At 47.1% G+C, this 144,179-nt stretch overlaps 2 protein-coding genes, 1 long non-coding RNA gene and 1 pseudogene across 5 annotated transcripts; 2 read left to right on the plus strand and 2 right to left on the minus strand.

Moving 5' to 3' along the window:
- Positions 1-255: 255 nt before the first annotated feature.
- On the minus strand, positions 256-52,326 carry LOC144329449 (SH3 domain and tetratricopeptide repeat-containing protein 1-like). 3 transcript variants are annotated; one of them, XM_078005062.1, is made up of 10 exons: positions 52,104-52,326; positions 48,920-49,036; positions 26,100-26,149; positions 25,849-25,966; positions 10,865-11,045; positions 9,539-9,689; positions 5,503-5,625; positions 4,641-4,797; positions 3,484-3,680; positions 256-656 (listed from the first exon to the last, which is right to left on the minus strand). In XM_078005062.1, exons 3-6 carry the CDS (start codon positions 26,124-26,126, stop codon positions 9,656-9,658), a joined length of 360 nt encoding a protein of 119 aa, XP_077861188.1. In that variant the 5' UTR covers positions 26,127-26,149; positions 48,920-49,036; positions 52,104-52,326; the 3' UTR covers positions 256-656; positions 3,484-3,680; positions 4,641-4,797; positions 5,503-5,625; positions 9,539-9,655. The 3 variants fall into 3 exon arrangements, with proteins under 3 accessions (XP_077861188.1, XP_077861190.1, XP_077861187.1); XM_078005064.1 differs by having other exon boundaries at positions 48,920-49,054; XM_078005061.1 differs by lacking the exons at positions 25,849-25,966; positions 26,100-26,149; positions 48,920-49,036; positions 52,104-52,326 and adding an exon at positions 11,568-11,885.
- LOC144341501 (uncharacterized) lies at positions 51,593-52,662 on the plus strand (annotated as a pseudogene).
- Positions 52,663-79,018: 26,356 nt separating this feature from the next.
- Positions 79,019-91,620, minus strand: LOC144341503 (uncharacterized). Its single transcript, XR_013418465.1, has 3 exons — positions 91,383-91,620; positions 82,483-82,609; positions 79,019-81,807 (listed from the first exon to the last, which is right to left on the minus strand). It is a non-coding gene; the product is annotated as an uncharacterized LOC144341503 (long non-coding RNA).
- Positions 91,621-131,110: 39,490 nt separating this feature from the next.
- LOC144341502 (SH3 domain and tetratricopeptide repeat-containing protein 1-like) lies at positions 131,111-142,755 on the plus strand. Its single transcript, XM_078005065.1, has 7 exons — positions 131,111-131,443; positions 131,966-132,146; positions 133,322-133,472; positions 137,386-137,508; positions 138,214-138,370; positions 139,331-139,527; positions 142,355-142,755. Exons 1-3 carry the CDS (start codon positions 131,260-131,262, stop codon positions 133,353-133,355), a joined length of 399 nt encoding a protein of 132 aa, XP_077861191.1. The 5' UTR covers positions 131,111-131,259; the 3' UTR covers positions 133,356-133,472; positions 137,386-137,508; positions 138,214-138,370; positions 139,331-139,527; positions 142,355-142,755.
- Positions 142,756-144,179: the final 1,424 nt, after the last annotated feature.

Here is a 144,179-nt window from a genome sequence, read left to right on the forward strand (position 1 = left end):
GAAGGTTAAAGGCAAGGGCGGCACGAGACCTACAGCAAGAGCTCTGAGCAGGGAGAGCAAGGAGCTGCCCAGAGTTCCACCACCATCTCCCCTCTGGCCGCCGAGGAAACCGAGGCTCATGATGACCTGGCCCAGGTCTGTTGGACTCACAGTTGTTCTCATCCCCAAGATCAGCGGGCTGCCACCAGGGAAGGAGATGGCCCCCAGACACAGCCCAGGAAGCACACAGGGAAGGATGCCCTGGGGACTTCGGTATGTTATTGCAAAAAAAAAACCATTTATTGCTATTTGAACCCTGCTTTCATGCCTCCATTTCCCAGAAAATGAGCCACGGGAGACACCAGGAGAGGGAGGAGACCATCCTCCTTGCACAAAACCCACTCCCTCGGATGCTGTCCTCAGCGAGGGTGGCTGGGGGCCAACCAGGGGGCCCACCCGCAGAGTGGCAGAGGAGGCAGGTTGACCCTGCGGATGTTGAGCTCTGTGGCGAAGGTCCTGGCCTTCTGGTAGAAGAGGAGCGACTTCTCACGGTCCAGGAGGAAGTTGTGGGAGATGGTGGCCGGCCGCGTGTAGATCTTCAGCTGTGCCTTCTTGTTGCCCAGGTCCACGGCGGCTGCCAGTGCCAGCTGGTAGTACCCGGCTGCATCAAACGGGTCCTGAAGGGGACAGGTCATGCTCAGCAAAAGGGGGACTCGGAGCCCGTCTTCCCAGAGGCCGTTCCTGTCTCCAGGTCATTCCACATGTCCAGCCAATGCTGGCTCACCCCATGATCCCTGAAGCCTGTGACACTGCTGTGGTCTCAGCTGCAGGAGGTGGGGATGACCCTGACACCCCTGGAAGCCTTCCTGACTGCCCCTACGCCCCACTCACCCCAAGTCTCCTGCCCCAGTGCCACCCTCTCTGCAGGCAGTGGCTGCTTTCCCCATGGGCTGAGGTCAGGGCAGATCCTGCCTGCTCTGAGAGTTCCATGCAGGGCCCGTGGCTCCAAGCCACAGCAGGGGCACAGCGTTGAGTGACCCAGGCTCCCCTCTGGCCCCTGTCCATGCTGACCATTTCCAGGCCCTCCACGGGACAGGCCAGGTACAAAACCATCTCACAGGTGTTCTCTCTGGCAATGTTCCCTGAAATATTGACGGAGTGTGACTCCCCAGACATCCACTCCCATTTTCAATGCATCTTTGGCTCAAACTCACCATCCCTGGGTTGGGATGCCGTCTCCCAGACCTCCTCCTTGACCCTCCCATCCCCCACCCGGCTTCTCCCCAGGCGCCTCCTCCACATGGGGTCACCCAAGGGACCTCTCTAAGACCCATGCCTAGCCTGTCCCTCTTTACCATCTCAAGATGACTCCCAGGGCCAAGGACAAAGTCCAAGATGCAGCAGTCCATTCCCCCACTGCCCCGCCCCACACACGGCGCAGGGGCGTGAGAAGGCCCCGAGTCACCGCCACTGCTCATCCAATGCCCCCCGGCCCAGCCGAACACTGGACTCTGTGCTGGGTACGTGGCTGAGCCTAATGTCCTTGCTCCCAGTCTGAGGGACCTGGGAGTGAACACTGACCACACAGGGTGGCCCGGGCTGTGGCAGAGGGAAGCCCAGGAGCCTGTGGGGGGCCCAGGAGGCCCCAGACTCAGCCAGGGGTGGAAGGCAAAGGCTTCCTGAAGGGGTGGGGGCATCCCAACTAAACAGGAAGGAGCCAGCCAATGCATATGTCTCTGCGTGTGCCTGTGCATGTGTCTGTGCATATTTGGGTGCCTGTGTGTCTGTGCGTGTTTGTGTGCCTGTGTGCATGCCTGTGTGTGTGTGCGTGTCTGTGTGTGCGCGCCTGTGTGTGCGTGTGCCTGTGCCCGTGTGCATTTGCGTGTGCATTTCCATGTGCCTGTAGTGTGTGCAGCAGCTAGTGAGTGGCAGGCTGAGCCAGGACACACCTAATCCTACCTATTCCAGGGCTCGCTCTCACGTGTAGACTAAAGGGGACCCCTTTTTAGAGGCAATCGGCAAAGATGCCCATTTACCCCTGCCTCTCTGCCAGCCTTCCAGGCCCCATGCAGCCCGGCTTTTTCTCCTACTCCTCTGGGCCCTGGGTCCAGAGCCTACTACACAAGGAGGAGGGTGTAGCCTTGGAAAGACAGCCGCCCTTGGGGAATTCCAAGGGGGCCTCCCTGTGGGAAGCTGGCCTGCGCTGACAGCATAGTCACGATGAGGCCCAGAGGGCTGTGCATGGGAAGGAAGACTGTGCATGGGAAGGAGGGCTGTGCATGGGAAGGAGGTGAAGGAGGCCTCTGCCCCTCAACCCCAACCGTGGACTTTGGCCTCTCAGGTACTACTTGGCCCTTTCCTTCCTCCTGGGCAGGCGGAGTGGGCGGCAGGCTTGACCAAAACAGAGAAAGGCCTCTTCTGGGAGGCCCGTCCACCTGGGTCCCAGGCGAGCCCCTGAGCGGTGAGCAGCGTCCCTCTAGGTCTGACACTTGGCACCTCCCTGTCTGGCTGGGACTTGGGAGGCCACAGGGACCACTTCTGACCACCAGGTGTCGTCAGCACTGGGCGGGGGCCTTCTGGGCAGCCCCAGGCCTGCGGTGGGGGATATGCGGCGGGGTCTTAGGGCTGCCCCAGCTCCTCATGTTGTTCTAAGGCCCCCAAGATCTCGGCCGCAGGACTGGAGTGCCCTGGCCCCTCAGCCCATAAGGAGCACTGACGCGGTGCCGGTGCGATGCTGAGGAGGGACGGTGCCTGCTGGGCAGAGGGGTGGAGACACCCCAGGTCTGAGTCTGACAGTCCCAGCTCTCCACCCCTGCAGGGCTGGGGGCAGAGGGAGCACAGCACCTCCCCTCGAGACAGACCCGACCCAGCAAGGCCTCAGCCTGGCTGGCTGGGGCCCCGCCCCACCGCACCTGCCCTGAGCTGGGGTTTCCCTGTCTGTGAACCCAATGGTAAGACACTGGTCCCACCCCACCCTTCCTGGGTGATGTGAAAATTCAAGGTGTCTTGGAACTCCAGGAAGGAGTTGCCCAGTGCAGGCTGGCACCCTGGGCAGGCTTCCTAGACGAGGCGCCAGGATTTGGGTTGGATCTTGCAACGTTGATTCAATGTGAGGATGATGCCGTCCTCCGAAATGTCCTTCTCCCGACCCTGTTTTCTTTGTTAAATGCAACTTGACACTTGACTGTCAAGAATCAGCTTTGGTGTCATCTCCTCCAGGAGGGCCCCCCGACTGCAATCCTCCTTCTTTATCCAGAGGACACCATTGCCTACTCATGTGTCAGCCTCCCTGGCTGAGACTGAGTTCTTGAGGGTGGGGCCTGGCCAGCTTGGGAGCTAGGTTGTATCTGCTGACCTTGCCGGCTCCTCCAGCCACTTGCAGAGCTCCATGGAGGCCACTGGGCCATTCCTAAGGAAGGCTGGAACCCAGGCCTCTGGGGTCTGGGTGGAGATCCCACTCCAAGGGGGCCGGGAACACCCCAAGCCCTGCCCCTCCCCACCCACCTTCAGGTCGTAGAAGATGATGTCACCGAGCACCTGGTACACATTCACGTAGTGGAGGGTCTCCTCGTCGAACTCCAGCGGCGAGTTGCAGAGCTATAGGGCCTTGAGGTAGAAGTGCTCTGCCAGCTTGCCATGACCCAGCTGATGGTGCAGGGCGGCCAGCCGGTGGTAGGCCATGCGCTCATTCAGCTGGTCCCCTGGGGTGGAGGCCAAAGGGGCAGGTGTGAGGATGTGGCTCCCTGGGGCAGGGAGGGCACAGGCCCCTCTGGAGCAGGTATGCAGACCCCAGGCAGTACACCTGGCTTGCCTGCAGGCACCTGCGGTCACCTGGGCAGCTCTGGCCGGTCCCTTCTGGGTTCCCAGACTCACTTTCCCATCTGCAAAGCAGAATTAATAAGGCCTGCCCCTGTCTACTGTGAGGCTTTGGCAAAGTCGGACTTGGATGGCCCAGCTCTGTGCCTACACATAGCCACCTGCCTATGCTCACTGGTTTTAACCAGGGGAGCCCAAAAGCCATGCAGTCCAGGTGCTCCCAGGCACCCCGGCTCCAGGCAACCCACAGACATAACATCCGACTCCTCCTGGGTGTGTCACAATCGGAGCCCCCTACTTTGGGGAGTCAGCTGCACACCTACTGTGTACTGGGCCACAGGGCACAAGGCGCTGGGGCATGCGGCCTGCCTAGGGTTCCCTGTCTCTGGAGGGGGACAGACGACCCTGGCACAGCACCAGGGGATGCCCGGCCTTAAGGGGCAGACTGTTGGAAGGGGAATTGGGATTTTATCAGCCAGAGAGCTGGGTGGTTGATGAGGGTGGGAAGGGTACAAGAGAAAGGGAATATGCCACTCAGCCTGGCACATACAGGGACCAACGAGATGCCTGGCATGTCTGGAAGGCAGAGGGCACACTGGGCGGCCCTTGTGGTCAGCAGCGGGAACAGGCAGAGGAAACAGAGCTCAGTCAGGCAGGGAGCTCTGCACTGCGTGAGACCTCGGGCTGTGCCGCACAGCTGGACGGGGAAGCCAGTTGGGCAGATCTGCCTGCCTGGACAGGAGACCAGGAAAATCCAGCAGCTGTTTCAGCTCCTGCCCTGCAGTCCTGGAGGCTGGGCTCTGGCAAAGTGTGGGTCCTGGCAGGGTAGGGCTCAGGGGACTTACCCAGAGTGATGCTGAGTGCTAGGGCCACGTAGGCAAACTCCAAGCACTCCTGGGGATTTTCCAGTGTGGCCAGCAGTGCCACCAGCTTGTTGCACAGCTGTAGCTGCAGCTCCGCCTTGCGGTTGCCTGTAGTCATTGCCAGGGCCAGGACCCGGTCCTACCACACAGGCAGGTGGGGTCAGGTTTCCCGTAGCACCCACCTTGCCCAGCGCCCTCCTCAGAGCTCAAACATGTGCTTGGAGCTTCCCACACCCCAGCTACACCTGCACCTCCACACAGCTCTGTGCTCTGGGATAACACACAGTTCAGACACCCAAGTTGGGGGCTGAAGAGTCACCTGAGGCCCATCCAGCTACACCCGGCAGCCTCAGACCCGTATTTCCCACCTGGCCACCGGGGGTCTGACTCGGGGGAGCCAGCACTCCTCTCTGCTCTAAAAACACCACATTTATCTGTGCCCAGGGCTGAGCCACACCGTGAGCTCAGAGGAAGGGAGAAGCCGTCCCACTTCGGGGTGCATGCAGACCCGGGCCTCCCACTGACATGCTGTGTGTCCTCTGACATGTCCCTGTGCCTCTCTGAGCCTCAGTTTCCTCATCTGAAAGATGGGGACAGAACTTCCCGCTCATGGTTGCTTGAGATCATCAGGTACAAGGGTAGAGCCATTGTCACATCCAGGCCCCGAGCGTTTGTCCCGGGCAGGGGCACGGTCAATATCATGCCCGGTGAGACCACTTGGAAACTAGCATGTGCATGGGTGGCCCTGCCTCCAGGTGGGAGGCCTCTGCCCTGCCACACCTGTGCCTCAGCCCTCCAGGTGCCCCCCTGAGGCCCACCCACATCAGCCCACAGGCCAGCTCACCCAGTAGAAGGACACAGCTTTCTCCTGCTCCCAGGCCCCACTGAAGAAGATGTCTCCAGCTGCCTCAAACAGCTCCGGCCCCAGGTTGGGGTCACCTGTGTACAGGACCACATTCTGTGCCACCTGAAAGGAGACAGAAGTTCCCTCAAGACCCACACCTGGTGAGGTGGCCATGCCCACCTTTTCCAGCCTCCTTCCTCTCACACACTACAGGTACACCTGAGCATTTTTCAGACCCTGTGCATTAGGGCTGCCCCCACCACTGGCATGAGGACAATGAACTGATGCACCTGAGTGCCAGGAGATGACTGAGCAGCTGCAGCCCAGGAGCCCGACACCTGTGAATCCTACCACCAGGGCTAGCCCTAGCCCACTCCCCCTGCACTCAAACCAGTCTCCGTGGCCCCCAGATTGCTGGGAGCCCATCCCCTGGCTCCTTTCTGCGTTGCCACATCCCTGCCACATCAACAGTGTTTGTGGGTGGGCCTGGTCCCCTCTTGGCCATGAGCTCTTGATCCCTCTCCTCAGCTCAAGGAGGTATACAGCAGGTGCTCAGTAATGAAAGCTTCACCAGGCTCGTGGGCTTCACAATTTGTTCCGGATCACACTGTGTTTGGGAAAGCCTCTGAAAACAGCCACTATGATAGATTCATTTTGTAAGGAGATGTGCCACGTGTTGCTTGGAGCAAGTTCTTCTGTGTGTTAACTGAGTGGTCACATTATTTGAGCATGTGCTGTATTTGAGCAGGTGCTGGGCACTGTGAGGGGCTGCGCCTCTGCCCTCAGGGAGAAGATGCTGGCCACTGGGGGAGGATATGAGGGAACCAGTTGGAGGGAGGAAAAAGGCACACAACAGGTGCTCAGCAGTGGCTTAGGAATGAGTGGATGGATGGATGAATGGATGAGGAGATGTAGACACATGGATGGATGGATGAGTGTGTGGATAGATTAATGCTGGGATGGATGGATGGACGGATGGATGGATGGATGGATGAATGGATGGATGGATGGATGGATGGATGGATGGATGGATGGATGGATGGACGGACGGATGGACGGACGGGTGGGTGGATGGATGGGTGGATGGATGGATGGATGGATGGATGGCTGGCTGGCTGGCTGGCTGGGTGGAATGATGTGTGTATGTCTGTATGTATGTATGGGTGGGTAGATAATGTATGGATGGGTGGAGGGTAGATGATGTATGTGCATATGGATGGATAGATGGTAGATGAATGTATGGATAAACAAATTGACAGATAGATGAATGGAGGGATGGATTAATAGGTAGATTGGTGGGTGGATGGATGAATGATGGATGGATGGTCGAACAGTGAATGGATGGATGGGAGAAAGGATGGATGGAAGGATGGATGGATGGATGAATGGATGGGTGAATGGATGATGGATGGATGGAAGGATGAACAGGAGGATGGATGGATGATGGAAGCATGGATGGATGATGGAAGCATGGATGGATGATGGATGGATGGATGAATGGATAAAAGGATATGTGGATGGATGATGGATGGATGGAAGGATAAACTGGTGATTGGATGGATGATGGAAGGATGAACGGACAGATGGATGGAACAACAGGTGAATGGATGGATAGACGGGTGAATGGATGGATAAAAGGATGGGTGAATGATGGATGGGTGAATGATGGATGGATGAATGGACAGATGGATGAATGGACAGATGGATGGATGAATGGACAGATGGATGGATGATGGATGGATGGATGGATGGATGGATGGATGGATGATGGATGGATGGATGAACAAATGAATGGATGGATGATGGAAGGATGGATGGATGAATGGATAAATGGATAGATGGATGAATGATGGATGGATGGATGAACAGGAGGTGAGTGGATGGTCGATGGAAGGATGGATGGATGACAGATGGATATATGGATGAATGGATAAATGGATGAATGGATGAATGATGGATGGATGAATGGTGGATGGATGAATGATAGATGGATGGAAGGATGAACAGGTGGATGGATGGAAGGATGGAAGGATGAACAGGTGAATGGATGGTTGATGGAAGGATGAATGGACGGATGGATGGATGAACAGGTGAATGGATGGATAGACGGGTAAATGGATGTATGATAAAAGGATGGATGATAAAAGGATGGATGGATGAATGGACAGATGGATGGATGAATGGACAGATGGATGGATGATGGATGGATGGATGGATGGATGGATGATGGATGGATGGATGAACAGATGAATGGATGGATGATGGAAGGATGGATGGATGAATGGATAAATGGATAGATGGATGAATGATGGATGGATGGATGAACAGGAGGTGAGTGGATGGTTGATGGAAGGATGAATGGATGACAGATGGATATATGGATGAATGGATAAATGGATGAATGGATAAATGGATGAATGGATGAATGATGGATGGATGAATGGTAGATGGATGGAAGGATGAACAGGTGGGTGGATGGAAGGATGAACAGGTGAATGGATGGTTGATGGAAGGATGAATGGACGGATGGATGGATGAACAGGTGAATGGATGGATAGACGGGTGAATGGATGGATGATAAATGGATGTATGATAAAAGGATGGATGATAAAAGGATGGATAGATGAATGGACAGATGGATGGATGATGGCTGGATGGATGATGGATGGATGGATAAATGGATGGATGGATGGATGATGGATAGATGGAAGGATGAACAGATGAATGGATGGATGATGGAAGGATAGATGATGGAAAGATGGGTGGATGATGGAAGGATGGATGGATGGATGAATGGATAAATGGATGGATGGAAGGATGAACAGGAGGTGAGTGGATGGATGATGGAAGGATAGATGGATGATAGATGGATGGATGAATAAATGGATGAATGGATAAAATGGATGGATGGATGGATGAATGATGGATGGATGGAAGGACGAACAGGTGAATGGATGGATGATGGAAGGATGGATGGATGAATGGACGAACAGGTGGATGGATGGTGGCTGAATGAATGGATGATAAAAGAATGGATGAATGATGGATGGATGAATGGATGGATGGATGGACGATACATGGATGAATGGAAGGATGAACAGGTGAATGGAAGGATGAACAGGTGAATGGATGTATGATAGAAGGATGGATGGATGGATGGATGGAAGGATGAGCAGGCGAGTGGATGAATGATGGAAGGATGGATGGATGATGGATGGATGGAAGAATGAACAGGTGAATGGATGATGGAAGGATGGAAGAATGGACAGAGAGATGGATGAACAGCTCAATGGATGGATGGATGATAAAAGGATGGATGATGAATGAATGGATGGATGGATGGACAGCTGAATGAAAGCATCATGGATGGATGGAAGATGGTTGGATGGATAATGGAAAGATGGATGGAAGGATGGATGGAAGGATGGACGAACAGGTGAATGGATGGACGAAGAGGTGAACAGAAGCATGATGGATGGACGGATGGATAGAAGGATGAACAGTTGGATGGATGATGGAAAGATAGATGGAAGGATGGATGGATGGACGAACAGGTGAATGGATGGATGGACAGGTGAATGGATGGATGATAAAAGGATGGATGGATGATAGATGGATGGATGGACGGAGGGATGGATGGATGGACGGAGGGATGGATGATGGATGGATGGATGGATGCGTGGAAAGACAAACAGGTGAATGGATGGATGATGGAAGGATGGAAGGATGGATGGATGGATGATAGATGGATAGATGGAAGGACCCACAGGTATATGGGAAGATGATGGAAGAATGGATGGATGATGGATGGATGGATGGAAGGATGAGCAGGTAAACAGATAGATGATGGAAGGATGAATGGATGGGTGGATGGACAGGTGAATGGATGGATAGATGGGTGAATAGATGGATGAGAAAAGGATGGATGAATGATGGATGGATGGATGGACAGATGGATGGATGGACAGATGAATGGATGGGTGGATGGACAGAGAGTGAACAGCACAGGGGTCCTCCTGCATCCCTTGCCACTCACCTGGATGTACAGGTCCACCAGCTCGCTCTGCTGCAGGCTGTAGTAGATCTTCCCTGCTTGCAGGCAGGCACGCGCCTCCTTCTCTTTCTTCTGAAGATCAATGAAAATCCCCAGACTTCATTTAGTGTAGTCCAGAGTGGATTTGTAGGCCCTGGAATCAGACACAGGTGTCAGAACAAGGGCTTTCATCCTCCTGGAACCAGTCTGCCTCCTCCTGTGGGTCTGGTGACAGATGAATCTGGAATGTGCGGACTGGGAACGGCCCTCTTGTGTGTGCAGTGTTCTGCCCTTCCCAGGCTACTGGGAGGGCCAGGGTGAACACACACAGCATGGAAAAGATGAAGGATATCCTTCTGAGGGAATTGAGCATCATGCTGCCCTGTGGCAGGAGGAGTGTGCTAGTCCATCTCCCCTGCCTTCCAGACATGGCCTGTGTCTTCTCCAGACGCACCAGGAGCCGTTAGTGTTCAGAGGCTATCTGGGCCGATGGTTCTCAAGGTGTGCAGGTATCACAGTCACCCGGAGGCCTGTCCCTATAGCTTGCTGGCCCTGCCCACAGAGCTTCCGGCTCCACAGGCCTGGGGCAGGCCCTAGAACTCCCACTTGCCACAGGCTCCTAGGTGACATGGATCCTGCTCTGCTGGTCCAGGGACTACACTTTGAGAAGCATGGCTCTAGCACACTGGCCCATTTTCCTTCTGTGAACCTGAGGCCAAGACTGGAGCCAGTCTCCCAGGTCCCCATGGAATCTGGCTCCTTCCCTGCTCTCTCAGTAAGTCTGACACTCGACGGGGTGTGACTGCAGCAATGTCACTGGGCCCTGTGGGTGGAGTGGCCAGGGCCATGGTTACCCCACCAGGTCAGGATGCTTGGGGGAAGCCGAGTAGGCCACATATGGGATGTGAGACCTTGAAACCCTGCCCCAGGGAAGCAGGTGACACAACTGGCTCTGTCTTCTGTGGGAGAGAAGCCACAGGTGGCTGCTGTGGTCACATTTAAGGGGACAGATGAAGGCCAGGAGTAAAGATTCGGGGCAGTCAGAGGTCAGATGACAAAAGCCACCATAGTAGGAAGAACAGCCCGAGTGCACGTACTGCCTCTGCTGGGGTGGAGATGACCTTTGACCCAACAAGGGAGGCTCAAGCTGGGACTCACGGGCCAGCAGCAGCCCTGGAACGACCCCAGGCCCACCAGCTCAAAGCATCTGATGCCAAGGAACCAAATGATCAAAAGGAGAGGGGCTGCTGGGGTCCTGGGCCAGATTTCTTGTGCCCCCCTCCCTGCCCTGCCCGTCCCCACCTCCACCACTGCAAAGCCAGCCCTTACCGCTCGGTACCCAGGGACAGGTAGAGCTGACTGATGGTCTCCAGGAGCTGCCCCTCCAGCACCTTGTCGGCCACCTTGCGGGCCAGGGAGAGCTGGAGCTCATGGTAGATGACACACTGGGCCTCACTGGGCATGACAGTGCCGTAGAAGTAGCACAGCCGCTGGAAGGACCGCAGCTGGCCTGGGCAGAAGACAAAATGGAAGACGTTAGTCTCCCAGCATTGAAGCGAGGCTGGCTGGGCTCGGAGGACCCTGCGCCATGCTTGCCTCTTTCACACCTCTGTGAGCCTGGGCCCCATAGGTGGGGAGACTGAGCACAGACAGGCCATGCACCCATTTCAGGACAGATTCCGAACACACAGTTACATGGGCACACCTTGGTGCAGATGCTCATGGTAGAGGCCGGCCTTCTTTACAACTCCCAGGGCTGAGGTCCTGGCCAGGCTCGGCCCCTGCACCAGGCCATCTATTTCTGCTTCACAAAGCCTCTCTGGCCAGGACCAGGGCCGCCTTCAGCCTGAGCTGATGAGGCCAGGGGCACAAGTAGCCCCTGTCGCAGATGGAACCCTGAGAGAGCAAAGCCAAGCATCATGTCTGCCACATACGGCATCATGTTGGGGGAACGGGGTTCAAAGCTGGGCCCTGGCGTTCCCACACATGCTTCTCTCATGCAACCAGGCTCCCAAGCCACAGGCTCACTGACCTCTCCCAAAGCCAGGGCGCTGGGAACAGTGGAAAGCTTCTGATTTTCTAGTGCCAGAAACATTCCGGAGATTAACACAGGAAACCAGGTACGCCAAATGGACAGCTGTTACACACACCACCCAACAACAGCTGAATACACAGTCCTCTCGAGCACCCATGGGACATTCCCCATGACAGACCATGTGCCAGGCCACAAAATGAGCCTCAGTGAATGGAGAAGGTCTGAGACCAAAGCAGAGGTGTTCTTCAGCTGTACTGGCATGAAACTGGAAATCAACAGTGAAGGAAATGTGAGAAATTCAAAAATATGTGGAAATTACACACTCCTAAACAACCAGTGAGTCAAAGAGACCATCAGGGAAACTGAAAACTAATTTGAGAAGAATGCAAACAAATGCACAGCCCGGGCCAGCGCGGTGGCTCACGCCTGTCATCCCAGCACTGTGGGAGGCCGAGGCGGGAGGATCGCTTGAGTCCAGGAGTTTGAGAACAGCCTGGGAAACATGGTGAAATCCCGTCTCTATAAAAAAATAAAATATAAAAATTAGCCGGGTAGGGTGGTGCATGTCTGTAATCCCAGCTACTCGGGAGGCTGAGGCATGAGAATGGCTTGAACCTGGGTAGAAGCTGCAGTGAGCCAAGATTACACCACTGCACCCCACCCTGGGCAATAGAGCAAAACTCTGTCTTTAAAAAAAAAAAAAAAAAAAAAAGCACAGTGTATCAAAAATTCCAACATGCAGCTAAGGCAGTGCTGAAAGGGAAATTTATAACTGTAAATGTCTACATTCAAAGACGAAGAAAAATCTCAAATCAAAAACCTAACCTTCCACCTTGAGAAACTAGAAAAAGAATGAACTAAACCCAAAGCAAATAAAAGGAAGAAAATAATAAATATGAGAGTGGAAATGGGAAGTAAAAATACAGAGAATGGAAAAACAAAAGAGATAATCAACAGAACCAAAAGTGGGTTTTTTGAAAATAATAACAAAATTGACAAATCTTTCACCAGACTGACCAAGAAAAGAAATAGGGACACAAATGACCGAAATCAGAGACTGAGCACCATGGCTCACGCCTGTCATCCCAGCGCTTTGTGAGGCCGAGGTGGAAGGATCGCTGAGGCCAGCATTCAAGACTAGCCTGGGGGAACATGATGAGACCCCATCTCTAATAAAAAGAAATAAATAAAAAATTAAAAACCCAAGTTTCTAAAATGAGAAATGAAAGAGGAAACATTATTGCCAACCTGACAGAAATAAAAGGATTCCATGAAAACACTACGAACAACTCTACACCAACAAATCAGACCATCTAGACACAACAGCCAAACTCCTAAAATGACACAAACTACCAAAAGTGACTCAAAAATGACCCCAAGTAAGCATGTGGGGTATCAGCGCCGCCCTCGGTCTCCTTGACCATTCAGGGCAGGGTAGGGAGATAGGGAGGCATGATCCCCGTTCCCTGGCCTGCATTTCCAAGTCTGAATCCCCCAGCACCCTGGGGAGGGCCTCGTAGGAGGAGGTGCCACAGGCTATTGTGCCAGGAGCCACGGGAGGCTGCAGTGGGGGTTGGGGCGCTGGATTCCTGGAGGGTCTCCTTCCAGTCAGAGAATGCCCCTGGGGAAGAAGCCTGGGTCTGAACCCCCCACCCCTCCTTGGGCAGATATGTGGGACCGGGGCCCCTTCACATGGTCCTTCCCAAAATCTCATCCCTCCTAGGGCCAGGAGTGGGTGCCAGGCCTGTGCTGGGAAATGGGCAGATTTGGCCACAGCCCCTGGGGCTCTGGTCCAGGCCACAGGAGGCAGCTCTGAGTGCTCTCACTATGCCATGACAAAGCACTGCAAGGCAGAGGGGACCCACAACAGTATCCCTTGTCTCGGCCATTTCCCTGGACTCAACTTCCTCATCTATCCTCTGCGGCCTAGATTTCGGACAGCCCTGCCCACCTACTGTCCATTCACTGCTCAGTCTGCAGTGACTGTTGGATAGCACTCCATGGCTCCCCAGTGCTCTTGGGGAAAAGGCCAAGCCACAGCCTGAGGCCCCAGGCCCTGCTTAGCTCTCCAGAAGAGCTTCTCACCATCCAGCACCCAACCCACGCACTCCTAACTCTGCACCTCCCTGCATAAGCCCTGCTCACTCACCCCCGCTCACACCCCACTTATCCCCGCTCACACTTCCGCTCACTCACCCCAATCACACCTCCGCTCACTCACCCCCACTCAGTCATCCCCGCTCACACTCCCACTCACTCACCCCATCACACCTCCGCTCACTCACCCCCACTCACTCATCTCCACTCACACTCCCGCTCACTCATCCCCACTCACTCACCACCGCACCCCACTCATCCCGGCTCACACTCCTGATCACTCACTCCCATCACACCTCTGCTCACTCACCCCCACTCATCCCCGCTCACTGACCATCACACCTCCGCTCACTCACCACCACTCACTCATCCCCGCTCACTCACCCCCACTCAATCACCCCCACTCACTCACCGCCCCTCACACCCCCTTTGTCCCCGCTCACTCACCCCCACTCGCTCACCCCTGCTCACACCCCACTCATCCCCGCTCACACTCCCACTCACCCCCATCACACCTCCACTCACTCACCCCCACTCACTCATCCCCGCTCACTCACCCCCACTCACTCACCACCACTCACCCCCACTAGCTTATCCCTGGTCCTTCACACAGGCTACACCACCAGCCCCTCCACCACCACCTATTACTTGACTAAATCCTCTCAACCCTCTGGTCCCAGACTAAGAGGCTTCCCTAACCCGGGGCCAAGTGCTGCCCCGCCATCACGCCACTCACCCTTTTGTGGCTTCTCTGGCCTAAAACTCACATTCCCACGCTCAGTCCCTGCCACCCGAGGACCCCACAAGCCCCATTTATGGGTGGGGCCTGGCACACACTGCACAACGAGCTGCTTTTGCATGAACTGCTCTGCGGCTTCGGGCAATCACCCGCCCCGTGTCCTTTGTGAAGTGGGATGACAGGTGCGCAGCCTGCCAACACACCAAGCAGATAAGACGGGCACAAGAACCGGCGTTCAGGGCCTGGCTCATGGAGGGGCCCCAAGTCCCAGCTCAGCAGAGCCTGTCTTGATCCCAGGGTTATGGCTAGGGATTCCCAGCACGCAGGACTTTCCGTGCTCAAGGCAGCATGGTCCCTGGGCAAACTGGGAAGAGCTGGCTGCCCCAGTAGGGCAGAGGGCCTGGCCTTGCATGGGAACCGCCTGTCTCCAGGGCGCTTGCCAACATCTGCTGCTGGCCATGACTCAGCACTTTCGATGGTGGAAAAACCACCACTTGTTTCTGAATCACAAACCCCAGGTGTGCCCTGATGCGAGTGGCCCCGGAAGGTGAACAGGAGGAACCGGGGCACTCACTCTCCACATGGCCCATCTCCACAGCGACTGGAAGGGCCCACTCATAGTAGCCCTTGCCCTGCTGGGCCGGACCCTGGTGGGTGCAGAGGTGGCCCAGCTGCAGGAGCACGTGGGTGAAGTCCCGGCCACACTCCCTGCAGGGCAGCCTTGAGAACAGCCGCACGGCCTCCAGGAGGTGGTGCTGGGCCAGCCTGCTGGCACCCGCGTGCAGGCACAGGGTCCCGAAGTTGGCCAGCACCACTGCCTGGTTCCTCCGCTGGCCCAGGTCCTGAGCCGCCCGCAGGGTGCGGTAGTAGCCCTAGGCTGCCTGTCTCATCCGGCCCAGCAGGGCAAGGGCTACTATGCCTTCAGAGCCACGTCTCTCTCTTGTCATCTAACCCATTTAAACTCTCCTTTCAAACTATATGCCAGACCTAACCACTTCTCACCTTTCTCATCATTTCCAACCAGGTCCAGCCCTCATCACAGCGCTCTGGGTTACTGCAAAAGCCTCCCAATCGCCAGGCACAGTGGCTCATGCTTGTAATCCCAGTACTTTGGTAGGCCAAGGCAGGTGGATCATCAGAGGTCAGGAGTTCAAGACCAGCCTGGCCAACATGGTGAAACCCCTCTACTAAAAATACAAAAAATTAGCCAAGCATGGTGGTGGGTGCCTGTAATCCCAGCTATTCGGGAGGCTGAAGCAGGAGAATCACTTGAACACAGAAGGCAGAGGTTACAGTGAGCCGAGATCGTGCCATTGCACTCCAGCCTGGGTGACAAGAGCGAAACTCCATCTCAGAAGGTTTAAAAAAAAAAAAAAAAGCCTCCCAACCTACCTCTCTCCTTCCACCTTTCACCCTACCCTGCATTCTACCTTCCACTCTCAAACATTTCAGAAAAAAAAAAAAAAAATTATATCCACAGAGAGAGAAAGAGAAAGTACAAATGGGGTGAAATGTTTGGGGAATCTGAGGGAAGAGTATATGGGAATTCTCTGTACTATTTTTGCAACTTTTCCATAAGTCTGGATTATTTTGAATTCAAGAGTTAAACAAAGAAAAAACAAAAACCAAAACAAAAACAAAACACTATCTCCATTTGTGAATCCATCCTGTCTTTCCCCTGGCAACTGAAGGATGCTCTCAACTAAGCACATCTATTTTTTCATGAACACTAAAAGAATCCTTGCCTAGTTTTGACTTTCTGTGCTTGGCAGTAGAATTTCATATATGTGTGTGTGTACATATATGTGTGTGGTGTGTGTGTATATACAGAAAGGGAGAAATATATATGTGTGTATATATATAAATATATTGTAAATTTATAATGGTAATGTGTATATATATAAATATATGTGTGTGTTTAGATATATATAATACATACCCCATAGGCTGTCCTTAACCAGTTCTAAACTTAGTCAGAAAAACACATACCTAAGCAGAGAATTTCAAAATAATAAGATGAATATTTTGATAGAGGGATGTGTTGCTATGGAACATGCTGCTAAGACACAAAACCTCCTAGATGGGGCAAAGAATGAACGAAGTTTTGCACCTATAGGCACCCCCTCTGATATCCCCTCAAACGTTTATATTTATATGCATTTGCTTCCCCCAGGACCCCCGTTTCATAAGGGTTAGTCCTAGAGCCTAGCAAGTTCCTACTACAGCTGGCACACATATGCCATTCAAGAAACAGTGGCTGAGTGAATGACGAGTTAAGAACCATTTGTCAGCCAGTGCTCAGTAATACAAAATGCACTGGTATGCAAACTATATTTTTGTTGAAAGCAAGGGCAGGATCACAAATTATCTTTCCAGAGAAACCAAACCTCAAAAGCTTCTTTACCCTACTAAAGCACGTTATAAGAAGCTCCCCTTACATAAAAGAAAACCTCCTCATTCGTTATCAATGGCATGGAAACCTAATAAGCCTTCACCTCTGATGACATCTCTTCCATCCCCAGGGCTAGAAGAAGGAGGTTCTGGAAACCCTGGTAGTTGTGAAGGTGGCTCCCAGCTCTGACAGTCTTGAACCCTGCGGGTGCGGAGGTCACACAGCAGAAGAACAACAGAGGGAAGCATCATCAGGCTTTGAATATGTTTGAACCAGAGATGGCAAATAGGCTGCAGCCAACTGAAAACACCAGAGATTCATGGTGGCCACCTGAGGGGTTGTGCTCTTAAAAAACAAAAATAAAAATTAAAAATTAAAAAATTAAAAAAGGAAGGGGTCAAGAATCCATCAGGTCTGACTGAGATGTGTATCAGTGACTAACACCTCATATGGCAAAAGTACTCCGGTGCGCTTTGGGTACTCACAGCTTCAGCAGTATTCAAAGGCGTGTGCTTCCCTAAGACTAAGCCACGGGAATACCCCCAGCAACAATGCCAGGAGAAACGTCTAACATGGATTTGGCTAGAAATACAGTTGTCTTTAACAAATTAACACTGAATAAATCCTGACTTATTAGAGCCTGCGAGAATGACATTCTCAATAACAGTTATCACTACAATCTCCAAACATCTGCAATCCTGCAAGGAGGAACTGTGACAGCGCAGGCCACGTGTCCAGACGGCTTCCCAGACTGCCTGTCACAGAATAAAAGAAATGAAACCCCCCCTAAGAATGTCTTCACTCACATTTAGCCAGTTGTTCCTTTGTGTGCATCTCTTTGCTAAAATGGCCATTCTTCCCCACAGCCTGAAGTCATACACTAAAATAAATGAGACTCACATGAAGCCAGAAACGTGCAGATGCCAAGGAAACCAACACAAACGAAATGGGCTGGAGAGTGTGGCCAGGAGGATGGTACTTCCCAGGAAGCAATTACTTCATCTCTGCCCATGAAGCAGGCAGCTGTCACTGTCCCCCAGGCCCACGCCAGCCACTCGAAGTAGGTTCTAACCAAACTACCTCCAACAATCAACATAAATACACCACACAATTGGCTTCTGAAAGGACACCTTGCAACCAACAAGAAACTGCTAGCACAGCTTTGAAAAACTGTGCAACTAAAATCCTTGGAAAGGGATCAACACTGCCACATTTTGACTCAAATACTGTTTCGTGGTAGCACTGCAATAATTCACTGAAACAAAAGAATGAATGAGGAACATTATATAAATGAATATAAAAGAATGAATGAAGAATGAACATTATATAAATGAATGTTTATATAGGAATCAGAGGAAGCATGACTAATCATTTAAAGAAATAGGTCAAGAAACTGCTAGGTTCAGATGCTACCGTGAGACACTGTCAGGGCCTTAGGCAAATTCACTTCTCTTGGTCCTGTTTCTAGGTTCATCAAAAATCAGCTTCGGATTAGGGAATCTGTTGCTTTCCAATGCCTTCCTTCTGCGATTCCAGCCCAGATTTTAGGACTGCTCTCCCACTTGGTATATGAAAGCACTTTCTATGTACAATAGCAAGAGTACATTTCTGTGTTGAATGCGGTTTGGGACCTACTCTATGAGGCAGAATATCATCATGTAATTTTAAGCATGACAACAAGGCACACTCTAGATAAGGATAACACATAAGGCATGGCCATACACCTGTGTGTGCCTGGCAGGGAGATGGGGAAGTCTCATTTAATGAAGCCGGGGTGCCTGTTGCACCTTAACATCCTCAGTCCACATCAAGTTCACAACGTCCTTCTGACATCAAACCACAGGTATCACATACTTTTCCATACTTTCCACCCAAGATTAAAATATGCAGAGCACACCGTGATAAAGACGCCTCCATCCCCAGCATGTGGGCTCACATTCTGTAGAATTACATACTTTCAGGGCAAAATGGTGACCAGGTTGTAGTGGCAAGCAAGACTGGGCTCCGTGGGGACAGCAGGCCCTGCAGCAGCCACCACTCCAGTTGCCACAGTCTGATGCAGCTGCAGAGAAGCTGTGGCTGAGGCCATTCACTTTGTGAGAGAACCGCACAGGAGGGAAAAGGTAGGGAAGGTAGGGAAGAGGGCAATGTCAGGCTTCTGAGCCCAAGCCAAGCCATCGCATCCCCTGTGACTTGCACATATATGCCCAGATGGCCTGAAGTAACTGAAGAATCACAAAAGAAGTGCAAATGCCCTGTCCGGCCTTAACTGATGACATTCCACCACAAAAGAAGTGAAAATGGCCGGTTCTTGCCTTAAGTGATGATATTATCTTGTGAAATTCCTTTTCCTGGCTCATCCTGGCTCAAAAAGCTCCCACACTGAGCACCTTGTGACCCCCACTCCTGCCCACCAGAGAACAACCCCCCTTTGACTGTAATTTTCCTTTACCTACCCAAATCCTATAAAATGGCCCCACCCTTATCTCCCTCCACTGACTCTCTTTTAGGACTCAGCCCGCCTGCACCCAGGTGATTAAAAAGCTTTATTGCTCACACAAAGCCTGTTTGGTGGTCTCTTCACACGGACGTACATGACAGGCAGGTGCAGAGCCAGGGAAGGATCTGTGATGAGACCAGAAAGGAATGCGCCTCCCTGTACACACACTCGGAGTTTATGACAATGTGGGTAGGGGGCTGAACTGGATGCCTGAGAACATTCCTCCAAGTTCCTTTGCTGATTTTCTAAATATTGGTGTAAACTCTGAACTCAGAAAATTTTTTTAAATCACTTCAATCAACATCTTTGTCTGGTGCTCAGCATCATCATGTCTACATGATTATCTAGAAAACCAACTTCAGTTCTAAGGCTCACGTCCTCCTACAGTGTCCCAGGGATTTTACAAGGGAATGCACCTCTCATTCGCATCAAGAACACACACAACTACCATTAAATAAATGCTTAATTTGCTTACACAATTTTTTAAACACCCAGATTTGAAATACAATAGAGAAGACAACTTTTTGATAGCTCTGCTTGCCAACTGGAGAAAATAACCTGCCATGATTTCTAACCAGTCAACCACCTGTCTTCCCTGGCTGCAGTAGGAGCAATCTTTCTGAGCTCAGGATTAAAAAGAACCTAGCTGGTTAAGGGACAGATAATCATCAGTTCTCAGCAGGCCTCCTGGGTCCCAAATCCCCATGTGATACGTGGAAGTAAAAAGCTATCAATGACCAAGCATCTGGACGCTTATCCCACCTTGCCATCTGCTTCTCCTGCCATGCAAATATAAAATTAATAAGCCTGCTATTAGAGAACAGAGTTGGTGCTGCATCTGTCTTCCTAAAATTACGGATAATTACCAGCCCACAATGGCTTCTAATCAGATTTGAGTGGTCCCTTAGACAGGAAGCTAAAGTGCCTCAGCCCTAAACTGAGAAGAAAACAGAAACTGGAATGTTCTAGGTTTGATTTTTTTCGCCCTTGTTCTAAAGTTGCTGTCCCCAAATCTCCTTCTACTGTCTTGTTTATAAAATGTATGAGAAACAGGGAAATTTAAAGACACTATAGAAATGGCCACTTTTTCTAGGTACAAACTTCGTCAACATGATTTTCAGCTGCTGGGCTTTTTCTCCACAAACTGTGAGCCTGGAGTACATTTTTCTCCCTCGTGGTTACACATTCAGAGTCAGGGAAAGTGGCTTTAGCAGTAAAGAGGGGAGTGCAGTGAGAAGTGACCGGGCACTGAGAAGGGCAGACAGGGACTCTACCTCGGTGGCCTGCAGCATTCCTGGGCCTCGGCCTTTACTTTTCTATCTGTACAAGGGATCTAAAGGCCCGTGATTCTAGGCCACGACAGCTCTTCATACACACATACGCAAATATCACACGCCTATGTGAAAAGCTGTGACACTTGGCTGATTTCCTGAAGAAGTTATCTTGTATCATTTCTACTCAAGTACTCCACCTCCTTCCAGACAAGTATCTGAGGATGATGGGCGATCCCACAGCAATGTGTGTAACCTCTCCTGCTTATGATCCCTGTTCACATAGCATTTTCCAAAAGCATTTGGTGTGAAGTGCCAGAAGAAAGAAGAAGAAGGTTCTTTTAGCCCATTCATTCATTCAACAAATATTGACTGACTAACTACGTGCCAGGCACTGGTGATATAACAAGGAACATACATATTTTTGTAGGTAGAGACAGACAACCAAAAAGTATGTTAAAGAGTGATCAATGCTGTAGAGGAAAATACACCAGGAAACAGGAAAGAAGAATACCCCTAGCCACCCTACACTGGGGTGATGCTAGCGTTACAAAATGGAAACAGCGGCCGGGCACGGTGGCTCACACCTGTAATCTCAGCTCTTTGGGAGACTGAGGCAGGCAGATCATCTGAGTTCAGGAGTTCAAGATCAGCCTGACCAATACGGCGAAACTCTGTCTCTACTAAAAACATAAAAATTAGCTGGACGTGGTGGCACACACCTGTAATCCCAGTTACTCAGGAAGATGAGGCACAAGAATCACTTGAACCTGGGAGGCAGAGGTTGGAGTGAGCCGAGGTCGTGCCACTGCACTCCAGCCTGGGTGACAGAGCAAGACTCTGTCTCAAAAAAAGTAAAAATAAAAATAAAATGTAAACAGAGAATAAGATACCAAAAGAAAGAACGTGAACGATTAATTGTAACAAAAGCCTTTGTAAGCTGATACTTTCCTTCCTGGATCCTTTTACCTTACAAATGGAAAAAAACGGTGGGTAGGGGTAGCATCAAAATTATGGTGATGTTTTAAGATGGCTTTGGGTTTCAGATATCTGACAGCCATACTCATGTACTTCAAGGAGAAAGCTCTAGCTCTGTAAGCCATCTGGGCAATGGTTTAATGTCTTTTTTTTTTTTTTTTTTTTTTTTCCCAGAGGATTTTTAAAGTACAGGAAAACGTGTGTGTTTATTTGGCTGCTCTGTGCCCGCACACGTGCAAACTGTGCTAACAGGTTTTTCCATGTTTTGCTGAATTTGCCAGCTTGCCATAAACAGGCTTCCATGTCTTAATTGTCTATAAATAGCACGAACACACAAAAATGCAAATCAAGACAAGCTGTCCCTTCAACTGCTGCTGCCATGATGACAGCGAGCGACAATTGGCCAAATCAATACATGGAGACTGAAGCTGTCCGGCAGAGAGCACAGGGCCGACTGCTTTTCCCATAGCATTTAAAGAAACAAGCGGAAACAGCTCTCCACACAGGACAGACACGTCCTTTGTTCTTTGAATAAATGCTGCCAATGCCCAAAATACTTTCTCCATCACACTATCTATATGGAATTCAAGTTCCTTCCAATACCATGAGTAACACCAGTGATAGACTATGTTTAGCCATAATGACCCATTAGCATTCTTTTTCCTCTAAAATGTTGAAATAATAACATTGAGTGTGCACTCACGAGGTGCCAGGCTCTGAGTTTGATCTCGTTTAGTTCTCATTGAAATCCGGTAAGATCAGTACCATATTCTCTCATTTTTCATAGATGAGGAAACTGAGTCATAGAAAGGCTAAGTAAGTTGTCCATGGTCACAGGTTATTTAGGAACTTTTCTCCAAACTTTCAAAAGTTAACTACTGCCACTATTACTAATGGGTTTCTGTTTGTTTGTTTTTCTTTTTTTTTTTTTTTGAGACAGGGTCTTGCTCTGACCAGACTGGAGTGCAGTGGCGTAATGATGTTTCACTGCAGCCTCGACTTCCCGGGCTCAAGTGATTCTCGCACCTCAGCCTCTCCAGTAGCTGGGATTACAGGCATGAGCCACCACACCTGGCTAATTTTTTAATTTTTATTTTTTGTAGGGATGGGGTTTCACCATGTTGCCCAGACTGGTTCCGAACTCTGGGCTCAAGAGATCCTCCCAGGTCGGCCTCCCAAAGTGCTGGGATTACAGGTGTAAACCACTGTGCACAGCCCTACAAATGCGACTTGTACAAAGTCAGAGCAGTGAGCAGGAAGAGAACAGAGACTTCAGTGAGTCTCCTGGCTGTTGCAACACCATATCCCTCCTCCATACCGTAATGTGTCTACACCCACCAAGCTCCTAGATGTTGAAGGCAGGCCAGCTCAGAGCCGAAACAGCAGTAAAGAAAGAGAAGATGCAGACATGCGTCTTGATTTCAGTTCCAGCGTGCGTCTCTCCCCTGCAGCTGCACAGGCAGAAACCAGGGGCCTGAGTCTGAGGCAGTGTGTTTGGTTCCTGGCAGGTAATCTTTTGGGAGACCATCCCATACAATTAGTGTTACACTTCTCAAAAAGGAAGTGAGACTTTTATAGAAAAATCGATTCCATTTGGGAGAAAGGTCTAATAAAACCACAAAAGGATAATACAACAACAAATTAAATTCATCTGTCCAAACTGAAATCCCAAAGCCCTCTGGGCACACAGCTGCTTTTCTGAGCTGAAATTCAGCTCCAGCTAAGAAACAGGTCAACTTTTCTAAAAAGATTCTTTTTCACAAGCCTTCAATAAAAATTCCTTTCCCTCACTTGTCATTTTCCAGATTTAATGGCTCCGTTGGCCTTCCTCTTATTTAGGCCATGAGCACTGACTGCATGTCTGCTATGGCTGGGACTCCAAGGGAGGCACCCTAGGGAACACAGATGACGGCAGCACAGCGACACCCTCAAGGAGCACACACGGGGAAGGCAAGATGATACCATGGCAGCCTTCAAACAGAAAAGAACTTGGCCTCCATACCCCGTCTCATTTCTAGAAAACAACGATGCTGAGTCAGTAACATTTACCGAACAGCCTGCAGTGTGAAGGCAGGCACGAGGGGGCTCCATGCGGGGAAGAGCACCTTCAGAAGGGGGCATGCAAGCAACGTGCAGGCAGGAGACACTCCCACTCACAAGGGCCAGCCTGGGGGCCTGCAGAAATGCCCATGCATCTGGGAGGAGGGAGAGAGGACAAGATACTTAAATGCTCCAAAATGAATAGAAGCATCCCAAGAACCTCCCCCAAAATGGGGCAGGGATTTACGAAAGACCAAACCGAGCATGCGCAGTTACCTGAGCATAGCGCCACCAGAGCGAGCTATCAAGGAAGAAACAGGGTCACTAGAAGCCTGAGCCTCTACTCCCAGCTCTGCAACTCATTCACCCTATGACCTTGGTGAAGGCTCTTAGCTTCTGTGAGCCACAAGAGAATCACGGGAAAACAGAAGATATGAAAACTGCTCTGCCTTTTTCACAGAACTGCTGAGGGAATAAAATCAGATAATGGATTTTTAAATTCTCTGTGAATTACGAAGCAAAATACAAACGTATGAAATCATTCTTACCATTAATAACAGCACTGTAAAATTAAGAGCAGAGTTAAGACAACAGCATTTTCCACCCCCCGACTCCCGAGAGAAATAGTGAGTCCAGCTGATGTATTTGGGCAACCCCAGTATCTAGGCTTTGAGAGCCTCAAACAGCTCAGGAACTCTGACAGTATCACTCCAGCCCAGTGCTCATTAAGTTCTCCAAGACAGCCACTGACATAAAATACTACAGCTTTTTCAGCTGGGCTTGAAGCCCTCCTCCAAGCTCACAGCACAGCTAAACAATGAAGAAGAGGTTTTCTGCTACTAGGCTCAAAAGCTGGCTTTTGTAGATTCCCATAGAAAGAACATTCAAGGCCAGGCGTGGTGGCTCATGCCTGTAATCCCAGCAATTTGGGAAGCCGAGGCAGGAGGATCACCTGAGGTCAGAAGATCAAGAACAGCCTGGCCAATATGGCGAAGCCCCGTCTGTACTAAAAATACAAAAATTAGCCGGGCATGCTGGCGGGCACCTGTAATCCCAGCTACTCGGGAGGCTGAGGCAGGAAAATCGCTTGAACTCAGGAGGCCGAGGTTGCAGTGAGCTGAGATCACGCCACTGCACTCCAGCCTGAGGGACAAGAGCGAAACTCCATCTCTAAGAAAAAAAAAAAATAAAGAAAGAGCATTCTTTTTTGCTGATGTTTAATTTCCTGTGCTTAATACAGAGAAATCATACAACACTGAAATCCTGAAAAACATATCATAAAAAGCATTTAGTGACTGAAAAGACATTCAATATAACCTGTAACAGTGAGTTCCCCTCCTCTTTCCAGCGAGCTCCACTAATGCTGTGACCCTTAACAATGCTTTCACTAACACAGAGAAAATTTAATAGGACCGCTTACCCCTCTCAGCTGACAGCTAAACCAGTGCTTCTCCCTGGGCTCACTAAAGATTGCCTTTACCTAAAACCAGGCTGCAATGACCCTGTAGATGTTGACTAACAATTTCAAAATTCCCATATTCTTTGTCCACTCCTAAGGAAGGTGAACTGAAGCCAGGTGTCTCCAAGTCAGAACTAACAGAGGCCTTAAACATCAATGGCCCATCCCCTTCTTTGACAACCAGGCGATCTAAAGCTGAGATTATGGAAGAAAACAGCCTGCTTAGGAACAAAGCGGAAACCAAAGCCTAGTCACTTAACCTCTGGTCCAGAAATCCTGTGACAATCCAGCACCCATATAGGATGAGTCTCCCTAACCAGAAACTCCGAAATCCACAACTTTTTGAGTGCCGACGTGACGCTCAAAGAAATGTTCATTGGAGCAGCTCAGATTCTGGATTTTTGAATTCAGGATGCTCAACCAGCAAGTGCAATACAAATATTCAAAAATCCAAAAATGCAAAAAAATCTGAGACACTTCTGATTCCAAGCAGTTTGGATGAGGGATATTCAACCTGCATTTTTTTTTTTCCTCTAATGAAGGAAATTAAAAATGAGGACCGAGCAAAGTCATTCAACCCATACTAAAGTCATTCAATAGTTTAATTAGTACCCATTTAAAGTTAAGTGCTACCCGCAGATATTTAAAAGGATGAACACATACATGCCTATAATCCCAGAACTTTGGAAGGCCGAGATGGGAGGATCACCTGATGTCAGGAGTTCAAGACCAGCACGGCTAGCATGGTGAAACTCCATCTCTACTAAAAATGCAAAAATTAACCAGGCATGGTGGTGCACACCTGTTATCCCAGCTACTCGGGGGGCTGAAGCACGAGAATCGCTTGAACCTGGGGGGAGCACGTTGCAGTGAGCCAAGATCACACCACTGTACTCCAGCCTGGATGACAAAGCAAGACTCTGTCCAAAAAAAAAAAAAGAAAAAAGAAAATTAATTTAAATTGTGTTTTCACATGCAGCCCATGTTCCCATAACACAAGCCCTGCTCTGTGCTCCAAGGGCACACAGGGTGCCCCTTTATCTTAATACTCACCATATTCCATGGCAGCCATTGGCACATGTCTGTCCATCACACTAGACTTCCTGTGCATGAGGCAGGGATCATATATTATTACCTTTCTGTCCCCAATGTCTGGCCTAGAAGACACTCAGTAAATGATTACTGAACTAAGTCAGTTACTAAGACATGTTAAACTTGTATTAACAAAAATGTCTGGCCTAGAAGACACTCAGTAAATGATTACTGAACTGAGTCAGTTACTGAGACATGTTAAACTTGTATTAACAAAAATGTCTGGCCTAGAAGACACTCAGTAAATGATTACTGAACTAAGTCAGTTACTAAGACATGTTAAACTTGTATTAACAAAATTAATTCAATAAGTTTGCCAATGCAGCGTTCATACCACACAGCTTAAATCTCAACCTGCGGATTTATCTTGTGTTCTGCTAGATTATCACCTATTAACATTCAGGAGGCACCTAGTATGTGCTAGGCATTACTAATTGCTGGGGACCTAGCAGTGACAAAACAACATTCCTTGTTCGAAGAGGAGTTCTAATAGAAAGAGGAATAGAAGGAACAGGCTAGATTGATGAGAGAGCTAAGAAAAGGACAGGCTGCCATGGGAAGCACCTGGTCTTGTCTGGATGGTACATAGTTAACGAAGTCTGAGTGCTTCATATGGCATAAGATCATCTCCTCCAAAGAAGCGAATGAAGCTTTGATTCCCCAGTACCGGAAGTCACCATAAAGATGCACACAGCCACATGCTTAGTGTAGGAAGTGAAACCAACCAACCAAACAAAGCTCCAACTTCCAGAGGCAACAGTCCAATTATGAAATCCTCTGGCTACGTTCAATTGAAATTCAAGGTATTCAAGAGGCTAATATTTAAGTGATAAATTAACCCAACCACTTAAAACTAAACTAGTCTTTGGTTCAAGGCGTAAGGGTATATACTACCTTTACAAATTTATTAGCTCTTAATATTTACATTTAAATATGATGATGATGGTGTAATAATAACTTTACTGAGTAGTTACTATGTGTTAGGCACCAAACTAAGCACTTTACACACACATTTGCACAATCCTGTGAGATGATAATGACTCCTTGTCATCCCATTTCATAGCTGAAAGTCAGGTTTATATAAGCTTAAAAACTTGCCCCAGATGACACAGCTAGTTAGCAAGACGCAGGCAGCCTGACTCCATAGGCCTTGTTTAAAGAAGGAATATTTATAAACTGTCCAGCACAGCAGTGGTACAAACAAGAGTTCAATAAATGCCTAAAGAGTACTTCATACCCAAAATTGTTTCCCGCCAATCAAACTACACTTACTCTGGTTCTGCATAACCAACTGTCAAATCATTGTTCCATGAAGAAAAGGTGGAACGGGTAGAGATCAGAATAGAGTGAATAACTGGTAAATATACTTCATGGCAGGTAGTAACAGGAGGTGGCATTTAGGCTATTTCCACATTTGTTTGCATAACACTTTTTTTCACAGTTCTAAAGCACAAGAACCATTCTAAGCTGGTGAAAGCATAAGGCATGTCTATGATCCAGGACTCCAATTCACTGTGGATCAGTGGATCTCAACCTTTATGGTATATCAGTTTTTAACAGCACTATAGCTGTCCAGGCTCCATTCCTGCAGATTCTATTTCAACTGGTCTGGAGTAAGCACGCATGCTTTTTTCACAGCCCCCCAGATGCAGCTAGGTTTGCAAACCACTATCCAAGATGTTCTCACACTTCCGCTCAGTTCAACACACACTCACTGAGATTCTAAGCACTACGAATCGGGCTAAGTTAACAAGTCAGGCTCGACTCCCTAATAATATTGGCAAAGAAACCAATATCAGAGATTTATTCCAGTCCAAACCAAATAAATTGCCGGGTGAAAAAAATGCCCAGGCAAAGTTTGCCACACAAAACAACTTCCTGTATCTTCCCGGTCCGTAGCCTAGAGACTGACTCTGAGCCATGAGAATTCAGAATCAGGGGAAAATGCCAGTCTGAGGCATCTGCCACACTCCTAACACACCCCCAAAAGTGCCCAGCTACATTTCACATCCACTGTCCTAACAGGGGTCGAAATAGGGAAGAGCAGTGCAATACAGAAAACAGAGCCTGCTGGGTGCCAAAAGGCTGAGGAATTCCAGTCCTAGCCCTGCTACCAATCGGTCTGGTCACTTCTCTCTGGTCCTGGTGTGGCCAACAGTTACGCGAGAGGGTGAGGCATAAAACCACAGATGTCAGGCAAGCTCCAGCATCCAAAATACATAGAAATTAAAAAGCATTAAGGTGATATCAAGGAATATATGCCATCAACCAGAAAAGTAACTGAAGTATTCCTTTTCCCATTCATAAGAAATCAAATGTGGAAGCAGAAAACTGAGCAATCAGCCTACCAAGTTGACTGGGGCAACAGAATACACTCACGGATTCTGTTCAAAACAGCGGGGGTGACAGGCCAAAAGGAGAATGGCAGAGCGTCCCTCTCTCCTCTGTCCACCCATGCCACCAGCACGTGAGTGCGTCCACACGCAGCGCCCAGTCTCCTGTTGCACTGACGCCAGCGTCCACTCATCGCAAGCCTACTAAGTGCCACATCTGCTATGATGCTCCCTCATCTCATCACCATAGACATCCCTGCTGGAGGTGAGTATGTGACAGACGAAAATCACGGAGGCCTAGGGAGGTTGAGACCTGCATTCCCACTGCGGTGAGGGCGTGCTTGAGAGGGACCCCACGGCTGGGCTCTCCATGCTGCTCTCCTCAGTAACCACTCCCAGAGCAGAGCAGCGAGGGGGAATTTTCTTCCTCTCACTATTTTCAGCCCCTTGGCTGACCCAGCATTCCCCAGAAAGCTATCGAGTCCTGACAGCTCTGAGGCCACAAAGCCATAAACGCAGGGGACACACAGCCCATCTGTCTCTAACGGGTCTTTTACTTGTCATGCTGGTCATTTCTAAGAGCAGATGGGTTAAGAAAGACGTGGCAGGTTACCACGAAATGACCCCTCCACTCCTCCCTGGGGGAAGGCTGACTAGCGAGCAGTCAGGCCGGCTTTCTCCCCCCCACTCCCTGCATTCCTGTCCCTAAGGAACCACAGACAATTCCACCAAATATAGGCAGGAGACAGCCACCTCCTTCCTACAGCTGGAGGGGGGAAGGGTCCTCTCGGGCCTTTCTAACTGCATGAAAACCAAACTGTGAGCCGTACTGACCCGGGCCTCACTCATGTTGCAGGCATGTACAACACAGGTGCCCAGTGGTATCATCAGGCAGAAATATGAATGTGCTTTCCATCGTTTTCATACAGTGATTCCAGAACCGCTATTCACACAGCTCCACTTCTCACACATATAACGGGCTTCATGGATTACACAGCATTTTCACCAAGCCCCTCATCCGCTCCTCCCAGCAGCCTTGTGTGATCCCTTCAGTAAGCTTCCTCATCTCCATTTCTTAAGAAATGGAGTTTCTGAGGTTATGAAACCAAAACTTTCCCAAGAACATCCAGCTGGTGTTAGAACCAGGATATGAGGGCTTCTGATTCTACAACCAGTATTTGTGCCAATATTCCACATGGGCCCCTCCAGGGATTTCTGCCTGATCTTAAAATGCAGACAGCAAATCCGTCTCTCTAGAGTTCTGGGGTTCCCTATAGACAAGAAGTAAAACTTCTAACAGAAAGCTTATACTTATTTGGAAGGCTACGTGGGATATTCCTTTAAGTTAGTTTGTTCATGTTTTGGAAAGATTGTTCCAATGACAATGCGGGGCATCAAGTGTAGAAAGGATTCCATGATGAGGCAGAGAAACAATTCAGTGGCTCTTACAATAGTTCAAATGAGGCATGAGGCGCAACCAGAAAGGACAGAGGGAAAATGCATTGGAAAGAAATGCAAAATGAAGTCCACTCAGACCCAGGATGGAAAAAAGGGGATTAAGCATGATAGTGGTTTCTAGTTTGAAAGACTGATGAACAACGATGTCATTAACTACTGCAGAGTGGTATCTGGGGCCTGGGTGCACCAGTTTGTTTAACCATTCACCTGCTGAGCAGTTTCCAGGCTGTTTCCAGTTTCTAGCCTTTATAAATAATGCTGCTATGAACAGACACATAAAGGCTTTTGTGTGAACATAAGTCTTCATTTCTCTGGGATAACTGCCCATGAATGTGACTGCTGCATCCTATGGCAATTGCACATTTAGTTTTTTCAGAAACTGTCAGCTGTTTTCCAGAATGGCTGTACCATCTTCCATTCCCACCAGCCAAGTGTGAGTGATCCCATTTCCTTGCATCCTCACCAGCATTGGTCTTGTTACTACCTTTTATTTTAGGCATTCTGATAGGTGTATAGTGATGTGGCTTTAGTGTGCATTTTTCTGATGGCTCATGATGTTGAACATCTTTTCCTGTGCTTATATGTTATCTGAAATGCCTCTTCAGGTCTTTTATTCATTTTCAAAGTAGATGATTTGGTTTCACTGCTGAATTTTGATAGTTCTTTATATATTATAGATATGAGTCCTTTATCAGACATCTGGTTTGCAAATAGTTTCTCCCAGTCTCTAGCTCCTCTTTTCATCTTTATTTTGCACTGTACATTTTAGTCCATGATCCATTTTGAGTTAATTTTTGTACGAGGTATAAGGTTTAGATCACAGTTCAGGTTTTTTTCCTATGAATAATCAGGTAGCCATTAACATTTTTTAAGAGACAAGGTCTCACTCTGTCACCCAGGCTGGAATGCAATGACAAGAACAGAGCTCACTGCAGCTTTGACTCCTGGGCTCAAGTTATCCTCCTGCCTCAGCCTCCTGGAGTAGCTGGGACCACAGGCAGGTACCACCACGACCAGTTAATTTTTTTAGTTCTTGTAGAGACAGGGTCTTGAGCCATGTTCCCAGGGTGGTGTGGAACTCCTAGGCTAAAGTCATCATCCCACTTATATGCGGCCAGGCAGTGGCACATGACTGTAATCACAACACTTTGGGAGAATGAAGCAGGAGAATCACTTGAACCCAGGAATTCCAGACCAGCCTGAGCAACAGAGGGAGGCCCTGTCTCTGCAAAAAATTTTAAACATTAGCTGGGCATGGTGTTGTACACCTGTGGTCCCAGCTACTTGAGAGGCTGAGGTGGGAGGATCTCTCGAGCCTATGAGGCTGAGGCTGTAGTGAGCCATGATTGCACCACTACATTCCAGCCTGGGAGAAAGTGGAACACAAAAAAAAAAAAAAAAAAAAAAAGAAAAGAAAGAAACAAACAAACAAAACATGCTAGAGCATCACCCATATGAGACAGGTATTGTCTTTTTGAAAATTTAATTACAGTTATATAATAGACATGTAAAATGTCCACTTTGAAAGCTTGAAAAATATATAACTCTAAGTATTCTTACCTTAAAATTCTGATTCCTACCTAAGATATCACATACTGTTTACATAAGTATCACAATGCCTGGACAACAACTAAAAATGTGTACGAGGGAGAAAAATGAGCATGTATGCCTATTAATTAAGGTATATTTCCCCCTCATTACACAAAAAGTCATCACGGCAAACCCCTGTGACTGTATCTAAAGCAAGCCTACAGTTTTACTTCTCTGTATAATAAAATGCAAGGCTAAAATTCAAATACTAAACATTTCCTGAAGCCAAGGGTAGTTTACTTAAAATAAATGCCCCGGGTCTATATCAAAAATATGAAAAAGCTAGCTACTTAGCCATTGCAATCTAAGTTCAGCTTTTTCTTTTTAAATTGACACATAATTGTGCACTCTACATATGTATGGAGTACACATAGTGATGTTATATTACATGTAATTTATGTGATCAGCGTAATTAGCATATCCACCATCTCAAACATTTATCATTTCTTTGTGTTGGTAACGTTCAATACCCTTCCTCCAATTATCTGGAACTATATATTCTTTTTTTTTGTGTGTGAGACAAAGTCTTGCTCTGTTGCCCAGGCTGGAGTGCAGTGGTGTGATCTCAGCTTACTGCAACATCTGCTTCCCAGGTTCAAGCTATTCTCCTGCCTCGGCCTCCCTGGTAGCTGGGGTTACAGGAACCCACCACTATGCCCGGCTAATTTTTGTATTTTTAGTAGAGATGGGGTTTCACCACATTGGCCAGGCTGCTCTCAAACTCCTGACTTCAGGTGATCCACCCACCTCAGCCTCCCAAAGTGCTAGGATTACATACATGAGCCATGGTGCCCAGCCTGAAACTATATATTCTTGTTAACTATAGTCGTCCTATGTTATAAAACACTAGAACTTACTCCTATCCAGCTATAATTTTGCATCCTTTAACAAATTTCTCCCTATCTCCCTCTTCCCCCACCCTTCCAACGCTCTAGGATCCTCTGTCTACTTTCAACTTCCATGAGATCCACTCCTTTTGCCTTCCACATAAGAGAATATATGCTGTGTAACTTTCTGTCCCTGGCTTATTTCACATAATATCTTCCAGTTCCATCCACATTGTTGAGAATAACAGGACTTCATCCTGTGTTATGGCTGACTAGTACTCCACTGTGTATAAAGACCACATTTTCTCTATCCATCATCTGCTGTTGGACACCGAGGCTGATTCCATACCTTGGCTATGGTGAACAGTGCTGCAGGAAACACAGAGGTGTGGATGCCCCTCCAACACTGATTTCCTTTTCTTTGGGTATCTACACTGTAGTGGGACTGCTGGATCACACTGTAATTTCATTTGCAGTTTTCTGAGGGACTTCCATACTGTTTGCCATAGTGGGTGCCCTAGCTTACTCTTACTCTTTTTCATTTTTCTCTTTGAGACAGAGTCTCACTGTTGCCCAAGCTGGAGTATAGTGGTGCAATCTCGGCTCGCTCACTGTAGCATCCGCTTCCCGGGTTCCAGTGGTTCTCATGCCTCGGCCTCCTGAGTAGCGGGCATTACAGGCGCCTGCCACTGCACCTGGCAAATTTTTGTATTTTTTAGTAGAGATGCGGTTTCACCACGTTGGCCAGGCTGGTCTTGAACTCCTGGCCTCAAGTGATCCGCCCACCTCAGTCGCCCAACAGTGCTGGGATTACAGGTGTGATCCACCATGCCCAGATAATTTTTGTGTTTTTAGTAGAGACGGGGTTTCACCATGTTGGCCAAGCTGGTTTCAAACTCCTGACATCAGGTGATCTGCCCATCTCGGCCTCCCAAAGTGCTGGGATGTCCGCGTGCACCCCGCGCCCAGCCAGCTGCTCTAGTTTACACCCCCCTACACCCTGTAAGAGCTCCCTTGTCTCCATATCCTTGCCAGCACTTGTTATTTTTTGTCTTTTTGATAATACCCATCCTAATCGGTGAGATGATACCTCACTGCGGTTTTGATTTGCATTTCTCTGATTGTAAGTGATACTGAACATTTTTTTCACATATTTTTTGGCCATTTGTATGTCTTCTTTCAAGAAATGTCTGTTCGGTTGGGTGTGGTGACACAAACCTGTAAGCCCAGCACTCAGAACGCTAAGGCAGGAGGACAGCTTGAGCCTAGACCAGCCTAGGCAGCAGAGCAAAACCCTAGCTCAAAAAGAAAAAAAAAAAAAAAAAAAAAAGAAATATCTGTGTCTGTTCAGCTTTTTGACCTCCAAAAATTAAGAGCCCATTTTGGAATCGGACGACCTGCCTGATTCAGAGACAATCTGTGTTTGGTTCTACTCTGCTACTTCCTATGTGACTTTGGGAAGTTCCCTTAGCCACTTTGAGCTCAACTTCCTCAACATTAACCAGGAATAAGTACCACCTGCCTCTGCTGGTTAACGCTGAGGACTGAAAGGAGAACCTCAACGCCACTTGACGATGCTGCCTGGCGGAAGCCCCTCAATGCGGGACTGGTAGGATCATCTGAAGCTAAGTACAACTTTCCTTTCCACTGTCCTAGGCTCACTCTGCATGCGATTAGAAAGGAATAGCGAATAAAGGAAACCAAAATAATTGCTTAATTTTTAATAAGAAATTTTTAAAAAGTGGGGGTGGTGGCAAAATAGGAGGGAGAGGAGGGGAAGGAAAAAGCAGCCAGTCCCAAATTCTAGTCCAGGGCTCATCCCCGGCCTCCTCACTCAGGCAATCACCAGTCCCCACCTCCTGGGGAGGGGTACTTTCTCCGCTGGATTCACCTACAGGGAAGGCACTGCCACAGGTGTTCAGAAACCAGGAGCACCTTGAAATGGGCAATGTGCTTTGGGTAGGAGACCTACAATTTACCCAAAGAAACCACGGCACAAAAGTGACCCACATAGGAGGGACCAATGGCTGTAAATACTTGGTGGCAAAAACTGATGTCATACCGTCTGTAAAGGAGACACACACCCAAATAAAATTTGCCAAAATAGCATGAAAAAAATTCAGCAGACATCCAGTGCCATTCTGTTACTGAAATATGTATATCCCAAAGCCAGGGACCTCTCTGGAACACTGTCTTTATTTCCACGTTTCATGGAAGATGTTTGAGTGCACTCACGTGTGTCTCAACAAACCTCCAGTCCCTGCTCTAAACCCTGTGACTCCTCAGCAAAACCCAAAAACAAGTATCAGTTTTCCTTCCAAATGGGAAATTTCCTGACCTAGCGAAACCAGCATCAAATCCACTTATTATGAGATAGCTGATTACAGGCAAAGCCCTCTAGTCCAGGATGACTCCCCTCCTGCAGGAGCGGGAAGGATGGGCATAGCACTGGCCTTCCAGACCACATCTCCAGGCAGTTTGAAACCATGGCTGCTCAGGTGAGCCATGATAAAAATCAAAACCAAGTATCTCTGAAAAGTGTACATGTCAAGACCCAGACCTCGGACCAGACTCAGCAGAAATGGATGTTGCAAGGTTTGTTCAGAGACCTCCTCTCCATACCCCCTCTCCCCGGGACCTCCCTCCTTGCACTAGCGGTCCAGGGCCAATGGACCGCTCCCTTACCTCTAGCCCAGTGCATTTTCAGGACCAGCTCCCAGACTGTACCAGACCCTGAAATGTATTCGCTGAATGCACTATTTCTTGAAATGATCATAAATCACCTGATTATAGCAACAATTGTTTTAAAAGTGTTCTCTCTCTCTCAGGAATCATGCCATGAGTTTGAGCAAGCAGCTTTGCTTCTCTCTACTGCAATTCTATCATTTGCAAAATGTTAACAATTACTGTGTTCACCCATAGCATTGTTGTAAAAAGCCTTAAGACCCACTTCATGTAGCCTGCCCGGAGCACAGACCCTGTCACATGGTAAATGCCCACTGAAGGTGAGTTATCTGTAGCTATTATTACCTGCCCCTCCAGCGAACAAAAGGAGTCGATCAGGTCTCATCGTATCACCATGAAAGGATGTCCATGTAGACTGTGCAGTGGGAGTAGGGGAACTCAATGTTTATCAGGTACTATTTTGTTTTTTACAAAGTGTACATATATATTTGTAGGTACACTGGAAAAGATCTGGAAGGAAATACACCCAGTGTTAATAGTGACTACCCCAAAGACACATTCATCCAAACACACAACAGAAAAACACTCACTATCTTTCTGTCTTCCATATCATTTGAACTATTTTCAATAAGCATCTATGGCTTTTGTAAAGTTTTTGAAAGCAATTTATTGCATTTTTTTCTGGAGAAACAAGCAGGAGCACGAAAAAGGTGGAAACAGAAGGTAAAATGGAATGGGACTCAATGGAATTGAGTCCCAGCCAGGCTCAGCAGGCACACGAACCACACACCTCTCACTACAACTCAACACCAGCTCTCTCTTCTCTTGGTCCAATGGCCCAAGACTTAGAGATAAAATGTTTATTGTGATCACATCAATCACACCAAGGAACTTGGAACCACCCTTTCAAACTCCTCTCGTTGTGTGTACCTGCCCAGGGCTGTTAGCTTTCCTCCTGTGTCTTTGGCTGGCCTGTAATCCCCTAGCAGTGGAAATGCATCCTGACACTTAGCCATCATCCCCACAACACTCAGCACCGCATAGAGACCAGGGCAGTGATGCCCACTCGGACTGCGATTCACTTATAAAGCAAAGGACCAGGGGCCAGATGCGACTTGTCTTTGGTAACTCACCAGCTGTTGCTTGAACCAGAACAAAGCCAGGTCTCCTGATGCCCAGAAAAGAGCTAGTGCCTGTACCGCTAGAAAAGTGGTGAAAATGTTTTGCTTGCTGTGAAAAGACGCACTACTGGAGAAGATGGGTGCAACTTCTCATGGAGCCACTCAGCCCAGATCACCAGGAAACAGGGCTGCCGGATGACACACTAAGCCCAGATCACCAGGAAACAGGACTGCCATATGAGACACTAAGCCCATCCACTGGAAAGGAAATCTGGCTGGGCAGTAGAAGGAAATTCACACAGGTTACCCCAGCCCAACGGCAGGAACAACATGAAGAAAGCAAAAAATAACTGACTGGAAAGCCATAGCCTGGCTAGCAAATTCAAAACAGAGCCACAATCCTAGCAGCACATATCACTGCAACACAGAGCTTCAGTCAGTGTGCTCACACTTTAAGTAGAAAGGTAAAAATGTCCATGTTTTTGGAACAAAGGGCTATTTTTATGTGTGTGTGTGATGTCAGAACAAACTGTTGGCAAGGAAATAGAAATAGGCGCCCTTACACATTGACAGTGAGATAACAGTATGGCCCTAACAGAAGGGAATCGAGCAACACCCATCAACATTTAAAATGTGCAGAACCCTGAATCCCACAATTCCATTTCTAGCAATGCATCCTATGAACATATTGATGCAAATATGGAAGAATTACGTACAACTCAGCATTGATTAATCCAAACGGTTGGGAATAACCTAAATATTTACCAGTGGGGAACTGATGGAGAACACTGTTTATCTTATGCCAACATCTGTGTTTTAAAAAGAAGATACATAGGCTGGGTGCAGTCGCTCACACATGTAATCCCAGCACCTTGAGAGGCTGAGGCAGGTGGATCAAGAAGCCAAGATATCCAGACCATCCTGGCCAACACGGTGAAACCCCGTCTCTACTAAAAATACAAAAATAATCTGGGCATAGTGGCGCGCGCCTGTAGTCCCAGCCACTCAGGAGGTTGAGGCAGGAGAATCGCTTGAACCCAGGAGGTGGAGGTTGCAGTGAGCTGAGATCACGCCAGCCTGGTGACAGAGCAAGACTCCATCTTGGAAAAACAAACAAGCAAACAAACAAACAAAACTGGCAACAGTGGTCACAGAGCAGTGATGGGAGTAGGACTGCCTTTCACTCTCCAGGACCTTTTGAATGTCGCTCATATTACATACTCAAAATATATGACTACAGTAAATATTTTCAGAGTAACTATGAAAAACTGGGGAAATAATAATATCTAACACACAGGACTGCTGCATAATTAAAGGATGAAAAACATTAATCACTATCAGAGTTCAAAGGAAGAAAGATTAATTCTAGCTTGGATGTCAGAGCGGGGATCATGTAAAGGAAGTGAGTATTTCAAGTCTTGAAGGATGGAGAAGATTTAAAGAGGCAGAAGTGTGGAGATGATGTCCCAGATGGAGATAAGAACATAGGCGAAGACGATGTCCCAGACGGAAATAAGAACACAGGTGAAGACGATGTCCCAGATGGAGATAAGTACATAGGCAAAGACGATGTCCCAGACGGAAATAAGAACACAGGTGAAGACGATGTCCCAGATGGAGATAAGAACATAGGCAAAGAAGATGAAGAGATGAGAAGGTATAAATTCTAAATGCAGCTCTCAGGCTGGGCTTCAGAACAGCGCTTAGGCAACAAGTTGGAATGCAAGGCTGATGGCGGGAATGGAAACACTGAAACCCAACTTGCATATCACGCCCAGATCATGAGCCTTGAATGCCAAGCCAGGGAACCCGTCCTTGATCTTAACAACAAAAAATCACTGGGCTGGGCGTGTGGCTCACGCCTGTAATCCAGTGCTTTGAGAGGCTGAGGTGAGAGGACTGCTTGAGGCCAGGAGTTTGAAACCACTCTGGACAACACAGCAAGACTCTGACCTTACAAAAAATTTAAAAATTAGCTAGGCAGTGCTGGGATTACAGGTGTGAGCCACCACACCCGGCCTGGTTTCTCTACTTCTAAGGGCACTAATCCTGTCAGACCAGGGCCCACGCTCATGACCTCATCTAACCCTAATCACCTCTCAAAGGTCCTATCCCCTAATACCATCACACTGGCAGTTAGGGTTCCAGTACAAGAATCTGGAGGGGACATTAACATTCAGTTTATAACAATGTCTTTTCAATCCTGTTGAAAAAAACAACCAAATGAGTAGGCAAAGAAGTACCTTATATGTAAACAAGTCAGAACTTTTCATATTTCTGCGAACACATTAAGGTCAATTTAAAATGTCTGATAACAAGAGTCAGAAGCAGAGATAAATGAAAGTTAGTTACTCTGCATTTTAGGCCCACCTTGAGTTGTCTTCCAATGACATTGTGGCACAAAGAACACTGCTTTCTATTCCTGGTTTTGCCACCAAAGAAGCTGGAACATTTCCCTGTATTTCTGTTTATCTTGAAAATCACTGGGCTGACCTAGCAGACCTCCAAGGTCCCTTCCATTCACAAATTCCACAAATAACTTCCTACCAACAGAGGCTACACAAATAAACTACACTGACGAAGGGGAAAGCTAACACTAGCAAACAATGAGATGCACACAAGACAAGACGTATAGAGAAGTGGATCAACCACAAACTGGTGGACGATGAGCCGGCGGGGGATAAAAACACATTCCCTAACGATGGACAGACAGGAAATGGCGCTGAGGTAGTATTGTTGAAGATTTCCTATTTTACAACTTCAAGATAAATGGCCCAATTGTTTATATTCATTCTGATTAAATGTGAACGTGAAAACTTCCTCCAGGGGACACAGACATCTAAAAAGTTCCCAATGTATCCAATTTGTCATTTGATATTTTTACTGACAAGAAAAATGAGGGACTGAATATACAAACAGAACATGCCTGATCATATGTATAAAGACAGAACTCAGACCACAACCTGTAGCTGCCCACCCAGGAAACCAATCCCCTATCTACAGTAAACAGCTAGGAGGCCAGCCAGGCTAGCACATGAGACAGGAAGCCAGACTGCTCTCTCTCCACAACCCAGAAACTAAACCACGATTCTGTCCGTGGCCAGGACTTGACTCAAAACTGACAGCCACCCTAATTTTGGCCCCTATTTCCATTTAGGATAATTCAAAGAAAGCCAAATACACCCCTAACGAATCACATAGGACACCCCACTTCTGCACAGCCGCCTCCAGCCCCCACAACAGCCTCCACTGAGAGCCATTCTTTTCCATCCTGAAGCTTCCCCACTCCTCATCTGCCACTCACTTGCATGTCAGTCTCTGCCACACGCAAGTGATGGTGCCGACTCCCTTGCCACAGCAGCTCTGAGAAAGTCATCTCTGCCTGTCTCATGTGGGCGGCCTTCCTTTATTTCCCCCAAAGAATAAGTCTTAAATGAGGGGCTTCTCTCTATATGGCCCAGCTACACAATTCAGAAGCCCAGCATGGCAATTCCAAGCCTGGAAAGACCATACACCCCTCAGGTCTTCTTTCCACAAAACACAACTTCCTTGAGTTCTTCAGTCACTCCCCACTAACCGGGGAAGGAACCATGTGTTATGGAAAGATCAAGGGCTTTGAAGTCAAACTTCTGAGTTCATCAAGTACTTCATCTTTCCACTTAAATTACATGGCCCTGCCCAGGCGTGGTGGCTCACACCTGTAATCCCAGCACTTTGGGAGGCCGAGTTGGGCGGATCACCCAAGGTTGGGAGTTCAAGACCAGCCTAACCAACATGGAAAAACCCCGTCCCTACTAAAAATATGAAATCAGCCTGGTGTGGTGGCTCATGCCTGTCATCCCAGCTACTCGGGAGGCTGAGGCAGGAGAATCACTTGAACTTGGGAAGCAGAGGTTGTGGTGAGCCAAGATCACGCCATTGCACTCCAGCCTAGACAAGAAGAGCAAAACTCTGTCTCAAAAAAAAAAAAAAAAAAAAAAAAAAAAAACAAATGACGTGACCTTGAACAATTTTCTTAACTTCTCTAAGCTTCTATCTTCATCTTCAATAAAATAATTTTACCTCTAAGATTGCATTAAATGGAATCCCACATGTAAAACAGCTGACAAATATTAGGGGCCCAACAGCTGTGTGCTCCTACTGCCGCCCCACTTTACCCCAAGGGAGAAGTGCAAGATGTCCAGAAAAAGCCTGTTGATCCCTACACCTCAGCATCCTGTGTTCACACAAGGCGCAGTGGCATCCAGACTTACCTGGGTCACCCAAAGACAAGCCATGTTTTGATTTGTCAACTTAGGTACACATGGCTTCTAACGTTCACCATATATGATCCATAATTTAGAAGAGATTTTCCTACACTACCCCGCGGTTCTATTTTAGCAGACTTAGATGTGCCATAATAGCTCACTCTCTTAAGCCCTCTTCAGTATCAAAAACAAAACTTTAATCTGTAACACAGTTATCAGCCGTGAAAGTGGAAAAGGTACCTATGAGTCAAAATGACCCTCTGCCCCGCTCCACCCCACCCTACAAAAAGCTGTTCAGGAGTATTTGGGCTGCTTATGAGAATGCTGTCTGTATTCCCAGGAACAGACAAACGCCTACCCTGGTTAGAAGCTGCACTGCTCAGCCTCCAGGGTAGAAAGCTCCCCACACCCTCTACCCAAGGAGAAGAGAAGCAAATGGGGTGGCCAGGCTCCAGGACGTGGACTGTTTAGTGTGGTTTCTGCAGTCCAGGTCACCGCCATGGGTGAAGCTTTTCCTTCCTTCTTTTCCAACCAAGTGGCCAAGGTCCTACGGCTGCTGTAGGGCCTCTTCCCCAGGATGAGACAGCCCAGCCATTCCCCTTCCCTCTTTTTTTTTTTTTTTTTTTTTTTTTTTGAGATGGAGTCTCACTCTGTCACCCAATCTGCACTGCAGTGGTGCAATCTTAGCTCACTGCCACCTCTGCCTCCCGGGTTCAAACAATTCTGCCTCAGCCTCCCTGGTAGCTGGAGTTACAGGCGCCCAGCACCACGCCCAGTTAATTTTTATATTTTTAGTACAGATGGAGTTTCAACTTGTTGGCCAGGCTGCTCTCGAACTCCCGACCTCAGGTGATCCACCTGCCTCGGCCTCCCAAAGTGCTGGGATTACAGGCATGAGCCACCGCATCTGGCCGAGTCAGCCCAGCCATCTTGACTTTTTGTTCTGGCAAAATTACTCTCTTCCACGTCTGCCTTCCAAGTAGCTAAATCAGAGATCTGGCCTTGGGGCAGGCTTGAAGAACCCCTGTTTTTTGGTCCTCAAGAGCTCCTACCAGGGTCTGGGACAATTCCAAGACTTGTGTTCTTAAAGAGGAAAGAAACCTCACATACACGGCTCTCGCAGAGCTCAGGCAGAGCTCAGGCAAGGCTTGGGAGGTGGCCCTAAGGTTTGGGTGTGCCATCTATGATCACAGCTAAGAGATCTGAAGGCAGCTGTCTGGGTTCCAACCTCAATTCCAACAGCACTGGCTGTGTGATGTTAGACAACGTCCCCAGCCTCTCTGTGGTTCAGTTTCCTCACTGTAAAAGGGACACAACAATAGAGCTTCTCTAAAAATTAAGTGAATTGGTGCATATAAGGTATTCAGAACAATGCTTGGCACATGGGGGAGTTCAATAGACACGTAATGAACAGAGTAACTTAGCAATTAGTAAATATACTCATCCAGGACAGGCGCGGTGGCTCACGCCTGTAATTCCAAAACTTTGGGAGGCTGAGGCGAGAGGATCACTTGAGCCCAGGAGTTTGAGACTAGCATGGGCAACACAGCAATATTCCATCTCTAAAAATGTGTTTCTGTAACATATATGTATATATAGACTCATATATTCACAGTGTATTTATAATACACAAAATAGCGGAATACAGACTTAACTATTCACAATGGTTACTTCTAGAGAAGGGGAAATGCAAATTTCAGCTTTTTATGCTACACATATATTCTTGTATCATCTGAAATATTTAAGCAAATTGTATGTATAAATTTGCCCCAAAACACATAGCAGAACAATGTAGTTTTGACTCAAAAATCTTCAAATCATGATGGAATTGTCCTGTGAAAGTAAAGTTATAGAGATGAAAAGTCTCCCTCCAGCCTAAATGCTCTTTCATATGACCTATATTACACACACCAATGCAGACGCCCCAATCCTTTCCCCACGGTCATAAGAATTTTTCAGTGAACTGTATTCCCCTTTACAAACTAGATGATAGTTAGAGTTACCAGGCAAGAACGTGGATCCAGTTCTGCTTTTTCAAAGCCCAATGTTCCTCACATAATAGCAATGCATTCTTCAACCGGTCAACTGCCCCCAACACCTGAGCTCTCTGTTGTACACAACTCAGCGAGGCCTGGGAGAAAGCAGGTGCAAATTTCACTTACTCAGTAACAACACATCCCACCTGATTCCTCTGCTGGGCTAGTTCTCAAGTCATCTTTTTCTAAGCTTTCATTCGGCTCTACCACATGTACCTAGGCTGGGTAAAATACTTTACCAGGTTTTTTTTTTTTTTGAGATGGAGTTTCACTCTCTAGCCCAGGCTGGAGTGCAGTGACACCATCTCGGCTCACTGTAACCTCCACCTCCCGGGTTCAAACGATTCTCCTGCTTCAGCCTCTCAAGTAGCTGGGACTACAGGCACACCCAGGACTACCACCACACCCAGCTAATTTTTGTATTTTTAGCAAAGATGGGGTTTCACCATATTGGCCAGGCTGGTCTCAAACTCCTGACCTCATGATCCGTCCGCCTTGGCCTCCCAAAGTGCTGGGAATACAGGCGTAAGTCACCGCACCTGGCCTACTTTACCAGTTTTATTCCTGAATTAAACCTGTTATTACTATCAATAACGTCAATCAGTGCCATTTCATTCACCGTATGACACACACACACAAAGCACTCCATACTCGCTCCACCTATCTGCTTTTCTGCAATGGCCACAGTGTTCCCCATCTTACATGAGAGGCACACACAAAGACAATGACTTCTCCAAGGTTTTGTAATTCACAATCAGTGGCAGAACCAACATGACCAACCACGTCTGGCCGAGGCCTGTGTTTCAGCCACACCATCTGGTTGCTGCCCCAAGGCTCAATGGGCAAGTAACAGATCACTCCGATTGCAGAGGCTTCAGAAATGCCTTCCACCATGGTACAATGGACGGTTCGCTCTCAGAAGGGGAGGCAGGGGTGGAATCAGCACACAGTTCTGCTAGGTTTCTCATGCAGGGCACAGACTATGTGTATTTTGTGCCTTGCTTTGCAGTTGAAATGTCTCCTGCCCCCTGTACAACAGCTTTCTTTGTCCTCTCCACATAAAAGTACAACTGAGGTCCTCAGGGGAAGGCAGTGATCACTGCCCTGTGCCACACCTGACTGATGTCCAAACAAGTGGACACACAGGCTCTTCTCTTATGGCCCAGGCTGCCCCCATCTGCTAAGCATCAACAACTACACATAGGATTTGCAGAACATGAATGACATGGAGGTGACTGCTTTATCTCTGTTGAAAACTTACTGCACTCTCTTAAAAAAGGGAATTCAGGAAAAACTGAACATTTGAGGCTGGCTGGCTGTAATCTTCAGCTGCTGAGAAAGCCTCAGCTGCTCGGTTCCACTGTGGAAATCCAACTCCTCCCTCAAAGTCCAACTCAAGTACACCTCCTCTGCGGTGACTGCCCCTTCCTCCCTTTCACAAGCATGTGTTCTCTCTGCAGTCCCAGAGCATTCTATCCCCACCTCTGGAGCCACACTGTCCCAGCCTACAGCCAGCTCAGCGCACAGCTGCCTCTCCCTTTGTGTACCTGCAGGCCCCACCTGGGCTGGAAGGCTGCCTCCTTCTCCTCCGCACAGAGGCGGCACTCAGGAACTACTGAATGAGGGAGGGAGTGGATGAGCAAGATCAGCCAAGGGCTACAGGGAGTGACCTGCAGCTCCCAGCAGGAACAGCCCCTGCCCTGCCAATCCGGAGGTGCTGGCTCTGTTCTCAGCAGGGCCGCTAAAAGCTCCCTTATAACAGCTCTAGGCCACAACGGTCAACTTGGTGTCAGGCCCTAGAGACACCGAAACTCCTAACAAATAAAGAGGCCGCGTATGCAGCATGCTCGTTAAAAGCACAGGCTTCGGAGTCAGAGCTTGAATTCCGCTTATTATGTGACCTTGAGCAAGTTACTCAATGCATCAGTCTCATTTTGTCACCGGCAAAATGAGGACATTATCTGCCACACAGTGTTGCTGAAAAAGTAAGAGAGGTGACAGACGCAAAGTGCTTGGCACTTACTTACTCTTATTGGTTTATTACAAAGAAGAGAACACGGGAACGGCCAAATGCAAGAGAGGCACAGGGCACACCACGGGGCAGAGAGGTCGAGGCTCCCATGCCTGGAAGTGCCACCTCCCCAGCACCAAATGAGTTCACCAAACCAGAAGCTCCCCAAACCCAGTATTTAGAGGGTTTTATGGAGTTTTAATAACATCAACATGATTAAGTCACTGGCTACCCGTGACTAGCTCAATCTCCAGCCTGTCTCATCTCCCCTCCCAGAGGTAGGTGTGGGGCTGACATGTCCAACTCTATAATCATGACTCATCTTTCTGGCAACCAGCCCTGATCCTGAACCTGTCTAGGGGCCGAAGCCCCCTGTCATCTCATTATCATACAAAAGACACTCCTATCGCCCCAGAGATTCCCAAAGTCTTAGAAGCTCTTGTGTCAGGTATTGAAACCTAAGACCAAATATTATAACCAATGATGTTCCTATCACTCAGGAAATTACAAGGGTTTTAGAAGCTGTGGGCCAAAAACCAGGAAGAATACTAAATATATACACTATTATACTATGTATCCCACTATCACAATAATTTTTTTTGAGACAGAGTCTACCTCTGTTGCCCAGGTTGGAGTGCAGTGGTGCAATCTCAGCTTATGGTGCGATCTCAGCTCACTGCAACCTCCACCTCTCAGGTTCAAGCAATTCTTGTGCCTTATCCTCCTGAGTAGCTGGAACTACAGGTGTGCAACACTACAACTGACTAATTTTTGTATTTTTTAGTAGAGACGGGGTTTCACTGTGTTGGCCAGGCTGGCCTTCAACTCCTGGCCTCAAGTGATCTGCCCACCTCGGCCTCCCAAAAATCTGGGATAAGTCACGAGCCACCGTGCCTGGCCTCACTAGCACAATAATTATACTGAGAGGATGGGGGAGAAAAACGTGGGCAACAGGAGGAGCGGGGAAGGTAAGCAGCCTGAATCCTTGTCTTCCATAGTAGGACACCTCCCTGTCTTTCACACAATCTAGAAGAACGAGCTAAAACATAAACACAGTAACCTCCAAGGAGCAGGGATCAGAGTGGAGAAGGGTAAGGTGGGGGATTGCTGGGTTTTGTCCTAAGCCTTGTTAATTTCTGACTCTTAGAACTGTAGGCCTGTACAACTTTGCTAAAAATGAGTATTTACCTGTAATCCCAGCACTTTGGGAAGCCAACGTGGGCGGATCACGAGGTCAGGAGATCGAGACCATCCTGGCTAACACGGTGAAACCCCGTCTCTACTAAAAATACAAAATACTAGCCAGGCGTGCTGGCAGGCGCCTGTAGTCCCAGCTACTCAGGAGGTTGAGGCAGGAGAATGGTGTGAACCCAGGAGGCGGAGCTTGCAGTGAGCTGAGACTATGCCACTGCACTCCAGCCTGGGCGACAGAGCGAGACTCCATCTCAAAAAAAAAAAAAAAGAGTATTTAGTTTTTAAACAAAATCTGATATTTGACCAACAACAATAGTATATTAAGTGATATGGTTTTTTGTTTTTGTTTGAGAGAGGGTCTTGCTCTGTTGCCTGGGCTGGAGTGCGGTGGTATAATTCTAACTTACTACAGCCTCAAATTATTGGGATCAGGTGATCAACCTCTCGAGCAGCTAGAACCACAGGTGTGCACCACCATGCCCAGCATTCTTTCTCTCTTTTTTTTTTTTTTTGGTAGAGGTGGAGGTCTTGCTATGTTGCTGGTCTTAAATTGCTGACCTCAGTGGATCCTACTGCCTCAGCCTCCCTAAGTTCTGGGATTACAGGTGTGAGCCACCACACCAGGCCAAAGTGGTGTATTCTAAAATTTTTTGGAATCCAACCACTTTGAAAAAGTATGGAGAGCTATAAATCATCTCCCCATAAACACACATGGATGCAGATACACAAAATTGTTGCACAGGATTTTGGGGACTTCATAAAGTCCTGAAAGCCAGGTTAAAAACCTTAGGACTATACATTCTGGTTTCTTTTTTTTTCTTTTTTTTTTTTTTTGAGACAGTCTTGCTTTGTCATTCAGGCTGGAGTGCAGTGGCGTGATCTCCGCTCACTGCAAGGTCTGCCTCCCAGGTTCACGCCATTCTCCTGCCTCAGCCTCCCGAGGACCTGGGACTACAGGCGCCCGCCACCATGCCCGGCTAATTTTTTGTATTTTTAGTAGAGGCAGGGTTTCACCATAGCCAGGATGGTCTCAATCTCCTGACCTCGTGATCCACCCTCCTCGGTCTCCCAAAGTCTGGGATTACAGGCGTGAACCACCGCGCCCGGCCCTAGATTCTGGTTTATTAAAGGAAATGCATTTCAAGTCAGAGTTTGTCATTTATTGCACAGGAAAATAAAAACTTAGTTAAGAAAATCAAAAACACCCACATGATAAAATGAGGTCCTACTTGGTTTTAAACTACTTGGTGACCACCATCAGTTGTTTGCTTGACCACAGGATGCACCTAATTCCTAACTATGAATAAAGGTACAAACATTGTTTATTGGGCTTTTGGCTTCAGCCTTGAAACAATCAGATTCTCTCAAACTCAGGAATGTGAATCGCTGTTGGGTTGATGCAGCTGTTTCCATTCTAGAAATGGACCTGGAATCATGTACTTTTCGCCCATGAAGAGTCCTTTGTGCAAAACTTGAAAAGGGAAGGTCCCAAATTCCCCATATGGTATTTCTTCCAGTAGAGGAATTACTCTAATGACTTCTTAGCAAAACTTACATGATCAGGGCAGGCCATCAAAATACTCCAGAAAACAAAGTTTAGCTCCATTTCTGATGGACCTGTCTCCACTGCTATCAGTCTCACCAACAGCCTCACATCAAGTCAGAGGAACGGTTTTTTCATTTAAGAAGGATCTTCATGGCTGGGTGTGGTCGCTCACGCCTGTAATCCCAGCACTTTGGGAGGCCAAGTTGGGTGGATCACGAGGTCAGGATTTTGTGACCAGCCTGGCCAACATACTGAAACCCCGTCTGTACTAAAAATACAAAAATTAGCCAGGCTTGGTGGCACGTGCCTGTGGTCCCAGCTACTTAGGAGGCTGAGGCAGGAGAACTGCTTGAACCTGGGAGGTGGAAGTTGTGGTGAGCCAAGACTGCACCACTGCACTTCAGCCCGGGCAAGAGAATGAGACTCCGTCTCAAAAGAAAAAAAAAAAAAAAAAGGACCTTCATGTTCCTGCCAATTTGCAAAAAAATTAAATAAATAAATAAATAAATAATTGATATCTGTTAACCAGAGGTGACAAAAAGCACCTCCCAGGCTGCTGTAGTAAGTGGATCCGTAACTGTGGTGGGAGATTCCAACCCCCGAGACCTGTGACTATGTCGTGCAGCAAAAGGGCTTGGCCACAGGCCTTAGGAAGAGTATCCTGGGCTATCCAGGGAGGTCCAATCTAATCCCATGAGCCTCTAAGAGCATAGAACTGGCCAGGCGCGGTGGCTCACACCCGTAATCTCCACACTTTGGAAGGCTAAGGCAGGCAGATCACGAGATCAAGAGATGGAGACCATCCTGGCTAAAATGGTGAAACCCATCTCTACTAAAAATACAAAAATTAGTTGGGTGTCATCGCGGGCAACTGTAGTCCCAGCTACTCAGGAGGCTGAAGCAGGGGAATCACTTGAACCCAGGAGGTAGAGGTTGCAGTGAGCTGAGTTCATGCTACTGCACTCCAGCCTGGGCAACAGTGCGAGATTCCATCTCAAAAAAATATTTTAAAATAGGGAATAGAACTTTCTCCGAGTGCAAGAAGAGAAATGCACAAAGGGGAACGGGAGAGCCTGACCAGGTCCCTGGCCTACCTAGTCCTGAGCTGATGGGACCACGTACAAAGACCAGATAGAGGCCTCAGGAGCTGAGGGCAGCTCCCAACAGATGGAGAGCAAGGGAACAGACACCTCAGTCCTGCAACCACAAGGAACTATATTTGGCCAAAAGCACTTGGAAACAATTCTCCAGTGAGGAATGCAGCCCAGCCCACATGGTGATTTTTGCCCAGTCACATCCACGTCAGTCTTCTGCCCCATAGAACTGTGAGATGATACAATTTCAATTGTTTTAAGCCACTAAATTTGTGGAAATGTGGTAAAGCAGCAACAGAAATGAATACAGTGATTCACGTGGAAACCCCTAGAAGAGTTCCTGGCACAGTGTTGACACCTGACAAGCGTTTCCTGATTTCCTTACATCGCAAGGCAGGGCTGGCCACACTCCATCCAAAACAATAAATGATAGACTTGTTCTGACAAACCAGATTCAGTGAATTATAAATGGCCCAGAACACCTACAAATTTTAGGTTTCAGGTAAGTGATTGCCTTTCTTTTCACTTAGAAGCCTCCCAATGCTCATCTTACTGATAAACTCTAAGTACCAGGCAGGAGACTAAACACCAGACAAACCCAGCCCCAGATGCCCCAAGGGAGCCCATCCCAGCACTCACTCTCCGCTGCACTGAAATGATGTCCAGGTCAGTTTATCCCACTAGACCAAGAACTCCAGCTCTCCACGTGTGAGTCACCAGTGCTGCCTCTGCATCTCTGCTTCTAGGATGGTGCTTCTGCACTTCACAGGAAATCTGTATCAATGTTTGTCAACACTATATATGACAGTGTCACTTAATATCTGCACAGAAAACATAAATTCTTTGAGGACCAGGGCTGGGTTTATTAGCCTTTGTAATCCCACTGCCACTGTCTGAGACATCAGAGGCACTCGGTAGAAGTTGGTGAAGAGAAAGAAAAGGCAGAGGAGAGACAGGAAAGCAGGACCAACACCGCAGACACAGATTCTGAGGTGGCCGGAGGAGAGGCAGGGCAGAGAAACTTCCTGGATGCTGGAATGGGGTTCACTGTGATATCTGCTGCTGGATTTCAAATGTCAAAGGTGACGCTTTGCTGACCTGGACCTCTGACTGCCCTTTAGCTTTCCCAACCTCAACACAGGGCACTTAGAAACTGCAATGTCAAGAAATTATGCTTCATTAAAGCATGGGAATGTTATTTACATGGACGTTCATTACTGAATTTTTTACATGGGAATGTAAATAATTGAAGAGATTGTTAAAGATTAAATCATGCACATTCAATAACTTTGTAAAATATTAATGATAACTGAAACACAAATTTTGATGTTCCCCAAAAATGCTAAAATATAAAAAAATACTGGCCAATTAAAGATAGAAAACAATCCTAATGCAGCTCCCCAACAGACACATTAAAACTTCTCTATACATTAAATATTTCGGATTTCAAAGGAAAACCCAGATTCATTCCATTCTTAATATGGCGTTAAAAAAAAAAAAAAAAATCTTAGGTAATACAATATTTCATTTAAAATTTACAAAATTCCATTACATTCATTATTTCATTTGATCCTCAAAACAATCTCCTGAGTTAGGCAGAACAGGTATTATTAACAACTAACTCCATTTTACAGGTAAGGGAACTGAAGTTCAGCAAGTACTTGGGCTTAACAAAAGCTTTAATAGGGCCACATATCAAAACCAAATCCTCTGCTCAAAAGAACTAGAATAAGTTATCTTTTACATATTATTCATACTTATATCCTGTCAATATCCAAAAATGTTTTCAGGTAGCCTGCAATAATAGACACCTATCCAATAAAAACATTAAAACGAAAAACAGGGGGAAAAAAAACAGCAGGTGACATGGGAGACAGACGAAGGTAGATAGCAAAGACTGAGACTTATAATCTAAGAAAACTTCATCTCTGACCTTCCAGTTCCAGGGAGATAACGCTAAAGGAAACAAGATGGTTTATAGACTCATAAACTGACAAAAGAGAGGTTGCATCAGTTCTTAACTCTGAAACACTCCTAGCAGCCACAGCAAATCTCTAGGACAACATACCAATGGCATCAAAGCAAGAGTATACTTCGGGATAGAGTGAATTAAGTTCCCTGTTTGGGACCCAGGCCAGGGCTAGAGAAAAGAACTCTGAAATGTAGAGCTCAAAAATACATCCTCTGTCGGCCAGGCGCAGTGGCTCACACCTGTAATCCCCAGCACTCTGGAAGGCCGAGGCGGGCAGATCACGAAGTCAGGAGATGGAGACCATCCTGCCTAGCACAGTGAAATCCTGTTTCTACTAAAAATACAAAAAATTAGCCGGGCATGGTGGCAGGCGCCTATAGTCCCAGCTGCTTGGGAGGCTGAGGTAGGAGAATGGAGTGAAGCCAGGAGGCGGAGCTTGCAGTGGGCCAAGATCCTGCCACTGCACTCCAGCATGGGCAACAGAGCAAAACTCCGTCACCAAAAAAAAAAAAAAAAAAAAAAAAAAAAAAAAAAAAAAAAAAAAAAACAAAAAAACAAAAAACCAAAAAAACATATATATATATATATATATATACCCTCTGTCTTCTCCATACCCATGTGTCCCCTTCTGTGAGAGACTTCCTTACACCATTGCGGGGAAGAGAATTTTTCTCTGCTATATTTGCTTGAAAGAATTAAAGGTGTAGGGCAAAAATTCTTGGAAATTATGTAGTTTACGATCCTCAAAAGTGAGAAAAATGAAGCCCAGAAGAGAAGGCCTTCCAGGAAAATTCCAGAGCCAGAGGTAGACCCAGTACATTGTTTTTGTTTTTGTTTTGAGAGGAAGTCTCACTCTATGGCCCAGGCTGGAGTGCAGTGCAGCCATTTCACTCACTGCCACCTCCGCCTCCTGGGTTCAAGCTATTCTCCTGCCTCAGCCTCCTGAGGAGCTGCGATTACAGGCGCCCACCACCACACCCAACTAATTTTTGTATTTTTAGTAGAGACAGGGTTTCACCATGTTGGCCAGGTTGGTCTCCAACTCCTGACCTCAAGTGATCCGCCTGCCTAGACCTCCCAAAGTCCTCGGATTACAGGCGTGAGCCACCGTACCAGGCAGACCTGTTAAGTTTTAATCAAGTACTCTGAACTATGCAACAAACGCTAGGAAGTAATAGAAAAAAAATTAATCTAAAAACCCTCTGGAGAGTCAAAGAATTGCAGATTTAAAATAGCACGAATACTTGGATTCACGGTATTGAAAAAGGACCTCGCATTTACCCACGCGCGCGGGTCCACGCAGCCACCTATATAGGTGACAAAACACTCAGGAAGCCCTCATGCGGGGCCGGGAAAGAGCCCCCACGCAGAGTCACGGACTCCCTCGTCCGAAGGTCCGCGCAGTCCCCTCGGTGAGTCTAGGGAAGCAGTCTCGCTGCGAGGGAGGGCGAGGAGGGCGGCGGAGTCTCCCTCTCGCGGTGGCCCGGACCCCGCCCCACGAGTGGGCCCTCGCAGGGCCCCCTCTGCTGCACGCGGGGACCAGCCACGCTGCGGGGAACCGGGCAGAAGCCAGCGCCTGGGTCCATGCAGTCCCCTCCGCGGCAGACGCGGGGAGCCGGGGAGCAGTAGGGACCGGCCCTCACCCGCAGGGCGACCAGGACACCCCGCGGGCCCACGAGGTACCGCAGCAGGCGCTAAGCCCCCGGTGCCGCCCAAGGCCGAGACAAAGCCCTGGAGCAAGGACCCCGGATCCCAACCTCAGACCCTGCGGAGCCCAGCTCGGAGCCGCCAGGCGCGGGGCAGAGACCCACGCCCGGTCCGGAGACCCCGTCGCCCGTCGCGCCCTCTCACCTCAGGCTGCCGCCTCGCAGCGCTCGCTCCTCGCCGCGGCGCCTGGGCCGACTGGAGCGCAGCTGAGCAGCCGACAGAGCCGCGGCAGCCTCAACAATGGAGCCCCGGGGCGGGGCCGCCGCCGCCGCTTCAGCCCGTGTTCCCCGCTCAGGATCCGGCTCGGATCAAGGAGCTGCAGCTGGCGCGGGGTTGCGGCCGGGAAACACACCGCGCAGGTGCACACGGCCCAGCCCGCCGCCCGCAGCCCCGCCCCCAGCGGAGCCGGGCGCCCAGGGCCCGCCCGCCGGGCAATGGGGAGCGAGCTGCGCGGAGAGGGCGGGGCCTGGGGGAACAAAGGCAGGTTGGGCGGGGCGGCGCTGGGACTGGGCGTGCGGTGTCCCGCGGGAGGACCGGACCCAAGAGCTGGCCGGATCCTGGCCTCCTAGAAGACCCAGCTCAACGTCCACCTGCAGTCTGCCCTACAGGACGCGCTCATCTCAAGCCCAGAACTCAGGCTTTTAGGGCAGAGAGCGAGAGACAGGCTTGCTTTACAAAAAAGGAAACTGAGGTTCAAGGAATAGGATTGCCTGCTGCCCGAAGTCACGTAGTCCCATTCACTCGTTCACCTTGTCATTCAGCAAACATTTGGAAGCACGTATGGTGGGCGTTAGGAGTGAAGTAGGGCCAGGCGCGGTGGCTCGCTCCTGTAATCCCAGCAGTTTGTGGGACGGAGGCAGGTGGATCACTTGAGGCCAGGAGTTCGAAACCAGCCTGGCCAACAAGATGAAACCCCATCTCTGCTAAAAATAAAAAAACTTAGCCGATCGTGGTGACGCGTCCCTATGGTCCCAGTTACTGGGAAGACTGAGGCAGGAGAATCGTTTGAGCCCGGGAGGAGGAGGTTGCAGTGAGCTGAGATGGTGCCACTGCATGCGCTCCAGCCTGGGCGACAGAATGAGACTCTGTCTCCAAAAAAAAAAAAAAAAAAAAAAAAAAAAATTAATAGAGGGGAAGTAAAAACGAACTTAGGCCTTCCCTGAAGGAGCTCGGCCAAGGAGTACCTGAAATGTCTCTGCATCTCTTTAAGGTCTGATAAAGGAACCAGGAGCAAGCGCTAATCACTTCCCTTTCCTACCTCAGAACTTTCATGTGTTTGCTGTTCCCCGCCTGAAATGCCAAGTACCAATGGTATTTATTTATTTATTTATTTATAGAAATGAGGTCTCCCTATGTTGCCCAGGCTGGTCTCAAACTCCTGGCCTCAAGCTATCCTCTCGTCTCAGCCTCCCAAAGTATTGGGATTGCAGGCATGAACCACTGTCCCAGCCCTGATCGTCTTTAAAACGTCTTTCCTCATCTTATTTGAGTTTCCTGCTCCATGTGACCCCACACCCTTGGTTTCCCTGTACTTCCATAGCTGCTCCTCGGTGGGTCCTGGGGACCCACCCCCTTCTCTGCCCAACTTGTATATGTCTGGACTCAGGCCAAATGCCCTTCCATTTGCAGTGGGCACTGCCACAAGAAATCTCATGCCTTTCCAGGCTTCACAAACCATCCACATGCTCTGCTGCCTGCCAGAGACATCCATCCCAGTCAGATGCCCAGCCCTGACCTTTCCCAAAGGCCCAGCTGGACACAGGGAAACATCTCAAATTTTCCGCGGGCCAAACAGAGTGCTTTATTAGTGCCCTAACCTGCTCATCCACATTCTTGTGATTCTCAGTGAACAGCCCCTCCATCCACCCAGCTGCTCAGGTGAAAATCTCAAATCCTCCTCCAGTCCTTCCTCCTGGAACCTCTCATGCAGCCCTCTGCCTTCCTAGGACACTGAGCACGCCTCACTCCCAGTGCCAGCTGGGGTGCTGTCTGAGTGGCTGCCACCCACTTGGCATGAAGTGTGACCTCTCGCCCGGTGTGGTGGCTTATGCCTGTAGTCACAGCACTTTGGGAGGCTGATGTGGGCAGATCGCTTGAGGCCAGGAGACTGGGACCAGCCGGGCCAATATGGTGAAACTAAAATACAACAATTAGCCAGGCATGGTAATGTATGCCTATCATCCCAGCTACCCTACCCAGGAGGCTGAGGCAGGAAAATTGCTTGAACCTGGGAGGCAGAGGTTGCAGTGAGCCAAGGTCACACCACAGCACTCCAGCCTGGGCAACAGAGCGGGACTCTGTCACAAATTTTAAAAAAGAAGAAGGAGGAGAAGAAGAAGAAGGAGAAGAAGTGTGACCTCTCTAAGGCAAGGCAGTGTCCCACTCTGATTCACTTCCATGTGTAAAACAGGACCTGCGCCCTGAAGGCACTCACTCAGGAAGGCTGCTGGGATGGGTGGATGCACAGTTAAGGTCTTCATGGTGGCTGGGGCTGACCCCATCCCCATCGCTCTTCGCACACACACCTGCACACTCATCACTCCCACGCTCACACCCACCACTGAAAGCCTGGCCCCTAATCTGATTTGCCTAACAAGGTCCCTGGATGAACAACACATGCTTCCCTACCTCTCCCCTGCTAGGGCCCCACCGTGTTCTGGGATGTACTCAGGGATCAGGAGAACAAAACCTCAGGGAGTGAAAGGACATTCCAGGGTGCAGGCCTCTGCATCCCCCTCCATGCCCTCACCCCTGCCTGACACACCCTCACCCCTGTACCTGGCCAGCTCCTACCAACCCTTAAAGTCTCACCAAGTTCAGTGGTGGCAGCCACACCCTAAAGTGACTGACCCCCCCAATGACCTATGCCGTTGCATAGTCTTCCTGACCTTGGGTACGAGCAAAACCGGTGACTGGCTTCTAACCCATAGAGCCTGGCAAAAGCAATGGGATGTCATTGTCACAGTGCATCACCTTCGCACACTAGAGAGAAAGGTTCCGCCTGCAGGCGCTACAGGAGGGAGATGCTGTGCTGAGAAAGGACCTTCGGAGGGGCCCTGTAGGCAAGGAAGCAAAAAACTGGGTCCTTGCCAAGCGGGTCCGAGGAAATGAATTATGCCAGTAACCTCGGCGGACCTGGAAATGGATTCTGCCCTGGTGGAGCCTCAGATGAGGATGCAGCCCAGCTGCTTAGCGTGAGATCCCAAGCACAGGACCCGCTAAAATGAGCTCAACTCCTAGCTTGCCAAAATTGGCTTAAAGGTGTGTGTTGTTTTAAGCTTCTAAGTGTTTAGTTATTGCCTATGAAAGTGGTAAAATATGAGACAATAACTTAGGTCCCCTCCCCATCACACACATTCTTCTTTCTGGCATTCATCACAATTATACTTATTGATTTAAAATCTCCCTTTTGACTGGGTGCAGTGGCTCAGGATTTCCAGACCAGCCTGGCCAACATGGTGAATCCCCATCTCTACTAAAAATACAAAAATTAGCTAGATGTGGTGGTGCAATCCTGTAATCCCAGCTACTCAGAAGGCTGAGGCAGGAGAATTGCTTGAATCCAGGAGGCAGAGGTTGCAGTGAGCCGAGATTACACCATTGCACTACAGCCTGAGTGACAAGAACAAAACTGTCTCAAAAAAAAAAAAGAATTGTCTCTTGCCACTAGCATGAAGGTCCCATGAGAAGAAAAATGGAAACTCTTGCTGATAACAGTGCCCCAAATGCCCAGCACGGTGTAGCTCTAGGGCAGTTAGTCGATGGTGGACGCTGCTGGTTGGAGGGCCCTGCTGGCCCTCCCAACTGCCTTCTCTCTGGTCACATTCCATTAGAGAGAACAGAATAGTTTCTTGCCTTTCCAGAGTCCCTCTTAGTGGGGATTGGCCAAGTGACATTGTCCTGCCCCGGGAGACATAAGTGGAAGTTGGCCGAAAGGTTTCTAGCCTTGGTGTGCTGGGACAATTTGAACCAGGACATGACAGCTGACCGTCCATTGTTCGGGAATTCTGCAAGTTGGTTGTTCAACACATTCGGTACTTCAAAATATTAAATAATATAAACTTGCAAATTAAAAAATGCATTAGACCAGATGCAGTGGCCCACGTCTAACACATGGGAAGCCTGAAGCAGGGAGATCACTTGAGCCCAGGAGTTCAAGACCAGCTTAGGCAAAAAAGGAAGACCCTGTCTCTACAAAAAATTTTAAAATTAGCTAGGCATGGTGGTGTGTGCATGCAATCCTAGCCACTCAGGAGGCTGAGGTGGGAGGATCGCTTGAGCCATCTGTTCAAGGCTCCAATGAGCTATGATAGTGTCACTGCACTCCAGCCTGGGTGACAGAGCCAGACCCTGTCTCAGAAATAAATATATTTCATATATTAATAAATTTATAATAAATGTATATATATACACATTTATGTATTATAATTATATATTTTGACATAAATATCTATTTCTTGTTTTATTTATTTATTTATTTTGAGATGGAGTTTAACCCTTGTCACCCAGGCTGGAGTGCAATGACACAATCTGGGCTCACCGCAACCTCCACCTCTTGGGTTCAAGTGATTTTCCTGCTTCAATCTCCTGAGTAGCTGGGATTACAGGCACGCACCACCACGCCTGGCTAATTTTTGTATCTATAGTAGAGATGGGATTTCTCCAAGTTGGTCAGTCTAGTCTCGAACTCCTGACCTCAGGTGATCTGCCACCTCAGCCTCCCAAATTGCTGGGATTACAGGTGTAAGCCACTGTGCACAGCCTATATGATATATTTATATATTATAATTATGTATATTAATTTTATATAATATATACAAATATAAATATGAAAACTTTCCTTGCCTTCTCTTGTTTCTATCTACAGTCAGTCCCATGACTTCAAATACTATCTACATGTAATAATTTTAAATGTATATTTTATATATATTTATAATTTTGTTGTTGTTGTTGTTGTTGTTGAGACGGAGTCTCGCCCTGTCGCCAGGCTGGAGTGCAATGGCACAGTCTCAGTTCACTACAACCTCTGACTCCCAAGTTCAAGCGATTCTCCTGCTTCAGCCTCCCAAGTAGCTGGGCTTATAAGCGCCCACCACCACGTCCAGCTAATTTTTGTATTTTTAGTAGAGACACGGTTTTGCCATGTTGGTTAGGTTGGTTTCGAACTCCTGATCTTAACTGATCGCCCACCTCAGCCACCTAAAGCTCTGGGAATACAGGCGTGAGCCACCGTGGCCAAACTATTTTTCTGTTTCCAAACATTTTACATGAGAGGAAAGCAGAGAATAAATCATCTAACACTCTACTGTAAAAAAAATCTTTGTGCCTCTCTTCTTTTCATCTTTCCTAAGTGTACATATTACCAAAATGTCTTTAGGTTGAGGTCCCCCCGTGAAAACTCTACAGGGTGTTGTGTCCTCAGCCACCCTCCTGTCTTTTCCTAGTCCTGGCATTTTAGAACTGTCTGGGGATGACCCAGGATACGCATTGTGGCCATGTCTATTGGAGGGTCTAGTGAGTATCAGCCCCGGGATCATCTCATCCCCAAGGACAGCCTGAGGTAGGGGGTAGTGTCTCTCAGGAGAGCAGCTGGATGCTCTTGGCCTTAGAGGAATCTCCTGGTATAGTTTCATCTAAAATGGTGACCCCTTAGGGTTATTAAAATTTTAGGACATTAAAATGAATGGACAATACAACGTAATGTCATTAAAGCTAGGTCATTAAAGCTGTTCCTCCAGCCGGAGCTTTTATTCCTCGGAGACACATTGACGGTCTGCCAATGGAATACTGATATTGAGAGGAAAAGGCAGAAATGATTTCAGCTCTCTAGATTGTCTCAGACTTGTGAAGAGAGAAAAACTGTCCCAAAGAACAAGGAAAACCCACCCCAGAGAGGATGTGCAAGAACCTGAATATGAAGATGCTTTTAAGGCACACAGGAGGACAAAGAGCAGTGCCAGTGCCTCCTAGGTGGTGACTGAGTGCTTTACTGAACAGGATGGGTGTCCCGAGGGATAGAATGGAATGCCGTGACACTTAGAAAGGTCTGTGTTGGGGTCAGCACTGCCTCTCCCTGAGTTTGTTATCTTGAAAAGGCTTGTCCGCTTATTTGAGTTTCAGTTTTTCATTGACTGTAAGATACATTTTGTCAGTACAGCTTGAAAGATAAAAATACTATTTCCAAAGAGGCAAGCTAAAATGATGCATTTTATTTGCTAAAAATTCATATTTATTTCTTCCTCAGAGTGAGTGTAGTAGGTTTTAAAGGTCTGTTCTTTTTAAGGGTAATTTCAAACGGAATTGTAGGACTTAGCTTTGTCAATGCTACTGGTGAAATAAAAGTGTGATAGATAAATTGATGATTTACAAAGATTCACCAAAATGTCAGTTCCCCTCTTGTAGCATGGTGAAGAATTTATGAAAGTGGACACATCTGCATCCTTTATCTGGATATCTGGGGTTTTCGTTTGTTTGTTTGTTTTTTCGGAGACACTGTCTTGCTCTGTAGCCCGGCTGGAGTGCAGTGGCGCCATCTCTGCTTACTGCAACCTCTGCCTCCCGGGTTCAAGTGATTCTCCTGTGTCAGCCTCAGAGTTACTGGGATTATAGGCCCACCACCACACCCAGCTAATTTTTGTATTTTTAGTAAACACGGGGTTTTAGGCCTGGCACGGTGGCTCATTCCTGTAATCCCAGCACTTTGGGAGGCCAAGGTGGGTGGATCACAAGGTCAGGAGTTCCAGAGCTGCCTGGCCAACACGGTGAAAAACTGTCTCTACCACAAATACAAAAAAATTAGCTGAGCCTGGTGGCAGGCACCTGTAATCCCAGCTACTCGGGAGGCTGAGGCAAGAGAATTGCTTGAACCAGGGAGGTGAAGTTTGCAGTGAGCCAAGATCTTGCCACTGCACCCCAGCCCAAACGACAATGGAAGACTTCATCTCAAAAAACAAACACCAGCAAAAAGGCGGGGTTTTGCCATGTTGGCCAGGCTGGTCTCAACCTCCGGACCTCAGGTGATCACCCGTCTCAGCCTCCCAAGGTGCTGGGATTACAGGCGTGAGCCACCACGCCTGGCCCACTCTATTTTCTTTTTAGTCCCTAAATTTTAACATGTTTGAGTTTGTCTGTTCCTTTATCACTGTTTTCTTACACAAAAGAAATTCTGCCTAATCCTTCGTAAAAAAAAAAATCTTCCTGTGACTTCTGAAAGTGTTCTGGTTTTGTCTTTCATATTTGAATATATAATAAGTTGATTATGGTTCATGGAATAGAGAAGAATGCAATGCATTTTCCCAAGTAGATGCCAGCCTGGTTTGCCTCATATTTTAAAGTGCATGTGATTTCTTTTTCTATTCTACAGTGCCTAGTCTATCATTCATCAACTTTCCATATTAATGCTGGGTCATTAAGACTTTTCTTCCCCTTGGTCTGCTTGCTCATCTCTCTGCTAATACTGTGCTGTCCTGAGTATTTTCATTTGAAAATCTTAGAAGTATGTCAGACAAGCTATCACTCTTTTTTTAAGTGACAAAAAAGCATTAGATATTTGTCATTTTTACTACGTATGAAAAAGTAGTTTTTCTTGCCTAAAACAACCTGATTTGGGAATTTATGTGATTTCATAGGAATAGCATCTGGAAGTGGTGACATTAATGTCATTTTAAAAACCATGTGTCATATTTCCTCTTATTCCTTTCTGCCTTGACATTGTGCAATAGAAATTTTAAAAATTGTTGTATTAATGTTGTTAAATACCAATTATTGGTTTTATTTATTACTCAATTAAATTTAATAAGCATACTCTGTCTTGGTGTAATCACATGGAATGGGCTCAACTCCCCAGTTAACAAGTGACAGCACATGTAAAATATTGTCTACCAGGGAAACTCATTGAACACTTAGTGTTCAGACTGTGTTTTGGTGTCTGGTTCCCTAAGCACCACTGCAGTGACACAAAATAATAGACCTTCAGCAGAAAAAGTTTTGGCAAATATATTGCATAAGCCATTTAGATGCAGTGGGTCATTCTTATTACTTGGGTTGGTGGAATCCCTTTCAAAATGTAAGTTACTAATACAAAGATGGAACTTTGCCAGCAGGTGTTTTTAAGAATCAGTAGTCTCAGGACTGATAATATTAACTCCCTTATGCACATCAGGTAGGACTTTATTATGACAGATACTAGAAATGTACAAAGTGAAGTTAAAAGGTAACTCCTAGCAGCACATCTTACTCCCTGGATTCTCTAATGAGATGGGTGTTTCTACTTTGCTGTTACCTTTTTGAATAGTTCAATTCCAGCATTAATACTGCTGTGTGGGAGGGAGTATGTGTGAACAGAGTAAGAGTTGTGACAATCACGTCATAGAAGAAATGCTTGAAAATTTTAGAATCATGTAAAGAGCTTATGGATTGAGTATAAATTCCCAGTGCTGTCAGTCTCACCCGTCCTTCTATCCACATGTGTGGAATGTTCTAGGACTCCATGGCTTTTGAGGATGTGGCTGTAAACTTTACCCAGGAGGAATGGGCTTTCTTAAATTCTTCTCAGAAGAATCTCTAGAGAGAAGTGATGCAGGAAACCTGCAGGAACCTGGCTTCTGTAGGTAAGAATGACAACACATTTCACTTAATTACAGAAGTATTTCCCTATCATCAGTGCTATTTGTGATTTGGAATGTGGCAAGGGAATGATTTGGTGAAGAAATCAGGCATGGGCACTGTGTACAATGAACATAAATCTAGTAACGTTTCTATAGTTTTTAATAATTCGTGATAATTTTGTGGGTCTGCATTTTAGGAAACTAATGGAAAGACCAGAATATTGAAGATCACTTTGAAAAACCTGGGAAAGATATAAGATAACTTGCACTGAGAAGAGGAAATAAAGTCCTTTGAAGGAATCTTAGCAAGTCATATGAACTTAAAAACAAGTAATCAAAACAAATAAGAGTCACTTGAAATTTATTTTGTTTTAGAAAAATTTCACCCAAATGTAACGTACTTCAGTGTAGCAGTCAGTGTTTGGAAAACAGTTTACTTGAAAATAGCACTACAAAATTGTGTATATGAATGTTACTAATTTCGTCATAGTCACGTAGGTGGTAGCTGTGTTTTCAGTGGTAACCCATTTACTTTCAAATAATTCAATCATGGCCAAAAAAAATAATAATAATGCATTTTCCTTGGTATTGGTAGCAGTGTAAGTCCAAGACCTATTAATAAGTAGAAAGTTATTAAACCAACCAATAATAATGTGCTTGTCATTTTTTTTTTTACAGAAATCATGTGTTACAGAGACTGTGTGAAAGCAAAAAAGGTAGACAGTATGGACAAGTTGTCAGCCAAATTCCAAATCTTGATCTGAATGAGAACGTTTCTACTGGATTAAAACAACGTGAATGCAGTGTTTGTGGAAAAGTCTTTATATATCATTCCCTCCTTAATAGGCACATCCTAGCTCACTCAGGATACAAACCATATGGAGAGAAGCAATATAAATGTGAACAATGTGGGAAATTCTTCGTTTCTGTTCCAGGTGTTAGAAGACACATGATAATGCACAGTGGAAATCCAGTTATAAATGTACGATATGTGAGAAAGCGTTTTATTTTCTCAATTCATTTGAAAGACATCAGAGAACTCACACAGGAGACAAACCCTGTAAATGTAAAGAATGTGGTGAAGCGTTCACTGTTTCCAGTTGTTGTGTAATACATGAACGAACTCACACTGGAGAGAAATCCTAGGAATGTAAGGAATGTGGGAAAACATTCAGATTTTCTTGTTATTTTAAGACGCGTGAAAGGACTCACACTGGAGAAAGACCCTATAAAGGTACCAAATGTGATAAAGCCTTTGGCTGTTCCACTTCCCTTCGTTGTCATGGAAGCATTCATACTGGAGAGAAACCCTATGAATGTAAACATTGTGGCAAAGTCTTTAGTCCTTTGAGTTCCCTTTGTAACCATACTGGAGAGAAACCCTATGAATGTAAACAATGTGACCAAGCCTTCAGTCGTCTCAGTTCCCTTCACCTCCACGAAAGAATTCATACTGGAGAAAAACCCTATGAATGTAAGAGATGCGGTAAAGGCTACACTCGTTCCAGTCACCTTACTCACCATGAAAGAAGTCATGATATAGAGGCTGGGTGTAGTGACTCAGCCTATAATCCCAGCACTTTGGGAGGCAAAAGTGTGTGTATTGCTTGAGCCCAGGAGTTCATAACTAGCCCGGATTAAAACAATGTGAAACAACCTGGGCAACATGGTGAAACCCTGTCTCTAGAAAAATAAAATAATGCCGGGCACGTTGGCTTACGCCAGCTACTCGGGAGGCTGAGGCAGGAGAAGGGTGTGAACCTGGGAGGCGGAGCTTGCAGTGAGCTGAGATAGCCCCACTGCATGCCAGCCTGGGCGACAGAGCGAGACTCCATCTCAAAAAAAAAAAAAAAAAAGAAAGAAAATAATTAACTGGGCATGGTGGCACATTTCAGTTGTCTTAGTTCTTTTTCAAGGACATAAAAAGCCACGGGGGATTGGGGGAAAGCCCTGTGCATGCGGATCACAAAGTCAGGAGATCGAGACCATCCTGGCCAACATGGTGAAACTTCGTCTCTACTAAAAATACAAAAATTAGCTGGGTGTGGTAGCATATGGTTGTAATCCTAGCTACTCAGGAGACTGAGGCAGGAGAATCGCTTGAACCCAGGACGTGGAAGTTGCAGTGAGCCGAGATTGTGCCACTACACTCCAGCCTGGTGACAGAGTGAGACTCCCTCTCAAAATTAAAGAAAATAAACAAACAAATAAATAAAGCCCCTTGAATGTAAGAAATGTGGTAAAACATTTACTCTTTCCCATTCCCTCATAAACATGAAAAGGCTCACACTGCATAGAAACCATAAGAATGTTAGGAAATGTGGTCAAGCCTTCAGATTTTCCTGTTTTTGAAGATTTGGGAGGACTCAGAGTGGAGAAAAGCCTTTTGAATCTAAATTTGTAGTAAGGCCTTCAGTTGTGTTAGTTCCATTTGAAGACATCAGCTCATTCCTGAGAAAAACCCTATGAATGTCCAGAATGTGGGAATGTTTCATTGCTCTCATACCCACTCAAGGACATATGAAAATGCACACTGTAGCTCCCTGGACCTTGTAAATACAAGAACGTACACAGGATTAAAACTCTAATAGTTTAGAAACTGCAAAAATATTTTCAGTTTTAACATTTATTTGAAAAGTCATGTTAAAATTCCCACAGGAAAGAAGTTCTGTAAGTGAAGCTTTTCTAATTTGAAAAGCCTGATGCCAATTAATTATGGTGCAGTGCTTGAAAAAAATGTATGAAATGTTACACAAGTTACAAGTATATTGTTTTTATCAGTGGCTCATTCTTAAAGAGTCTTGAGTATGCATTTCACCTTGTTTTGCAGGGAAACCTTGAGGTGAGAGTTCTGTAAATGCTCTTTAAGCAGTAGTACTTGAGTTTCATAGATAATGATACTAAGTTTGTTGGTAGAATTTTTGTCTATTCATTTGATAATGTGCTGGATTCATGGTTGAATTTTAATGTTTTTCTAAAATGTAGGTAAGTTTAATTTTTTTTATTTCATTATTATTATTTTTTTTTTTGAGATGGAATCTCACTCTGTTGCCCAGGCTGGAGTGCAGTGGTGCAATCTCGGCTCACTGCAACCTCCGCCTCCTGGGTTTAAGTGATTCTCCTGCCTGAGCCTCCCGTGTAGCTGGGACTACAGGTGCCCACCACTACGTCCAGCTAATTCTTTGTATTTTTAGTAGAGACAGGTTTCGCCATGTTGGCTAGGCTGGTCTTGAACTCCTGGCCTCATGATTTGCCCACCTCAGCCTCCCAACGTGCTGGGATTACAGACATGAGCCACTGCACGCGGTCAGTAAGTTTCATTTGTATGTATTGTCCTGTGATTAACTGACCAGTGAATAATGATTGTGAATTGTTGGGATTGTCTTACCAGCCTCATTTGGCAAATTTTGATTATCCCTTGTTCATTATACACATTCCACCTTTCTTTATTAAAGGAAAAACTACTCTTGATATAAAGATGTTTATTTTTTGCTAATAATGAGTTGGTATTAATTCCTAAGTACATAAATTTTACCATAGAGTATCATCTCGTGAGTTCTTTGCATTTGTTGCCTTTATTCTTTATTATTTCTGTCTATTATTTGGATCATTCACTTTGAATGAAAGAGAGAGGACTGTGATAGGACAATATGTTGTAACTAATCTGAGGGAGGAAGCATTCAATCTCTCAGTCACGTATGATAGCGTTGGGCTTTTCATCGATGCCTTTCTTATTGTAGTAGATAGTATTGCACCATTATGATATGACAGCTTATATATTGTATTTTAGAGTATTACAGTCTTACCACTCAGTGTCACATGATTCAGTTCCCTACCAGCCAATAGACAAACCAATCACATACTCCTGTAGGAAGAAAGGAACATCCTGGGCCGGGTGCAGTGGATCACGCCTGTAATCCCAGCACTTAGGGTGGCCGAGGCCGGTGAATCATGAGGTCGGGAGATCGAGACCATCCTGGCTAACACCGTGAAACCCCATCTCTACTAAAAATACAAAAAATTAGCCACGCGTGGTGGTGGGTGCCAGTAGTCCCAGCTTCTAGAGAGGCTGAGGCAGGAGAATGGTGTGAACCCGGGAGATGGAGCCTGCAGTGAGCCAAAATCACACCACTGCACTCCAGGAAGGGTGACAGAGCGAGATTCTGTCTCAAAAAAAAAAAAAAAAAAAAAAAAAAAAGGAACATCCTCACCTTTTTAATGCTATACCACTCTCTGCTCCTAAATTAATCCCTGTTTGGGCCTGTGGGAGCTTACACCATCCTCCTATATGTAATTAATAACTGATGTCTGGCTTATCTGTTTAGTAATAGATGTTATGTGTTTCACGGTGCCAGTAAACGTAGGGTGCTCATTCCTTCCTTACCAGTGGGCTGCATGAGACGCTATTGAAACAATTGGCAACACAAGTGGAATGGACCAACCCTCATGAAGGACACCTGCTCAACTTGACCTACCTGCTGTCGGCTGACGGTTCCGTAACACATTAGCAGCCGCCTGAGTCAGAACCGTGAGCTGACGATGGGCCTTCCCTTTGGTCTACACAACGTTTTGTGGTCTTCAGGTGTTGTCATCTTCTCCCACACTAAACTGCTCTCATCTCCTACACATGAATATTTACTTGCACCCCCGCATGACATTTGGCCTGTGCTTAGCAGGCAGTTTTGAGGCCCTGGCTTATTAATGCACAAAAGGGCAGCACATAAGCCGACACTTAAGTCCTAATTAGCAAGGATCAGGCTGTATCTCTGTAGTCCCTGCATCTACTCTGGTCACCATCTCTGTATGCTCAGGGCAGCCATGTGAACATTATTAATTATTGTACACTCCAAGACAATAGTTATTATGTAGGCAGAAGTAGTGGCCTTGTCTGTTTCTTGTGCTGCTGCTCCCCTTGCCACTGTCCCCTACACCCTCCTGATGAGGTGTACATCTATGGTGCCTCATGGTTCAGTCACGGATGAGTAAAGAAAATGGGAAGAAAGAGTTGTTCTAATAATCACCATTCTGACGGATGTGAGAAGTATCTCATTGTAGTTTTTATTTGCATTTCTCTAGTGGTTAGACTCAGATAAATCCAAGATTCCATGGATTCTTTTCGATTTGACAACGGCTTCTCCGAAAAATAAGTATGTTCAAGACATTAGGAGTTATGTGTGAAGTCACAGCACAGTAGTTGTCACTGTTATCTCCGGAGGTTTATCTGTTATCTCTCTAAAACTCCATTTTTTTTCTGAGGTTTCCCAGAAAAGGCCTGGAAGAGAGCCTTCCTCTGCGGGTCTTGTTGCCTACAGAAGAGAAAAAGTTCAGGCCATGCACCCAGTTTTCCCCAGGAGACAGGAAGAATCCAGTCTCTGGCCCAGTCCTGTTCTCTGTTTTGTGGTAAATAAACGGAACTCTTGTGCCCTTTCCACCTCTGCACCTTCCCTCATGTGCCAATCTTCCCATCCTCCCAGTGGCCTTCTAGGCTTCCCAAGTAAGGACCAGCATTTGGATTCCGTCGCTATTCCCCCTGTCATGGGGAACCTGCACGAAGCTTCACCACCTGACATCGTCCTCCCCCAGCTTAATATCAGGAACAAGTCTGTTGTTTATTATTATTATTAAATATAATATAAATTAATAGTAATCATCGATAATAATAGTCACAATAAAGATAATAAAAATTAATACTGGTTAAAAATGTTAACGATTAGTATTAATAATAGCAATATCACTATTAGTAATTAAATAATCATATCAGCAATTAATGTTACTTAAGTCAATACTAAGTGATGTTGGTAATAAAATAATGATTAATATTATGACTAGCATTGCTAAATGACATGAATATTAATAATTAATTTTAAGCATGCATAAAAATATATTTAAAATAATTATCCATAATTAATAATGGTATCCTATTAAATATTAGTGTCATCGATAATTGTTAAAATCAGTCATTGATGTGTAATAATTAATCATATTATTATTCCTAATTCTGCAGTGTGTGTACAGCTACCTGTGATGTCGTTCCTAATATCCAGGGAGGGAGAGGATGGTTTTAGTTTTCATATCACAAAAAGTGTACACTCATCCTGTGACACAGATCCTAATATCCAGTGTAGTAGAGTATGACATGTCTCCCAATATAGCAATTAATAGGTAGCTACCCAGTGATATAGTTTCTAAAATTCACGGAAGGTGCATATGATATTAATCCCAATATCACAGGGAGGGTAGAGCTCTTCTGTGTTATGATTCCTAATATCCAGAGGGGGAGAGGATGATAATAATTCCAGTGTCACAGGCTGTGTTCACCGGCCCTGTGACATTGTTATTAATGTCTTGGAAGGGAGAGGATATTACTCCCAACATGGCAGGGGGTGTACATCCACCCTGGGATATTCTTCTTTATATTCCAAGGCCGAGAGGTTGATATTACTCCTAGTATCACAGACACTGTACACCCCCATGTTTTTAATCCCTGTGATATTGGGAGTAGTATCATCTTCTCCCGGGTGGAAATTAGGAACAGTATCTCCGGGGGCGTGTACACCCCCTGTGATATTGAATGTAATATCATCCTCTTCCCTCCTGGATCATGGGAACAACATCACTGGGGGGTGTACACTTTCTGTGATATTGGAAGTAACATCATCTTCTGTGCCTTGGATTATTAAGGACAATATCATGGAGGGACATGTGTACATCTTCTACAATATTGGGAATAATATTATCCTCTCTCCCCCTGCATATTAGGAAAGATATCACAGAGTGGGTGTTCACCTCCTGCGATATGGTGATGAATGCCATCTTCTCCCCTTCCAGATATCAGGAAGAGTATCACATGGGGGTGTACAGTGTCTGCGATACTGGGAGTAATATCAATCTCTCGGCCTTGGAATATTAAGAAGAATATCACAGGGTGGATGTACACCCCCTGCCATATTGGAAGTAATATCAGCCTCTCCTCTCCATGGATATTAGAAACAATATCCCAGGCTGTGTGTACGCCTCCTGCCCTATGGGGAGTCATATCATCCTCTCCCTTCCAGGATATTAATAACAATATCACAGGGCGGGTGAACACAGCCTGTGATACTGGAATTATTATCATCCTCTCCCCCTCTGGATACTAGGAAACATATCACAGAAGAGCTGTACCCTCCCTGCGATATTGGGAGTAATATCATATGCTTCTTCTGTGAATATTAAGAGCAATATCACCGGGTGGCTTTCCATTCATTGCTATGTTGTGAGTCATGTCATACTCTACCACCTAGATATTAGCATCAGTGGCACAGGGTGAGTGCACACCTACTGCGATATTAAAACTAAAATCATGCTCTCCGTCCCTGGATATTAGGAACAACATCCCAGGTAGGTGTACAGCCCCTGCGGTATTAGGAGTAATAATATGATTAATTACTAAACATCTATGTCGATTTCAATAATTATCAATGGTACTATTAATTAATAGGATACCATTATTAATTATGGATACTCATTTTAAATATATGATTATGCACACTTGAAAATAATTAGTAATATTAATGTCATTTAACAATATTATTAGTTCTTAATATTAATTATTTTATTACCAACATTGCTTAGTATTGATTTAAGTAACATTAATTGCTAATATCATTATTTTATTGTTAATAATGATATTATGATTAATTGTTATACTAATCGTTAACATTTTTTACCAGTATTAATTTATACTATCTTTATTGAATTTATACTACCTTTAACAATGGTGATGCTGATTTGAAGAACTCTGAAGGAAGAAATTTACACAAATGGGTTGGGTACACAGGAGTCCCTCCTAACTTAAAGCAACCCTTACTCCCCTCTGCCTAAAAAGAGTGGAGAGGTCAGGCACGGTGGCTCAGGCCTATAATCCGAGCACTCTGGGAGGCTGAGGTGGCCAGATCACAATGTCAGGGGTTCAAGACCAGCCTGACCAACATGGGGAAGCCACATCTCTACTAAAACTACAAAAATTAGCCGGGCATGGTAGTGGGCACCTGTAATCCCAGCCACTTGGGAGGCTGATGCAGGAGAATTGCTTGAACCTGGGAGGCAAAGGTTGAAGTGAGTCAAGACCATGCCACTGCACTCCAGCCTGGGTGACAGGGCAAGACTCCGTCTCAGGGGGAAAAAAAAAAAAGTGGATAAGAACTGAAACAGGTTTAAAATTTCACCTAATTGGAAATGCAAAGTTTACAAAAATAATATTTAAAATAAAATGCTAAATGAGGGCTCATTGAATTTTATGCCTTCACAAAGTAGGTTGTGAATTACCTTCCACATCTGTTGAAAGCCACCAAAGTTCGGCAGCCTCCGTGTCTGAAATTCACATGTGGCTCAAATAAGAATTGTATCTAGGGATACCCCAAAGTTTAAATATGGTATCCCCTGTGATATTATGAGGAATTACTGTACATAAAACAAGTTGTCTTCCTTTAAATCTGAAAATAATATTATCTTGCCTACATTCTCCAAAACGCATCGCTCTGCAGTATCCTATAGTGGACATAGGTTTCCAGACCAATGAGCACTAAAAGTAAGTGTGTGCGACTCACCTATGTTCTTATCAAAATGGAAATCCCTGAATCCCACCAGTTAGAACAACATGACAGAATGTCAGATTTTTGGAATATACAGGTTTTCTCTAAGGTTATTAGGTATTGATTTCATTTTTAAAATAGATATCATTGTATTTAGATTACCTATTTCTCCTCTGTTTTAGTATTAATAGATTGTGTCTTTTAATTCATCCAGTTGGTCTAAGTTACCAAGTTTATGGGTTATGGAGATTGTAATATTCTTTATTATTTTATCATCCATGGGCTCTCTAACATAAAGGCCTCTTTTAATTCTTCTATTATTAGGTTGGTGCCAAAGTAATTGTGGTTTTGGACTGTGAATTTTAATTTTTTATAATTAGACTGCAACACATCTTTATTAATCAAAATAGAACCCATTACAATGGACTGGGCACAGTGGCTCACACTTGTAATCTCAGCACTTTGGAAGGCTGAGGTGGGTGAATCAGGAGGTCGGGAGTTTGAGACCAGCCTGACCAACATGGTGAGATCCCATCTCTACTAAAAATACAAAAAGTAGCCGCGTGTGGTATCATGTGCCAGTAATCCCAGCTACTCAAGAGGCTGAGGCAGGAGAATCTCTTGAACCCAGGAGGCAGAGGTTGCAGTGAGTCGAGATTGTACCTTTGCACTCTGGCCTGGGCGACAGAGTGAGACTCAGTCTTAAAAAACAAAAGGAAACCATTACATTGAACACATTTTTGCCAATGAGAAATAAACCTGTTTATTCCATGCTTTCAGGGTTCGATGAATTCTTGGAAAGCATTTTCTGCATTCTGCTGGTTGTGTAAGTGTTTTCTCTGCAAAAAGTTGTGAAGATGCTTAAGTGGTAGTTGGTTGGTGAGAGGTCAGATGAATATGGCAGATGAGACAAAACTTCATAGCCCAGTTTATTCAACTTTTAAAGCCCTGGTTGTAGGACATGTAGTCATGCACTGTGGAGAACTGGGCCCTTCATGATGACCAGTGCCGGTTCCCAGTGCTGCAGTTTTCCATGCGTCTCATCGATTAACTTGGCATACTTCTCAGATGTAATGATTTCACCAGGATTCAAAAACTGTAGTGGATCAGAAGACCGGCAGCTGAGCACCAAACAGTGATCGTGACCTTTTTTGGTACAAGTTTGACTTTGGGAAGTGGTTTGGAGCTTCTTCTCTGTCCAACCAGTGAGCTGGCTATAGTATGAAATCCACTTTTCGTGGCATGTCACAATCTGATCAAGAAATGGTTCAATGTTGTTTCATAGAATAAGAGAAGATGACACTTCAAAAGGATGCTTTTTAAAATATTTGGTCAGCTCATGAGGCACCCACTTATCAAGATTTTTCAGCTTTCCAATTGGCTTCAAATGCTGGTTGACCATAGAATGGTCGACATTCAGTTCTTCACCAACTTCTCGTGTATCTGTAAGAGGATCGAATTCAGTGGTTGCTCTCAATTGGTCGTTATCAACTTCTGGCCCAGAGCCTGGGGCTGAGGCTGCCATGACCACCCTGTTCTCTACCTTCTGTTGCACTTGGGCCCAGAGCCTGGGGCTGAGGCTACCATGACCACCCTGTTCTCTTCCTTCTGGGGTCCCCAGGAAGCTCCCAGGACTGAACGGTCACCACAAAATACAGTGGCCAGGATGGGAGGGCTGGAGCTCAACTACCCCCCACAACTGCCACCACGACCAAGACCCCATGGAGGTTGGCCCTGAGCTGTGGGTCCCTGTGGGATGCAGGCTCCCACGGAAACTTCAGGGGATGAGCATGGGTCCTCCTGGCTGACAGAGCCTAGTGGGCACTGGGTATGTGGGGCCTGTGTAGGTAGGTTGGACAGCACTGGGCCTAGCCAGGGAGCTGGGGACTGGTGTGGCCAAAGTGGGCAAAAATATGTTGCCAGAACCAAAACTACAGTGCAACCAGCCCAGCTGGTAGGGAGAAGGAGGTCTGCCTAGCAGGACCATCCACCCCTGTCCTGGCCCCAAGTCCAGACTGCCTGCCTGTACTGGACATTGCCTGGTCCAGGAGGCCTGGGCATGATGGTCAGGTCGTACGTCCCTGGGTTCCAGGCCTTGGTGGTCCCTTGGGAGCTAAGCATCCTCTAGGCAGAAGGAGGGCCCGCGGTCCACTGTTTGCATTGGCCGCTGGGGGTATGACCCCACCCCAGCTTCTCAGTGCACACGGGGACGTGGCCAGGGCTCCTCACCTGCTCTGTGGCTCCAGCTCTGAACAGCTCACTGGGTGACTCTGACAGCTTCCTTCCCAAAGCTTGGGTCCTCATCTGTGGGAATGGGGTGTCCAAGGCCCCCTGCAGGCAGGAACCCACCCCCAGCTCCTCTGGTGGGCCCTCCTGGGCTTTCTTACCTACTGGCTTGTGAGACCCGGTTGGCCAAACTTTGTGTCCTATTTTTATTTTGGCATTTTTCTTAGTGTGTGTTTTCTGTAACTACTGCTGTGTAGATCTTCTATTTGAGTTTTTGGTAGAGAATCTTGCCCACCGAGAGGCCCCCCACCCCAGAGAGCCTCCACTTCGTGCCCCCACCCCCCGGGCTGGTCCTGCCTGTGCTCCGCTTGGTGTGAATGTTAAGTGTGATGGATCCACACGGCTGCTTGACCCTGCATCTCCTTCCTTCTTGTTGCTGAGGCCGGTTCTGCTCTCTCTTTCTCCACCTGAACTGCGCTTGAAGCCAAGATGAAGAATGAGAAGTGGTTGCTACGAAGGACCCTCCTGCAGCGAATCTGCTGTGAGGAGGCTGCGCTGGCCCAGCCTGTCATTTCCTTCTCTAAGCTCATTCCAGAGGTTTTCAAGGGGCGGCCTGTCCCCGCCTACTCTTGTGGCTCATGAATCAAGAATGGATTTTACATTTCCAAATGGTTGAACAAATAAAAAAATAACACTTCATGACACTGAGAAGTTTCCATCCATAAGTAGAGTTTTATGGGGGTGCAGTCATGCCCATCTCTTCACAGGCCACCTGCAGAAGGTTGCGCTGGGGTAGCCATTGGCAGAGTTGCATCTTGAGACAAAGATCAGTTGGCAAAGCTGAAAATACTGACTCCTGGCTCTTTAGGGAAACGGTTTCCAGTCCCTGGTTTAAGGGCTGCATGGCAGAACCCCAGGATCTTGGTCAGCTTGTTCCTCACTCAGGGCCTGCTGTGGCCTTCGCTAGTATGTCTGCAAAGTCTGCGTGCTATGGTGTCTCTCATGGGGACGTTGAGCTCTGTCGTGCTAGATTTCAGGGTATCTGCCTCATGGTCATCTGTCTCACCAACAGAGACCCTGTGGCCAGATTCAATCTAGCAGGAACAGTTGGTCTTTGGCAGCAGGGACATCTTCAAGCTGAGCTGCCACCCACCCTGAGGTGGTCCCAGGACACCCACTGTCTCGGTCAAGGTTGGGGCAGGGCTGGTGTCCTGAACCGCCCTGCGATGTGGATCGTAATAGCCAGGGGGGAGAGGGGGTTGCTATTACTCCCCATATCATGGGGAGTGCCTCACCCCCTGCGATGTGGATCGTAATAGCCAATTACTCCCCCCTGCAATATGTGTCCATTATTAGCAGTCTCTTTTGTTCAGGATATTAGGAACAATTTCACAGGTTGTGTGTAAACAGCCTGCGACAGGAGAACGAATACCATCCTCTGCACCTCCGGATATTAGCAACCATATCACACAATGGGTGTACACTTTCTGGGAGATTTGGGATAATGTCATCCTGTGTTTCCCTGAATATTCGAAGGAATATCACAGGGTGGCTGTACACCCACTACTCTCTTGGCAGGAACATCATACTTTACCTACTGGAAATTAGGAGCAATATCACAGACTGGGTGTCAAGCCACTGTCATACTGGAAGTAATATCATGCTCTCCCCCACAAGTTATGAGGAACAATATCACAGGGGTGTGTGTACCTTCTCCGGTACTGGGAGTAGTATCATCATCTCTTCCTTTAGATGACAGGAACAATATCACAGGGTGGGTGTACAACCCGTGTGTTTTTGGAAGCAATTTCATTCTCTTCTTCTAGGTTTTATGATTCATATCACAGGTGGGGTGTACATCCCTTGTTATATTGGATGGAATCTCATCCTCTTTCAACCTGTATCTTTAGAACAATATCACATGGGGGCTGTCCATCCCTTCAATATTGGTACTAATACCATCTTCTCCTTTCATGGATATGAGAAACCATATCACAGGAGGATGTACGCTCCTTGCAATATTGGTAGTAATATCACCTCTCCCCTGTGGTTATTAAGGACAAAATCCCAGGGTGGCTGTACGGTTCCTACTTTATTGGGAGTAATATCATCCACTCACCCTCTGGATATCAGGAACCATATCAGAGAAGAGGTGTCCACCACCTTCGAAATTGTCAGCCATATCATCTTCTTCCCGCCTGGGTATTAGGAATGATACCCCGGGGTTGCGGGCGGTGTACACCCACTGCGATATCGAAAGTAAAATCAGCCTCTTTCCCGCTAGATATTAGGAACTATATCACAGGTGTGTGTGCACCTTCTGGGATATTGGTAGTACTCTCAGCCTCCACCTCGCTGCATATTAGGAACAATATACGGGAGGCAGGGTGGTTACACCCCCTGCAATATTGAGAGCAATATTCTTCTCTTTCCCCTGTACATTAGGAACCACATCACAGGTCTGTATGCCTTGTGCAATATTGGGATTAATGTTATCCTGTCCCTCACTGAATGTCAAAAACAATATCACAAAAGGGTGTACACCCCCTGCGATATGGCCAGTAACATCATCGTATCTACCTTTGGATACTAGGAACAACATCACAGAGGGTGTGTACACTCCCCTGCGATATTGGGCATAATGTTATCGTCTCTTCCCCTGGATATTAGGAACGATATCCCTGGTGGTGGGAGGTGGAGCATATTAAGAACAACATCACTGGGTGGGTGTACACCCCCTGCGATATTGGGTGTAGCATCATCCTCTCTTCCCTAGGATATTAAGAACAATAACACAGGAGGGGTGTACAGCCCCAGCGCCTGCATTATTGGGAGTAATAGCATCTTCTCCCCCTCTCGATATAAGGAACAAAATCCCAAGGTGGGTGTACATCCCCTGGGATATTGGGCATAATGTCATTGTCTCCCAACTTGGATATTGGGCATAGTGTCACAGGGGGGTGTACGCATTCTTCGATATTGGGAGTAATATCATCCTCTCCCCTCAGGATCATAGGCAAAATATTGAAGGGGTTTTACAACTCGTGCGATATGGGCAGCAATATCATCCTCTCCCCACCTAGATGTTAGGAACTATATTACAGGCGGTTGTACACTTCTTGCGATATTGGGAGTCATATCATCCTCTCCCACTCAGGATATAAGGAACAAGATGACCGAAGGGATGGACACCCACTGTGATAGTTTCAATAATGTCATCCTCTACCCCTTGGCTATTAGGAATAACATCATAGAGGGGTGTTCACTTTCTTCGATATTGGGAGTAATATCATTCTCTCTCAGCTGGATATCAGGAATAAGTCTATTAATTATTAATATTAATACATATAGTAAAAATTAATAGCAATCATTGATATTAATAATCACAATAAAGATAGTATAAATTAATACTGGTAAAAAATGTTAACGATTAGTATAACAATTAATCATAATATCATTATTAACAATAAAATAATGATATTAGCAATTAATGTTACTTAAATCAATACTAAGCAATGTTGGTAATAAAATAATTAATATTAAGAACTAATAATATTGTTAAATGACATTAATATTACTAATTATTTTCAAGTGTGCATAATCATATATTTAAAATGAGTATCCATAATTAATAATGGTATCCTATTAATTAATAGTACCATTGATAATTATTGAAATCGACATAGATGTTTAGTAATTAATCATATTATTACTCCTAATACCGCAGGGGCTGTACACCTACCTGGGATGTTGTTCCTAATATCCAGGGACGGAGAGCATGATTTTAGTTTTAATATCGCAGTAGGTGTGCACTCACCCTGTGCCACTGATGCTAATATCTAGGTGGTAGAGTATGACATGACTCACAACATAGCAATGAATGGAAAGCCACCCGGTGATATTGCTCTTAATATTCACAGAAGAAGCATATGATATTACTCCCAATATCGCAGGGAGGGTACAGCTCTTCTGTGATATGTTTCCTAGTATCCAGAGGGGGAGAGGATGATAATAATTCCAGTATCACAGGCTGTGTTCACCCGCCCTGTGATATTGTTATTAATATCCTGGAAGGGAGAGGATGATATGACTCCCCATAGGGCAGGAGGCGTACACACAGCCTGGGATATTGTTTCTAATATCCATGGAGAGGAGAGGCTGATATTACTTCCAATATGGCAGGGGGTGTACATCCACCCTGTGATATTCTTCTTAATATTCCAAGGCCGAGAGATTGATATTACTCCCAGTATCGCAGACACTGTACACCCCCATGTGATACTCTTCCTGATATCTGGAAGGGGAGAAGATGGCATTCATCACCATATCGCAGGAGGTGAACACCCACTCTGTGATATCTTTCCTAATATGCAGGGGGAGAGAGGATAATATTATTCCCAATATTGTAGAAGATGTACACATGTCCCTCCATGATATTGTCCTTAATAATCCAAGGCACAGAAGATGATGTTACTTCCAATATCACAGAAAGTGTACACCCCCCAGTGATGTTGTTCCCATGATCCAGGAGGGAAGAGGATGATATTACATTCAATATCACAGGGGGTGTACACGCCCCCGGAGATACTGTTCCTAATTTCCACCCGGGAGAAGATGATACTACTCCCAATATCACAGGGATTAAAAACATGGGGGTGTACAGTGTCTGTGATACTAGGAGTAATATCAACCTCTCGGCCTTGGAATATAAAGAAGAATATCCCAGGGTGGATGTACACCCCCTGCCATGTTGGGAGTAATATCCTCTCCCTTCCAAGACATTAATAACAATGTCACAGGGCCGGTGAACACAGCCTGTGACACTGGAATTATTATCATCCTCTCCCCCTCTGGATATTAGGAATCATAACACAGAAGAGCTCTACCCTCCCTGTGATATTGGGATTAATATCATATGCACCTTCCGTGAATTTTAGAAACTATATCACTGGGTAGCTACCTATTAATTGCTATATTGGGAGACATGTCATACTCTACTACACTGGATATTAGGATCTGTGTCACAGGATGAGTGTACACTTTTTGTGATATGAAAACTAAAACCATCCTCTCCCTCCCTGGATATTAGGAACGACATCACAGGTAGCTGTACACACACTGCAGAATTAGGAATAATAATATGATTAATTATTACACATCAATGACTGATTTTAACAATTATCGATGACACTAATATTTAATAGGATACCATTATTAATTATGGATAATTATTTTAAATATATTTTTATGCATGCTTAAAATTAATTATTAATATTCATGTCATTTAGCAATGCTAGTCATAATATTAATCATTATTTTATTACCAACATCACTTAGTATTGACTTAAGTAACATTAATTGCTGATATGATTATTTAATTACTAATAGTGATATTGCTATTATTAATACTAATCGTTAACATTTTTAACCAGTATTAATTTTTATTATCTTTATTGTGACTATTATTATCGATGATTACTATTAATTTATATTATATTTAATAATAATAATAAACAACAGACTTGTTCCTGATATTAAGCTGGGGGAGGACGATGTCAGGTGGTGAAGCTTCGTGCAGGTTCCCCATGACAGGGGGAATAGCGACGGAATCCAAATGCTGGTCCTTACTTGGGAAGCCTAGAAGGCCACTGGGAGGATGGGAAGATTGGCACATGAGGGAAGGTGCAGAGGTGGAAAGGGCACAAGAGTTCCGTTTATTTACCACAAAACAGAGAACAGGACTGGGCCAGAGACTGGATTCTTCCTGTCTCCTGGGGAAAACTGGGTGCATGGCCTGAACTTTTTCTCTTCTGTAGGCAACAAGACCCGCAGAGGAAGGCTCTCTTCCAGGCCTTTTCTGGGAAACCTCAGAAAAAAAATGGAGTTTTAGAGAGATAACAGATAAACCTCCGGAGATAACAGTGACAACTACTGTGCTGTGACTTCACACATAACTCCTAATGTCTTGAACATACTTATTTTTCGGAGAAGCCGTTGTCAAATCGAAAAGAATCCATGGAATCTTGGATTTATCTGAGTCTAACCACTAGAGAAATGCAAATAAAAACTACAATGAGATACTTCTCACATCCGTCAGAATGGTGATTATTAGAACAACTCTTTCTTCCCATTTTCTTTACTCATCCGTGACTGAACCATGAGGCACCATAGATGTACACCTCATCAGGAGGGTGTAGGGGACAGTGGCAAGGGGAGCAGCAGCACAAGAAACAGACAAGGCCACTACTTCTGCCTACATAATAACTATTGTCTTGGAGTGTACAATAATTAATAATGTTCACATGGCTGCCCTGAGCATACAGAGATGGTGACCAGAGTAGATGCAGGGACTACAGAGATACAGCCTGATCCTTGCTAATTAGGACTTAAGTGTCGGCTTATGTGCTGCCCTTTTGTGCATTAATAAGCCAGGGCCTCAAAACTGCCTGCTAAGCACAGGCCAAATGTCATGCGGGGGTGCAAGTAAATATTCATGTGTAGGAGATGAGAGCAGTTTAGTGTGGGAGAAGATGACAACACCTGAAGACCACAAAACGTTGTGTAGACCAAAGGGAAGGCCCATCGTCAGCTCACGGTTCTGACTCAGGCGGCTGCTAATGTGTTACGGAACCGTCAGCCGACAGCAGGTAGGTCAAGTTGAGCAGGTGTCCTTCATGAGGGTTGGTCCATTCCACTTGTGTTGCCAATTGTTTCAATAGCGTCTCATGCAGCCCACTGGTAAGGAAGGAATGAGCACCCTACGTTTACTGGCACCGTGAAACACATAACATCTATTACTAAACAGATAAGCCAGACATCAGTTATTAATTACATATAGGAGGATGGTGTAAGCTCCCACAGGCCCAAACAGGGATTAATTTAGGAGCAGAGAGTGGTATAGCATTAAAAAGGTGAGGATGTTCCTTTTTTTTTTTTTTTTTTTTTTTTTTTTGAGACAGAATCTCGCTCTGTCACCCTTCCTGGAGTGCAGTGGTGTGATTTTGGCTCACTGCAGGCTCCATCTCCCGGGTTCACACCATTCTCCTGCCTCAGCCTCTCTAGAAGCTGGGACTACTGGCACCCACCACCACGCGTGGCTAATTTTTTGTATTTTTAGTAGAGATGGGGTTTCACGGTGTTAGCCAGGATGGTCTCGATCTCCCGACCTCATGATTCACCGGCCTCGGCCACCCTAAGTGCTGGGATTACAGGCGTGATCCACTGCACCCGGCCCAGGATGTTCCTTTCTTCCTACAGGAGTATGTGATTGGTTTGTCTATTGGCTGGTAGGGAACTGAATCATGTGACACTGAGTGGTAAGACTGTAATACTCTAAAATACAATATATAAGCTGTCATATCATAATGGTGCAATACTATCTACTACAATAAGAAAGGCATCGATGAAAAGCCCAACGCTATCATACGTGACTGAGAGATTGAATGCTTCCTCCCTCAGATTAGTTACAACATATTGTCCTATCACAGTCCTCTCTCTTTCATTCAAAGTGAATGATCCAAATAATAGACAGAAATAATAAAGAATAAAGGCAACAAATGCAAAGAACTCACGAGATGATACTCTATGGTAAAATTTATGTACTTAGGAATTAATACCAACTCATTATTAGCAAAAAATAAACATCTTTATATCAAGAGTAGTTTTTCCTTTAATAAAGAAAGGTGGAATGTGTATAATGAACAAGGGATAATCAAAATTTGCCAAATGAGGCTGGTAAGACAATCCCAACAATTCACAATCATTATTCACTGGTCAGTTAATCACAGGACAATACATACAAATGAAACTTACTGACCGCGTGCAGTGGCTCATGTCTGTAATCCCAGCACGTTGGGAGGCTGAGGTGGGCAAATCATGAGGCCAGGAGTTCAAGACCAGCCTAGCCAACATGGCGAAACCTGTCTCTACTAAAAATACAAAGAATTAGCTGGACGTAGTGGTGGGCACCTGTAGTCCCAGCTACACGGGAGGCTCAGGCAGGAGAATCACTTAAACCCAGGAGGCGGAGGTTGCAGTGAGCCGAGATTGCACCACTGCACTCCAGCCTGGGCAACAGAGTGAGATTCCATCTCAAAAAAAAAATAATAATAATGAAATAAAAAAAATTAAACTTACCTACATTTTAGAAAAACATTAAAATTCAACCATGAATCCAGCACATTATCAAATGAATAGACAAAAATTCTACCAACAAACTTAGTATCATTATCTATGAAACTCAAGTACTACTGCTTAAAGAGCATTTACAGAACTCTCACCTCAAGGTTTCCCTGCAAAACAAGGTGAAATGCATACTCAAGACTCTTTAAGAATGAGCCACTGATAAAAACAATATACTTGTAACTTGTGTAACATTTCATACATTTTTTTCAAGCACTGCACCATAATTAATTGGCATCAGGCTTTTCAAATTAGAAAAGCTTCACTTACAGAACTTCTTTCCTGTGGGAATTTTAACATGACTTTTCAAATAAATGTTAAAACTGAAAATATTTTTGCAGTTTCTAAACTATTAGAGTTTTAATCCTGTGTACGTTCTTGTATTTACAAGGTCCAGGGAGCTACAGTGTGCATTTTCATATGTCCTTGAGTGGGTATGAGAGCAATGAAACATTCCCACATTCTGGACATTCATAGGGTTTTTCTCAGGAATGAGCTGATGTCTTCAAATGGAACTAACACAACTGAAGGCCTTACTACAAATTTAGATTCAAAAGGCTTTTCTCCACTCTGAGTCCTCCCAAATCTTCAAAAACAGGAAAATCTGAAGGCTTGACCACATTTCCTAACATTCTTATGGTTTCTATGCAGTGTGAGCCTTTTCATGTTTATGAGGGAATGGGAAAGAGTAAATGTTTTACCACATTTCTTACATTCAAGGGGCTTTATTTATTTGTTTGTTTATTTTCTTTAATTTTGAGAGGGAGTCTCACTCTGTCACCAGGCTGGAGTGTAGTGGCACAATCTCGGCTCACTGCAACTTCCACGTCCTGGGTTCAAGCGATTCTCCTGCCTCAGTCTCCTGAGTAGCTAGGATTACAACCATATGCTACCACACCCAGCTAATTTTTGTATTTTTAGTAGAGACGAAGTTTCACCATGTTGGCCAGGATGGTCTCGATCTCCTGACTTTGTGATCCGCATGCACAGGGCTTTCCCCCAATCCCCCGTGGCTTTTTATGTCCTTGAAAAAGAACTAAGACAACTGAAATGTGCCACCATGCCCAGTTAATTATTTTCTTTCTTTTTTTTTTTTTTTTTTGAGATGGAGTCTCGCTCTGTCGCCCAGGCTGGCATGCAGTGGGGCTATCTCAGCTCACTGCAAGCTCCGCCTCCCAGGTTCACACCCTTCTCCTGCCTCAGCCTCCCGAGTAGCTGGCGTAAGCCAACGTGCCCGGCATTATTTTATTTTTCTAGAGACAGGGTTTCACCATGTTGCCCAGGTTGTTTCACATTGTTTTAATCCGGGCTAGTTATGAACTCCTGGGCTCAAGCAATACACACACTTTTGCCTCCCAAAGTGCTGGGATTATAGGCTGAGTCACTACACCCAGCCTCTATATCATGACTTCTTTCATGGTGAGTAAGGTGACTGGAACGAGTGTAGCCTTTACCGCATCTCTTACATTCATAGGGTTTTTCTCCAGTATGAATTCTTTCGTGGAGGTGAAGGGAACTGAGACGACTGAAGGCTTGGTCACATTGTTTACATTCATAGGGTTTCTCTCCAGTATGGTTACAAAGGGAACTCAAAGGACTAAAGACTTTGCCACAATGTTTACATTCATAGGGTTTCTCTCCAGTATGAATGCTTCCATGACAACGAAGGGAAGTGGAACAGCCAAAGGCTTTATCACATTTGGTACCTTTATAGGGTCTTTCTCCAGTGTGAGTCCTTTCACGCGTCTTAAAATAACAAGAAAATCTGAATGTTTTCCCACATTCCTTACATTCCTAGGATTTCTCTCCAGTGTGAGTTCGTTCATGTATTACACAACAACTGGAAACAGTGAACGCTTCACCACATTCTTTACATTTACAGGGTTTGTCTCCTGTGTGAGTTCTCTGATGTCTTTCAAATGAATTGAGAAAATAAAACGCTTTCTCACATATCGTACATTTATAACTGGATTTCCACTGTGCATTATCATGTGTCTTCTAACACCTGGAACAGAAACGAAGAATTTCCCACATTGTTCACATTTATATTGCTTCTCTCCATATGGTTTGTATCCTGAGTGAGCTAGGATGTGCCTATTAAGGAGGGAATGATATATAAAGACTTTTCCACAAACACTGCATTCACGTTGTTTTAATCCAGTAGAAACGTTCTCATTCAGATCAAGATTTGGAATTTGGCTGACAACTTGTCCATACTGTCTACCTTTTTTGCTTTCACACAGTCTCTGTAACACATGATTTCTGTAAAAAAAAAAATGACAAGCACATTATTATTGGTTGGTTTAATAACTTTCTACTTATTAATAGGTCTTGGACTTACACTGCTACCAATACCAAGGAAAATGCATTATTATTATTTTTTTTGGCCATGATTGAATTATTTGAAAGTAAATGGGTTACCACTGAAAACACAGCTACCACCTACGTGACTATGACGAAATTAGTAACATTCATATACACAATTTTGTAGTGCTATTTTCAAGTAAACTGTTTTCCAAACACTGACTGCTACACTGAAGTACGTTACATTTGGGTGAAATTTTTCTAAAACAAAATAAATTTCAAGTGACTCTTATTTGTTTTGATTACTTGTTTTTAAGTTCATATGACTTGCTAAGATTCCTTCAAAGGACTTTATTTCCTCTTCTCAGTGCAAGTTATCTTATATCTTTCCCAGGTTTTTCAAAGTGATCTTCAATATTCTGGTCTTTCCATTAGTTTCCTAAAATGCAGACCCACAAAATTATCACGAATTATTAAAAACTATAGAAACGTTACTAGATTTATGTTCATTGTACACAGTGCCCATGCCTGATTTCTTCACCAAATCATTCCCTTGCCACATTCCAAATCACAAATAGCACTGATGATAGGGAAATACTTCTGTAATTAAGTGAAATGTGTTGTCATTCTTACCTACAGAAGCCAGGTTCCTGCAGGTTTCCTGCATCACTTCTCTCTAGAGATTCTTCTGAGAAGAATTTAAGAAAGCCCATTCCTCCTGGGTAAAGTTTACAGCCACATCCTCAAAAGCCATGGAGTCCTAGAACATTCCACACATGTGGATAGAAGGACGGGTGAGACTGACAGCACTGGGAATTTATACTCAATCCATAAGCTCTTTACATGATTCTAAAATTTTCAAGCATTTCTTCTATGACGTGATTGTCACAACTCTTACTCTGTTCACACATACTCCCTCCCACACAGCAGTATTAATGCTGGAATTGAACTATTCAAAAAGGTAACAGCAAAGTAGAAACACCCATCTCATTAGAGAATCCAGGGAGTAAGATGTGCTGCTAGGAGTTACCTTTTAACTTCACTTTGTACATTTCTAGTATCTGTCATAATAAAGTCCTACCTGATGTGCATAAGGGAGTTAATATTATCAGTCCTGAGACTACTGATTCTTAAAAACACCTGCTGGCAAAGTTCCATCTTTGTATTAGTAACTTACATTTTGAAAGGGATTCCACCAACCCAAGTAATAAGAATGACCCACTGCATCTAAATGGCTTATGCAATATATTTGCCAAAACTTTTTCTGCTGAAGGTCTATTATTTTGTGTCACTGCAGTGGTGCTTAGGGAACCAGACACCAAAACACAGTCTGAACACTAAGTGTTCAATGAGTTTCCCTGGTAGACAATATTTTACATGTGCTGTCACTTGTTAACTGGGGAGTTGAGCCCATTCCATGTGATTACACCAAGACAGAGTATGCTTATTAAATTTAATTGAGTAATAAATAAAACCAATAATTGGTATTTAACAACATTAATACAACAATTTTTAAAATTTCTATTGCACAATGTCAAGGCAGAAAGGAATAAGAGGAAATATGACACATGGTTTTTAAAATGACATTAATGTCACCACTTCCAGATGCTATTCCTATGAAATCACATAAATTCCCAAATCAGGTTGTTTTAGGCAAGAAAAACTACTTTTTCATACGTAGTAAAAATGACAAATATCTAATGCTTTTTTGTCACTTAAAAAAAGAGTGATAGCTTGTCTGACATACTTCTAAGATTTTCAAATGAAAATACTCAGGACAGCACAGTATTAGCAGAGAGATGAGCAAGCAGACCAAGGGGAAGAAAAGTCTTAATGACCCAGCATTAATATGGAAAGTTGATGAATGATAGACTAGGCACTGTAGAATAGAAAAAGAAATCACATGCACTTTAAAATATGAGGCAAACCAGGCTGGCATCTACTTGGGAAAATGCATTGCATTCTTCTCTATTCCATGAACCATAATCAACTTATTATATATTCAAATATGAAAGACAAAACCAGAACACTTTCAGAAGTCACAGGAAGATTTTTTTTTTTTACGAAGGATTAGGCAGAATTTCTTTTGTGTAAGAAAACAGTGATAAAGGAACAGACAAACTCAAACATGTTAAAATTTAGGGACTAAAAAGAAAATAGAGTGGGCCAGGCGTGGTGGCTCAGGCCTGTAATCCCAGCACCTTGGGAGGCTGAGACGGGTGATCACCTGAGGTCCGGAGGTTGAGACCAGCCTGGCCAACATGGCAAAACCCCGCCTTTTTGCTGGTGTTTGTTTTTTGAGATGAAGTCTTCCATTGTCGTTTGGGCTGGGGTGCAGTGGCAAGATCTTGGCTCACTGCAAACTTCACCTCCCTGGTTCAAGCAATTCTCTTGCCTCAGCCTCCCGAGTAGCTGGGATTACAGGTGCCTGCCACCAGGCTCAGCTAATTTTTTTGTATTTGTGGTAGAGACAGTTTTTCACCGTGTTGGCCAGGCAGCTCTGGAACTCCTGACCTTGTGATCCACCCACCTTGGCCTCCCAAAGTGCTGGGATTACAGGAATGAGCCACCGTGCCAGGCCTAAAACCCCGTGTTTACTAAAAATACAAAAATTAGCTGGGTGTGGTGGTGGGCCTATAATCCCAGTAACTCTGAGGCTGACACAGGAGAATCACTTGAACCCGGGAGGCAGAGGTTGCAGTAAGCAGAGATGGCGCCACTGCACTCCAGCCGGGCTACAGAGCAAGACAGTGTCTCCGAAAAAACAAACAAACAAACGAAAACCCCAGATATCCAGATAAAGGATGCAGATGTGTCCACTTTCATAAATTCTTCACCATGCTACAAGAGGGGAACTGACATTTTGGTGAATCTTTGTAAATCATCAATTTATCTATCACACTTTTATTTCACCAGTAGCATTGACAAAGCTAAGTCCTACAATTCCGTTTGAAATTACCCTTAAAAAGAACAGACCTTTAAAACCTACTACACTCACTCTGAGGAAGAAATAAATATGAATTTTTAGCAAATAAAATGCATCATTTTAGCTTGCCTCTTTGGAAATAGTATTTTTATCTTTCAAGCTGTACTGACAAAATGTATCTTACAGTCAATGAAAAACTGAAACTCAAATAAGCGGACAAGCCTTTTCAAGATAACAAACTCAGGGAGAGGCAGTGCTGACCCCAACACAGACCTTTCTAAGTGTCACGGCATTCCATTCTATCCCTCGGGACACCCATCCTGTTCAGTAAAGCACTCAGTCACCACCTAGGAGGCACTGGCACTGCTCTTTGTCCTCCTGTGTGCCTTAAAAGCATCTTCATATTCAGGTTCTTGCACATCCTCTCTGGGGTGGGTTTTCCTTGTTCTTTGGGACAGTTTTTCTCTCTTCACAAGTCTGAGACAATCTAGAGAGCTGAAATCATTTCTGCCTTTTCCTCTCAATATCAGTATTCCATTGGCAGACCGTCAATGTGTCTCCGAGGAATAAAAGCTCCGGCTGGAGGAACAGCTTTAATGACCTAGCTTTAATGACATTACGTTGTATTGTCCATTCATTTTAATGTCCTAAAATTTTAATAACCCTAAGGGGTCACCATTTTAGATGAAACTATACCAGGAGATTCCTCTAAGGCCAAGAGCATCCAGCTGCTCTCCTGAGAGACACTACCCCCTACCTCAGGCTGTCCTTGGGGATGAGATGATCCCGGGGCTGATACTCACTAGACCCTCCAATAGACATGGCCACAATGCGTATCCTGGGTCATCCCCAGACAGTTCTAAAATGCCAGGACTAGGAAAAGACAGGAGGGTGGCTGAGGACACAACACCCTGTAGAGTTTTCACGGGGGGACCTCAACCTAAAGACATTTTGGTAATATGTACACTTAGGAAAGATGAAAAGAAGAGAGGCACAAAGATTTTTTTTACAGTAGAGTGTTAGATGATTTATTCTCTGCTTTCCTCTCATGTAAAATGTTTGGAAACAGAAAAATAGTTTGGCCACGGTGGCTCACGCCTGTATTCCCAGAGCTTTAGGTGGCTGAGGTGGGCGATCAGTTAAGATCAGGAGTTCGAAACCAACCTAACCAACATGGCAAAACCGTGTCTCTACTAAAAATACAAAAATTAGCTGGACGTGGTGGTGGGCGCTTATAAGCCCAGCTACTTGGGAGGCTGAAGCAGGAGAATCGCTTGAACTTGGGAGTCAGAGGTTGTAGTGAACTGAGACTGTGCCATTGCACTCCAGCCTGGCGACAGGGCGAGACTCCGTCTCAACAACAACAACAACAACAACAAAATTATAAATATATATAAAATATACATTTAAAATTATTACATGTAGATAGTATTTGAAGTCATGGGACTGACTGTAGATAGAAACAAGAGAAGGCAAGGAAAGTTTTCATATTTATATTTGTATATATTATATAAAATTAATATACATAATTATAATATATAAATATATCATATAGGCTGTGCACAGTGGCTTACACCTGTAATCCCAGCAATTTGGGAGGCTGAGGTGGCAGATCACCTGAGGTCAGGAGTTCGAGACTAGACTGACCAACTTGGAGAAATCCCATCTCTACTATAGATACAAAAATTAGCCAGGCGTGGTGGTGCGTGCCTGTAATCCCAGCTACTCAGGAGATTGAAGCAGGAAAATCACTTGAACCCAAGAGGTGGAGGTTGCGGTGAGCCCAGATTGTGTCATTGCACTCCAGCCTGGGTGACAAGGGTTAAACTCCATCTCAAAATAAATAAATAAATAAAACAAGAAATAGATATTTATGTCAAAATATATAATTATAATACATAAATGTGTATATATATACATTTATTATAAATTTATTAATATATGAAATATATTTATTTCTGAGACAGGGTCTGGCTCTGTCACCCAGGCTGGAGTGCAGTGACACTATCATAGCTCATTGGAGCCTTGAACAGATGGCTCAAGCGATCCTCCCACCTCAGCCTCCTGAGTGGCTAGGATTGCATGCACACACCACCATGCCTAGCTAATTTTAAAATTTTTTGTAGAGACAGGGTCTTCCTTTTTTGCCTAAGCTGGTCTTGAACTCCTGGGCTCAAGTGATCTCCCTGCTTCAGGCTTCCCATGTGTTAGACGTGGGCCACTGCATCTGGTCTAATGCATTTTTTAATTTGCAAGTTTATATTATTTAATATTTTGAAGTACCGAATGTGTTGAACAACCAACTTGCAGAATTCCCGAACAATGGACGGTCAGCTGTCATGTCCTGGTTCAAATTGTCCCAGCACACCAAGGCTAGAAACCTTTCGGCCAACTTCCACTTATGTCTCCCGGGGCAGGACAATGTCACTTGGCCAATCCCCACTAAGAGGGACTCTGGAAAGGCAAGAAACTATTCTGTTCTCTCTAATGGAATGTGACCAGAGAGAAGGCAGTTGGGAGGGCCAGCAGGGCCCTCCAACCAGCAGCGTCCACCATCGACTAACTGCCCTAGAGCTACACCGTGCTGGGCATTTGGGGCACTGTTATCAGCAAGAGTTTCCATTTTTCTTCTCATGGGACCTTCATGCTAGTGGCAAGAGACAATTCTTTTTTTTTTTTGAGACAGTTTTGTTCTTGTCACTCAGGCTGTAGTGCAATGGTGTAATCTCGGCTCACTGCAACCTCTGCCTCCTGGATTCAAGCAATTCTCCTGCCTCAGCCTTCTGAGTAGCTGGGATTACAGGATTGCACCACCACATCTAGCTAATTTTTGTATTTTTAGTAGAGATGGGGATTCACCATGTTGGCCAGGCTGGTCTGGAAATCCTGAGCCACTGCACCCAGTCAAAAGGGAGATTTTAAATCAATAAGTATAATTGTGATGAATGCCAGAAAGAAGAATGTGTGTGATGGGGAGGGGACCTAAGTTATTGTCTCATATTTTACCACTTTCATAGGCAATAACTAAACACTTAGAAGCTTAAAACAACACACACCTTTAAGCCAATTTTGGCAAGCTAGGAGTTGAGCTCATTTTAGCGGGTCCTGTGCTTGGGATCTCACGCTAAGCAGCTGGGCTGCATCCTCATCTGAGGCTCCACCAGGGCAGAATCCATTTCCAGGTCCGCCGAGGTTACTGGCATAATTCATTTCCTCGGACCCGCTTGGCAAGGACCCAGTTTTTTGCTTCCTTGCCTACAGGGCCCCTCCGAAGGTCCTTTCTCAGCACAGCATCTCCCTCCTGTAGCGCCTGCAGGCGGAACCTTTCTCTCTAGTGTGCGAAGGTGATGCACTGTGACAATGACATCCCATTGCTTTTGCCAGGCTCTATGGGTTAGAAGCCAGTCACCGGTTTTGCTCGTACCCAAGGTCAGGAAGACTATGCAACGGCATAGGTCATTGGGGGGGTCAGTCACTTTAGGGTGTGGCTGCCACCACTGAACTTGGTGAGACTTTAAGGGTTGGTAGGAGCTGGCCAGGTACAGGGGTGAGGGTGTGTCAGGCAGGGGTGAGGGCATGGAGGGGGATGCAGAGGCCTGCACCCTGGAATGTCCTTTCACTCCCTGAGGTTTTGTTCTCCTGATCCCTGAGTACATCCCAGAACACGGTGGGGCCCTAGCAGGGGAGAGGTAGGGAAGCATGTGTTGTTCATCCAGGGACCTTGTTAGGCAAATCAGATTAGGGGCCAGGCTTTCAGTGGTGGGTGTGAGCGTGGGAGTGATGAGTGTGCAGGTGTGTGTGCGAAGAGCGATGGGGATGGGGTCAGCCCCAGCCACCATGAAGACCTTAACTGTGCATCCACCCATCCCAGCAGCCTTCCTGAGTGAGTGCCTTCAGGGCGCAGGTCCTGTTTTACACATGGAAGTGAATCAGAGTGGGACACTGCCTTGCCTTAGAGAGGTCACACTTCTTCTCCTTCTTCTTCTTCTCCTCCTTCTTCTTTTTTAAAATTTGTGACAGAGTCCCGCTCTGTTGCCCAGGCTGGAGTGCTGTGGTGTGACCTTGGCTCACTGCAACCTCTGCCTCCCAGGTTCAAGCAATTTTCCTGCCTCAGCCTCCTGGGTAGGGTAGCTGGGATGATAGGCATACATTACCATGCCTGGCTAATTGTTGTATTTTAGTTTCACCATATTGGCCCGGCTGGTCCCAGTCTCCTGGCCTCAAGCGATCTGCCCACATCAGCCTCCCAAAGTGCTGTGACTACAGGCATAAGCCACCACACCGGGCGAGAGGTCACACTTCATGCCAAGTGGGTGGCAGCCACTCAGACAGCACCCCAGCTGGCACTGGGAGTGAGGCGTGCTCAGTGTCCTAGGAAGGCAGAGGGCTGCATGAGAGGTTCCAGGAGGAAGGACTGGAGGAGGATTTGAGATTTTCACCTGAGCAGCTGGGTGGATGGAGGGGCTGTTCACTGAGAATCACAAGAATGTGGATGAGCAGGTTAGGGCACTAATAAAGCACTCTGTTTGGCCCGCGGAAAATTTGAGATGTTTCCCTGTGTCCAGCTGGGCCTTTGGGAAAGGTCAGGGCTGGGCATCTGACTGGGATGGATGTCTCTGGCAGGCAGCAGAGCATGTGGATGGTTTGTGAAGCCTGGAAAGGCATGAGATTTCTTGTGGCAGTGCCCACTGCAAATGGAAGGGCATTTGGCCTGAGTCCAGACATATACAAGTTGGGCAGAGAAGGGGGTGGGTCCCCAGGACCCACCGAGGAGCAGCTATGGAAGTACAGGGAAACCAAGGGTGTGGGGTCACATGGAGCAGGAAACTCAAATAAGATGAGGAAAGACGTTTTAAAGACGATCAGGGCTGGGACAGTGGTTCATGCCTGCAATCCCAATACTTTGGGAGGCTGAGACGAGAGGATAGCTTGAGGCCAGGAGTTTGAGACCAGCCTGGGCAACATAGGGAGACCTCATTTCTATAAATAAATAAATAAATACCATTGGTACTTGGCATTTCAGGCGGGGAACAGCAAACACATGAAAGTTCTGAGGTAGGAAAGGGAAGTGATTAGCGCTTGCTCCTGGTTCCTTTATCAGACCTTAAAGAGATGCAGAGACATTTCAGGTACTCCTTGGCCGAGCTCCTTCAGGGAAGGCCTAAGTTCGTTTTTACTTCCCCTCTATTAATTTTTTTTTTTTTTTTTTTTTTTTTTTTGGAGACAGAGTCTCATTCTGTCGCCCAGGCTGGAGCGCATGCAGTGGCACCATCTCAGCTCACTGCAACCTCCACCTCCCGGGCTCAAACGATTCTCCTGCCTCAGTCTTCCCAGTAACTGGGACCATAGGGACGCGTCACCACGATCGGCTAAGTTTTTTTATTTTTAGCAGAGATGGGGTTTCATCTTGTTGGCCAGGCTGGTTTCGAACTCCTGGCCTCAAGTGATCCACCTGCCTCCGTCCCACAAACTGCTGGGATTACAGGAGCGAGCCACCGCGCCTGGCCCTACTTCACTCCTAACGCCCACCATACGTGCTTCCAAATGTTTGCTGAATGACAAGGTGAACGAGTGAATGGGACTACGTGACTTCGGGCAGCAGGCAATCCTATTCCTTGAACCTCAGTTTCCTTTTTTGTAAAGCAAGCCTGTCTCTCGCTCTCTGCCCTAAAAGCCTGAGTTCTGGGCTTGAGATGAGCGCGTCCTGTAGGGCAGACTGCAGGTGGACGTTGAGCTGGGTCTTCTAGGAGGCCAGGATCCGGCCAGCTCTTGGGTCCGGTCCTCCCGCGGGACACCGCACGCCCAGTCCCAGCGCCGCCCCGCCCAACCTGCCTTTGTTCCCCCAGGCCCCGCCCTCTCCGCGCAGCTCGCTCCCCATTGCCCGGCGGGCGGGCCCTGGGCGCCCGGCTCCGCTGGGGGCGGGGCTGCGGGCGGCGGGCTGGGCCGTGTGCACCTGCGCGGTGTGTTTCCCGGCCGCAACCCCGCGCCAGCTGCAGCTCCTTGATCCGAGCCGGATCCTGAGCGGGGAACACGGGCTGAAGCGGCGGCGGCGGCCCCGCCCCGGGGCTCCATTGTTGAGGCTGCCGCGGCTCTGTCGGCTGCTCAGCTGCGCTCCAGTCGGCCCAGGCGCCGCGGCGAGGAGCGAGCGCTGCGAGGCGGCAGCCTGAGGTGAGAGGGCGCGACGGGCGACGGGGTCTCCGGACCGGGCGTGGGTCTCTGCCCCGCGCCTGGCGGCTCCGAGCTGGGCTCCGCAGGGTCTGAGGTTGGGATCCGGGGTCCTTGCTCCAGGGCTTTGTCTCGGCCTTGGGCGGCACCGGGGGCTTAGCGCCTGCTGCGGTACCTCGTGGGCCCGCGGGGTGTCCTGGTCGCCCTGCGGGTGAGGGCCGGTCCCTACTGCTCCCCGGCTCCCCGCGTCTGCCGCGGAGGGGACTGCATGGACCCAGGCGCTGGCTTCTGCCCGGTTCCCCGCAGCGTGGCTGGTCCCCGCGTGCAGCAGAGGGGGCCCTGCGAGGGCCCACTCGTGGGGCGGGGTCCGGGCCACCGCGAGAGGGAGACTCCGCCGCCCTCCTCGCCCTCCCTCGCAGCGAGACTGCTTCCCTAGACTCACCGAGGGGACTGCGCGGACCTTCGGACGAGGGAGTCCGTGACTCTGCGTGGGGGCTCTTTCCCGGCCCCGCATGAGGGCTTCCTGAGTGTTTTGTCACCTATATAGGTGGCTGCGTGGACCCGCGCGCGTGGGTAAATGCGAGGTCCTTTTTCAATACCGTGAATCCAAGTATTCGTGCTATTTTAAATCTGCAATTCTTTGACTCTCCAGAGGGTTTTTAGATTAATTTTTTTCTATTACTTCCTAGCGTTTGTTGCATAGTTCAGAGTACTTGATTAAAACTTAACAGGTCTGCCTGGTACGGTGGCTCACGCCTGTAATCCGAGGACTTTGGGAGGTCTAGGCAGGCGGATCACTTGAGGTCAGGAGTTGGAGACCAACCTGGCCAACATGGTGAAACCCTGTCTCTACTAAAAATACAAAAATTAGTTGGGTGTGGTGGTGGGCGCCTGTAATCGCAGCTCCTCAGGAGGCTGAGGCAGGAGAATAGCTTGAACCCAGGAGGCGGAGGTGGCAGTGAGTGAAATGGCTGCACTGCACTCCAGCCTGGGCCATAGAGTGAGACTTCCTCTCAAAACAAAAACAAAAACAATGTACTGGGTCTACCTCTGGCTCTGGAATTTTCCTGGAAGGCCTTCTCTTCTGGGCTTCATTTTTCTCACTTTTGAGGATCGTAAACTACATAATTTCCAAGAATTTTTGCCCTACACCTTTAATTCTTTCAAGCAAATATAGCAGAGAAAAATTCTCTTCCCCGCAATGGTGTAAGGAAGTCTCTCACAGAAGGGGACACATGGGTATGGAGAAGACAGAGGGTATATATATATATATATATGTTTTTTTGTTTTTTTTTTTTTTTTTTTTTTTTTTTTTTTTTTTTTTTTGGTGACGGAGTTTTGCTCTGTTGCCCATGCTGGAGTGCAGTGGCAGGATCTTGGCCCACTGCAAGCTCCGCCTCCTGGCTTCACTCCATTCTCCTACCTCAGCCTCCCAAGCAGCTGGGACTATAGGCGCCTGCCACCATGCCCGGCTAATTTTTTGTATTTTTAGTAGAAACAGGATTTCACTGTGCTAGGCAGGATGGTCTCCATCTCCTGACTTCGTGATCTGCCCGCCTCGGCCTTCCAGAGTGCTGGGGATTACAGGTGTGAGCCACTGCGCCTGGCCGACAGAGGATGTATTTTTGAGCTCTACATTTCAGAGTTCTTTTCTCTAGCCCTGGCCTGGGTCCCAAACAGGGAACTTAATTCACTCTATCCCGAAGTATACTCTTGCTTTGATGCCATTGGTATGTTGTCCTAGAGATTTGCTGTGGCTGCTAGGAGTGTTTCAGAGTTAAGAACTGATGCAACCTCTCTTTTGTCAGTTTATGAGTCTATAAACCATCTTGTTTCCTTTAGCGTTATCTCCCTGGAACTGGAAGGTCAGAGATGAAGTTTTCTTAGATTATAAGTCTCAGTCTTTGCTATCTACCTTCGTCTGTCTCCCATGTCACCTGCTGTTTTTTTTCCCCCTGTTTTTCGTTTTAATGTTTTTATTGGATAGGTGTCTATTATTGCAGGCTACCTGAAAACATTTTTGGATATTGACAGGATATAAGTATGAATAATATGTAAAAGATAACTTATTCTAGTTCTTTTGAGCAGAGGATTTGGTTTTGATATGTGGCCCTATTAAAGCTTTTGTTAAGCCCAAGTACTTGCTGAACTTCAGTTCCCTTACCTGTAAAATGGAGTTAGTTGTTAATAATACCTGTTCTGCCTAACTCAGGAGATTGTTTTGAGGATCAAATGAAATAATGAATGTAATGGAATTTTGTAAATTTTAAATGAAATATTGTATTACCTAAGATTTTTTTTTTTTTTTTAACGCCATATTAAGAATGGAATGAATCTGGGTTTTCCTTTGAAATCCGAAATATTTAATGTATAGAGAAGTTTTAATGTGTCTGTTGGGGAGCTGCATTAGGATTGTTTTCTATCTTTAATTGGCCAGTATTTTTTTATATTTTAGCATTTTTGGGGAACATCAAAATTTGTGTTTCAGTTATCATTAATATTTTACAAAGTTATTGAATGTGCATGATTTAATCTTTAACAATCTCTTCAATTATTTACATTCCCATGTAAAAAATTCAGTAATGAACGTCCATGTAAATAACATTCCCATGCTTTAATGAAGCATAATTTCTTGACATTGCAGTTTCTAAGTGCCCTGTGTTGAGGTTGGGAAAGCTAAAGGGCAGTCAGAGGTCCAGGTCAGCAAAGCGTCACCTTTGACATTTGAAATCCAGCAGCAGATATCACAGTGAACCCCATTCCAGCATCCAGGAAGTTTCTCTGCCCTGCCTCTCCTCCGGCCACCTCAGAATCTGTGTCTGCGGTGTTGGTCCTGCTTTCCTGTCTCTCCTCTGCCTTTTCTTTCTCTTCACCAACTTCTACCGAGTGCCTCTGATGTCTCAGACAGTGGCAGTGGGATTACAAAGGCTAATAAACCCAGCCCTGGTCCTCAAAGAATTTATGTTTTCTGTGCAGATATTAAGTGACACTGTCATATATAGTGTTGACAAACATTGATACAGATTTCCTGTGAAGTGCAGAAGCACCATCCTAGAAGCAGAGATGCAGAGGCAGCACTGGTGACTCACACGTGGAGAGCTGGAGTTCTTGGTCTAGTGGGATAAACTGACCTGGACATCATTTCAGTGCAGCGGAGAGTGAGTGCTGGGATGGGCTCCCTTGGGGCATCTGGGGCTGGGTTTGTCTGGTGTTTAGTCTCCTGCCTGGTACTTAGAGTTTATCAGTAAGATGAGCATTGGGAGGCTTCTAAGTGAAAAGAAAGGCAATCACTTACCTGAAACCTAAAATTTGTAGGTGTTCTGGGCCATTTATAATTCACTGAATCTGGTTTGTCAGAACAAGTCTATCATTTATTGTTTTGGATGGAGTGTGGCCAGCCCTGCCTTGCGATGTAAGGAAATCAGGAAACGCTTGTCAGGTGTCAACACTGTGCCAGGAACTCTTCTAGGGGTTTCCACGTGAATCACTGTATTCATTTCTGTTGCTGCTTTACCACATTTCCACAAATTTAGTGGCTTAAAACAATTGAAATTGTATCATCTCACAGTTCTATGGGGCAGAAGACTGACGTGGATGTGACTGGGCAAAAATCACCATGTGGGCTGGGCTGCATTCCTCACTGGAGAATTGTTTCCAAGTGCTTTTGGCCAAATATAGTTCCTTGTGGTTGCAGGACTGAGGTGTCTGTTCCCTTGCTCTCCATCTGTTGGGAGCTGCCCTCAGCTCCTGAGGCCTCTATCTGGTCTTTGTACGTGGTCCCATCAGCTCAGGACTAGGTAGGCCAGGGACCTGGTCAGGCTCTCCCGTTCCCCTTTGTGCATTTCTCTTCTTGCACTCGGAGAAAGTTCTATTCCCTATTTTAAAATATTTTTTTGAGATGGAATCTCGCACTGTTGCCCAGGCTGGAGTGCAGTAGCATGAACTCAGCTCACTGCAACCTCTACCTCCTGGGTTCAAGTGATTCCCCTGCTTCAGCCTCCTGAGTAGCTGGGACTACAGTTGCCCGCGATGACACCCAACTAATTTTTGTATTTTTAGTAGAGATGGGTTTCACCATTTTAGCCAGGATGGTCTCCATCTCTTGATCTCGTGATCTGCCTGCCTTAGCCTTCCAAAGTGTGGAGATTACGGGTGTGAGCCACCGCGCCTGGCCAGTTCTATGCTCTTAGAGGCTCATGGGATTAGATTGGACCTCCCTGGATAGCCCAGGATACTCTTCCTAAGGCCTGTGGCCAAGCCCTTTTGCTGCACGACATAGTCACAGGTCTCGGGGGTTGGAATCTCCCACCACAGTTACGGATCCACTTACTACAGCAGCCTGGGAGGTGCTTTTTGTCACCTCTGGTTAACAGATATCAATTATTTATTTATTTATTTATTTAATTTTTTTGCAAATTGGCAGGAACATGAAGGTCCTTTTTTTTTTTTTTTTTCTTTTGAGACGGAGTCTCATTCTCTTGCCCGGGCTGAAGTGCAGTGGTGCAGTCTTGGCTCACCACAACTTCCACCTCCCAGGTTCAAGCAGTTCTCCTGCCTCAGCCTCCTAAGTAGCTGGGACCACAGGCACGTGCCACCAAGCCTGGCTAATTTTTGTATTTTTAGTACAGACGGGGTTTCAGTATGTTGGCCAGGCTGGTCACAAAATCCTGACCTCGTGATCCACCCAACTTGGCCTCCCAAAGTGCTGGGATTACAGGCGTGAGCGACCACACCCAGCCATGAAGATCCTTCTTAAATGAAAAAACCGTTCCTCTGACTTGATGTGAGGCTGTTGGTGAGACTGATAGCAGTGGAGACAGGTCCATCAGAAATGGAGCTAAACTTTGTTTTCTGGAGTATTTTGATGGCCTGCCCTGATCATGTAAGTTTTGCTAAGAAGTCATTAGAGTAATTCCTCTACTGGAAGAAATACCATATGGGGAATTTGGGACCTTCCCTTTTCAAGTTTTGCACAAAGGACTCTTCATGGGCGAAAAGTACATGATTCCAGGTCCATTTCTAGAATGGAAACAGCTGCATCAACCCAACAGCGATTCACATTCCTGAGTTTGAGAGAATCTGATTGTTTCAAGGCTGAAGCCAAAAGCCCAATAAACAATGTTTGTACCTTTATTCATAGTTAGGAATTAGGTGCATCCTGTGGTCAAGCAAACAACTGATGGTGGTCACCAAGTAGTTTAAAACCAAGTAGGACCTCATTTTATCATGTGGGTGTTTTTGATTTTCTTAACTAAGTTTTTATTTTCCTGTGCAATAAATGACAAACTCTGACTTGAAATGCATTTCCTTTAATAAACCAGAATCTAGGGCCGGGCGCGGTGGTTCACGCCTGTAATCCCAGACTTTGGGAGACCGAGGAGGGTGGATCACGAGGTCAGGAGATTGAGACCATCCTGGCTATGGTGAAACCCTGCCTCTACTAAAAATACAAAAAATTAGCCGGGCATGGTGGCGGGCGCCTGTAGTCCCAGGTCCTCGGGAGGCTGAGGCAGGAGAATGGCGTGAACCTGGGAGGCAGACCTTGCAGTGAGCGGAGATCACGCCACTGCACTCCAGCCTGAATGACAAAGCAAGACTGTCTCAAAAAAAAAAAAAAAGAAAAAAAAAGAAACCAGAATGTATAGTCCTAAGGTTTTTAACCTGGCTTTCAGGACTTTATGAAGTCCCCAAAATCCTGTGCAACAATTTTGTGTATCTGCATCCATGTGTGTTTATGGGGAGATGATTTATAGCTCTCCATACTTTTTCAAAGTGGTTGGATTCCAAAAAATTTTAGAATACACCACTTTGGCCTGGTGTGGTGGCTCACACCTGTAATCCCAGAACTTAGGGAGGCTGAGGCAGTAGGATCCACTGAGGTCAGCAATTTAAGACCAGCAACATAGCAAGACCTCCACCTCTACCAAAAAAAAAAAAAAAGAGAGAAAGAATGCTGGGCATGGTGGTGCACACCTGTGGTTCTAGCTGCTCGAGAGGTTGATCACCTGATCCCAATAATTTGAGGCTGTAGTAAGTTAGAATTATACCACCGCACTCCAGCCCAGGCAACAGAGCAAGACCCTCTCTCAAACAAAAACAAAAAACCATATCACTTAATATACTATTGTTGTTGGTCAAATATCAGATTTTGTTTAAAAACTAAATACTCTTTTTTTTTTTTTTGAGATGGAGTCTCGCTCTGTCGCCCAGGCTGGAGTGCAGTGGCATAGTCTCAGCTCACTGCAAGCTCCGCCTCCTGGGTTCACACCATTCTCCTGCCTCAACCTCCTGAGTAGCTGGGACTACAGGCGCCTGCCAGCACGCCTGGCTAGTATTTTGTATTTTTAGTAGAGACGGGGTTTCACCGTGTTAGCCAGGATGGTCTCGATCTCCTGACCTCGTGATCCGCCCACGTTGGCTTCCCAAAGTGCTGGGATTACAGGTAAATACTCATTTTTAGCAAAGTTGTACAGGCCTACAGTTCTAAGAGTCAGAAATTAACAAGGCTTAGGACAAAACCCAGCAATCCCCCACCTTACCCTTCTCCACTCTGATCCCTGCTCCTTGGAGGTTACTGTGTTTATGTTTTAGCTCGTTCTTCTAGATTGTGTGAAAGACAGGGAGGTGTCCTACTATGGAAGACAAGGATTCAGGCTGCTTACCTTCCCCGCTCCTCCTGTTGCCCACGTTTTTCTCCCCCATCCTCTCAGTATAATTATTGTGCTAGTGAGGCCAGGCACGGTGGCTCGTGACTTATCCCAGATTTTTGGGAGGCCGAGGTGGGCAGATCACTTGAGGCCAGGAGTTGAAGGCCAGCCTGGCCAACACAGTGAAACCCCGTCTCTACTAAAAAATACAAAAATTAGTCAGTTGTAGTGTTGCACACCTGTAGTTCCAGCTACTCAGGAGGATAAGGCACAAGAATTGCTTGAACCTGAGAGGTGGAGGTTGCAGTGAGCTGAGATCGCACCATAAGCTGAGATTGCACCACTGCACTCCAACCTGGGCAACAGAGGTAGACTCTGTCTCAAAAAAAATTATTGTGATAGTGGGATACATAGTATAATAGTGTATATATTTAGTATTCTTCCTGGTTTTTGGCCCACAGCTTCTAAAACCCTTGTAATTTCCTGAGTGATAGGAACATCATTGGTTATAATATTTGGTCTTAGGTTTCAATACCTGACACAAGAGCTTCTAAGACTTTGGGAATCTCTGGGGCGATAGGAGTGTCTTTTGTATGATAATGAGATGACAGGGGGCTTCGGCCCCTAGACAGGTTCAGGATCAGGGCTGGTTGCCAGAAAGATGAGTCATGATTATAGAGTTGGACATGTCAGCCCCACACCTACCTCTGGGAGGGGAGATGAGACAGGCTGGAGATTGAGCTAGTCACGGGTAGCCAGTGACTTAATCATGTTGATGTTATTAAAACTCCATAAAACCCTCTAAATACTGGGTTTGGGGAGCTTCTGGTTTGGTGAACTCATTTGGTGCTGGGGAGGTGGCACTTCCAGGCATGGGAGCCTCGACCTCTCTGCCCCGTGGTGTGCCCTGTGCCTCTCTTGCATTTGGCCGTTCCCGTGTTCTCTTCTTTGTAATAAACCAATAAGAGTAAGTAAGTGCCAAGCACTTTGCGTCTGTCACCTCTCTTACTTTTTCAGCAACACTGTGTGGCAGATAATGTCCTCATTTTGCCGGTGACAAAATGAGACTGATGCATTGAGTAACTTGCTCAAGGTCACATAATAAGCGGAATTCAAGCTCTGACTCCGAAGCCTGTGCTTTTAACGAGCATGCTGCATACGCGGCCTCTTTATTTGTTAGGAGTTTCGGTGTCTCTAGGGCCTGACACCAAGTTGACCGTTGTGGCCTAGAGCTGTTATAAGGGAGCTTTTAGCGGCCCTGCTGAGAACAGAGCCAGCACCTCCGGATTGGCAGGGCAGGGGCTGTTCCTGCTGGGAGCTGCAGGTCACTCCCTGTAGCCCTTGGCTGATCTTGCTCATCCACTCCCTCCCTCATTCAGTAGTTCCTGAGTGCCGCCTCTGTGCGGAGGAGAAGGAGGCAGCCTTCCAGCCCAGGTGGGGCCTGCAGGTACACAAAGGGAGAGGCAGCTGTGCGCTGAGCTGGCTGTAGGCTGGGACAGTGTGGCTCCAGAGGTGGGGATAGAATGCTCTGGGACTGCAGAGAGAACACATGCTTGTGAAAGGGAGGAAGGGGCAGTCACCGCAGAGGAGGTGTACTTGAGTTGGACTTTGAGGGAGGAGTTGGATTTCCACAGTGGAACCGAGCAGCTGAGGCTTTCTCAGCAGCTGAAGATTACAGCCAGCCAGCCTCAAATGTTCAGTTTTTCCTGAATTCCCTTTTTTAAGAGAGTGCAGTAAGTTTTCAACAGAGATAAAGCAGTCACCTCCATGTCATTCATGTTCTGCAAATCCTATGTGTAGTTGTTGATGCTTAGCAGATGGGGGCAGCCTGGGCCATAAGAGAAGAGCCTGTGTGTCCACTTGTTTGGACATCAGTCAGGTGTGGCACAGGGCAGTGATCACTGCCTTCCCCTGAGGACCTCAGTTGTACTTTTATGTGGAGAGGACAAAGAAAGCTGTTGTACAGGGGGCAGGAGACATTTCAACTGCAAAGCAAGGCACAAAATACACATAGTCTGTGCCCTGCATGAGAAACCTAGCAGAACTGTGTGCTGATTCCACCCCTGCCTCCCCTTCTGAGAGCGAACCGTCCATTGTACCATGGTGGAAGACATTTCTGAAGCCTCTGCAATCGGAGTGATCTGTTACTTGCCCATTGAGCCTTGGGGCAGCAACCAGATGGTGTGGCTGAAACACAGGCCTCGGCCAGACGTGGTTGGTCATGTTGGTTCTGCCACTGATTGTGAATTACAAAACCTTGGAGAAGTCATTGTCTTTGTGTGTGCCTCTCATGTAAGATGGGGAACACTGTGGCCATTGCAGAAAAGCAGATAGGTGGAGCGAGTATGGAGTGCTTTGTGTGTGTGTGTCATACGGTGAATGAAATGGCACTGATTGACGTTATTGATAGTAATAACAGGTTTAATTCAGGAATAAAACTGGTAAAGTAGGCCAGGTGCGGTGACTTACGCCTGTATTCCCAGCACTTTGGGAGGCCAAGGCGGACGGATCATGAGGTCAGGAGTTTGAGACCAGCCTGGCCAATATGGTGAAACCCCATCTTTGCTAAAAATACAAAAATTAGCTGGGTGTGGTGGTAGTCCTGGGTGTGCCTGTAGTCCCAGCTACTTGAGAGGCTGAAGCAGGAGAATCGTTTGAACCCGGGAGGTGGAGGTTACAGTGAGCCGAGATGGTGTCACTGCACTCCAGCCTGGGCTAGAGAGTGAAACTCCATCTCAAAAAAAAAAAAACCTGGTAAAGTATTTTACCCAGCCTAGGTACATGTGGTAGAGCCGAATGAAAGCTTAGAAAAAGATGACTTGAGAACTAGCCCAGCAGAGGAATCAGGTGGGATGTGTTGTTACTGAGTAAGTGAAATTTGCACCTGCTTTCTCCCAGGCCTCGCTGAGTTGTGTACAACAGAGAGCTCAGGTGTTGGGGGCAGTTGACCGGTTGAAGAATGCATTGCTATTATGTGAGGAACATTGGGCTTTGAAAAAGCAGAACTGGATCCACGTTCTTGCCTGGTAACTCTAACTATCATCTAGTTTGTAAAGGGGAATACAGTTCACTGAAAAATTCTTATGACCGTGGGGAAAGGATTGGGGCGTCTGCATTGGTGTGTGTAATATAGGTCATATGAAAGAGCATTTAGGCTGGAGGGAGACTTTTCATCTCTATAACTTTACTTTCACAGGACAATTCCATCATGATTTGAAGATTTTTGAGTCAAAACTACATTGTTCTGCTATGTGTTTTGGGGCAAATTTATACATACAATTTGCTTAAATATTTCAGATGATACAAGAATATATGTGTAGCATAAAAAGCTGAAATTTGCATTTCCCCTTCTCTAGAAGTAACCATTGTGAATAGTTAAGTCTGTATTCCGCTATTTTGTGTATTATAAATACACTGTGAATATATGAGTCTATATATACATATATGTTACAGAAACACATTTTTAGAGATGGAATATTGCTGTGTTGCCCATGCTAGTCTCAAACTCCTGGGCTCAAGTGATCCTCTCGCCTCAGCCTCCCAAAGTTTTGGAATTACAGGCGTGAGCCACCGCGCCTGTCCTGGATGAGTATATTTACTAATTGCTAAGTTACTCTGTTCATTACGTGTCTATTGAACTCCCCCATGTGCCAAGCATTGTTCTGAATACCTTATATGCACCAATTCACTTAATTTTTAGAGAAGCTCTATTGTTGTGTCCCTTTTACAGTGAGGAAACTGAACCACAGAGAGGCTGGGGACGTTGTCTAACATCACACAGCCAGTGCTGTTGGAATTGAGGTTGGAACCCAGACAGCTGCCTTCAGATCTCTTAGCTGTGATCATAGATGGCACACCCAAACCTTAGGGCCACCTCCCAAGCCTTGCCTGAGCTCTGCCTGAGCTCTGCGAGAGCCGTGTATGTGAGGTTTCTTTCCTCTTTAAGAACACAAGTCTTGGAATTGTCCCAGACCCTGGTAGGAGCTCTTGAGGACCAAAAAACAGGGGTTCTTCAAGCCTGCCCCAAGGCCAGATCTCTGATTTAGCTACTTGGAAGGCAGACGTGGAAGAGAGTAATTTTGCCAGAACAAAAAGTCAAGATGGCTGGGCTGACTCGGCCAGATGCGGTGGCTCATGCCTGTAATCCCAGCACTTTGGGAGGCCGAGGCAGGTGGATCACCTGAGGTCGGGAGTTCGAGAGCAGCCTGGCCAACAAGTTGAAACTCCATCTGTACTAAAAATATAAAAATTAACTGGGCGTGGTGCTGGGCGCCTGTAACTCCAGCTACCAGGGAGGCTGAGGCAGAATTGTTTGAACCCGGGAGGCAGAGGTGGCAGTGAGCTAAGATTGCACCACTGCAGTGCAGATTGGGTGACAGAGTGAGACTCCATCTCAAAAAAAAAAAAAAAAAAAAAAAAAAGAGGGAAGGGGAATGGCTGGGCTGTCTCATCCTGGGGAAGAGGCCCTACAGCAGCCGTAGGACCTTGGCCACTTGGTTGGAAAAGAAGGAAGGAAAAGCTTCACCCATGGCGGTGACCTGGACTGCAGAAACCACACTAAACAGTCCACGTCCTGGAGCCTGGCCACCCCATTTGCTTCTCTTCTCCTTGGGTAGAGGGTGTGGGGAGCTTTCTACCCTGGAGGCTGAGCAGTGCAGCTTCTAACCAGGGTAGGCGTTTGTCTGTTCCTGGGAATACAGACAGCATTCTCATAAGCAGCCCAAATACTCCTGAACAGCTTTTTGTAGGGTGGGGTGGAGCGGGGCAGAGGGTCATTTTGACTCATAGGTACCTTTTCCACTTTCACGGCTGATAACTGTGTTACAGATTAAAGTTTTGTTTTTGATACTGAAGAGGGCTTAAGAGAGTGAGCTATTATGGCACATCTAAGTCTGCTAAAATAGAACCGCGGGGTAGTGTAGGAAAATCTCTTCTAAATTATGGATCATATATGGTGAACGTTAGAAGCCATGTGTACCTAAGTTGACAAATCAAAACATGGCTTGTCTTTGGGTGACCCAGGTAAGTCTGGATGCCACTGCGCCTTGTGTGAACACAGGATGCTGAGGTGTAGGGATCAACAGGCTTTTTCTGGACATCTTGCACTTCTCCCTTGGGGTAAAGTGGGGCGGCAGTAGGAGCACACAGCTGTTGGGCCCCTAATATTTGTCAGCTGTTTTACATGTGGGATTCCATTTAATGCAATCTTAGAGGTAAAATTATTTTATTGAAGATGAAGATAGAAGCTTAGAGAAGTTAAGAAAATTGTTCAAGGTCACGTCATTTGTTTTTTTTTTTTTTTTTTTTTTTTTTTTGAGACAGAGTTTTGCTCTTCTTGTCTAGGCTGGAGTGCAATGGCGTGATCTTGGCTCACCACAACCTCTGCTTCCCAAGTTCAAGTGATTCTCCTGCCTCAGCCTCCTGAGTAGCTGGGATGACAGGCATGAGCCACCACACCAGGCTGATTTCATATTTTTAGTAGGGACGGGGTTTTTCCATGTTGGTTAGGCTGGTCTTGAACTCCCAACCTTGGGTGATCCGCCCAACTCGGCCTCCCAAAGTGCTGGGATTACAGGTGTGAGCCACCACGCCTGGGCAGGGCCATGTAATTTAAGTGGAAAGATGAAGTACTTGATGAACTCAGAAGTTTGACTTCAAAGCCCTTGATCTTTCCATAACACATGGTTCCTTCCCCGGTTAGTGGGGAGTGACTGAAGAACTCAAGGAAGTTGTGTTTTGTGGAAAGAAGACCTGAGGGGTGTATGGTCTTTCCAGGCTTGGAATTGCCATGCTGGGCTTCTGAATTGTGTAGCTGGGCCATATAGAGAGAAGCCCCTCATTTAAGACTTATTCTTTGGGGGAAATAAAGGAAGGCCGCCCACATGAGACAGGCAGAGATGACTTTCTCAGAGCTGCTGTGGCAAGGGAGTCGGCACCATCACTTGCGTGTGGCAGAGACTGACATGCAAGTGAGTGGCAGATGAGGAGTGGGGAAGCTTCAGGATGGAAAAGAATGGCTCTCAGTGGAGGCTGTTGTGGGGGCTGGAGGCGGCTGTGCAGAAGTGGGGTGTCCTATGTGATTCGTTAGGGGTGTATTTGGCTTTCTTTGAATTATCCTAAATGGAAATAGGGGCCAAAATTAGGGTGGCTGTCAGTTTTGAGTCAAGTCCTGGCCACGGACAGAATCGTGGTTTAGTTTCTGGGTTGTGGAGAGAGAGCAGTCTGGCTTCCTGTCTCATGTGCTAGCCTGGCTGGCCTCCTAGCTGTTTACTGTAGATAGGGGATTGGTTTCCTGGGTGGGCAGCTACAGGTTGTGGTCTGAGTTCTGTCTTTATACATATGATCAGGCATGTTCTGTTTGTATATTCAGTCCCTCATTTTTCTTGTCAGTAAAAATATCAAATGACAAATTGGATACATTGGGAACTTTTTAGATGTCTGTGTCCCCTGGAGGAAGTTTTCACGTTCACATTTAATCAGAATGAATATAAACAATTGGGCCATTTATCTTGAAGTTGTAAAATAGGAAATCTTCAACAATACTACCTCAGCGCCATTTCCTGTCTGTCCATCGTTAGGGAATGTGTTTTTATCCCCCGCCGGCTCATCGTCCACCAGTTTGTGGTTGATCCACTTCTCTATACGTCTTGTCTTGTGTGCATCTCATTGTTTGCTAGTGTTAGCTTTCCCCTTCGTCAGTGTAGTTTATTTGTGTAGCCTCTGTTGGTAGGAAGTTATTTGTGGAATTTGTGAATGGAAGGGACCTTGGAGGTCTGCTAGGTCAGCCCAGTGATTTTCAAGATAAACAGAAATACAGGGAAATGTTCCAGCTTCTTTGGTGGCAAAACCAGGAATAGAAAGCAGTGTTCTTTGTGCCACAATGTCATTGGAAGACAACTCAAGGTGGGCCTAAAATGCAGAGTAACTAACTTTCATTTATCTCTGCTTCTGACTCTTGTTATCAGACATTTTAAATTGACCTTAATGTGTTCGCAGAAATATGAAAAGTTCTGACTTGTTTACATATAAGGTACTTCTTTGCCTACTCATTTGGTTGTTTTTTTCAACAGGATTGAAAAGACATTGTTATAAACTGAATGTTAATGTCCCCTCCAGATTCTTGTACTGGAACCCTAACTGCCAGTGTGATGGTATTAGGGGATAGGACCTTTGAGAGGTGATTAGGGTTAGATGAGGTCATGAGCGTGGGCCCTGGTCTGACAGGATTAGTGCCCTTAGAAGTAGAGAAACCAGGCCGGGTGTGGTGGCTCACACCTGTAATCCCAGCACTGCCTAGCTAATTTTTAAATTTTTTGTAAGGTCAGAGTCTTGCTGTGTTGTCCAGAGTGGTTTCAAACTCCTGGCCTCAAGCAGTCCTCTCACCTCAGCCTCTCAAAGCACTGGATTACAGGCGTGAGCCACACGCCCAGCCCAGTGATTTTTTGTTGTTAAGATCAAGGACGGGTTCCCTGGCTTGGCATTCAAGGCTCATGATCTGGGCGTGATATGCAAGTTGGGTTTCAGTGTTTCCATTCCCGCCATCAGCCTTGCATTCCAACTTGTTGCCTAAGCGCTGTTCTGAAGCCCAGCCTGAGAGCTGCATTTAGAATTTATACCTTCTCATCTCTTCATCTTCTTTGCCTATGTTCTTATCTCCATCTGGGACATCGTCTTCACCTGTGTTCTTATTTCCGTCTGGGACATCGTCTTTGCCTATGTACTTATCTCCATCTGGGACATCGTCTTCACCTGTGTTCTTATTTCCGTCTGGGACATCGTCTTCGCCTATGTTCTTATCTCCATCTGGGACATCATCTCCACACTTCTGCCTCTTTAAATCTTCTCCATCCTTCAAGACTTGAAATACTCACTTCCTTTACATGATCCCCGCTCTGACATCCAAGCTAGAATTAATCTTTCTTCCTTTGAACTCTGATAGTGATTAATGTTTTTCATCCTTTAATTATGCAGCAGTCCTGTGTGTTAGATATTATTATTTCCCCAGTTTTTCATAGTTACTCTGAAAATATTTACTGTAGTCATATATTTTGAGTATGTAATATGAGCGACATTCAAAAGGTCCTGGAGAGTGAAAGGCAGTCCTACTCCCATCACTGCTCTGTGACCACTGTTGCCAGTTTTGTTTGTTTGTTTGCTTGTTTGTTTTTCCAAGATGGAGTCTTGCTCTGTCACCAGGCTGGCGTGATCTCAGCTCACTGCAACCTCCACCTCCTGGGTTCAAGCGATTCTCCTGCCTCAACCTCCTGAGTGGCTGGGACTACAGGCGCGCGCCACTATGCCCAGATTATTTTTGTATTTTTAGTAGAGACGGGGTTTCACCGTGTTGGCCAGGATGGTCTGGATATCTTGGCTTCTTGATCCACCTGCCTCAGCCTCTCAAGGTGCTGGGATTACATGTGTGAGCGACTGCACCCAGCCTATGTATCTTCTTTTTAAAACACAGATGTTGGCATAAGATAAACAGTGTTCTCCATCAGTTCCCCACTGGTAAATATTTAGGTTATTCCCAACCGTTTGGATTAATCAATGCTGAGTTGTACGTAATTCTTCCATATTTGCATCAATATGTTCATAGGATGCATTGCTAGAAATGGAATTGTGGGATTCAGGGTTCTGCACATTTTAAATGTTGATGGGTGTTGCTCGATTCCCTTCTGTTAGGGCCATACTGTTATCTCACTGTCAATGTGTAAGGGCGCCTATTTCTATTTCCTTGCCAACAGTTTGTTCTGACATCACACACACACATAAAAATAGCCCTTTGTTCCAAAAACATGGACATTTTTACCTTTCTACTTAAAGTGTGAGCACACTGACTGAAGCTCTGTGTTGCAGTGATATGTGCTGCTAGGATTGTGGCTCTGTTTTGAATTTGCTAGCCAGGCTATGGCTTTCCAGTCAGTTATTTTTTGCTTTCTTCATGTTGTTCCTGCCGTTGGGCTGGGGTAACCTGTGTGAATTTCCTTCTACTGCCCAGCCAGATTTCCTTTCCAGTGGATGGGCTTAGTGTCTCATATGGCAGTCCTGTTTCCTGGTGATCTGGGCTTAGTGTGTCATCCGGCAGCCCTGTTTCCTGGTGATCTGGGCTGAGTGGCTCCATGAGAAGTTGCACCCATCTTCTCCAGTAGTGCGTCTTTTCACAGCAAGCAAAACATTTTCACCACTTTTCTAGCGGTACAGGCACTAGCTCTTTTCTGGGCATCAGGAGACCTGGCTTTGTTCTGGTTCAAGCAACAGCTGGTGAGTTACCAAAGACAAGTCGCATCTGGCCCCTGGTCCTTTGCTTTATAAGTGAATCGCAGTCCGAGTGGGCATCACTGCCCTGGTCTCTATGCGGTGCTGAGTGTTGTGGGGATGATGGCTAAGTGTCAGGATGCATTTCCACTGCTAGGGGATTACAGGCCAGCCAAAGACACAGGAGGAAAGCTAACAGCCCTGGGCAGGTACACACAACGAGAGGAGTTTGAAAGGGTGGTTCCAAGTTCCTTGGTGTGATTGATGTGATCACAATAAACATTTTATCTCTAAGTCTTGGGCCATTGGACCAAGAGAAGAGAGAGCTGGTGTTGAGTTGTAGTGAGAGGTGTGTGGTTCGTGTGCCTGCTGAGCCTGGCTGGGACTCAATTCCATTGAGTCCCATTCCATTTTACCTTCTGTTTCCACCTTTTTCGTGCTCCTGCTTGTTTCTCCAGAAAAAAATGCAATAAATTGCTTTCAAAAACTTTACAAAAGCCATAGATGCTTATTGAAAATAGTTCAAATGATATGGAAGACAGAAAGATAGTGAGTGTTTTTCTGTTGTGTGTTTGGATGAATGTGTCTTTGGGGTAGTCACTATTAACACTGGGTGTATTTCCTTCCAGATCTTTTCCAGTGTACCTACAAATATATATGTACACTTTGTAAAAAACAAAATAGTACCTGATAAACATTGAGTTCCCCTACTCCCACTGCACAGTCTACATGGACATCCTTTCATGGTGATACGATGAGACCTGATCGACTCCTTTTGTTCGCTGGAGGGGCAGGTAATAATAGCTACAGATAACTCACCTTCAGTGGGCATTTACCATGTGACAGGGTCTGTGCTCCGGGCAGGCTACATGAAGTGGGTCTTAAGGCTTTTTACAACAATGCTATGGGTGAACACAGTAATTGTTAACATTTTGCAAATGATAGAATTGCAGTAGAGAGAAGCAAAGCTGCTTGCTCAAACTCATGGCATGATTCCTGAGAGAGAGAGAACACTTTTAAAACAATTGTTGCTATAATCAGGTGATTTATGATCATTTCAAGAAATAGTGCATTCAGCGAATACATTTCAGGGTCTGGTACAGTCTGGGAGCTGGTCCTGAAAATGCACTGGGCTAGAGGTAAGGGAGCGGTCCATTGGCCCTGGACCGCTAGTGCAAGGAGGGAGGTCCCGGGGAGAGGGGGTATGGAGAGGAGGTCTCTGAACAAACCTTGCAACATCCATTTCTGCTGAGTCTGGTCCGAGGTCTGGGTCTTGACATGTACACTTTTCAGAGATACTTGGTTTTGATTTTTATCATGGCTCACCTGAGCAGCCATGGTTTCAAACTGCCTGGAGATGTGGTCTGGAAGGCCAGTGCTATGCCCATCCTTCCCGCTCCTGCAGGAGGGGAGTCATCCTGGACTAGAGGGCTTTGCCTGTAATCAGCTATCTCATAATAAGTGGATTTGATGCTGGTTTCGCTAGGTCAGGAAATTTCCCATTTGGAAGGAAAACTGATACTTGTTTTTGGGTTTTGCTGAGGAGTCACAGGGTTTAGAGCAGGGACTGGAGGTTTGTTGAGACACACGTGAGTGCACTCAAACATCTTCCATGAAACGTGGAAATAAAGACAGTGTTCCAGAGAGGTCCCTGGCTTTGGGATATACATATTTCAGTAACAGAATGGCACTGGATGTCTGCTGAATTTTTTTCATGCTATTTTGGCAAATTTTATTTGGGTGTGTGTCTCCTTTACAGACGGTATGACATCAGTTTTTGCCACCAAGTATTTACAGCCATTGGTCCCTCCTATGTGGGTCACTTTTGTGCCGTGGTTTCTTTGGGTAAATTGTAGGTCTCCTACCCAAAGCACATTGCCCATTTCAAGGTGCTCCTGGTTTCTGAACACCTGTGGCAGTGCCTTCCCTGTAGGTGAATCCAGCGGAGAAAGTACCCCTCCCCAGGAGGTGGGGACTGGTGATTGCCTGAGTGAGGAGGCCGGGGATGAGCCCTGGACTAGAATTTGGGACTGGCTGCTTTTTCCTTCCCCTCCTCTCCCTCCTATTTTGCCACCACCCCCACTTTTTAAAAATTTCTTATTAAAAATTAAGCAATTATTTTGGTTTCCTTTATTCGCTATTCCTTTCTAATCGCATGCAGAGTGAGCCTAGGACAGTGGAAAGGAAAGTTGTACTTAGCTTCAGATGATCCTACCAGTCCCGCATTGAGGGGCTTCCGCCAGGCAGCATCGTCAAGTGGCGTTGAGGTTCTCCTTTCAGTCCTCAGCGTTAACCAGCAGAGGCAGGTGGTACTTATTCCTGGTTAATGTTGAGGAAGTTGAGCTCAAAGTGGCTAAGGGAACTTCCCAAAGTCACATAGGAAGTAGCAGAGTAGAACCAAACACAGATTGTCTCTGAATCAGGCAGGTCGTCCGATTCCAAAATGGGCTCTTAATTTTTGGAGGTCAAAAAGCTGAACAGACACAGATATTTCTTTTTTTTTTTTTTTTTTTTTTCTTTTTGAGCTAGGGTTTTGCTCTGCTGCCTAGGCTGGTCTAGGCTCAAGCTGTCCTCCTGCCTTAGCGTTCTGAGTGCTGGGCTTACAGGTTTGTGTCACCACACCCAACCGAACAGACATTTCTTGAAAGAAGACATACAAATGGCCAAAAAATATGTGAAAAAAATGTTCAGTATCACTTACAATCAGAGAAATGCAAATCAAAACCGCAGTGAGGTATCATCTCACCGATTAGGATGGGTATTATCAAAAAGACAAAAAATAACAAGTGCTGGCAAGGATATGGAGACAAGGGAGCTCTTACAGGGTGTAGGGGGGTGTAAACTAGAGCAGCTGGCTGGGCGCGGGGTGCACGCGGACATCCCAGCACTTTGGGAGGCCGAGATGGGCAGATCACCTGATGTCAGGAGTTTGAAACCAGCTTGGCCAACATGGTGAAACCCCGTCTCTACTAAAAACACAAAAATTATCTGGGCATGGTGGATCACACCTGTAATCCCAGCACTGTTGGGCGACTGAGGTGGGCGGATCACTTGAGGCCAGGAGTTCAAGACCAGCCTGGCCAACGTGGTGAAACCGCATCTCTACTAAAAAATACAAAAATTTGCCAGGTGCAGTGGCAGGCGCCTGTAATGCCCGCTACTCAGGAGGCCGAGGCATGAGAACCACTGGAACCCGGGAAGCGGATGCTACAGTGAGCGAGCCGAGATTGCACCACTATACTCCAGCTTGGGCAACAGTGAGACTCTGTCTCAAAGAGAAAAATGAAAAAGAGTAAGAGTAAGCTAGGGCACCCACTATGGCAAACAGTATGGAAGTCCCTCAGAAAACTGCAAATGAAATTACAGTGTGATCCAGCAGTCCCACTACAGTGTAGATACCCAAAGAAAAGGAAATCAGTGTTGGAGGGGCATCCACACCTCTGTGTTTCCTGCAGCACTGTTCACCATAGCCAAGGTATGGAATCAGCCTCGGTGTCCAACAGCAGATGATGGATAGAGAAAATGTGGTCTTTATACACAGTGGAGTACTAGTCAGCCATAACACAGGATGAAGTCCTGTTATTCTCAACAATGTGGATGGAACTGGAAGATATTATGTGAAATAAGCCAGGGACAGAAAGTTACACAGCATATATTCTCTTATGTGGAAGGCAAAAGGAGTGGATCTCATGGAAGTTGAAAGTAGACAGAGGATCCTAGAGCGTTGGAAGGGTGGGGGAAGAGGGAGATAGGGAGAAATTTGTTAAAGGATGCAAAATTATAGCTGGATAGGAGTAAGTTCTAGTGTTTTATAACATAGGACGACTATAGTTAACAAGAATATATAGTTTCAGGCTGGGCACCATGGCTCATGTATGTAATCCTAGCACTTTGGGAGGCTGAGGTGGGTGGATCACCTGAAGTCAGGAGTTTGAGAGCAGCCTGGCCAATGTGGTGAAACCCCATCTCTACTAAAAATACAAAAATTAGCCGGGCATAGTGGTGGGTTCCTGTAACCCCAGCTACCAGGGAGGCCGAGGCAGGAGAATAGCTTGAACCTGGGAAGCAGATGTTGCAGTAAGCTGAGATCACACCACTGCACTCCAGCCTGGGCAACAGAGCAAGACTTTGTCTCACACACAAAAAAAAAGAATATATAGTTCCAGATAATTGGAGGAAGGGTATTGAACGTTACCAACACAAAGAAATGATAAATGTTTGAGATGGTGGATATGCTAATTACGCTGATCACATAAATTACATGTAATATAACATCACTATGTGTACTCCATACATATGTAGAGTGCACAATTATGTGTCAATTTAAAAAGAAAAAGCTGAACTTAGATTGCAATGGCTAAGTAGCTAGCTTTTTCATATTTTTGATATAGACCCGGGGCATTTATTTTAAGTAAACTACCCTTGGCTTCAGGAAATGTTTAGTATTTGAATTTTAGCCTTGCATTTTATTATACAGAGAAGTAAAACTGTAGGCTTGCTTTAGATACAGTCACAGGGGTTTGCCGTGATGACTTTTTGTGTAATGAGGGGGAAATATACCTTAATTAATAGGCATACATGCTCATTTTTCTCCCTCGTACACATTTTTAGTTGTTGTCCAGGCATTGTGATACTTATGTAAACAGTATGTGATATCTTAGGTAGGAATCAGAATTTTAAGGTAAGAATACTTAGAGTTATATATTTTTCAAGCTTTCAAAGTGGACATTTTACATGTCTATTATATAACTGTAATTAAATTTTCAAAAAGACAATACCTGTCTCATATGGGTGATGCTCTAGCATGTTTTGTTTGTTTGTTTCTTTCTTTTCTTTTCTTTTTTTTTTTTTTTTTGTGTTCCACTTTCTCCCAGGCTGGAATGTAGTGGTGCAATCATGGCTCACTACAGCCTCAGCCTCATAGGCTCGAGAGATCCTCCCACCTCAGCCTCTCAAGTAGCTGGGACCACAGGTGTACAACACCATGCCCAGCTAATGTTTAAAATTTTTTGCAGAGACAGGGCCTCCCTCTGTTGCTCAGGCTGGTCTGGAATTCCTGGGTTCAAGTGATTCTCCTGCTTCATTCTCCCAAAGTGTTGTGATTACAGTCATGTGCCACTGCCTGGCCGCATATAAGTGGGATGATGACTTTAGCCTAGGAGTTCCACACCAGCCTGGGAACATGGCTCAAGACCCTGTCTCTACAAGAACTAAAAAAATTAACTGGTCGTGGTGGTACCTGCCTGTGGTCCCAGCTACTCCAGGAGGCTGAGGCAGGAGGATAACTTGAGCCCAGGAGTCAAAGCTGCAGTGAGCTCTGTTCTTGTCATTGCATTCCAGCCTGGGTGACAGAGTGAGACCTTGTCTCTTAAAAAATGTTAATGGCTACCTGATTATTCATAGGAAAAAAACCTGAACTCTGATCTAAACCTTATACCTCGTACAAAAATTAACTCAAAATGGATCATGGACTAAAATGTACAGTGCAAAATAAAGATGAAAAGAGGAGCTAGAGACTGGGAGAAACTATTTGCAAACCAGATGTCTGATAAAGGACTCATATCTATAATATATAAAGAACTATCAAAATTCAGCAGTGAAACCAAATCATCTACTTTGAAAATGAATAAAAGACCTGAAGAGGCATTTCAGATAACATATAAGCACAGGAAAAGATGTTCAACATCATGAGCCATCAGAAAAATGCACACTAAAGCCACATCACTATACACCTATCAGAATGCCTAAAATAAAAGGTAGTAACAAGACCAATGCTGGTGAGGATGCAAGGAAATGGGATCACTCACACTTGGCTGGTGGGAATGGAAGATGGTACAGCCATTCTGGAAAACAGCTGACAGTTTCTGAAAAAACTAAATGTGCAATTGCCATAGGATGCAGCAGTCACATTCATGGGCAGTTATCCCAGAGAAACGAAGACTTACGTTCACACAAAAGCCTTTATGTATCTGTTCATAGCAGCATTATTTATAAAGGCTAGAAACTGGAAACAGCCTGGAAACTGCTCAGCAGGTGAATGGTTAAACAAACTGGTGCACCCAGGCCCCAGATACCACTCTGCAGTAGTTAATGACATCGTTGTTCATCAGTCTTTCAAACTAGAAACCACTATCATGCTTAATCCCCTTTTTTCCATCCTGGGTCTGAGTGGACTTCATTTTGCATTTCTTTCCAATGCATTTTCCCTCTGTCCTTTCTGGTTGCGCCTCATGCCTCATTTGAACTATTGTAAGAGCCACTGAATTGTTTCTCTGCCTCATCATGGAATCCTTTCTACACTTGATGCCCCGCATTGTCATTGGAACAATCTTTCCAAAACATGAACAAACTAACTTAAAGGAATATCCCACGTAGCCTTCCAAATAAGTATAAGCTTTCTGTTAGAAGTTTTACTTCTTGTCTATAGGGAACCCCAGAACTCTAGAGAGACGGATTTGCTGTCTGCATTTTAAGATCAGGCAGAAATCCCTGGAGGGGCCCATGTGGAATATTGGCACAAATACTGGTTGTAGAATCAGAAGCCCTCATATCCTGGTTCTAACACCAGCTGGATGTTCTTGGGAAAGTTTTGGTTTCATAACCTCAGAAACTCCATTTCTTAAGAAATGGAGATGAGGAAGCTTACTGAAGGGATCACACAAGGCTGCTGGGAGGAGCGGATGAGGGGCTTGGTGAAAATGCTGTGTAATCCATGAAGCCCGTTATATGTGTGAGAAGTGGAGCTGTGTGAATAGCGGTTCTGGAATCACTGTATGAAAACGATGGAAAGCACATTCATATTTCTGCCTGATGATACCACTGGGCACCTGTGTTGTACATGCCTGCAACATGAGTGAGGCCCGGGTCAGTACGGCTCACAGTTTGGTTTTCATGCAGTTAGAAAGGCCCGAGAGGACCCTTCCCCCCTCCAGCTGTAGGAAGGAGGTGGCTGTCTCCTGCCTATATTTGGTGGAATTGTCTGTGGTTCCTTAGGGACAGGAATGCAGGGAGTGGGGGGGAGAAAGCCGGCCTGACTGCTCGCTAGTCAGCCTTCCCCCAGGGAGGAGTGGAGGGGTCATTTCGTGGTAACCTGCCACGTCTTTCTTAACCCATCTGCTCTTAGAAATGACCAGCATGACAAGTAAAAGACCCGTTAGAGACAGATGGGCTGTGTGTCCCCTGCGTTTATGGCTTTGTGGCCTCAGAGCTGTCAGGACTCGATAGCTTTCTGGGGAATGCTGGGTCAGCCAAGGGGCTGAAAATAGTGAGAGGAAGAAAATTCCCCCTCGCTGCTCTGCTCTGGGAGTGGTTACTGAGGAGAGCAGCATGGAGAGCCCAGCCGTGGGGTCCCTCTCAAGCACGCCCTCACCGCAGTGGGAATGCAGGTCTCAACCTCCCTAGGCCTCCGTGATTTTCGTCTGTCACATACTCACCTCCAGCAGGGATGTCTATGGTGATGAGATGAGGGAGCATCATAGCAGATGTGGCACTTAGTAGGCTTGCGATGAGTGGACGCTGGCGTCAGTGCAACAGGAGACTGGGCGCTGCGTGTGGACGCACTCACGTGCTGGTGGCATGGGTGGACAGAGGAGAGAGGGACGCTCTGCCATTCTCCTTTTGGCCTGTCACCCCCGCTGTTTTGAACAGAATCCGTGAGTGTATTCTGTTGCCCCAGTCAACTTGGTAGGCTGATTGCTCAGTTTTCTGCTTCCACATTTGATTTCTTATGAATGGGAAAAGGAATACTTCAGTTACTTTTCTGGTTGATGGCATATATTCCTTGATATCACCTTAATGCTTTTTAATTTCTATGTATTTTGGATGCTGGAGCTTGCCTGACATCTGTGGTTTTATGCCTCACCCTCTCGCGTAACTGTTGGCCACACCAGGACCAGAGAGAAGTGACCAGACCGATTGGTAGCAGGGCTAGGACTGGAATTCCTCAGCCTTTTGGCACCCAGCAGGCTCTGTTTTCTGTATTGCACTGCTCTTCCCTATTTCGACCCCTGTTAGGACAGTGGATGTGAAATGTAGCTGGGCACTTTTGGGGGTGTGTTAGGAGTGTGGCAGATGCCTCAGACTGGCATTTTCCCCTGATTCTGAATTCTCATGGCTCAGAGTCAGTCTCTAGGCTACGGACCGGGAAGATACAGGAAGTTGTTTTGTGTGGCAAACTTTGCCTGGGCATTTTTTTCACCCGGCAATTTATTTGGTTTGGACTGGAATAAATCTCTGATATTGGTTTCTTTGCCAATATTATTAGGGAGTCGAGCCTGACTTGTTAACTTAGCCCGATTCGTAGTGCTTAGAATCTCAGTGAGTGTGTGTTGAACTGAGCGGAAGTGTGAGAACATCTTGGATAGTGGTTTGCAAACCTAGCTGCATCTGGGGGGCTGTGAAAAAAGCATGCGTGCTTACTCCAGACCAGTTGAAATAGAATCTGCAGGAATGGAGCCTGGACAGCTATAGTGCTGTTAAAAACTGATATACCATAAAGGTTGAGATCCACTGATCCACAGTGAATTGGAGTCCTGGATCATAGACATGCCTTATGCTTTCACCAGCTTAGAATGGTTCTTGTGCTTTAGAACTGTGAAAAAAAGTGTTATGCAAACAAATGTGGAAATAGCCTAAATGCCACCTCCTGTTACTACCTGCCATGAAGTATATTTACCAGTTATTCACTCTATTCTGATCTCTACCCGTTCCACCTTTTCTTCATGGAACAATGATTTGACAGTTGGTTATGCAGAACCAGAGTAAGTGTAGTTTGATTGGCGGGAAACAATTTTGGGTATGAAGTACTCTTTAGGCATTTATTGAACTCTTGTTTGTACCACTGCTGTGCTGGACAGTTTATAAATATTCCTTCTTTAAACAAGGCCTATGGAGTCAGGCTGCCTGCGTCTTGCTAACTAGCTGTGTCATCTGGGGCAAGTTTTTAAGCTTATATAAACCTGACTTTCAGCTATGAAATGGGATGACAAGGAGTCATTATCATCTCACAGGATTGTGCAAATGTGTGTGTAAAGTGCTTAGTTTGGTGCCTAACACATAGTAACTACTCAGTAAAGTTATTATTACACCATCATCATCATATTTAAATGTAAATATTAAGAGCTAATAAATTTGTAAAGGTAGTATATACCCTTACGCCTTGAACCAAAGACTAGTTTAGTTTTAAGTGGTTGGGTTAATTTATCACTTAAATATTAGCCTCTTGAATACCTTGAATTTCAATTGAACGTAGCCAGAGGATTTCATAATTGGACTGTTGCCTCTGGAAGTTGGAGCTTTGTTTGGTTGGTTGGTTTCACTTCCTACACTAAGCATGTGGCTGTGTGCATCTTTATGGTGACTTCCGGTACTGGGGAATCAAAGCTTCATTCGCTTCTTTGGAGGAGATGATCTTATGCCATATGAAGCACTCAGACTTCGTTAACTATGTACCATCCAGACAAGACCAGGTGCTTCCCATGGCAGCCTGTCCTTTTCTTAGCTCTCTCATCAATCTAGCCTGTTCCTTCTATTCCTCTTTCTATTAGAACTCCTCTTCGAACAAGGAATGTTGTTTTGTCACTGCTAGGTCCCCAGCAATTAGTAATGCCTAGCACATACTAGGTGCCTCCTGAATGTTAATAGGTGATAATCTAGCAGAACACAAGATAAATCCGCAGGTTGAGATTTAAGCTGTGTGGTATGAACGCTGCATTGGCAAACTTATTGAATTAATTTTGTTAATACAAGTTTAACATGTCTTAGTAACTGACTTAGTTCAGTAATCATTTACTGAGTGTCTTCTAGGCCAGACATTTTTGTTAATACAAGTTTAACATGTCTCAGTAACTGACTCAGTTCAGTAATCATTTACTGAGTGTCTTCTAGGCCAGACATTTTTGTTAATACAAGTTTAACATGTCTTAGTAACTGACTTAGTTCAGTAATCATTTACTGAGTGTCTTCTAGGCCAGACATTGGGGACAGAAAGGTAATAATATATGATCCCTGCCTCATGCACAGGAAGTCTAGTGTGATGGACAGACATGTGCCAATGGCTGCCATGGAATATGGTGAGTATTAAGATAAAGGGGCACCCTGTGTGCCCTTGGAGCACAGAGCAGGGCTTGTGTTATGGGAACATGGGCTGCATGTGAAAACACAATTTAAATTAATTTTCTTTTTTCTTTTTTTTTTTTTGGACAGAGTCTTGCTTTGTCATCCAAGCTGGAGTACAGTGGTGTGATCTTGGCTCACTGCAACGTGCTCCCCCCAGGTTCAAGCGATTCTCGTGCTTCAGCCCCCCGAGTAGCTGGGATAACAGGTGTGCACCACCATGCCTGGTTAATTTTTGCATTTTTAGTAGAGATGGAGTTTCACCATGCTAGCCGTGCTGGTCTTGAACTCCTGACATCAGGTGATCCTCCCATCTCGGCCTTCCAAAGTTCTGGGATTATAGGCATGTATGTGTTCATCCTTTTAAATATCTGCGGGTAGCACTTAACTTTAAATGGGTACTAATTAAACTATTGAATGACTTTAGTATGGGTTGAATGACTTTGCTCGGTCCTCATTTTTAATTTCCTTCATTAGAGGAAAAAAAAAAATGCAGGTTGAATATCCCTCATCCAAACTGCTTGGAATCAGAAGTGTCTCAGATTTTTTTGCATTTTTGGATTTTTGAATATTTGTATTGCACTTGCTGGTTGAGCATCCTGAATTCAAAAATCCAGAATCTGAGCTGCTCCAATGAACATTTCTTTGAGCGTCACGTCGGCACTCAAAAAGTTGGGGATTTCGGAGTTTCTGGTTAGGGAGACTCATCCTATATGGGTGCTGGATTGTCACAGGATTTCTGGACCAGAGGTTAAGTGACTAGGCTTTGGTTTCCGCTTTGTTCCTAAGCAGGCTGTTTTCTTCCATAATCTCAGCTTTAGATCCCCTGGTTGTCAAAGAAGGGGATGGGCCATTGATGTTTAAGGCCTCTGTTAGTTCTGACTTGGAGACACCTGGCTTCAGTTCACCTTCCTTAGGAGTGGACAAAGAATATGGGAATTTTGAAATTGTTAGTCAACATCTACAGGGTCATTGCAGCCTGGTTTTAGGTAAAGGCAATCTTTAGTGAGCCCAGGGAGAAGCACTGGTTTAGCTGTCAGCTGAGAGGGGTAAGCGGTCCTATTAAATTTTCTCTGTGTTAGTGAAAGCATTGTTAAGGGTCACAGCATTAGTGGAGCTCGCTGGAAAGAGGAGGGGAACTCACTGTTACAGGTTATATTGAATGTCTTTTCAGTCACTAAATGCTTTTTATGATATGTTTTTCAGGATTTCAGTGTTGTATGATTTCTCTGTATTAAGCACAGGAAATTAAACATCAGCAAAAAAGAATGCTCTTTCTTTATTTTTTTTTTCTTAGAGATGGAGTTTCGCTCTTGTCCCTCAGGCTGGAGTGCAGTGGCGTGATCTCAGCTCACTGCAACCTCGGCCTCCTGAGTTCAAGCGATTTTCCTGCCTCAGCCTCCCGAGTAGCTGGGATTACAGGTGCCCGCCAGCATGCCCGGCTAATTTTTGTATTTTTAGTACAGACGGGGCTTCGCCATATTGGCCAGGCTGTTCTTGATCTTCTGACCTCAGGTGATCCTCCTGCCTCGGCTTCCCAAATTGCTGGGATTACAGGCATGAGCCACCACGCCTGGCCTTGAATGTTCTTTCTATGGGAATCTACAAAAGCCAGCTTTTGAGCCTAGTAGCAGAAAACCTCTTCTTCATTGTTTAGCTGTGCTGTGAGCTTGGAGGAGGGCTTCAAGCCCAGCTGAAAAAGCTGTAGTATTTTATGTCAGTGGCTGTCTTGGAGAACTTAATGAGCACTGGGCTGGAGTGATACTGTCAGAGTTCCTGAGCTGTTTGAGGCTCTCAAAGCCTAGATACTGGGGTTGCCCAAATACATCAGCTGGACTCACTATTTCTCTCGGGAGTCGGGGGGTGGAAAATGCTGTTGTCTTAACTCTGCTCTTAATTTTACAGTGCTGTTATTAATGGTAAGAATGATTTCATACGTTTGTATTTTGCTTCGTAATTCACAGAGAATTTAAAAATCCATTATCTGATTTTATTCCCTCAGCAGTTCTGTGAAAAAGGCAGAGCAGTTTTCATATCTTCTGTTTTCCCGTGATTCTCTTGTGGCTCACAGAAGCTAAGAGCCTTCACCAAGGTCATAGGGTGAATGAGTTGCAGAGCTGGGAGTAGAGGCTCAGGCTTCTAGTGACCCTGTTTCTTCCTTGATAGCTCGCTCTGGTGGCGCTATGCTCAGGTAACTGCGCATGCTCGGTTTGGTCTTTCGTAAATCCCTGCCCCATTTTGGGGGAGGTTCTTGGGATGCTTCTATTCATTTTGGAGCATTTAAGTATCTTGTCCTCTCTCCCTCCTCCCAGATGCATGGGCATTTCTGCAGGCCCCCAGGCTGGCCCTTGTGAGTGGGAGTGTCTCCTGCCTGCACGTTGCTTGCATGCCCCCTTCTGAAGGTGCTCTTCCCCGCATGGAGCCCCCTCGTGCCTGCCTTCACACTGCAGGCTGTTCGGTAAATGTTACTGACTCAGCATCGTTGTTTTCTAGAAATGAGACGGGGTATGGAGGCCAAGTTCTTTTCTGTTTGAAGGCTGCCATGGTATCATCTTGCCTTCCCCGTGTGTGCTCCTTGAGGGTGTCGCTGTGCTGCCGTCATCTGTGTTCCCTAGGGTGCCTCCCTTGGAGTCCCAGCCATAGCAGACATGCAGTCAGTGCTCATGGCCTAAATAAGAGGAAGGCCAACGGAGCCATTAAATCTGGAAAATGACAAGTGAGGGAAAGGAATTTTTATTGAAGGCTTGTGAAAAAGAATCTTTTTAGAAAAGTTGACCTGTTTCTTAGCTGGAGCTGAATTTCAGCTCAGAAAAGCAGCTGTGTGCCCAGAGGGCTTTGGGATTTCAGTTTGGACAGATGAATTTAATTTGTTGTTGTATTATCCTTTTGTAGTTTTATTAGACCTTTCTCCCAAATGGAATCGATTTTTCTATAAAAGTCTCACTTCCTTTTTGAGAAGTGTAACACTAATTGTATGGGATGGTCTCCCAAAAGATTACCTGCCAGGAACCAAACACACTGCCTCAGACTCAGGCCCCTGGTTTCTGCCTGTGCAGCTGCAGGGGAGAGACGCACGCTGGAACTGAAATCAAGACGCATGTCTGCATCTTCTCTTTCTTTACTGCTGTTTCGGCTCTGAGCTGGCCTGCCTTCAACATCTAGGAGCTTGGTGGGTGTAGACACATTACGGTATGGAGGAGGGATATGGTGTTGCAACAGCCAGGAGACTCACTGAAGTCTCTGTTCTCTTCCTGCTCACTGCTCTGACTTTGTACAAGTCGCATTTGTAGGGCTGTGCACAGTGGTTTACACCTGTAATCCCAGCACTTTGGGAGGCCGACCTGGGAGGATCTCTTGAGCCCAGAGTTCGGAACCAGTCTGGGCAACATGGTGAAACCCCATCCCTACAAAAAATAAAAATTAAAAAATTAGCCAGGTGTGGTGGCTCATGCCTGTAATCCCAGCTACTGGAGAGGCTGAGGTGCGAGAATCACTTGAGCCCGGGAAGTCGAGGCTGCAGTGAAACATCATTACGCCACTGCACTCCAGTCTGGTCAGAGCAAGACCCTGTCTCAAAAAAAAAAAAAAAGAAAAACAAACAAACAGAAACCCATTAGTAATAGTGGCAGTAGTTAACTTTTGAAAGTTTGGAGAAAAGTTCCTAAATAACCTGTGACCATGGACAACTTACTTAGCCTTTCTATGACTCAGTTTCCTCATCTATGAAAAATGAGAGAATATGGTACTGATCTTACCGGATTTCAATGAGAACTAAACGAGATCAAACTCAGAGCCTGGCACCTCGTGAGTGCACACTCAATGTTATTATTTCAACATTTTAGAGGAAAAAGAATGCTAATGGGTCATTATGGCTAAACATAGTCTATCACTGGTGTTACTCATGGTATTGGAAGGAACTTGAATTCCATATAGATAGTGTGATGGAGAAAGTATTTTGGGCATTGGCAGCATTTATTCAAAGAACAAAGGACGTGTCTGTCCTGTGTGGAGAGCTGTTTCCGCTTGTTTCTTTAAATGCTATGGGAAAAGCAGTCGGCCCTGTGCTCTCTGCCGGACAGCTTCAGTCTCCATGTATTGATTTGGCCAATTGTCGCTCGCTGTCATCATGGCAGCAGCAGTTGAAGGGACAGCTTGTCTTGATTTGCATTTTTGTGTGTTCGTGCTATTTATAGACAATTAAGACATGGAAGCCTGTTTATGGCAAGCTGGCAAATTCAGCAAAACATGGAAAAACCTGTTAGCACAGTTTGCACGTGTGCGGGCACAGAGCAGCCAAATAAACACACACGTTTTCCTGTACTTTAAAAATCCTCTGGGAAAAAAAAAAAAAAAAAAAAAAAAGACATTAAACCATTGCCCAGATGGCTTACAGAGCTAGAGCTTTCTCCTTGAAGTACATGAGTATGGCTGTCAGATATCTGAAACCCAAAGCCATCTTAAAACATCACCATAATTTTGATGCTACCCCTACCCACCGTTTTTTTCCATTTGTAAGGTAAAAGGATCCAGGAAGGAAAGTATCAGCTTACAAAGGCTTTTGTTACAATTAATCGTTCACGTTCTTTCTTTTGGTATCTTATTCTCTGTTTACATTTTATTTTTATTTTTACTTTTTTTGAGACAGAGTCTTGCTCTGTCACCCAGGCTGGAGTGCAGTGGCACGACCTCGGCTCACTCCAACCTCTGCCTCCCAGGTTCAAGTGATTCTTGTGCCTCATCTTCCTGAGTAACTGGGATTACAGGTGTGTGCCACCACGTCCAGCTAATTTTTATGTTTTTAGTAGAGACAGAGTTTCGCCGTATTGGTCAGGCTGATCTTGAACTCCTGAACTCAGATGATCTGCCTGCCTCAGTCTCCCAAAGAGCTGAGATTACAGGTGTGAGCCACCGTGCCCGGCCGCTGTTTCCATTTTGTAACGCTAGCATCACCCCAGTGTAGGGTGGCTAGGGGTATTCTTCTTTCCTGTTTCCTGGTGTATTTTCCTCTACAGCATTGATCACTCTTTAACATACTTTTTGGTTGTCTGTCTCTACCTACAAAAATATGTATGTTCCTTGTTATATCACCAGTGCCTGGCACGTAGTTAGTCAGTCAATATTTGTTGAATGAATGAATGGGCTAAAAGAACCTTCTTCTTCTTTCTTCTGGCACTTCACACCAAATGCTTTTGGAAAATGCTATGTGAACAGGGATCATAAGCAGGAGAGGTTACACACATTGCTGTGGGATCGCCCATCATCCTCAGATACTTGTCTGGAAGGAGGTGGAGTACTTGAGTAGAAATGATACAAGATAACTTCTTCAGGAAATCAGCCAAGTGTCACAGCTTTTCACATAGGCGTGTGATATTTGCGTATGTGTGTATGAAGAGCTGTCGTGGCCTAGAATCACGGGCCTTTAGATCCCTTGTACAGATAGAAAAGTAAAGGCCGAGGCCCAGGAATGCTGCAGGCCACCGAGGTAGAGTCCCTGTCTGCCCTTCTCAGTGCCCGGTCACTTCTCACTGCACTCCCCTCTTTACTGCTAAAGCCACTTTCCCTGACTCTGAATGTGTAACCACGAGGGAGAAAAATGTACTCCAGGCTCACAGTTTGTGGAGAAAAAGCCCAGCAGCTGAAAATCATGTTGACGAAGTTTGTACCTAGAAAAAGTGGCCATTTCTATAGTGTCTTTAAATTTCCCTGTTTCTCATACATTTTATAAACAAGACAGTAGAAGGAGATTTGGGGACAGCAACTTTAGAACAAGGGCGAAAAAAATCAAACCTAGAACATTCCAGTTTCTGTTTTCTTCTCAGTTTAGGGCTGAGGCACTTTAGCTTCCTGTCTAAGGGACCACTCAAATCTGATTAGAAGCCATTGTGGGCTGGTAATTATCCGTAATTTTAGGAAGACAGATGCAGCACCAACTCTGTTCTCTAATAGCAGGCTTATTAATTTTATATTTGCATGGCAGGAGAAGCAGATGGCAAGGTGGGATAAGCGTCCAGATGCTTGGTCATTGATAGCTTTTTACTTCCACGTATCACATGGGGATTTGGGACCCAGGAGGCCTGCTGAGAACTGATGATTATCTGTCCCTTAACCAGCTAGGTTCTTTTTAATCCTGAGCTCAGAAAGATTGCTCCTACTGCAGCCAGGGAAGACAGGTGGTTGACTGGTTAGAAATCATGGCAGGTTATTTTCTCCAGTTGGCAAGCAGAGCTATCAAAAAGTTGTCTTCTCTATTGTATTTCAAATCTGGGTGTTTAAAAAATTGTGTAAGCAAATTAAGCATTTATTTAATGGTAGTTGTGTGTGTTCTTGATGCGAATGAGAGGTGCATTCCCTTGTAAAATCCCTGGGACACTGTAGGAGGACGTGAGCCTTAGAACTGAAGTTGGTTTTCTAGATAATCATGTAGACATGATGATGCTGAGCACCAGACAAAGATGTTGATTGAAGTGATTTAAAAAAATTTTCTGAGTTCAGAGTTTACACCAATATTTAGAAAATCAGCAAAGGAACTTGGAGGAATGTTCTCAGGCATCCAGTTCAGCCCCCTACCCACATTGTCATAAACTCCGAGTGTGTGTACAGGGAGGCGCATTCCTTTCTGGTCTCATCACAGATCCTTCCCTGGCTCTGCACCTGCCTGTCATGTACGTCCGTGTGAAGAGACCACCAAACAGGCTTTGTGTGAGCAATAAAGCTTTTTAATCACCTGGGTGCAGGCGGGCTGAGTCCTAAAAGAGAGTCAGTGGAGGGAGATAAGGGTGGGGCCATTTTATAGGATTTGGGTAGGTAAAGGAAAATTACAGTCAAAGGGGGGTTGTTCTCTGGTGGGCAGGAGTGGGGGTCACAAGGTGCTCAGTGTGGGAGCTTTTTGAGCCAGGATGAGCCAGGAAAAGGAATTTCACAAGATAATATCATCACTTAAGGCAAGAACCGGCCATTTTCACTTCTTTTGTGGTGGAATGTCATCAGTTAAGGCCGGACAGGGCATTTGCACTTCTTTTGTGATTCTTCAGTTACTTCAGGCCATCTGGGCATATATGTGCAAGTCACAGGGGATGCGATGGCTTGGCTTGGGCTCAGAAGCCTGACATTGCCCTCTTCCCTACCTTCCCTACCTTTTCCCTCCTGTGCGGTTCTCTCACAAAGTGAATGGCCTCAGCCACAGCTTCTCTGCAGCTGCATCAGACTGTGGCAACTGGAGTGGTGGCTGCTGCAGGGCCTGCTGTCCCCACGGAGCCCAGTCTTGCTTGCCACTACAACCTGGTCACCATTTTGCCCTGAAAGTATGTAATTCTACAGAATGTGAGCCCACATGCTGGGGATGGAGGCGTCTTTATCACGGTGTGCTCTGCATATTTTAATCTTGGGTGGAAAGTATGGAAAAGTATGTGATACCTGTGGTTTGATGTCAGAAGGACGTTGTGAACTTGATGTGGACTGAGGATGTTAAGGTGCAACAGGCACCCCGGCTTCATTAAATGAGACTTCCCCATCTCCCTGCCAGGCACACACAGGTGTATGGCCATGCCTTATGTGTTATCCTTATCTAGAGTGTGCCTTGTTGTCATGCTTAAAATTACATGATGATATTCTGCCTCATAGAGTAGGTCCCAAACCGCATTCAACACAGAAATGTACTCTTGCTATTGTACATAGAAAGTGCTTTCATATACCAAGTGGGAGAGCAGTCCTAAAATCTGGGCTGGAATCGCAGAAGGAAGGCATTGGAAAGCAACAGATTCCCTAATCCGAAGCTGATTTTTGATGAACCTAGAAACAGGACCAAGAGAAGTGAATTTGCCTAAGGCCCTGACAGTGTCTCACGGTAGCATCTGAACCTAGCAGTTTCTTGACCTATTTCTTTAAATGATTAGTCATGCTTCCTCTGATTCCTATATAAACATTCATTTATATAATGTTCATTCTTCATTCATTCTTTTATATTCATTTATATAATGTTCCTCATTCATTCTTTTGTTTCAGTGAATTATTGCAGTGCTACCACGAAACAGTATTTGAGTCAAAATGTGGCAGTGTTGATCCCTTTCCAAGGATTTTAGTTGCACAGTTTTTCAAAGCTGTGCTAGCAGTTTCTTGTTGGTTGCAAGGTGTCCTTTCAGAAGCCAATTGTGTGGTGTATTTATGTTGATTGTTGGAGGTAGTTTGGTTAGAACCTACTTCGAGTGGCTGGCGTGGGCCTGGGGGACAGTGACAGCTGCCTGCTTCATGGGCAGAGATGAAGTAATTGCTTCCTGGGAAGTACCATCCTCCTGGCCACACTCTCCAGCCCATTTCGTTTGTGTTGGTTTCCTTGGCATCTGCACGTTTCTGGCTTCATGTGAGTCTCATTTATTTTAGTGTATGACTTCAGGCTGTGGGGAAGAATGGCCATTTTAGCAAAGAGATGCACACAAAGGAACAACTGGCTAAATGTGAGTGAAGACATTCTTAGGGGGGGTTTCATTTCTTTTATTCTGTGACAGGCAGTCTGGGAAGCCGTCTGGACACGTGGCCTGCGCTGTCACAGTTCCTCCTTGCAGGATTGCAGATGTTTGGAGATTGTAGTGATAACTGTTATTGAGAATGTCATTCTCGCAGGCTCTAATAAGTCAGGATTTATTCAGTGTTAATTTGTTAAAGACAACTGTATTTCTAGCCAAATCCATGTTAGACGTTTCTCCTGGCATTGTTGCTGGGGGTATTCCCGTGGCTTAGTCTTAGGGAAGCACACGCCTTTGAATACTGCTGAAGCTGTGAGTACCCAAAGCGCACCGGAGTACTTTTGCCATATGAGGTGTTAGTCACTGATACACATCTCAGTCAGACCTGATGGATTCTTGACCCCTTCCTTTTTTAATTTTTTAATTTTTAATTTTAATTTTTGTTTTTTAAGAGCACAACCCCTCAGGTGGCCACCATGAATCTCTGGTGTTTTCAGTTGGCTGCAGCCTATTTGCCATCTCTGGTTCAAACATATTCAAAGCCTGATGATGCTTCCCTCTGTTGTTCTTCTGCTGTGTGACCTCCGCACCCGCAGGGTTCAAGACTGTCAGAGCTGGGAGCCACCTTCACAACTACCAGGGTTTCCAGAACCTCCTTCTTCTAGCCCTGGGGATGGAAGAGATGTCATCAGAGGTGAAGGCTTATTAGGTTTCCATGCCATTGATAACGAATGAGGAGGTTTTCTTTTATGTAAGGGGAGCTTCTTATAACGTGCTTTAGTAGGGTAAAGAAGCTTTTGAGGTTTGGTTTCTCTGGAAAGATAATTTGTGATCCTGCCCTTGCTTTCAACAAAAATATAGTTTGCATACCAGTGCATTTTGTATTACTGAGCACTGGCTGACAAATGGTTCTTAACTCGTCATTCACTCAGCCACTGTTTCTTGAATGGCATATGTGTGCCAGCTGTAGTAGGAACTTGCTAGGCTCTAGGACTAACCCTTATGAAACGGGGGTCCTGGGGGAAGCAAATGCATATAAATATAAACGTTTGAGGGGATATCAGAGGGGGTGCCTATAGGTGCAAAACTTCGTTCATTCTTTGCCCCATCTAGGAGGTTTTGTGTCTTAGCAGCATGTTCCATAGCAACACATCCCTCTATCAAAATATTCATCTTATTATTTTGAAATTCTCTGCTTAGGTATGTGTTTTTCTGACTAAGTTTAGAACTGGTTAAGGACAGCCTATGGGGTATGTATTATATATATCTAAACACACACATATATTTATATATATACACATTACCATTATAAATTTACAATATATTTATATATATACACACATATATATTTCTCCCTTTCTGTATATACACACACACCACACACATATATGTACACACACACATATATGAAATTCTACTGCCAAGCACAGAAAGTCAAAACTAGGCAAGGATTCTTTTAGTGTTCATGAAAAAATAGATGTGCTTAGTTGAGAGCATCCTTCAGTTGCCAGGGGAAAGACAGGATGGATTCACAAATGGAGATAGTGTTTTGTTTTTGTTTTGGTTTTTGTTTTTTCTTTGTTTAACTCTTGAATTCAAAATAATCCAGACTTATGGAAAAGTTGCAAAAATAGTACAGAGAATTCCCATATACTCTTCCCTCAGATTCCCCAAACATTTCACCCCATTTGTACTTTCTCTTTCTCTCTCTGTGGATATAATTTTTTTTTTTTTTTTTCTGAAATGTTTGAGAGTGGAAGGTAGAATGCAGGGTAGGGTGAAAGGTGGAAGGAGAGAGGTAGGTTGGGAGGCTTTTTTTTTTTTTTTTAAACCTTCTGAGATGGAGTTTCGCTCTTGTCACCCAGGCTGGAGTGCAATGGCACGATCTCGGCTCACTGTAACCTCTGCCTTCTGTGTTCAAGTGATTCTCCTGCTTCAGCCTCCCGAATAGCTGGGATTACAGGCACCCACCACCATGCTTGGCTAATTTTTTGTATTTTTAGTAGAGGGGTTTCACCATGTTGGCCAGGCTGGTCTTGAACTCCTGACCTCTGATGATCCACCTGCCTTGGCCTACCAAAGTACTGGGATTACAAGCATGAGCCACTGTGCCTGGCGATTGGGAGGCTTTTGCAGTAACCCAGAGCGCTGTGATGAGGGCTGGACCTGGTTGGAAATGATGAGAAAGGTGAGAAGTGGTTAGGTCTGGCATATAGTTTGAAAGGAGAGTTTAAATGGGTTAGATGACAAGAGAGAGACGTGGCTCTGAAGGCATAGTAGCCCTTGCCCTGCTGGGCCGGATGAGACAGGCAGCCTAGGGCTACTACCGCACCCTGCGGGCGGCTCAGGACCTGGGCCAGCGGAGGAACCAGGCAGTGGTGCTGGCCAACTTCGGGACCCTGTGCCTGCACGCGGGTGCCAGCAGGCTGGCCCAGCACCACCTCCTGGAGGCCGTGCGGCTGTTCTCAAGGCTGCCCTGCAGGGAGTGTGGCCGGGACTTCACCCACGTGCTCCTGCAGCTGGGCCACCTCTGCACCCACCAGGGTCCGGCCCAGCAGGGCAAGGGCTACTATGAGTGGGCCCTTCCAGTCGCTGTGGAGATGGGCCATGTGGAGAGTGAGTGCCCCGGTTCCTCCTGTTCACCTTCCGGGGCCACTCGCATCAGGGCACACCTGGGGTTTGTGATTCAGAAACAAGTGGTGGTTTTTCCACCATCGAAAGTGCTGAGTCATGGCCAGCAGCAGATGTTGGCAAGCGCCCTGGAGACAGGCGGTTCCCATGCAAGGCCAGGCCCTCTGCCCTACTGGGGCAGCCAGCTCTTCCCAGTTTGCCCAGGGACCATGCTGCCTTGAGCACGGAAAGTCCTGCGTGCTGGGAATCCCTAGCCATAACCCTGGGATCAAGACAGGCTCTGCTGAGCTGGGACTTGGGGCCCCTCCATGAGCCAGGCCCTGAACGCCGGTTCTTGTGCCCGTCTTATCTGCTTGGTGTGTTGGCAGGCTGCGCACCTGTCATCCCACTTCACAAAGGACACGGGGCGGGTGATTGCCCGAAGCCGCAGAGCAGTTCATGCAAAAGCAGCTCGTTGTGCAGTGTGTGCCAGGCCCCACCCATAAATGGGGCTTGTGGGGTCCTCGGGTGGCAGGGACTGAGCGTGGGAATGTGAGTTTTAGGCCAGAGAAGCCACAAAAGGGTGAGTGGCGTGATGGCGGGGCAGCACTTGGCCCCGGGTTAGGGAAGCCTCTTAGTCTGGGACCAGAGGGTTGAGAGGATTTAGTCAAGTAATAGGTGGTGGTGGAGGGGCTGGTGGTGTAGCCTGTGTGAAGGACCAGGGATAAGCTAGTGGGGGTGAGTGGTGGTGAGTGAGTGGGGGTGAGTGAGCGGGGATGAGTGAGTGGGGGTGAGTGAGTGGAGGTGTGATGGGGGTGAGTGGGAGTGTGAGCGGGGATGAGTGGGGTGTGAGCAGGGGTGAGCGAGTGGGGGTGAGTGAGCGGGGACAAAGGGGGTGTGAGGGGCGGTGAGTGAGTGGGGGTGATTGAGTGGGGGTGAGTGAGCGGGGATGAGTGAGTGGTGGTGAGTGAGCGGAGGTGTGATGGTCAGTGAGCGGGGATGAGTGGGGGTGAGTGAGCAGAGGTGTGATGGGAGTGAGTGATCAGGAGTGTGAGCCGGGATGAGTGGGGTGCGGTGGTGAGTGAGTGGGGATGAGTGAGCGGGAGTGTGAGTGGAGATGAGTGAGTGGGGGTGAGTGAGCGGAGGTGTGATGGGGTGAGTGAGTGGGAGTGTGAGCGGGGATGACTGAGTGGGGGTGAGTGAGCGGAGGTGTGATTGGGGTGAGTGAGCGGAAGTGTGAGCGGGGATAAGTGGGGTGTGAGCGGGGGTGAGTGAGCAGGGCTTATGCAGGGAGGTGCAGAGTTAGGAGTGCGTGGGTTGGGTGCTGGATGGTGAGAAGCTCTTCTGGAGAGCTAAGCAGGGCCTGGGGCCTCAGGCTGTGGCTTGGCCTTTTCCCCAAGAGCACTGGGGAGCCATGGAGTGCTATCCAACAGTCACTGCAGACTGAGCAGTGAATGGACAGTAGGTGGGCAGGGCTGTCCGAAATCTAGGCCGCAGAGGATAGATGAGGAAGTTGAGTCCAGGGAAATGGCCGAGACAAGGGATACTGTTGTGGGTCCCCTCTGCCTTGCAGTGCTTTGTCATGGCATAGTGAGAGCACTCAGAGCTGCCTCCTGTGGCCTGGACCAGAGCCCCAGGGGCTGTGGCCAAATCTGCCCATTTCCCAGCACAGGCCTGGCACCCACTCCTGGCCCTAGGAGGGATGAGATTTTGGGAAGGACCATGTGAAGGGGCCCCGGTCCCACATATCTGCCCAAGGAGGGGTGGGGGGTTCAGACCCAGGCTTCTTCCCCAGGGGCATTCTCTGACTGGAAGGAGACCCTCCAGGAATCCAGCGCCCCAACCCCCACTGCAGCCTCCCGTGGCTCCTGGCACAATAGCCTGTGGCACCTCCTCCTACGAGGCCCTCCCCAGGGTGCTGGGGGATTCAGACTTGGAAATGCAGGCCAGGGAACGGGGATCATGCCTCCCTATCTCCCTACCCTGCCCTGAATGGTCAAGGAGACCGAGGGCGGCGCTGATACCCCACATGCTTACTTGGGGTCATTTTTGAGTCACTTTTGGTAGTTTGTGTCATTTTAGGAGTTTGGCTGTTGTGTCTAGATGGTCTGATTTGTTGGTGTAGAGTTGTTCGTAGTGTTTTCATGGAATCCTTTTATTTCTGTCAGGTTGGCAATAATGTTTCCTCTTTCATTTCTCATTTTAGAAACTTGGGTTTTTAATTTTTTATTTATTTCTTTTTATTAGAGATGGGGTCTCATCATGTTCCCCCAGGCTAGTCTTGAATGCTGGCCTCAGCGATCCTTCCACCTCGGCCTCACAAAGCGCTGGGATGACAGGCGTGAGCCATGGTGCTCAGTCTCTGATTTCGGTCATTTGTGTCCCTATTTCTTTTCTTGGTCAGTCTGGTGAAAGATTTGTCAATTTTGTTATTATTTTCAAAAAACCCACTTTTGGTTCTGTTGATTATCTCTTTTGTTTTTCCATTCTCTGTATTTTTACTTCCCATTTCCACTCTCATATTTATTATTTTCTTCCTTTTATTTGCTTTGGGTTTAGTTCATTCTTTTTCTAGTTTCTCAAGGTGGAAGGTTAGGTTTTTGATTTGAGATTTTTCTTCGTCTTTGAATGTAGACATTTACAGTTATAAATTTCCCTTTCAGCACTGCCTTAGCTGCATGTTGGAATTTTTGATACACTGTGCTTTTTTTTTTTTTTTTTTTTTTAAAGACAGAGTTTTGCTCTATTGCCCAGGGTGGGGTGCAGTGGTGTAATCTTGGCTCACTGCAGCTTCTACCCAGGTTCAAGCCATTCTCATGCCTCAGCCTCCCGAGTAGCTGGGATTACAGACATGCACCACCCTACCCGGCTAATTTTTATATTTTATTTTTTTATAGAGACGGGATTTCACCATGTTTCCCAGGCTGTTCTCAAACTCCTGGACTCAAGCGATCCTCCCGCCTCGGCCTCCCACAGTGCTGGGATGACAGGCGTGAGCCACCGCGCTGGCCCGGGCTGTGCATTTGTTTGCATTCTTCTCAAATTAGTTTTCAGTTTCCCTGATGGTCTCTTTGACTCACTGGTTGTTTAGGAGTGTGTAATTTCCACATATTTTTGAATTTCTCACATTTCCTTCACTGTTGATTTCCAGTTTCATGCCAGTACAGCTGAAGAACACCTCTGCTTTGGTCTCAGACCTTCTCCATTCACTGAGGCTCATTTTGTGGCCTGGCACATGGTCTGTCATGGGGAATGTCCCATGGGTGCTCGAGAGGACTGTGTATTCAGCTGTTGTTGGGTGGTGTGTGTAACAGCTGTCCATTTGGCGTACCTGGTTTCCTGTGTTAATCTCCGGAATGTTTCTGGCACTAGAAAATCAGAAGCTTTCCACTGTTCCCAGCGCCCTGGCTTTGGGAGAGGTCAGTGAGCCTGTGGCTTGGGAGCCTGGTTGCATGAGAGAAGCATGTGTGGGAACGCCAGGGCCCAGCTTTGAACCCCGTTCCCCCAACATGATGCCGTATGTGGCAGACATGATGCTTGGCTTTGCTCTCTCAGGGTTCCATCTGCGACAGGGGCTACTTGTGCCCCTGGCCTCATCAGCTCAGGCTGAAGGCGGCCCTGGTCCTGGCCAGAGAGGCTTTGTGAAGCAGAAATAGATGGCCTGGTGCAGGGGCCGAGCCTGGCCAGGACCTCAGCCCTGGGAGTTGTAAAGAAGGCCGGCCTCTACCATGAGCATCTGCACCAAGGTGTGCCCATGTAACTGTGTGTTCGGAATCTGTCCTGAAATGGGTGCATGGCCTGTCTGTGCTCAGTCTCCCCACCTATGGGGCCCAGGCTCACAGAGGTGTGAAAGAGGCAAGCATGGCGCAGGGTCCTCCGAGCCCAGCCAGCCTCGCTTCAATGCTGGGAGACTAACGTCTTCCATTTTGTCTTCTGCCCAGGCCAGCTGCGGTCCTTCCAGCGGCTGTGCTACTTCTACGGCACTGTCATGCCCAGTGAGGCCCAGTGTGTCATCTACCATGAGCTCCAGCTCTCCCTGGCCCGCAAGGTGGCCGACAAGGTGCTGGAGGGGCAGCTCCTGGAGACCATCAGTCAGCTCTACCTGTCCCTGGGTACCGAGCGGTAAGGGCTGGCTTTGCAGTGGTGGAGGTGGGGACGGGCAGGGCAGGGAGGGGGGCACAAGAAATCTGGCCCAGGACCCCAGCAGCCCCTCTCCTTTTGATCATTTGGTTCCTTGGCATCAGATGCTTTGAGCTGGTGGGCCTGGGGTCGTTCCAGGGCTGCTGCTGGCCCGTGAGTCCCAGCTTGAGCCTCCCTTGTTGGGTCAAAGGTCATCTCCACCCCAGCAGAGGCAGTACGTGCACTCGGGCTGTTCTTCCTACTATGGTGGCTTTTGTCATCTGACCTCTGACTGCCCCGAATCTTTACTCCTGGCCTTCATCTGTCCCCTTAAATGTGACCACAGCAGCCACCTGTGGCTTCTCTCCCACAGAAGACAGAGCCAGTTGTGTCACCTGCTTCCCTGGGGCAGGGTTTCAAGGTCTCACATCCCATATGTGGCCTACTCGGCTTCCCCCAAGCATCCTGACCTGGTGGGGTAACCATGGCCCTGGCCACTCCACCCACAGGGCCCAGTGACATTGCTGCAGTCACACCCCGTCGAGTGTCAGACTTACTGAGAGAGCAGGGAAGGAGCCAGATTCCATGGGGACCTGGGAGACTGGCTCCAGTCTTGGCCTCAGGTTCACAGAAGGAAAATGGGCCAGTGTGCTAGAGCCATGCTTCTCAAAGTGTAGTCCCTGGACCAGCAGAGCAGGATCCATGTCACCTAGGAGCCTGTGGCAAGTGGGAGTTCTAGGGCCTGCCCCAGGCCTGTGGAGCCGGAAGCTCTGTGGGCAGGGCCAGCAAGCTATAGGGACAGGCCTCCGGGTGACTGTGATACCTGCACACCTTGAGAACCATCGGCCCAGATAGCCTCTGAACACTAACGGCTCCTGGTGCGTCTGGAGAAGACACAGGCCATGTCTGGAAGGCAGGGGAGATGGACTAGCACACTCCTCCTGCCACAGGGCAGCATGATGCTCAATTCCCTCAGAAGGATATCCTTCATCTTTTCCATGCTGTGTGTGTTCACCCTGGCCCTCCCAGTAGCCTGGGAAGGGCAGAACACTGCACACACAAGAGGGCCGTTCCCAGTCCGCACATTCCAGATTCATCTGTCACCAGACCCACAGGAGGAGGCAGACTGGTTCCAGGAGGATGAAAGCCCTTGTTCTGACACCTGTGTCTGATTCCAGGGCCTACAAATCCACTCTGGACTACACTAAATGAAGTCTGGGGATTTTCATTGATCTTCAGAAGAAAGAGAAGGAGGCGCGTGCCTGCCTGCAAGCAGGGAAGATCTACTACAGCCTGCAGCAGAGCGAGCTGGTGGACCTGTACATCCAGGTGAGTGGCAAGGGATGCAGGAGGACCCCTGTGCTGTTCACTCTCTGTCCATCCACCCATCCATTCATCTGTCCATCCATCCATCTGTCCATCCATCCATCCATCATTCATCCATCCTTTTCTCATCCATCTATTCACCCATCTATCCATCCATTCACCTGTCCATCCACCCATCCATTCATCCTTCCATCATCTATCTGTTTACCTGCTCATCCTTCCATCCATCCATCCATCATCCATCCATTCTTCCATCATCTTCCCATATACCTGTGGGTCCTTCCATCTATCCATCTATCATCCATCCATCCATCCTTCCATCCTTCCATCATCCATCCATTCACCTGTTTGTCTTTCCACGCATCCATCCATCCATCCATCATCCATCCCTCCGTCCATCCATCCATCCCTCCGTCCATCCATCCATCTATCATCCATCCATCCTTTTATCATCCATCCATTCACCTGTCCATCCATCCATTCACCTGTTCGTCCATCCATCCATCCTTCCATCTATCTTTCCATCATCCATCCAACTGTTCATCCTTCTATCCATCCGTCCATCCATCATGCTTCTGTTCACCTCTTCGTCCATCCATTCACCTGTTCGTCCATCCTTCCATCCATCCTTCCATCCATCTTTCCATTATCCATCCAACCATCTTCCATCCATCCATGATGCTTTCATTCAGCTGTCCATCCATCCATCCATTCATTCATCATCCATCCTTTTATCATCCATCCATCCATTGAGCTGTTCATCCATCTCTCTGTCCATTCTTCCATCCTTCCATCATCCATTCACCTGTTCATTCTTCCATCCATCCATCATCCATCCATCCTTCCATCATTCATCCACTCGCCTGCTCATCCTTCCATCCATCCATCCATCCATCCTTCTATCATACATCCATTCACCTGTTCATCCTTCCATTCACCTGTTCATCCTTCCATTCATCCATGTATCGTCCATCCATCCATCCATTCATCCATCCATCATTCATCCATTCTTTTATCATCCATTCATTCAGCCACCATCCATCCACCTGTTCGTCCATTCATCCATCCATCCTTCCATCATCCATCCATTCACCTGTTCGTCCTTCCATCCATCCATCATTCATCCATCCATCCATCCATTTTATCCATTCATCCATTTATTCATCCATCCATCTATCATCCATCTATCCTTCCATCATCCATCCACTCACCTCCTGTTCATCCTTCCATCCATCCATTTATCCATTCATCCATCCATCCATCCTTCCATCATCCACCCATCTTTCCATCATCTATCCTTCCATCATCCATCCATTCATCTGTTCATCCTTCCATCTATCCATCATCCATCCATCCATCCATTTATCCATCCATCCATCATCCATCCAGCCATCATCCATCCATCTGTCCATTCATCTATCCATCCTTTTATCATCCATCCTTTTATCATACATCCATTTATCATCCATCCATTCACCCGTCTATCCATCCATTCACCTGTTCATCCATCCATCCGTCCATTCATCCTTCCATCAACCATCCATTCACCTGTTCATCCTTCCATCCACCCACCTGTTCATCCTTCCATCCATCTACCATTCATCCATCCATCATTCATCCATTCATCCATTTATCCATTCATCCATTTATCCATTCATCCATATATCCATCTGTCATCCATTCATCCTTCCATCAACCATCCACTCACCTCCTGTTCATCCATCCATCCATCATTCATCCATCTATCCATTTATCCATTCATCCATCCATCCTTCCATCATCCATCCATTCATCTGTTCATCCATCCATCCATCATCCATCCATCCATCCATCCATCCATCATCCATCCATCTGTCCATTCATCCATCCATCTGTCCATTCATCCATCCATCCTTTTATCATCCATCCTTTTATCATACATCCATTTACCCGTCTATCCATCCATTCACCTGTTCATCCATCCATCCGTCCATTCATCCTTCCATCAACCATCCATTCACCTGTTCATCCTTCCATCCTTCCATCCATCCACCTGTTCATCCTTCCATCCATCTATCATTCATCCATCCACCATTCATCCATCCATCATTCATCCATTCATCCATTTATCCATTCATCCATATATCCATCTGTCATCCATCCATCCTTCCATCGACCATCCACTCACCTCCTGTTCATCCATCCATCCATCATTCATCCATCTATCCATTTATCCATTCATCCATCCATCCTTCCATCATCCATCCATTCATTTGTTCATCCATCCATCCATCATCCATCCATCCATCCATCCATCCATCCATCCATCATCCATCCATCTGTCCATTCATCCATCCATCTGTCCATTCATCCATCTGTCCATTCATCCATCCATCATTCACCCATCCATCATTCACCCATCCTTTTATCCATCCATTCACCCGTCTATCCATCCATTCACCTGTTGTTCCATCCATCTGTCCGTTCATCCTTCCATCATCCATCCAATCACCAGTTTATCCTTCCATCCATCCATCATCCATCCACATATCCTTTTATCCATTCATCCATCCATCCATCATCCATCCATGCTTCCATCATCCATCCATGCTTCCATCATCCATCCATCCTCCTGTTCATCCTTCCATCCATCCATCATCCATTCACCCATCCATTCATCCATCCATCCATCCTTCCATCCATCCTTTCTCCCATCCATCCATTCACTGTTCGACCATCCATCCATCATTCATCCATCCACCCACCAATCTACCTATTAATCCATCCCTCCATTCATCTATCTGTCAATTTGTTTATCCATACATTCATCTACCATCTATCCATCCATATGCACATACATCATCTACCCTCCACCCATCCATACATTATCTACCCACCCATACATACATACAGACATACACACATCATTCCACCCAGCCAGCCAGCCAGCCAGCCATCCATCCATCCATCCATCCATCCACCCATCCATCCACCCACCCGTCCGTCCATCCGTCCGTCCATCCATCCATCCATCCATCCATCCATCCATCCATCCATCCATCCATTCATCCATCCATCCATCCATCCGTCCATCCATCCATCCCAGCATTAATCTATCCACACACTCATCCATCCATCCATGTGTCTACATCTCCTCATCCATTCATCCATCCATCCACTCATTCCTAAGCCACTGCTGAGCACCTGTTGTGTGCCTTTTTCCTCCCTCCAACTGGTTCCCTCATATCCTCCCCCAGTGGCCAGCATCTTCTCCCTGAGGGCAGAGGCGCAGCCCCTCACAGTGCCCAGCACCTGCTCAAATACAGCACATGCTCAAATAATGTGACCACTCAGTTAACACACAGAAGAACTTGCTCCAAGCAACACGTGGCACATCTCCTTACAAAATGAATCTATCATAGTGGCTGTTTTCAGAGGCTTTCCCAAACACAGTGTGATCCGGAACAAATTGTGAAGCCCACGAGCCTGGTGAAGCTTTCATTACTGAGCACCTGCTGTATACCTCCTTGAGCTGAGGAGAGGGATCAAGAGCTCATGGCCAAGAGGGGACCAGGCCCACCCACAAACACTGTTGATGTGGCAGGGATGTGGCAACGCAGAAAGGAGCCAGGGGATGGGCTCCCAGCAATCTGGGGGCCACGGAGACTGGTTTGAGTGCAGGGGGAGTGGGCTAGGGCTAGCCCTGGTGGTAGGATTCACAGGTGTCGGGCTCCTGGGCTGCAGCTGCTCAGTCATCTCCTGGCACTCAGGTGCATCAGTTCATTGTCCTCATGCCAGTGGTGGGGGCAGCCCTAATGCACAGGGTCTGAAAAATGCTCAGGTGTACCTGTAGTGTGTGAGAGGAAGGAGGCTGGAAAAGGTGGGCATGGCCACCTCACCAGGTGTGGGTCTTGAGGGAACTTCTGTCTCCTTTCAGGTGGCACAGAATGTGGTCCTGTACACAGGTGACCCCAACCTGGGGCCGGAGCTGTTTGAGGCAGCTGGAGACATCTTCTTCAGTGGGGCCTGGGAGCAGGAGAAAGCTGTGTCCTTCTACTGGGTGAGCTGGCCTGTGGGCTGATGTGGGTGGGCCTCAGGGGGGCACCTGGAGGGCTGAGGCACAGGTGTGGCAGGGCAGAGGCCTCCCACCTGGAGGCAGGGCCACCCATGCACATGCTAGTTTCCAAGTGGTCTCACCGGGCATGATATTGACCGTGCCCCTGCCCGGGACAAACGCTCGGGGCCTGGATGTGACAATGGCTCTACCCTTGTACCTGATGATCTCAAGCAACCATGAGCGGGAAGTTCTGTCCCCATCTTTCAGATGAGGAAACTGAGGCTCAGAGAGGCACAGGGACATGTCAGAGGACACACAGCATGTCAGTGGGAGGCCCGGGTCTGCATGCACCCCGAAGTGGGACGGCTTCTCCCTTCCTCTGAGCTCACGGTGTGGCTCAGCCCTGGGCACAGATAAATGTGGTGTTTTTAGAGCAGAGAGGAGTGCTGGCTCCCCCGAGTCAGACCCCCGGTGGCCAGGTGGGAAATACGGGTCTGAGGCTGCCGGGTGTAGCTGGATGGGCCTCAGGTGACTCTTCAGCCCCCAACTTGGGTGTCTGAACTGTGTGTTATCCCAGAGCACAGAGCTGTGTGGAGGTGCAGGTGTAGCTGGGGTGTGGGAAGCTCCAAGCACATGTTTGAGCTCTGAGGAGGGCGCTGGGCAAGGTGGGTGCTACGGGAAACCTGACCCCACCTGCCTGTGTGGTAGGACCGGGTCCTGGCCCTGGCAATGACTACAGGCAACCGCAAGGCGGAGCTGCAGCTACAGCTGTGCAACAAGCTGGTGGCACTGCTGGCCACACTGGAAAATCCCCAGGAGTGCTTGGAGTTTGCCTACGTGGCCCTAGCACTCAGCATCACTCTGGGTAAGTCCCCTGAGCCCTACCCTGCCAGGACCCACACTTTGCCAGAGCCCAGCCTCCAGGACTGCAGGGCAGGAGCTGAAACAGCTGCTGGATTTTCCTGGTCTCCTGTCCAGGCAGGCAGATCTGCCCAACTGGCTTCCCCGTCCAGCTGTGCGGCACAGCCCGAGGTCTCACGCAGTGCAGAGCTCCCTGCCTGACTGAGCTCTGTTTCCTCTGCCTGTTCCCGCTGCTGACCACAAGGGCCGCCCAGTGTGCCCTCTGCCTTCCAGACATGCCAGGCATCTCGTTGGTCCCTGTATGTGCCAGGCTGAGTGGCATATTCCCTTTCTCTTGTACCCTTCCCACCCTCATCAACCACCCAGCTCTCTGGCTGATAAAATCCCAATTCCCCTTCCAACAGTCTGCCCCTTAAGGCCGGGCATCCCCTGGTGCTGTGCCAGGGTCGTCTGTCCCCCTCCAGAGACAGGGAACCCTAGGCAGGCCGCATGCCCCAGCGCCTTGTGCCCTGTGGCCCAGTACACAGTAGGTGTGCAGCTGACTCCCCAAAGTAGGGGGCTCCGATTGTGACACACCCAGGAGGAGTCGGATGTTATGTCTGTGGGTTGCCTGGAGCCGGGGTGCCTGGGAGCACCTGGACTGCATGGCTTTTGGGCTCCCCTGGTTAAAACCAGTGAGCATAGGCAGGTGGCTATGTGTAGGCACAGAGCTGGGCCATCCAAGTCCGACTTTGCCAAAGCCTCACAGTAGACAGGGGCAGGCCTTATTAATTCTGCTTTGCAGATGGGAAAGTGAGTCTGGGAACCCAGAAGGGACCGGCCAGAGCTGCCCAGGTGACCGCAGGTGCCTGCAGGCAAGCCAGGTGTACTGCCTGGGGTCTGCATACCTGCTCCAGAGGGGCCTGTGCCCTCCCTGCCCCAGGGAGCCACATCCTCACACCTGCCCCTTTGGCCTCCACCCCAGGGGACCAGCTGAATGAGCGCATGGCCTACCACCGGCTGGCCGCCCTGCACCATCAGCTGGGTCATGGCAAGCTGGCAGAGCACTTCTACCTCAAGGCCCTATAGCTCTGCAACTCGCCGCTGGAGTTCGACGAGGAGACCCTCCACTACGTGAATGTGTACCAGGTGCTCGGTGACATCATCTTCTACGACCTGAAGGTGGGTGGGGAGGGGCAGGGCTTGGGGTGTTCCCGGCCCCCTTGGAGTGGGATCTCCACCCAGACCCCAGAGGCCTGGGTTCCAGCCTTCCTTAGGAATGGCCCAGTGGCCTCCATGGAGCTCTGCAAGTGGCTGGAGGAGCCGGCAAGGTCAGCAGATACAACCTAGCTCCCAAGCTGGCCAGGCCCCACCCTCAAGAACTCAGTCTCAGCCAGGGAGGCTGACACATGAGTAGGCAATGGTGTCCTCTGGATAAAGAAGGAGGATTGCAGTCGGGGGGCCCTCCTGGAGGAGATGACACCAAAGCTGATTCTTGACAGTCAAGTGTCAAGTTGCATTTAACAAAGAAAACAGGGTCGGGAGAAGGACATTTCGGAGGACGGCATCATCCTCACATTGAATCAACGTTGCAAGATCCAACCCAAATCCTGGCGCCTCGTCTAGGAAGCCTGCCCAGGGTGCCAGCCTGCACTGGGCAACTCCTTCCTGGAGTTCCAAGACACCTTGAATTTTCACATCACCCAGGAAGGGTGGGGTGGGACCAGTGTCTTACCATTGGGTTCACAGACAGGGAAACCCCAGCTCAGGGCAGGTGCGGTGGGGCGGGGCCCCAGCCAGCCAGGCTGAGGCCTTGCTGGGTCGGGTCTGTCTCGAGGGGAGGTGCTGTGCTCCCTCTGCCCCCAGCCCTGCAGGGGTGGAGAGCTGGGACTGTCAGACTCAGACCTGGGGTGTCTCCACCCCTCTGCCCAGCAGGCACCGCCCCTCCTCAGCATCGCACCGGCACCGCGTCAGTGCTCCTTATGGGCTGAGGGGCCAGGGCACTCCAGTCCTGCGGCCGAGATCTTGGGGGCCTTAGAACAACATGAGGAGCTGGGGCAGCCCTAAGACCCCGCCGCATATCCCCCACCGCAGGCCTGGGGCTGCCCAGAAGGCCCCCGCCCAGTGCTGACGACACCTGGTGGTCAGAAGTGGTCCCTGTGGCCTCCCAAGTCCCAGCCAGACAGGGAGGTGCCAAGTGTCAGACCTAGAGGGACGCTGCTCACCGCTCAGGGGCTCGCCTGGGACCCAGGTGGACGGGCCTCCCAGAAGAGGCCTTTCTCTGTTTTGGTCAAGCCTGCCGCCCACTCCGCCTGCCCAGGAGGAAGGAAAGGGCCAAGTAGTACCTGAGAGGCCAAAGTCCACGGTTGGGGTTGAGGGGCAGAGGCCTCCTTCACCTCCTTCCCATGCACAGCCCTCCTTCCCATGCACAGTCTTCCTTCCCATGCACAGCCCTCTGGGCCTCATCGTGACTATGCTGTCAGCGCAGGCCAGCTTCCCACAGGGAGGCCCCCTTGGAATTCCCCAAGGGCGGCTGTCTTTCCAAGGCTACACCCTCCTCCTTGTGTAGTAGGCTCTGGACCCAGGGCCCAGAGGAGTAGGAGAAAAAGCCGGGCTGCATGGGGCCTGGAAGGCTGGCAGAGAGGCAGGGGTAAATGGGCATCTTTGCCGATTGCCTCTAAAAAGGGGTCCCCTTTAGTCTACACGTGAGAGCGAGCCCTGGAATAGGTAGGATTAGGTGTGTCCTGGCTCAGCCTGCCACTCACTAGCTGCTGCACACACTACAGGCACATGGAAATGCACACGCAAATGCACACGGGCACAGGCACACGCACACACAGGCGCGCACACACAGACACGCACACACACACAGGCATGCACACAGGCACACAAACACGCACAGACACACAGGCACCCAAATATGCACAGACACATGCACAGGCACACGCAGAGACATATGCATTGGCTGGCTCCTTCCTGTTTAGTTGGGATGCCCCCACCCCTTCAGGAAGCCTTTGCCTTCCACCCCTGGCTGAGTCTGGGGCCTCCTGGGCCCCCCACAGGCTCCTGGGCTTCCCTCTGCCACAGCCCGGGCCACCCTGTGTGGTCAGTGTTCACTCCCAGGTCCCTCAGACTGGGAGCAAGGACATTAGGCTCAGCCACGTACCCAGCACAGAGTCCAGTGTTCGGCTGGGCCGGGGGGCATTGGATGAGCAGTGGCGGTGACTCGGGGCCTTCTCACGCCCCTGCGCCGTGTGTGGGGCGGGGCAGTGGGGGAATGGACTGCTGCATCTTGGACTTTGTCCTTGGCCCTGGGAGTCATCTTGAGATGGTAAAGAGGGACAGGCTAGGCATGGGTCTTAGAGAGGTCCCTTGGGTGACCCCATGTGGAGGAGGCGCCTGGGGAGAAGCCGGGTGGGGGATGGGAGGGTCAAGGAGGAGGTCTGGGAGACGGCATCCCAACCCAGGGATGGTGAGTTTGAGCCAAAGATGCATTGAAAATGGGAGTGGATGTCTGGGGAGTCACACTCCGTCAATATTTCAGGGAACATTGCCAGAGAGAACACCTGTGAGATGGTTTTGTACCTGGCCTGTCCCGTGGAGGGCCTGGAAATGGTCAGCATGGACAGGGGCCAGAGGGGAGCCTGGGTCACTCAACGCTGTGCCCCTGCTGTGGCTTGGAGCCACGGGCCCTGCATGGAACTCTCAGAGCAGGCAGGATCTGCCCTGACCTCAGCCCATGGGGAAAGCAGCCACTGCCTGCAGAGAGGGTGGCACTGGGGCAGGAGACTTGGGGTGAGTGGGGCGTAGGGGCAGTCAGGAAGGCTTCCAGGGGTGTCAGGGTCATCCCCACCTCCTGCAGCTGAGACCACAGCAGTGTCACAGGCTTCAGGGATCATGGGGTGAGCCAGCATTGGCTGGACATGTGGAATGACCTGGAGACAGGAACGGCCTCTGGGAAGACGGGCTCCGAGTCCCCCTTTTGCTGAGCATGACCTGTCCCCTTCAGGACCCGTTTGATGCAGCCGGGTACTACCAGCTGGCACTGGCAGCCGCCGTGGACCTGGGCAACAAGAAGGCACAGCTGAAGATCTACACGCGGCCGGCCACCATCTCCCACAACTTCCTCCTGGACCGTGAGAAGTCGCTCCTCTTCTACCAGAAGGCCAGGACCTTCGCCACAGAGCTCAACATCCGCAGGGTCAACCTGCCTCCTCTGCCACTCTGCGGGTGGGCCCCCTGGTTGGCCCCCAGCCACCCTCGCTGAGGACAGCATCCGAGGGAGTGGGTTTTGTGCAAGGAGGATGGTCTCCTCCCTCTCCTGGTGTCTCCCGTGGCTCATTTTCTGGGAAATGGAGGCATGAAAGCAGGGTTCAAATAGCAATAAATGGTTTTTTTTTTGCAATAACATACCGAAGTCCCCAGGGCATCCTTCCCTGTGTGCTTCCTGGGCTGTGTCTGGGGGCCATCTCCTTCCCTGGTGGCAGCCCGCTGATCTTGGGGATGAGAACAACTGTGAGTCCAACAGACCTGGGCCAGGTCATCATGAGCCTCGGTTTCCTCGGCGGCCAGAGGGGAGATGGTGGTGGAACTCTGGGCAGCTCCTTGCTCTCCCTGCTCAGAGCTCTTGCTGTAGGTCTCGTGCCGCCCTTGCCTTTAACCTTCAGGCCACTGTGCCTGGATGTGGGGGCTGCTAGTGTCCCTGTTCGCCATTGAAGAAATAGAGGCACAGAGAGGTTAGGTGTCTGGCCCACCGTCACACAGCAGGTAGGGGCGGAGACGCAGAGCCCAGTACACTGACCACCACACCACCCTGCCAGCCTGCAGCCAGGAAGATGTCCCCCATTAGGACCCAAGGTCAGCTCCTGGACCTCTCTTGTGGTGTCAGGAGAGCCACAGGCCAGTGAGGGTGGCCCCAGGGATCCCTCACTCAGTGTCCTCTGCTCCCAGACTTGGTTGGGCCGGGCCTGGCCAGTCCCACCTCTGACCACTGGTCAGCCCTGCGGGAAGTGAGATGCGGGGATCTCCGCCTGTGTAGACGCTGCTACCCAGTATTGAAAGCCTTATCTGGGCTGCCCCCCAGCCGTCCCCACATACCCCTCCCCTTCCAGCCTCCGGCCCTCATCCCAGTCCCTGGAAACCCAGGTTTTCCTTCTTGGAATCTTGGCCCAAGGAACACAGCTCACACGGTCTCTGCCAGTTTACGGCAAGGAAACCGAGGTTAGAGACTGTGGGTGTCCCACGTGATTCTCACATACACTGCACTCTCCCAGGCCCCTCTTTTAAACACTTTAAATGAGGTGACTTTCACATCGCATGCAATGAACTATTTCAACGCAAATAATGTGGCATTTGTGCATTCACAGTCCTGTGCAACCACTCACGCCATCAAGTTTCATAAATGTATTCATCTCCCCAGAAGAAACCTCCCATCCTCACTAAGCTGTTACCTCTCCTTTGTATCCCCCAAGCCCCTTGTTTAATGGAAGGGGAAACTGAGGCCCGGAGAGGGACTTGCCAGTGGGCGGAGCTCTGATAATAAGGAATCAGGCACCCATCTGCTGCTTCAGTCCTGGGTTGGTGTTCCACCGAGCAGAGGTGACAGAGCCAGGAGGTTCTGGGAGCGCCACAGGTGTCACTGGTTCAGTCCTGGGTTGGTTTGCCACCCAGCAGAGGTGACAGAGCCAGGAGGTTCTGGGACCCCATGCTTGCAACCAGAGCCCTGCCCCGAGCCTCCCCACCAGGGGACAGCAGAGAGTTTTCCAGAACGGGCCGCGGGGCTGGCGGGAAGCAGCGGGTCAGAGCTGCTGACAAACCTCACGTTGACCCCAGAT

Source organism: Macaca mulatta, chromosome 6, assembly GCF_049350105.2.
Source record: "Macaca mulatta isolate MMU2019108-1 chromosome 6, T2T-MMU8v2.0, whole genome shotgun sequence".
In the NCBI taxonomy this organism is placed as follows: domain Eukaryota; kingdom Metazoa; phylum Chordata; class Mammalia; order Primates; family Cercopithecidae; genus Macaca; species Macaca mulatta.

Bases quoted from the DNA above. Each gene is read 5' to 3' on its own strand.
- LOC144341502 (XM_078005065.1), top strand. From the start codon at position 131,260: ATGGTCTGTCATGGGGAATGTCCCATGGGTGCTCGAGAGGACTGTGTA. The intron at 131,444-131,965 runs GTCAGTGAGCCT...TCTTCTGCCCAG, and splicing joins GCGCCCTGGCTTTGGGAGAG to GCCAGCTGCGGTCCTTCCAG. The intron at 132,147-133,321 runs GTAAGGGCTGGC...GTCTGATTCCAG, and splicing joins CTGTCCCTGGGTACCGAGCG to GGCCTACAAATCCACTCTGG.
- LOC144329449 (XM_078005061.1), bottom strand. From the start codon at position 11,751: ATGGTCTGTCATGGGGAATGTCCCATGGGTGCTCGAGAGGACTGTGTA. The intron at 11,046-11,567 runs GTCAGTGAGCCT...TCTTCTGCCCAG, and splicing joins GCGCCCTGGCTTTGGGAGAG to GCCAGCTGCGGTCCTTCCAG. The intron at 9,690-10,864 runs GTAAGGGCTGGC...GTCTGATTCCAG, and splicing joins CTGTCCCTGGGTACCGAGCG to GGCCTACAAATCCACTCTGG.